Raw genomic sequence first — 104,650 nt, 5'->3', positions numbered from 1 at the left:
CATCAGTACGCTTTGTCCTGAAGAAGCCCACCACAGAGCTCAAGCAGAGATCCACAACCTCTAGATATCAGCAGCGGAAACGGAAGCGGCCAGTGAAACTCTACCCCGACAAGGACACTCCACAGACTAATCTTGCGTTCGCAGGCGGGGACCGGGTGGAATCGCCTTGAGGCGAGCCCCGGCATAGGTGGTGCGGGGTAGAAGCCTCTGCAAGTTCACGCCCACGGACGCTACGGGCCGAGGGCGGAGCCTCGGCAGATCTGGGGCAAGACCGCGCATGCGCCATGGGGTGGAGCTAGGTTTGTGGGCGGGTCACGCAGGCGCCGTGGGACTTTCGGCGGGGAGGTGGTGAGTGCGCGCGGTCGTGTGTCGCGGGGACGCGCGTGGTGAGCCGCACCGTACTTTCTTACGGCCGGGCTCGCTAGGTCTAGCCGCGGCGCTTCTGGAAGCTGAGAGGGAGGCGTTGGGCCTAACACCCCTCCGAGGGCGAAGAGAGGGCTGCGCGCGGGTGGCTAGTGGGTGATCCGAGCCGTAGATGTGTTTGGTCGCCAGGCGGAGCCCTGCTGACCCGGGAGACTGAGCGGGAGGTGGAGGCTCTGACCGAGTCTCGCTATCCTGGGACTGTCCCCTGACTGTCACCTGCTGCGAGGGCAACGTGCCCAGCAGCGGGCCTGCGACGTGCGAGTTGAGATACCAAGCAGAGCTAGCTAGGTTCGCGCACACCCAAAATAGGATTTTCATTTTTAGACATCATTTGGAACCCCTGCCAGTTTCCAAGGCTTGTGCCTTCTGGCTCCAAATCTGCAGGACCTAGAGGGTTAGAGGAGGGCACAGATGGGGCGGGGGGAAGGGGGGGGACTGCTGATGGCTCGTGTGGGAACCTTAAAAGGCGAGGTAGGAATTCCGATACGGCGCTGTAAAATCTGTGAATTGCGTTTTCTTGAACTCATCAAACTCTGTTTGCCGGTGGACCACTTAGCCAGCAATCTACAGGGAGGCAGGTCCTCCAAGACCTTAGCTACACCTGAGTATAGAAGTGCCATCAAAATGGCAAGTGAAGATTCTTCCAGTGAAGGGAATGTGCAGGAGGCACATGAATCTGCCCTTAAATAGTATCTGAGAGGCCAATAAATCTCACACCTAAGCACAAGTAATGCTAGAGAAATTCAAAGCCAGTACAGAAGAACAACCAGGAAAGCCAAACCTCTCATTAAATTGATTCAGCATCAAACAGCACAGGCCTGACATACATGCCCACTCTGGGTCCTAAATACTGTTTTTACCTCTACCATTTTATAGACAAATCAGGCTTATAACCCAGACTGAGACACAAGAAAGAGCAAGGAGACAGCCTTGCTTCCAAGGAACATGATACTCAATAGGTGCAGAACCAGACATGGCTCAGATGTTGTTACAACTATCAGATGGGAGGTTAAAACAAGTATGGTTAACACGTTAAACATGCCAGTGGAAAAGACACACAACATGCATACACAGATGGGGATTTCAGCAGAGGAGGAGTTGGTAGTGGGAAAAAAGAACAGTAGACAGGAAGAGAGGAAGAATAACTTAAGGGGCCTATCAGTTATGTGAATAAAGCCAGTGAACTTGAAGGAAGTCTATAGAAATCCAAATAGCGGCTGATGAGATGGCTCGGCAGATAAAGGTGCCTTGCTTCCAAGCCTGACTTGAAACTGATCTCCAGATCCCACTTGGTGAAAGGTAAGAACTGACTCCACATTGGTTCTGTGGCCCACTGTGATGGCTACTCCTGGTTGTCAAACTGACTGTATCTGGAATGAACTGCAGTCCAGAAATGGAGGGCGCACTTGTGATCCGGATCTTGAGGCAAGAAGACAGCATGCCTTTGGTCCAGATCTTAAGGCCAGAAGGCACACCTTTAATCTGGGCCGCACCCTCTGCTGGGGAGCCTGTGTGAGGACAGTAGACGAAGGAAGGACTCGTTCCGTTCTTCACCTGCCTGCCCTCACCTTGTCAGCACATCCATTCCTTCACTGGAATCACCTACTTTATGATTCTAGAATGTACAGAAGACCAGCTGAGACACCCAGCCTCATGGGACTGAGCAATTGCTAGATTCTTGAACTTTCCATTCACGGCTAGCCATTGATGGATGACAGCCTGCAAGACAGCCAGCCCAATAAATTGCTGTACACACATACATACACACACACACACACGAGAGAGAGAGAGAGAGAGAGAGAGAGAGAGAGAGAAAGAGAGAGAGAGTCATCCCATGTTTTGTGACTCTAGAGAACCCTGACTAATACACACATGCATACCTATAGCAAATCAGTCAAGCAACAAAAATACAATTAAAAATTGTGGCTGGTTCAGAGGTTAAAGTCATTTGCTGCCAAAGCTGATGACCCTGTATCAATCCCCAGGACCTATACTGTAGGAGAGAATTTCTGCAAGTTGTCCTCTGAACTCGTCATGAATTCCATGGATGCACAATCCTCTCCACAAATAAATGAACGTAAATACAAAGTAAATTATCTAGTTGAAGCATGTGGGGATGAAAACCAAACTCTCTGATTTCACTTTGTTTTGTAGCCCAGGCTAGCCGCAGTTCGTCTTACCACTTGGCAGTCCTGGGTGGCACTGAGTAGATGTTACTTGCTCTGAGTTTGAGCTTACTTGTCAAGGAGGCTTACATCTTGTGGATGAGAGTATGCACAGCAGGCAGAGTGGATTTGAAGGGTGCTGGTTCTCGGTTCTGATGCTGATGCCCCTACCTCTTGGTCTTACAGAAGATGGCATCTGAGGCAGAGCCCCGCCCTCTGGGCATGTTTGAGTGCCAGCTCTGTGCCTTGACAGCTCCTTACAGCTACGTGGGGCAGAAGCCCCCAGACACCCAGGCTGTTGTGTGAGTATGTGCTCTGGGCCAGTGCTCCAAAGACCCTGTCCAGCATTGCTGGGAGGGTGCTGTGTGGAGAGAGTACCTGGCTTTGTGTTGTACCCTAGATCAGTCCCTGTCCTTGTTCTGGATGCTCCAGGCGTAGCCCGGGGAAGCCCCAGGCAAGGCTGGAAGCTTTTTTAAAAGTCTGCCAGGATTCCCTGCCCTCCCTGTAGGTGCAGCTGACAATTAGGCACTTGCTCTATGAGATGGAAGCCTTGTGGCCCAGGCCAAACAGCAATGGAGGAGCGGAGCATAGTGGCTTTTTGCATGTGGGGCTGTGCCCTGTGCTGTCCCTGCTGGTGGTATTCAAGGCTGGGTGGGTACCTAGTGGTTCCTAAGGACCGGCTTCCTGAAGGTCTGTTTCATGCAGGTTGGGAGTAGAGATAGTTCTAAGCTTGTTTGTTGGATTGTGGCTTATCATCCTTCATCCAACACATCATGTGAGAAAGCTGGCTCGTTCTGGACTCGTGACAAAGCAACAGGGGACCAGGCTCAATTCCCTCGCGTCCCTGGATTATCATGCCACTCAGTTGCTCTCACGATGATGTATGTGGGACGGAGTAGAGCATGCCCCGTGTTGACCTCATGAGCCCACCTAGTGAATCCTACTTGCTCTGGCGTGCACTGGGAGGCTTCCACTGCACCTTGCGGAGCTGGGGCTAGGTCCCGTTTCAGTTCCCGCCTGTCCCCCAGCTACCAGCCTTTCTGCCACTACCCTACTACTCAGGTTGACTAGTTCCTGCCAGCTGAGGCTCCTGGTGCTGCCGTGCAGCCCTGCCGTGGCTCACAGAAGAGTCTCTTCTCCCTGCAGCCTCCTGGAGGAGAGCTACATCATGAAGGATCCCTTCTCCTCAGACAAGACAAGGTTTCTGGTCCTCGGCTCACGGTGCAGTGTGTGCGGCAGGCTGGTGTGTGTGGGCCCGGTAGGTACACCTGGGGACTTCCTGTTTTTGCCCCATAGATCTGGGGACCTCCTGATCACCAGGTGGAGAAAGGGTGAGGGTTCTTAGATGACAGCTAGCCTAGCCTTGGGGACACAAGGGCAAAGGGAAAGGGCCAGCGAGGGCAGGTAGAGTGTCTCAGCCTGAGGTTGATCCTCAGCCTGAGGTTGGTCATAGGGTCTGCTGCAGGGTCAGTGCACACAAGGGGCCTTGCCACAGGTCATACCTGACAACTGTCCCCTCTCTAGGCTGTCTGGTTGATGTAGGGGATGGTGGCAGGAGCCTCAGCTCCCACGACTTGGCGGGAAGACTATGGAGGGAGTGTTTGAGGTCAACAGACTGGAAAAGTGGGCTGGGAGCCAGCCTCTGAGGAGGCTCGAGTGTTCGCTCCCTGGATTTGGGCTGTATTTGGGAAGCAGAAGTGAGAGTTGCCCCCAAGAATGTCAGGCATCTTCCCCTTTCTTGGATTAAACAATACATTGTTAGTAAGATGGTCTCCATTGCAATGGATTGTTCCTCAGAACTTCAAGGAGGGTGGCCACTCTGCCAGCCCTTGGTGCATCCCTTTGTTGCTCAGGTGGCTGCCTCTCCCTGTGTCTTATGCGGTGTGGGGGAGGGGGCTTGCCTGGGAGCGGCAGTGCTGTGTTGCCCCCACCCTCCATGTTCTAGCCCTGTTCCCTTTCACAGGATTGCAGCCTGTTCTACTCCAAGAGGGTCTGCCTCCCCTGCGTTCAGGAGAATATCAGTGCCTTCCCTCAGGAAATCCGGCAGGATGTGGAGAAGAGAAAAGGTGCCTCCAAGAGGCCTTCCAGCCATCCCTGACCACCATGTGCACGGCCTCCTCCAGTGCAGCGCTGGGCTGGTTCGGCCAGGGTTCCGACTGGGAGCTGTGTATCTGGCCTTCTCTGAACTGTGGAGTACCTGGAGCCCTGGGAACCCAGGAGGTGGCCAAGACTGAGGCCAGACAGTGGGAGTGGATCCTGGAGGCAGCTCCAGGACTGGCCTCTAGGGGAGTGAGGGAAAGGGAGACTCCTTCGGTGGACAGTTGGTAGACACTCCCGGTAGATGTACCTGTGGGAGACACCGGCTTCTCTCAGGACTTCCAAGTAACATGATGTCATGTCTGTAGGGAAATCAGCCTCCAAGGGTATTCAAGGGTTATGTCACATTCTGTGTCACATGTCTGGGAAATGATTTAAACCTTGACCCTGTACCATGTTTATAATTAAAGACCTGAAGACTAAGCTAATAGTTTAAGTAACCTTTTCCCTGACCTACTTGAACACTCAGTGCACCCCATCGGGGCCAGTCTGTGGGGCTCGGTCTGTGCAAACCAGCCATGTCCCAGCAGCATTCAAAACGAACCGACTAAGATTTAAAAATAGTTTATTTTTTTTTTAAAACCATTAAGGCAAAACTGTACCCTGAAATTAACTCTTTACATTCATCAGTCTTACAGTAGGACATTCCAAACATACAGGTTCCCATAAATTCAGGATATAAATCAATGCATACAGTCAGTTCAATCTCCTATGGAGAAAACGAAGAAGACTCAATATTTTTTTTTTTTTAATTAAGGTTAAGTTACAGCCATTTTCTAATTGCCTGGAACCAGTCAGTTCATGTGACTAGTAAATTCTATTTGTGCTTCTGTGTTCACTCTGGATTCCTGATGTCCTGGGTAGCCCTGTATCCACAAAGAGCTGGAAGGTGGGAGAGGATGCCGGCACTGGCTCAACAACCCCTGTTCAGGACCGTTCTTACCACAGACGTGAAGAAGGGCTGCAGGCCCGCAGCTCTGAGAGAATGGTACACGGACAGTAGTGAGCAGGTGGCAGAAAGCTGGGCTCAGACCTTGCTTTGGAAATGAGCATGTCCTTGTGTGTGTCTGTCAGACCCCTCCCCTTGGGCTCTAGTGGGATGGCACTGTGGGTCTTGGAGGGTGTTACGAAGACACACCAAGGAGCAATGTGGCCAGGAGACTGGAAATGACATGGAGACACAGTGGAACAACAGATCACCACAGTTCTTTGGTAATTTACAGGTAACAATTCCCTGAATAGTGGGCAGCTGTTAACCCTACAAGCCTACTCAGTAGTAGCCTTGATAGCAACCCCGGTGTAAGGTTAGTGACTTCCAGTCAGGGTTCAGGAAGGCCTGGCTGGCAGAGATGGATACAAACAGACTGGCTTGCACTTGTTGCGAGGGGGAAGAAAAAAAAAACAACAATGACTAAAGGAACAGATCCCCACACTGGAAAGAGAGTGCACAGCTCGGGTGTGGGGCATGCGCTCACGGGCAGTGGTGCTGTTGTGTATTTGGGCTTCCTGGGTCGAGCAGGTTCAAGGGCCAGGCTTTGAACATACGGCGCACTGAACCCCGACTTAGAAGATTCCAGGTGTTGGCAATTAGACACACGATCACAAGCTAGTCGACTGCTTGTATCAGAGCGTTTAAAAAACAAAAACCAGAAATCACAGTATTTCAGATACAGCTATAAAGATAATCCTTTTTCATTCAGTGCAGAAAACATAGTGACACTTGACATGGATAATACTGACATCTTCCTAGAAAGGCGCCAAGTGGCTATCATCTGTTGTGAGGTACACTTGGTTTCAGGCCTGACAAAAGAGCCTTTTTTTTTTTTAAAGTGAAATTTCCCCCAGTGACAACTTTACCAGGAAAGGGTCAGCCACTCGCTGGTCTTCAGGGCCTGAATCCAGACTCTACATGACTTGATACACACTGAGTCCCAGGGGTCTGGGAAAGATGCCCAAGTGCCCTCTGCAGGCCAGGGAGCCCAGATACCCATCTGTCTCTGCTCTGACCTCACCACTGTAGGGGTAACCTGTGCCCCAGTGGTGAAACATGTTTCACTGAATGAATGAATTTGAAGCTGGACAAGGGGGAAAGAGATGTGAAGAGGAGACCATTATCTCCTCTCTTCACAGATCATTCCAGAGTTTCTATATTTGACCTCAACTGGGAAACTTTTAAATAAGAAGAAAATGAAACCGAGCCCTGGTCGCTGTCTATGACATAAAACTTGATGTTTCTCATTTTCTTTTGCCAACAATGGCACCTGGCAGCCACGTGGTCAAGACATGACCCTGACCATGGAAGCAGTTTGGTCAGGCACAGGACTTCCCAAAAGGTGAACCTCACTATGCAACCACTCTCCCTGACTAAAGGAGTTCTCTTGGGGAGCAAAGCAACACGCTCTATTTCTCATGTCTCTGAGATTCTGACATGGATGCGACAGCTGTTGGCTGGGGTCTGATGAAGCCCACTCCACTGAGGAAAAACCAGAGATGCCAATACATTCCTCAGAGGAGGCTCAGTGAGGAACATGATCTACTCATTTAAACCCAAACCTATCTTGATGCAGATCTTTGTGTGTGCTGTGTTTCAGAGAAAGACAAAGGCTGTCTCTGTTCTGAGTCAGGCTGTTGTTGTGATATTCTTACCCTATTCTGTTCGTGGGTGTCAGTCATACAAATGGAACTGGGGACAGAGTGGTGCCTGGTGGGCCACCGGGAAACCAGGCTGGCCCTCCAGCCATCAGGCTGGTGGTATCTACTTGAAGATCGGTTTAGGCTCCTGTTCTCACCCCTCCAGAGGCCGTGACCTACTCTGCATGCTGGGTGAGCAGCTGTGGGCAGGTGCTGCATGTTTCTGGTGGGACCTTCATCTCGAAAGGCCACAAAGGTTAAAGAGAGATTCAGCGCAGGTGGTGGGCTTTTTGGCTATAGGAGGCTCTGGGCCAAAGCCTAGTCAATCTCAGGGGACACCAGAAAACCTTTAAGCTGAACTTCAACAAGAAATTTTCAAAATACATGGCCAAGGAAGCAGGGCAAAAATCGCTTTCCACCATGCGTCAGGCTGCTGAGTGTCCAACATACCCCACGTCATGGTGTGTTGATAAGGCTCAAGGTGAGATATATTTGGAATCAGACAGATACAATCCGTGTGTAGAGCAGCCCAGGAGCCATGCTTGCTGAAGGTCTGCTTCAAGAATCTCTCCTGGGGGAGGGCCTACAAGACGACTGGAAAGAGGTGGTGTGGAGGGAGGGAGGGGCTAGCGGAGTGGAGCAGACAGGGCCCCAGAGGAAGTCAGGTAGACCTCAGTTCAGTAGATAGCAGCCATTTTTGCACAAGTGCATCCTTAAAGCTTCCTTTAACAGCAAATGTTCCTTCACAGAGACACATACATCTCCTGGACACAGGAGTTGAGGAGCAGGGACTTGGTCTCTACTGGTCTCCAAGGAGTCTGGCACCAGGAGAATTTTGCCTTCAGTGCTGAGAAGTGGCTCCACATCCCTGCTCTAGAGCTCCAGGAACCAAGGTGGCATCTCTTACTGGGCTACTGGTTGATGCCACTGACACCTTGCAGACCATAGCTGTCCACTTTATCGTTCCTACATGGGCCACAGTATTTGACCTGGCAAGGTTTGGGTGACTGTCACCTTGCTAAATCTGACTAGGTAACCTGAAAGAGCCTACCACTATGTGGCCACATCGTGAATATCCTTCCTATTAATGGAAGTGCACAAAGTCAGTGACTTTCAAGCCAAGGCCACTGTGGTCCCTCCTGGTTTCACTGGGGATAACTCACTGGCAGTCACACGAGGCTCTGAGAACACCACATCTCCATGAACACCACTGAGCATCAGCTCTGACGCAAGCCGACACAGAGCTGTCAGGCAGCTGTGTGGTCCATGCTGAAAGCATACGGCAAGGGGCTACTTTTATAAGTTTTATGGAAGTTCAAACAAAGTGCATGGCTACTCCAAAAACCCTCTTTCCAAGGTTACCTACCCTCGAGTGGCATTTGTCTAAGGCCCATCGGAACAGGAGTTTACCCTGATTGGGGACAGGTGCCCTGAAGAGACTTGGAACTAGAATCCAACCTTTGACCCTTTAAACCTAGGACCAGCTCTAGCCTGCAGGAAGGACCAAAGACTGGGTATGCCATGTGCCACAGAGGCGGGCTCCTTCCCGAATGAGCTCAACCCTCACTGGGATCATCTATGAAACTGATTTTCTCTGCCACTGATTCCTGAGAGCCCAGGCAGACTGCCTGCAGCGACTGCTGCCCAGCAGAGCCTTTGTCTGGCAGGAAGGAAGGAGGGAAAAGTGGGAAAGTGACTATGAGGAAGGAGGAGAGGAAAGAAGACATGGAGGAAGGAGAGAAAGAGAGAGGGGGATGTTATGGGATATTTGTACACGGTATGACGATGTAGTGCTGTGATTGGTGTAGTAAAAAGCTGAACGACCAATGGCTAGGCAGGAGAGGTATAGGCTGGATTTCCAGGGAGAGAAAGGAAGAGGGGGAGGAATCTCAACACCCTAGAGACTCCAGGAGACATGAAGAGGAAACAGGAGGTCCAAGATGGAAGAGAGGTAATGCCACGTGATAGAACATAGATTAATATAAATGGGTTAATTTAAGTTATAAGAGCTAGTTAGGAACAAGCCTAAGCTATGGGCCAAGCTTTCATAATTAATCAGAAGTTTCTGTGTCATTATTTGGGAGCTGGCTGGTGGGACAGAAAAAGACTCATTCTGTTTGCTTTTGTTTTGTTTTTTGAGACAGGGTTTCTCTGTATAGCCTTGACTGTCCTACAACTAACTCTGTAGACCAGGCTGGCCCTACTAGGCTGGACCCAAAACCCACAGAGGTCTACCTGCCTGTGCCTCCTGAGTGCGGGGATTAAAGATGTGCACAACCACCACTCCGCCATAAGTGTGCAAATCTTAATCTTGATCCTAATTTTCCCTTTTTCCTACTTGAAATATCATGGCCACATTATTCGTTTTACTGTCTATATGAAGGTGACCTTAAACATTTGCTGAGGTCACAGGCATGCGCCACCATGCCCAGCAGATAGCAGCACTAGGGTTCAGCAAGCCCTCTGCCAGCTGAGCTACATCTCCAACTCCCTGGCAGTATCCATCTTGATCATTCTTTAATAACAGATAATGTGACATCAGAAGAGTCAAAATTTTCTAAAGATGGGAAGGGGCACAAAAGATACACCCTGATTGGAAAAATGCAGCTACCCTCTTGGAGGGCAGGTGCTGGCAGGTCCGTGAGGTCTGGGAATTCTCTGTGCCAACTATTTCTCCTGAAGTTAGTCAGCACTGCTTGCCCAATGGGATGGAAGAAAGGGGACTTTATCATCTAATTCTCTGAAATAAAACAAAACAACAACAACAACAAAAACCCAATCAAGTGTTGTGAGAGCTTCTATTGGGTACAGATAGAAGGGGAAGGACACCACACCCCTGCCTCTTGTTCTCCAGGATGACCAGACCCTCCCAGCCTGGGTAGTAAAGCCACCTTTGCCTTCTCCACTCCAGGGGGTATCTCCCCACCAAGATTTAAAAACAAAAAAGCCATAAAGTGTCATATTAAAGGAGCTGCCAGAGGGGGCCTAGAGGAGCGTTTACAGATCTTCTGCGACTCCATCTCTGGAATTGCTGTCATGCCCATACGCTATGGGATTAGCATGAACAGGACTGCAGAACTTGTCGCTCGGGCCTCATCCTGTCTTTGTGTATCAGACATTAGCTCAAGCAAGCCTCTTGAGGCTTCTTGAGATTATAGCTTTCTGGGAACTTCTACACAAACCTGGAAAATTTTTTTGTTTTGTTGTTTTTTTCCCCACATGTTAGTTACATCCTCCAGAACAGTGAGTCAACAAAGGAAATGATGGGGCTACATATTCTAACCATTCTCTTATGTTCTCAGGAGCCAGCTCTCTTTCTTAGAGCTAGGAAATGGAATTGATGTCTTCCCAATAAACATTCTGCCATGTCTAAATGGCTAACCCTGGGCCGCGTGGTGACTTGTAGATTTTAAAGGTTAAAAAGTGCAGATTAGTTTTCGGGATTAACAAGAGCACACACAGCCAGAAGGTCGGTGAGCAGAGACAAAAACACTCGGACTTTGAGGTTACACATTAATTATAGGGGCAAATTATAAACGCGATGTAGAGAAATGTGCATTGATTAGTGCAGGACCAGTTAAGATCAGCCCGGGGACTGCCATTCTCTGTGATTGTCTGAATCCTATTAGCCTCCGCTCACCAGCGTTTGAGTAACAGGTGTTCTTAGAAGTGCCAATTCAGAAAGGAAAGACGTGGGAAGAGCCTGCATTACCTAGGCTCAGCCCTCTTCATCTCCAAGGGTAGGAGGGTGGTCGTCAGTGCAAATCCCCGCTCTCCTGTGTGGGGCTGCAGACCTCAGAGGTCCCTGGACGGTGGCAATGGCTGCCATCTCAGGAGAAATCAGTACATGTCTCTGTAGATCTCCTGCAGTAGCGGGTGCAGTGCTGCGTCAGACTCGGTCTTCTTGATGACCTGCACGAGCTGTGCATGCTCCGTGACCAGCTGCCGAAGGTCCACCATTTTTTGAAGAAGTTTCGGGAAGAGAAAAGTATCATCTGGATGGTTGCTCTGCAGGTGGAGCTTGAGCACGTGCACGATACCCTCCTGCATCTTCTCAATGTATCCTATGTTTAGAAGGCCAGGCCGATCTACGCTCAAAAGAAGAGAGAGACGTCTGTGTGACCATCCGAGAGCCACTGGTCAGTGGAGGAGCTGAGTGTCATTGCTTATCGTGGCCCCGTGGAGAAGGCGCCGAGTGACCTTCACATGGTAATCTGACCAGAGGCCAGACAGACTTTTCCACAGTTGCTGGCTCTGATGGGGACAGACGTGACTGACGCTCCTAGCTCTATACAGGGCCAGTACACGGTGCCACTTCCATCCCCCGTACAGTGCAGCCCCCATTTCTGGATCAGGCCCCAAACCATGCCACATCTTTGTGTAATGTAGGAAATGAAGTAATTCTTCCCAGAGGAAAGCTGTGAATTCTGCTGCCCACCAGTACCGAAGGAGTGTGGCTGATCGGGCTCTGCCTTAAAAGCAACGTTATCAATACCTCAGTGAGGCTCAGATGGAGGGCAGATGGGGCTGGGGAGATCATGGCTGGGCAGAATGCCAAGGAGCCCCTGGCGTTGGGAGAGCACACAGCAGGAAGTACCACTCCTCTCATCTGGTGGCCTTCCTGGGACAGTTTCAGGTCCTAGCCCATCCAGACAGCTGTGCCTTTTAAACCTCATCCACGCATGACCAGACCTTAAAAGCTGCTAATGATGGAGTGTTTTTTTTTTTTTTTTTTTTTTTTTTTTTTGGTTTATGTATAGGGATAGAAGACATTTTATTTATAGCATTGGAGTATTTATTTCATAATTCATGTTTGCCATTGGGAGCTGGTTTTCTCTTTCTACCTTTATGCTGTTCCAGAGAACAAACTGAGCCGTCAGGCTCGCTCAGCAAGGGCTTTCTTCATCCACCAGCCCAGCTCACTGGCCCTTATTTCTGTTTGGAACATCTTACTGATAACATGTGCTTATTTTATCTATTTTGTTTCCTGTTTCCAGAGGGTAGTGACATCTCTAAATCATATTATCAATTATTATGTCATTTGTATCAGTTTTTCCTTTACAGAAAGTTCAAAAATTTAATCTTTTTTTTTTTTTTTTGGTTTTTTCGAGACAGGGTAATCTTAATATTTAAAAGCAAAGCAGGTATCCTGGTAATCAAAACGTAGAGTATATACAATTTTAGTTTGATAATCTGGTTGAAATTTAAAATGTATCCTTTAACAAATTTATCTTATTTTTTTAAAAGTGGGTTTATTTTTATATACTTCTTTTAATTATGTGTGTGTTGGGAGGGTGGGGGATGCCCATGAGTACAGCTCTCTGGAAGACCCGAAGTGGGCATCAGATCCCCTGGAGCTGGAGTGATAGGCTACTGTGAGCTGTCTGACTAACATGGATTCTGGGAACTGAACTCGGGTTCTCTGTAAGAGTAGCACATACTCGTAACCGATGAGCCATCTCTCCTGCCCCTGATGTGAGTTTTAACCTTCATTGGTTTAGAAGTAAAATAAATATAAATAACCAAGGTCTTTGTGTACGTACGTATTTGTATTTTGTGTACGTATGTATTGATGAAATTGCTTGTTGTTTTTTGAGAAAAGGTCCTCACTGGCCTGCAGCTCTTCACCAAGCAGGCTAACCTGACTGTGCAGCCAGCCCCAAGGATCTAGGTGTCCCTGCCTCCACAGCACTGGGATCACAAGAGCACACCCACACACCCAGCTTTTTTAAAATGTGGGTTCTGGGTTCAAACCCAGGTCCTCATGCTTGTGTGGCAAGCACTTTATTGACTGAGCCATCTTCCCAACCCCTTGGCTACGTTTTCCAATGATAGAATGACCCACTCTTTATAGTTTTAACTTCACCATGGCAAGCTTACTATTTTCCATATGGAGCAGTTCCTATAGCCACAGGGTGGGTGCAGGACTGCAGCCATGAAAGGCCGTGTATGTGTAACTCTGCATGGCCTTGCCGCCCTCCCCCATCCACACGCAGTCACACAAAGGACCCCGACAAACGCTACAGATCTGTGGTGATTTCGTGCTTTACGAGAGTAATGACGCTCCTTCAGTCCAACTAGTCATCCGCCAGACAGTGACTGTGAAGGGCAGGATGGCTTCTGGCAGTTGGGAAGAACTGTCACCTGCAGCTCTATGCCAAGGCCAGGCAAGGTCGGCTGGGCTTACAGTAGGTGGATGACCTTCCTAGACCAGAGACAAGGCTATTTAAAGAAGCGCAGTGCTGAGCCAAATATCAGGGACCACAGGGCCAACTTCCCCAGTGAGGCCCAGATCTTCCTTCCCTGGGACTGTTTCTTCTGGCAAAGCAGACCTTGCAGCTGCTTCTGGTTAGCATGAATTAATATCAGTATTAACAGCACTGTACCTACCCCTGCACTGTACTTTCAAGACTATTATCTACTACAATAATTATAATATCAATAGTACAAATTATCACCGTATATTATGTGTATCTAAGACACTTATATTTAATATAATTGTATTATCAGTGGAGCATATATTTAATTTAGGCATATAATATGCCAATATGCATTAATAAATACTGTAATAACGCAACCACAACATATCGTAGATGTATTCTCAATTCTACTTGGCAGTAACTCGGGCTCAGACACCACCTCACCCTGCCAGTGCCCACTTCACTGTATCAGAGCCCAGGCTGGCACTGTATCTACAACCATTGAGTTCCTCCAGAGGGGAGCCTTAAGTACTTAACAGTGGCATATCAACTTACCTCCGCAGCAAATTATAGCAGCCACAAAAAGGGAAATGTCACTGTCATCCAGTTCTAGGGCGTTGAACTTCATGGCAAAATCAAACTTGGGTTCCATGATGTCACAGAACGGTTTCCTCAGGTTCTTCAGGAACTCCCGCGTGATGAAGCCATTGCCATACGCTATCAGCATCCCGTCTTTGTTCATCAGGGAGGACAGCATTGTGAAGATGGCTTCATACACACCGTACTTTAACAAGGTTACTTGGTCATTGAGGTCCAAGTTTGCAAAGCCTGGGATGGCCTTGGCGAATTCGGTGAGCTCGGTGACAGTCTCCACGGACATGCACTGGCAGCAGTGGAAGATTCGCACTTCTGCCTCCTTATTTTGGATGCCATTGGCCACCATCTTGGCCACAAGTGTCTTCTCAGCCATGCACAAGGTCTCCATGTCATGTATGACGAAAGGCTACAAAGGAAGGTGCTAACGTCAATCAAGTGGCTACCCTATGACAAACTATGCAGTCCCCTTAAACATCAATGGATTCATGGGAAGCTACTGTGTCTAAGTCTCCAGGCTTGGTGCTGGGCTGATTCAAAATACATGTGTAGTGCAGACCTGTAATTGGGCAGCTTCAAAATCAGACAATCAAAGACTTTGTAGAAAACTAACAAATAAGTCAGTAAGATAACAGTTGTCGGGGCCAGAGAGATAACTCAGCAGCCATTGCAGAGGATGTTGGTTTGATTTCCAGCACACAACCGTTCCTAACTCCAGTTCCAGAGAATCTAATGCTGACCTGTGTAGCACCAGGCAGGAAGGAGGGGAGCAGACATATATACAGGCATGTAAAAATATACTAAACATGACTAGCTTTGTGTAGAAATAAACAAACAGGCCTTGTTCTGCTCTGTAGAGTGGGAGCAGTATGACCTCCCAGTACAGAAGACACGGGCCTTGCATCAGTGGGCTATCCTGGAACAAGGGCCAAATCCCAGGCTGACTCTCTCTGTGCTGCAGCACCATGGCACACACACCTGCGGGTCATCATGGCACACACACCTGCGGGTCACCATGGCACACGCACCTGCAGGTCACCATGGTATTCACATCTGCAGGTCCACCATGGTATCCACACCTGTAGGCCCACCATAGTATCCACACCTGCTGGTCCACCACAGTGTCTGCACCTGCAGGTTCACCATAACACAACCACCTGCAGGTCACCATGGCATCCACACCTGCAGGCCACCACGGCGTCTGCACCTGCAGGTTCACCATAACACACACACCTACAGGTCACCATGGCATCCACACCTGCAGGCCACCATGGCATCCACACCTGCAGGCCACCATGGCATCCACACCTGCAGGTCACCATGGCATCCACACCTGCAGGTCACCATGGCATCCACACCTGGGTCTGCCATGGTGTCCACACCTGCAGGCCACCATGACATCCACACCTGCAGATTCACCATTACCATCCACACCTGCAGATCCACCATGGCATCCACACCTGCATGTCACCATGGTATCCACACCTGCAGGCCAACAGGACATCCACACTTGCAGGTCCACCATGTCATCTACACCTGCAGGTCCACCATGTCATCCACACCTGCAGGCCAATAGGACATCCACACCTGCAGGTCCTGCCTCTTTATAAAGTCTAGTGAACCATCCAGCTTTGTCACTACTATGTAAGCAGGTGACAGTTACTCTGGATCGTCAGATTGGTGGTGAGACAAACCGTAAGGACATTTATATCCAGAGGTTTAACTGAGGTGGAAGAGCCTCCCTGAATGTGGGCGACACCATTCCCTAGGCTGGAGAGTCAGCACCTGTCGTCCCTGATCCTGGTTGCGGCCACGATGTGCCCAGCTGCCTCATGTTCCATCATGCCTTCTCTATCACGATGGACCAGAGCTATCATCAGCCCAACACCAACTTATGTTTGCTATGTATTCTGTCACAGTAACTGGGCAAACAATAAATAAAGTGATCAAAGGAAACTGGCTATGAGATGCCGGATCTTTATGGCTACTGCCACACCATTCCCCAGAGACAAATGTGGAAGCAACAATGATGTCCATTGAGAGATGAATGACTATGCCAATAGAATATCATTCAGCCATAAAAAGACATCCTGGTATTTGTCCCAAATGGAGGAAACCAAAGGACACATATACCATGTATTGTCGCTCAAGTGGGTGCTAAAAACACTGGCCTCACAGGAACAGAGAGTAGGGAAGAGACTCTGGAGAGAAGAGAGACGGGAGAGACGGGAGAGAGAGGGGTCTGGTAATGCCATTGACTCCAGATATATTGCATTTTTCATAAGGAATTTACAGGAACTTTGGACTTTCTGGACACATGATAACTATTTAAGGAGGTGGACACACTGCTCTGATCTTATCGGCACACATTTTGTATTTACATCTGATTTTCAGACTATATCCCATAAATGTGTGCAATTTAAAAACATTAACTGTTTAAAAAAATCACTTGTCACTGGGACAAACAGCTGTTTGCAGTCACTGTACCCAGGCGGATTAAATGTCAGGGACACTGAGAAGAGCCAGCATTTACCTCACTACTGGCCAGAACGCATATTTGCCAAGCAGGAGTGACAGCATCAAGGGATCTGAATTTTGGGACCATCTATAACACACATGTGTGTGCACACACACACGTAATGTCTATACTGAGTGAGCACAGGTCACTAATGAGATGGCTAGTATTGCTTCAATCCAGTATATCTAACTGTAGAGCAGAAGCATTCCAGCTACCTAGGAAGAGCATGGTCCCCTCCCCCTATGCTGGGCTGTTAAGAGCATCTTCAGGAACCACAGAATAGAGGCATAGTCAAGACACCCGGGATGTGCCTGGTACAGAGGCAGGAGGATGTGTGGAGAAAAAGCAATTGTCTCTGAGGTGTTTAGGCAGAGCCTGAACTTGCAATATAGCAATGGACCAAAAAATCTGATTCTATATTAACGAAAGGAGATGCATCAAAAATGACTCACTGTGGGGCTAGAGAGGTGGCTCAGAGGTTAAGTTCATGACCTGCCTTCCAGAGTATCTGGTTCCACCAAGCACCCACATGGTGATGTATGACAATCTGTAACTCTAGTCCCAGGGGACTGGAACCTTCCTTCTGCCTCTAAGGACATGGCACACACGTGGTGCAAAGATATACGTGCAGGCAAAAATACCCATACACTTAATAAAAAATGACTCATGGACATTCTATGGGCAAAACTCAGAGCCAAGTCACTGAGTATCTCAAGTCAGATCTAGGCAGACAAAAAAAAAGTTTCTCTAAGGGTCATAACAACAGGTCTTATAACCACTTTCTTGTGGTTAATTTGGGGACAGTTATGCTTCTGAAAAGACCAACAGTGAAAGTCTGATTTAAGGGACTACAGAAATACAGTAGGTCCACTTTTTTAGGGCAGGTGAGATAGCATGGTGGGTGAAAGTGTGTGTTTGTGTTTCCAAGCCTGAAGACTTGAGTTTGATCCCTGGGACCCACATAACAGACGAAGACTGACTCTCTGTGCTGCCCTCTGACCTCCACACACATGCCTCCACATACACAGACTAAGTTTAATATAATTTTTAATAATTAAAGTTAAATGTCCATACTGAATGAGTACCGATTTTAAGGAGTATTTGTAATTATGGAGATCATTTATGCTGGGAAGGCTTCTCTACCAAAGAGAGAACTCTCGGCCCTGAGACTTTTTCCTCTTGTCATTATTGCCCAGACACTCCGGCATAATGGTCATTTCTGTAGCGCTCACTCCATCAGTGTTATAAGACACCAGAGTGAGTTAAGAGTTTAGAGAGGATGTATGTGCTATTCTCTGTGACTGCTGTGGTATCTTAAAAAAAAAGGAGTGAGAGCTAGAGAGATGGCTCAGTGGTTAAGAGGTCCTGAGTTCAATTCCCAGTGACTACAAGTGACTCACAACCATCTGAAGTGAGATCTGATGCCCTCTTCTGGGATAAAGGAGTACATGCAGATGGCACGCTCAGATAAAATAAATAAATAAAACCTTTTTTCTTTCTTTTTCTTTATTTTTTTATTTTTATTTTTTTAAAAAAATAGGGTCTTGAGCATGAATCTGTAAGTAAGATACCTGGCAGCTTGGCTCTGGGTTTAGCCTATAGAATGTCTGAGTCATTTTTTAAATTATCTTATGTGTATGGGTATTGTTGCCTGTATGTACATCTTTTCACCATGTGTGTGTAGTGCTCTTGCAGGTAGAGAAGCAGCTCAGGCCCCCTGGGACTAGAGTTAAATGCTTTCCTTTATAAGAACTGCTGTGGTCATGGAGATTCTTCCCAGGAAGAGAACACCGATCAGGACAGCAGGGTCACCTTCATTCTGAACACTGTCTTTTCCTAACATGCACTCAGCAGAAAGAAAAGTGGGAAGCAAGCAAACATATAGTCAAGATTTAGAGAAGTACAGTGAGTAGGACCTCCCGGAGACTTTGACATGGGCTCTTCCAGAAGGGGGCTGTGGCGAGTGGTGCCTTCCAGGGGCTAGATGATTACTGAAGGGCATCTCCAAGGGCTAGGGCAGCCTCAGCTACACACACAGCTCACAGGGTGAGGCAAAATAAACAGGTGGACCCTTGCTAAAAGACAATTAGGAATTCTCAGCAGTTAAAAAGGAAGCACTGTTCTTGCAGAGAACCTGTGTTCAGTTCCCAGAACCACATTGGGATGCTGACAATGTCTGTAACTCCAGCTCTAGTGCCCTCTTCTGGCCTCTGTGGGCACCTCCGTTCACATACACACACACACACACGCACACACACACACACACTCATCTACACATGATTAAAAACACAATCACTTTAAAAATTTCAAGTCAGTTGGGCATGGAGGCACATGCCTATTTTCCTAGTACTCAGAAGGCTGAGATACAAGGGTCTCGTGAGTTTAAAAGCAGCCTGGACTAGTGAGACATTGTCTCTCACACAAAAAAGCTAGGCACAGAGGCATGGACCCTAAATCACAGCACTAGGGAGGCGGGAGGGTCTTGGTGAGTTCAAGGCTGTTCTGGTCTAAAGAGCAAGTTCCACACCAGCCAGAGCTACACGGTGATACCCAGAGGACGGGTCAATATGGTGACTAGAGAGAGAGAAACATATGCATCAGGTACCCAAATAGGCTGGAAGAGGCTGGCAGATGCTCTCTAACTGGGGTTACAGGCAGTTATGAGCTGCTGAGCCGTCTCTCTGGCTCTAACATCTAGACATCTAAGATGCTGTTGAAAGGCCTCTTTAGGAGCCAAGTTCAGGTGGGGATAACTGTTTCCAATTCTGTCCCTTTCAAATCAGGCAGGAACACATCAAGAAATGTTTTAGCCCCATCACCAGAGGTCCTGGCCATTTTCTTGCTCATGTGTCTGCACTCCCAGGGGGCTCAAATCAGACCCAGGGTCCAGACAGAAAGCAATGGTTTCATCTGTCTCCTCAGCCCTTCCCTAGGGTAAGCTCACCTTCCCCCACAGCTGCCTCCAGACCTTAGCAGAATCCAGCCTCCAGGTCCCCATGCCCCGAGCAGCTCCAGATGGCTCTGAGCCGCCACTTCTTCCGATGGGTGTTTTACAAAGTGGGACTTGACCTCGACTTTTAGCAAACCAGAGGCTGCTTGGCTATACCATCGAACAAGCATTGCTGTCTCCCTGTATGGTGTGTGGCGTCTGTTGACTGTGCCTGCCCTAGTTGACCTGCAGGCAGCAAGGCTGCGCTGCACTGTTGGCGTGAACGCCCATCCCCCCACCTCACAGGTTCACGTGCATCGCATCCATGCGCTTTAAACTGTTTACCAGCTGAAATGCAGTTTTGGGGCTTCACTGATGTTCTGCTGGGATCTTGCTGGGGCTGTCGTCCCAGCCTAGAACCTGACATTCACTGAGCATTGTGCCATGGGACACAGGTCAAACTAAGTGCACCAGGGCTACAGCCTAATCTCCCTACATATCATAAAACATGGGGTTGGAGAGATGGCTCAGAGGTGAAGAACGCTTGCTGCTCTTGAAGACTGGGGTTCAGTTCGCAGCACCCACACAGTGGTTCACGACCACCTGTAACTCCAGTTCCAGGAAATCCAATGGCTCCCACAGGCTTCTGCAGACATGTGGTACACAGACATACACTCAGGCACATTCAGGCACACTCATACATACATACACACACACACACACAAATGTCCACACACACATGCTTGCACATATGTGCACATGCATGCAAAATAAATTTTTACAATCTTGTAAAATGCACGGCCTACAGTCTCTCAATACAACTGCAGCAACGAAACCAGAGTTCTGCTGAGGTGCTAGGGTAGCGAAGCTGGTGGCGGGCACTCTGCCACCTGGAAATGTCCCAGGCTGGGCACAGACGGAACAAGAAAGATGGGGTCTCACACTGGACCAGCAAGTTCTGGGAAGCTGGCCAGTAGGCTGGGCAGGAAGAGAAGAAGGTCCAGCCTCTGAGATGATGTGAGACCTGGAGGCAGGAGGCACCTCTGGCCAACAGAGGGGTCAAAAGCAGTTGGATATTGCTTCTAAAGCTGGTCCCTGCATAGAGATTTGTGGGTGAAGCAGGCAGTTAGCTGCCATAATTCGTTAATTTGGTGGTGTGTGTAATGTATGTGGTGTGTGTGTGTGTGTGTGTGTGTGTGTGTGTGTATGTTTGTTCGGTGCACTGGTGCACTGAAGGTTTAGGTGGTGGCCAAAGATGGGCATTGGTTGTCTTCCTCAGCCAGTCTCTAATTTTTTGAGACAAGGTGATTCACTGAACTGGAGCTCACTGATGTAGCTAAGCCCGCCTTCCAGAAAGCTCCAGCATCCTCCTGTCTCTGCCTCCACAGTGCTGGGATTACAGAAATGCATGACCGCATCTGGCTTATTATGTATGAGCTGGGGATCCAAAATCAGGTCCTTAGACACTGAGCTCTCTGAGCCAGTTCCCAAATCCCTTCCCCATCCTGTCTTTGTAATGTAGCAGCCCCCGGCCCTGGACCGTTACTCTGGCATTCATTTCCACATGACTCTTGACTTCCTCAAGATGGAAGACAGTGGGACCCTCCTTCCTAAGAACCTTGTAGAATCTGGTAAAGAAAGCAGAGGCACCTCAGTAGGGATTAAATCAATATTCCAGCAGAGTATTTAGGTATGAATAAAGCCAACTCTTATGTTGGCTATAAATCTCAGAGTTTGAGGGAGAAATAGAAGGTCTCCAATGGAAATTCTAATTTCCCTCGTTTGGGGTCATCATGATAGAAATGCAAACTTTACCCTGTGGGCCAGAAAAGGTTCTAATTCAACCGTTCTCAACCTCTGGGTCAGGACCCCCTTCGGGGTCACATATCAGATACCCTGCATATCAGATATTTACATTATGATTCATTATAGCAGCAAAATTACAGTTATGAAGTAGCAGCAAAATAATTTTATGGTTGGGGGTCACCACAACATGAGGAACTGTATTAAGGGGTTGCAGCATTAGGAAGGGTGAGAAGCACTGCTCTAATTGGAAAGGGTCTCTGGGGTCACTTGGTGTGGAGTTTGCTGGAACCTTCTAAGGTGTCTCAGCCCATCTCACTGGAGAATTCACCAAAGAATTAGAAGACCCAGTAAAAGAGAGGTGGGGTTTGTTGATTAAAGTATGTAGCTTGTGAAATCCTCCGTTTTCCTGTGACTAAAAATTCTTGCTTGTAATTCCCAGCGAGGAAGGCTCCAAGCTATTCATTAGCACAAATTATACCTGTCGTACCAGGCAAGAGTCCTTCTGTGCCAAGTGAGGGCTGGCCCCTGTGTGGAAATGGCTCTTAACACCCTTCTGCAGTGTACACAGGCTTATCCATCTGTGGGAACAGTGGGTCATGAGCCAGGCAACTGTTACAGGAGCCGCAGATGCAGGGGCGAGCTGACATATAGGAGGTCAACAAAGGCCCCTCCCCGAGACCCGAGCCATCAGAGTGAAGGAGAAGCAAGAAGGTGACAAGGAAGGCAGGTTTAGCTTAGCAGAAGAATGAGTGATTTGAGTCAGGAGGGAATAGGTTTCATTTCTGGCCTTAAAATAGGGATTAAAACACACTTAAGAAACACCCCGATACTGGGTAAGGAATTAACTAGATTATTTTTGGCGTATCAATTACATAGCCTTCATAATGTCTCGGTTGCTAGGAACTGAGGCGAGCCCAGGCAGGAAGGCAGCTGTTGGTGTCAAGCTACATCTTAGAGCCTCAGAACGAGCCGTGTATTTCCATGGCCCTTCCTTGGTCTTTGGGATAAATTCTATTTTCCAACATCGGACAATGTTCTCAGACATTCCCTGTGACCCCAGCTGACATCACCAAGGGATACACCAAGGTTCCGAGGGCAGCAGGGGCACCTACCGGGTTATTGCTGGTCTTTCCTGCCAGGATGACCCGGGCCTTGACCTTGTTCATGTTGAAGTTCTTCAGGTAGGCCTCGTGGATTCTCCTGGCCAGAGATTTGAGGTCTGCAGTCTCCGAATCTTCCAGATCATGTTCACATGTAAGAATTTCTGCTTTCAGTTTTGCTTTCTCAGATCTTGGCATCCGCCCAAAACGAATTGCTGGAGTTGGGGTGGGATGGGACAAGGGGAGATGTAGAAATGACCAAGGCGTGTGATGACCAAAGCAGAGGCCACACCAGGCATGACGAGCTAAACCCATTCCTTATTATGACCGAACTTTCTATGAGGCAGACTAAAGGCCAACCACAGAGCTTATTAGTGGGCTAGTTTATTGTCCTCAGGTAGGCCATCTGCCTAAGTGAAGGGGACTGAAAGCAAACTATCACCTATGTACTATCTATATCATCTGACTATCAATCCAATCATCTGCCCATTTATATACATCACCTGTCTATCAATCATCTGTCTGCCTATCATCTGCCTGTTAATCATCTATCTATATCTATGTACTTATAATCATCTGCCTCTCTCCTTCCTACACTCCCTTTGTCCCTCCCTCCCTCCCGACAGGGTCTCATATAGTGCCTCATCCTGGCCTCCAACTAACTACATAATGGAGGATGATCTTGAACTCCTGAGACTCTTGCCTCCACCCCTCAAGTACTCAGATTACAGGCCAGGTCTACACCATGCTAGGAACCCAGTGCCTCATGCGTGCCAAAGCACTCAACCAGTTGAGATATATCTCCAGCTCTATTTTGTATTTTTTGAGACAGGGTCTTTCTATGCAGCCCATGCTGGCTATGAAGTTATCAAACTCTTCTTGCCTCAGCCTTCTGAGTGCTGGGATTACAGGCATGTACCACTATGCCCACGCTCCTAGTACTCCTTAGAGACAGAGGCAGGTGTATCTCTGTGAGTTCAAGTCCAGCCTGGTTTATAAAGCGATTTCCATACCAGCCAGGGATGGGTAGTAAAACCCTGAACTCAAAATTAGTCAATCGATTGATTGATTGGTTGATTTACATTCACTGGGTACCATGTTCTAAATTAGATTATAGCTAAGAAAACAAAACTCACAGTATGGCACAATGTTTGAATGAACCTACATTTAACAGAAGTGATGTGACATCTTGCCACTTGTGATTCCACCCCCCCTCCAAGTTGACAGCAAAGTCTTACCACGGTATTTTCAAGTGCTCTGCGAAATACGAGCTGCTGAAGATATTTACATGTTACAGCACAGCCACCCAAAATACAGGAGGATAAACTGAGTCATGGGCTGACATGGTGTGCCCAGCAGCCTTACCTACCATTGTGTGACATTCCAACGGACAGGCACTTGTGGAAGCGGCAGTACTGGCACTTATTCCTGTTCTTTTTCTGAATCTTGCAACTCCGGTCACATTTGTCGTACACCAGCTTTAGCCGAATAGTTCGCCGAAAGAAGCCCTGTGATATCGCCACAAAATTGACATAAAGAACATGGGCTCTGGGTAAGTCACCAGACTGGTGTCACTCGGCTTTTCTTGTGCATTTGACTGACTGGTTTGTTTTGAGACAGGATCTCATGTAGCCCAGCTTGGCTAAGAGCTTGCTCTGTGGCCAAGGATGACCTTGAACTCTTGGTCTTCCTGCTTCCACGCTTCCACCTTCCAAGTGCTGAGACCACTTGGCTGAGCACCATCATGCTTTGTGGGGTGCTGGGGATCCAACCCAGGGCTCCATGCATGCTAGGAAATTACTCTACCAGCTGAGCTACACCCAGCCTCACTGTCTCTTTCCAAAGAAACTACACGTTGAAGTTCTACCCACGTAACTAGGGCAAATAGAAAATGCGCATCTCACTGCATTGAAAATGGAAAATAATGCATTAAGGTAGAATTCAAAGCAATCTTAGAAAGACTCTACCTGACTGGGGAAGAGGGAATGGTAGTTTCTTGGGCCACAATACCAACTCCTGAAGAGCAGACACTATAGCAAGAGGGAGCCAGTTATTTGAAAGCAACACCCTTGCTTTATAGCAGCATTGGGGCTTCACCCATGAAGAAAACAGTGTGAGCCCATAAAAGCCAAGACTAAGCAAAAGCGATTGGACATGACCTCGACAGAAAGCCCTGCCACAAGACATGCTTTTAAAGGGACATGGAAGGAAAACTCAGAAAGGAATTATCTTAGCTTTTGAACCTTTGATTTTGAGTGCCCCCTCCACTTGCCTGACATGGTGGACTCTTATGGCCCACGCAGAAGGGATCAGGCCTTTATTGGGATGGGGGGATTGGAAGGAGTAGCTTCTTCATCTAGGAATGTGAGGCAGAATGGAAGAAAGATGTGTGGGGTGGAGAGGAAGGGTGAGAAGCGAGGACAGTTAATGCCAGGGGCCACCAGGCCCTGGATCTGGGCTTATTGTTCCATGCACCAGGACCACCTGAAGACAAATGACAGGGCTTCAAGAATGATGTATAGGAAGGAAGGTCTGTGGTATTCCCTCAGAGCCTGGATACTTCTGGAAGGTACTAGAAAGGGAGCCTGTGGCTTTTAAGCAAACATGTGCATCTCTCAATTCCATATATGGCATTCATGGAAGTGACAAACTTGAGAATGTATATGCAGCAGAACGGGACTCGCTTCGTGTATGTGGGGCCTGGGTCATGACTGTCTGGAGGTTAAGTTGACTCTTAAGAGGATAGAGATACTCAGGAGGGTGCAGGTGGCTAGAAGGACGGAAGTATGTGCCAGAAGTGACCAGTGGGGGTCAGTTACAAAAGCAGGGGAGCCAGACACTGTGAACTCCGAGCAAGGGGCAGGACACGTCTGATGGCCAGTCCCTTGCTCAATGCATGGTAACCTCTGCCCTAGCTGGCCCCTGAAGAGGTCATGAGGCTGTAGGTAAACACACCCCACTGCATGGTCGGTCACCTCTGCTCTAGCTGGCTTCTGAGGTGGTCCCGAGGTAAAGTACGGAACCTACACTTTGTGTCATGGGAGGAGACATTTTTAAAGCAACCGTGTTTGGTTTCCCTGGTTTTTTTTGTTTGTTTGTTTGTTTGTTTTGCTTTGAAGGATGCATCCCTCTAGAGTATTTACAAATCACAGCAAAGCAACCTGCCCTAGATTCTCCAAAGAGTAGCCAACCTGCCACTGAGGCCAGTCCTCTGCCCTCTCTGTAGGTCTCAGAGTGGTGGGCATCTTGCAGAGGAGCAAAGTCATCGACTCATGTGGCTGCCTCCCCCTCCACCCAGGGCCTCTGTACCTTGCAGCCTTCACACGCATGGACTCCGTAGTGGTAGCCTGAGGCCTTGTCTCCACATATCCGACACTCAATGTTGAGTGCACTGCCAGGGGACTCATCCGTGCTGGTGGGAATCACAGGACAGCTGACTGAAGAGGGGCTGGAAGCTGGAGAGAGTGTGTCTGCGAAGAAGAGGAAAGTGTGTGAGACTTGAGGTGCTACGACCCGTGTCAGAACCTAAAGTTCAGAAGCGGAGGCAAGAGGATTGTCAGACCAAGACCAGCATGGGCTACACGGTGAGACAGAGACAGAAGAGAAGATGGAGAGGAGGAAGAGGGGGAAATGGAAGAGAGCGAGAGTTGAGAGAGGAGAGGAGAGGAGTGTGCTGAGAATAAGGCAGAAAAAGAGACTGAGCGAGAAGAGAGGAGAGACGGCAGAGAAAGGAGAGAGAAACGGAAAGATACATCAGAGCTGGGGAGAAAATGCTTCTAAAAACCCACTCGGCGAAAGTCTTGGGTCTAAAAGATACAAAGAAGTCTTAAAACCAAACAATAGAAAAAGCACATATAAAAAGCACATATAAAAAGCACCAATAAACCAAAAGCATCAGAAGCCCATCAATAGAATAATACATACTTCGCCCAAAAAGACAGACCAATGAGGAGTGTGTCACTGTCATTAGCGGGCTGCAAGTTAAAACCACAGTGACCGTCACTGAACACCCATTAAATGAAACGTCCTTGAAACTGACAGCAGAAGCACAGGCAGGGTTGTAGAGTGACTGCTGTCACTTATGGCCAGTGCACTCATAGAACGAAAGGGACAGCCACTTTTAAAGCAAAATAGTTGTAGGTGAGAACAATTGCATCTCTGGTTACTCACTCACCTGACTTGGGAACAGGTCCACACAAAAATCAAAGATAGCAGCTTAAAAAAAAAAGTGTATGTAGGATGTGTTTGATGTGTATGCCATGGCGTGCTATGACATGCATATGGAGGTCAGGGGACAACTTGGTGTCAGCTATCACCTTCCACTTTGAGGCAGGGTCTCTCCCCTGTTGTTTACCTCTTTGTACACCAGGTAGCTGGCTTAGCTTGTGAGCTTCCAGGGAGGCTCTTGTATCTGTCCACCTTTTTCTCCACGCAGTATGGGGATTGTGGACCCAGCCTACTATACCTGCCTTCTTTTATTTTTTTTCAAACATATGTTTTTAGGTTTTGAAGTCAGGTCCTCATGCTTACATGGCAAACACTTTTACCTATGGAATCATTTCCCTGGTCCCAGTAGTTTCATACTTAATTGCTAAGAATTGGAAGTAGCCAAGATTAATTAAGCATGACATCATGCATTCCATCCCAGGAGCTCACAGTGGAAGGAGGGGAATTAACACATGGAAGTTGTCCTCTGTCTTCCACAGACACACCACACATGTACACATATGCTCCCACACACAGAGAAAGGAAGGAAGGAGGGAAGGAAGAAGGAAGGAAGGAAGGAAGGAAGGAAGGAAGGAAGGAAGGAAGGAAGAAAGGAAGAAAGGAAGAAAGGAAAGGAAGGAAGGAAGGGAGGGAAGGAAGGAAAGGAAGAAAGGAAGGAAGAAAAACAAATCATAACAAATCAACTATAAAAAGACATCCCAGGGAACTGTCCTGGCAGGGCCAGGAACATTCATTCCTGTTCTCACCCTGCACAGTAGATGCTCCCGACTCTGTGGGACATCAGGACCAGCACTTGGAGTGTACTTATTGCTTTGGCAGTGAGGAAGTTACCTCTAGAGTAGAAGCTATATGGTTCCATCTAACAAAGCTAGAAGCAAGACCCGAAAGGATCAAACATTTCACAGTCACTTAACTGCATCTCTGAACAAAGCCTGGGCATGCTTATTGGAATTCAAACTCCACCACACAACAGAGCTCGCAGTGTGTGCCACTCAATTAAAAAATTACAAGGCATACAAGCAGAAATCTTGGCTCGCGATGAGAAGAGAAATGAATGAAAGAGACCCAGAAGTGACACAGATGATAGAATTTGCTTCCAAGACATTAAAAAGTTATTCTGACCATACCCTAAAAAGCAAGATGGAAGACTGTGTGTGTTGGATAAATGAAGGTTCAAAGAATAGATCCTGGTGCTGGTTATGAAAACTATAATATCTGCTGTGGACAATAAACCAGGGAGACTAGACGCTGCAAAAGAAAAGATTGGCAAAGTGGAAAACACAGCAATAGAAACTATCCACAGTGAAACACATACACACAAACACAGACATGAGAGAGAGAGAAAGAGAGAGAGAGAAAAAAGTGTGCACAACAGCATTAGCTGTGGGAAGGAAGAACAAAGCTGTTAGTTAAGAAATCTTCAGGCCCAGATGACCTCATCTATAAAATCAACCAAACATTCAAGGAAATCCAAGTATCAATTCTGTAGACAGAGACTGCTTGTTCATTTCCTGGCTGCTCTGACCCAAATAATCACACAGAAACTATATTAATTACAACACTCTTTGGCCTTTTAGCTCAGGCTTCTTATTAACTAATTCCTACTTCTTAAATCAACCCATTCCTATTAATCTGTGTATTGCCACGAGGCTGTGACTTACAGGAACGGTGCTTCTTCTTCGGCAACTACATGGCATCTCTCTGACTCCATCCTCCCCCTCCCCCCTCTCTCTCTCTTCCAGCCTGGCTATATTCTTCCCTGATATAGGCTGAAGCAGCTTCTTTATTAACCAATGGTAAACATATTTATAACATACAGAGGGGAATCCCACATCACAATTCTCCAGGAAAACTTCCAGGAAACAAAAAAAGAGAGAACATTTCCTCATTTCACAAGGCAAGAATCAATCTAAGACCAAAGACAGGCAAGTATATTTCAGAAACAAAAACTAGCATCCCCTTAATAGAATATTAGACAATTAAAACTGTTTACCAAGAGTATGAGATATTAGGACAAATTAACATTTTTCCACTATCATCCAAGGCTAGTTTAACTGTCAACATATGCAATTCACTGTATAAATAAACTCCAAGAGGCTGGGTGGTGGTGGTGCACACCTTTAGTCCCAGCACTCGGGAGGCAGAGGCAGGCAGATCTCTGTGAGTTTAGTGCCAGTCTGATCTACAGAATGAGCTTCAGTACATCCAGGGTTACACAGAGAAACCTTGTCTTGAAAAGAGATATAAATAAATAAATAAACAAACTAACTAAAAGGAAGCTTTTTGATCATCATCCTAGTACATAAAAATAATTTCCCCAAACCTAACACCAATGCCTAATAAAAGTTCTCAGCAAGCTGGGACAAGAAGGTAACTCCAGCAGCCCAATAGGAATGCTGTTAGCGGGCATCTAAGAAAAACTGTCGCTATTACACTCTATGGCAAAGACTAGGTGGTTTTCTCATGAACCAGTACTAAGAAGAGGCATCAGCATTCCCACTACCATCATGCTGGAAGTTCTAACCAGTGTAACAATACGGGAAAGGAAATTAAAGAGACCCATCTTGAGAAGCAGGAAGAGAGCTGCCTTCGTGGCAGATGACATCATTATTTACAAGAATAACTTAAAGAACCTATATTTAAAAAGTCACTGGCACTAATTAAGTTTAAAAGTTAGCATTCAAAAATTGATTATACGCTTATATATGTAGCACTGGATAACCAGAAGTTTAAATACAAAATAATCCATACCACTCATTTATAATAAGGTTAAAAGTATAAAATGCTTGCATATAAATCTGGCACAATATGTGAAAAGCCTACACACGAGACAGAATAACACAGGGGCAAAGAACCTGAAGAGGACCCAGATATGAGAAACACGACTGTCAGAGATCATGGAAAACTCAGATCAGGAAGATGTCAATTCTCCCCAAACTGACTACACACATTAACTCCAATGAAAAGACTCAGCTGCCTTGACTGACTAGAGTAATTGGGGTTACGGGAATAGCTCAGTGAGTAAGAACACTCTTCTTCCAGAGGACCTGAGTCTGGCTCCCAGCATATATTTCAGATTGCTTACATCTATCTCCAATTCCAGCACCAGGGGAATACAATGCCTCTGACCGCCTTGAGTACGTGCACTCACGTGTATATAATCACACACACACACACACCCCTAGACCAGAGAACTTATCTGGGGGGCACTGGGCAATTGCACAGAGATCTACTGTGAACAGTTGCACAAGGCTCTACATTCTTCTCTTGGGTGAATACATAGGGAGTGGAAGGGCTGGAGCATGGAGCATGGAGCAGATGTTTGTGTGAGTTCTCAGGAGATGCCAGCACCATGGGATTAACATCCAGTGAAAGAAATGGATGGAGCTGAGCAAAAGCCTAGATACAGACCTGCAATGTCCACTGATTTCAGAGGCACACAGACAATGGTGTGCTCTTGTCAGTGAGCTATGCCCAAACAACCATGAATGAAAAAGAAAGTGAGAAGAAACTTTGATATGTATGTAAAAATTAAGTCGATGAACATAGGACTTCAATGTAAAACCTAAAACATCTCAAAGATGTCCAAGCAAAGACGTCTTAAATATGACACAAGTCCCACGGTCACCAAAAGAAGGACACTGATAAGCTGGACTTTGTCAGTTAGGAACTGGTTTTCATTGAATGTCACAGCTAATGAAAAAGACAAATTTCAGGCTGGGAGGAAGTATTTGTAGACCATTTATTTACCTGAGGAAGTCCTTGTATCCAGAATACATATAAAATTTCTATAATCAGCAGTAAGAAAATACACAACCCAAGTACAAAGTGGGCAAACAATTTCAACAGAAACTCTACCAAAACAGTTATAGGACAAATTATCACACAAGAAGATGCACCACCAGAGATGTGCAAACTAAAACGACCCCCACGGAGCATTGTGGCTCTCCCTCAAGAATGGCTGAGGCGTCAAAGAGTGGTCACCTTCCACAGATGAGCCCGCGAGGAGCTGAACTCCCACACTGATGGTGAGGACAGCACTTTGGAAAGCGTTTTGGCATCTCCTGAAAACTCACACATACACATCTGCCCTGCTAGCTCAGCCCTTCCTATGTATTTACCCAAGAGAAGAACACAGGTGTCTGGACAAAGCCTTGCCTGGATGTATTCACAGTGGTTCTAAATGCGGGAGCTGGGAACTGTCCACAGCTCCAGTGTTCACAGGCAGACATAGAGACAGAAAGAACGTCATGTCGGGCAGTGCACAGCACTGAGGGAAGAACGGGTACACAACCACCACGCAGAGGTGCCATCAACGGATCTCAGAGAGTGTGGAAGGACGTCCAGGAAGAGTCATGCGTTTAGAGAAAGTTCCAGGAAACACACACTAGCCGACACAACACACACGAAAAAGCCTACAGTGCTAGAAAACATATCAGAAGTCATGTGGTAGAGAGGAAGGAGGGCATTGCAGGGGAAGCACCAAGCTGACTCTGATGGGTGAAGTCATTACTTAGATTGTAATGATGGTTTCAGAGAGACAGACAGACAGATGGAGAGACAGAGATTCTTTTTAAAAGTCTTAAATAACTCTGAGGAAAATACACATCTAGGAAGATCTTTCCAGAAAGCAGCACTTACCTGTGATGACAGAGCTCTCAGAGCCTGGACAGCTTCCTAAATATTGGTAGTCTGTGAAACTAAAGCTTCCAGAACTCTCTTCCCCAAGGGACTGAGAAATCTCTTGAATGTTTCCCATTTCTTGTAAGAATTCTTCTGATAAGGGACTCTCCAGGTCATCCGTCTCAAGTGGAGAGAGGGGACAGATGGGGCTCTCTGTGTCCACCATGTTGGCTGGAAGTGGCCAGGCAGGCCACAGAGCGTCGACCTGTGGGACAAAAATAGTCAGAAGAGCATTCCCTTCTGCTCTGAAATGAACACCACTTATCCTTGAGGGCTGTCTAAGTTCCAATCTCAGCAGTGGCAGCATTGACTCTCCACCCTTGACACTCGAAATCACAGGGATGCATTCTCTAAACAGGGTCTGGAGAGATGGCTCAGCAGTTGAGAGCACTTGTTGCTTTTGCAGAGGATCTGGGTTCGATTCCCAGCACCCACATGGCAGCTCACAGCCACCTGTAACTGTGGTTCCAGGGAACTCTGAACTTTATGGGCAACAGGCAACATGTCTGGTGCACACGTATAGACCCAGGCTAAATTCTCAAACATATAAATAAATATTTTAAAATCTCCAAACAACAAATATAGAAAGAGTCAAACTGTACGCAGGGGGCAACCCTTCATTGCTTACTGACTGTTCACTACACATGAGCTTGGCTTTCCAGCCATGGACAAAAACACAATTCACGTTCCCTAAAACATGCCTTCCAATGGGGACACAGGTAAGGGCCAACTGAATGGGATGTTTGGTGGGGGTGAGAGACATGAGCAAGAACAGGTGAAGCACAGATGCCTCACACCCGGAAGCCTCAGCAGGATGCGCTGTTCTGGAGAAGAATGTTCCAGTACAAAGAATGTTCTAGTACCAAGTGCTGGTACAGGCCAGCACATTCTAGGATCAGCAGGGAGGCCACCGGGCTTGGTTAAGGGGCACCAGAAGGGAAGGCTGGAGTAGTCAGCAAGAGTGTTGTGTGTTATTCACTCTTGGGTGTTCTTCTGTAGACGTGAAGGGCAGTCAACTGTAGGTAGTATTAGAAAAACTACACAGTACCAAGGGCTTTGTGGAGTTTTAAGTGAGTCCCAGGCAACTCCAAACTCCACTTACCTGCAAGCAAAAATCAGTGCCCCTACGATAACTACACTCTCCATAATCTTAAATGACTTCCTGTGATCTCCAGGTCAAAGTCCAATCCCTCAGTGCGTCAGTCCAGCCCATGGAAATATAGCACACTAGGCCTCTTGGCTTTGCTATTTCACCTCGGCAGCTTTGCCGGGACCGCCCACTGCTGCCTTCAGTAGGCCCGACTTCCAGCCCGCCTAAGCCTGACAGGTCACCAAGCACCCAGCCACACTGACTAGACGACATTCAGCTTCCTGACCTGTTTTTCCATCTAGAAGTAGTTCCAGAGCAAGCCTCACGGAGAACACCACAGCTCACGTCGCAGAGAAGGCCAGAGTTGCTGCAGACTAGCAAGGCTGTGGGCTTCAAATGAAGCAGTGCCTGCGTGCTGTGACCGCAGAGAGCCCGTGTCTTCTAAAGAACATTTCCAATTCCCAGAGCACTGAAAGAACACACGTGCACTGGCAGCTCCACATTCTCCCACTTGCCAAACGTCAACAAACTTCTCAAGTGCAAAGAGAAAGGGGTGTTTGGGCTTCCTCAACGAACGAAAAATGGGGACAACTATATATTTTTGTGAAAATTCACATCTCAGGCTTGGAGCCCTGACAAGTTATCACAGGTAATCATTATAGACAGGGGGAAACAGTAAAGAATCGTCATCATGGGGCTGGGGAGAGGACTCAGCTGGTAAAGTGTTTGCTGTCAGGGTTGAGGCCCTGGGTTCACTCCCCATCGCTGACAGACAAAGCCAGGCATGGCAGAGTGCACCTACAGTCCCAGCTCTGAATAGGCAGAGGCAGGAGGATTCCTGGGGCTCCCTGGCCCACTAATCAAAAAGCTGCATCCAAGTTGAATGAGACTGTCTCAAAAGACAAGGTGGAGAACAATGTCAGGAAGACAACTAATGGTGACCTACACACACACACCACACATATACACATTAATCACACACGCACTACACAATAGACACATACACCATACACACACCACACACAAACCACACACACATATATATCAACCACACATACACACACACCATATACACCACACTCCACACACACCACACATACACCATACACACCACACACAGATACACACACCACACACAGACACACACACCACACATACACACACACACACACCACATACACCACACACACCACACACACCACACACATAGACACATACACCCAATTTTAAGCGTTGTAGGCTAAAGATGGTCTTCTATTTTCTGTGCGTGTATGATATGCCACAAATCGGCGCCTACTTTTTTATTTGGAGCGGCGGTGCTGGGGATGGAATCCAGGGCCTCCTGCATGCCGAGCACAGCCCACCACTGAGCTACACCCCAGCCTGTAGACACACTTTATTTTGTATTATATTGGAAGGAGTAATTCTCCAATTGACAAGCCAGATAGCGGAATGATAAGCATTACATAAGTTATTTTTCATCATGAACAAAATGTTCAAAAGCCACAATCATGAGGTCAGACATAAAGTTCATCCCCATGAAAAGGCCAGAACAGGGCAAAGTCTGTCCTAGAGGAGGGCTGTGTCCTCTCCTTTCGCTGTCCCTGCCACCGACAGCAGCCTTTATTCCCACACACCAGGAGCCCTGGGCTAAGGGCATGAGCTGGTTTCCTTGTCATGACCTTCAGGGAGCGCCAGCGTTTGGGAATCATGTGATTTGACTCATTGGTTGCTTTTAAAGAGTAACTGGGTTTATCTAGAGAAACGCTCATCTTTCCTTTCATGAGATAGTGGGATAATAGCTCTTCATGAGTGGGGCAATCCTGATGTGAACTCTGGCCGCTGAGCCTGGCACCGCACAGAACACATAGGTCCTTCTTGATTCCAAGCAGGGCAGATAAAAGCCTTTCCTTTTCAATGAGTCCCCCAGATAGATAACAGAGGTCACATGGGCACACCCCAACATGCTCACCCTGAGGTTCCCGGCATACCCTGGCATCCTTGCTTACTCTGATTAGGAGCAAAAACATCCGGACAATCCTACCACTGTGTCCAACACCCACAGTTCACTACCATTGACGGTTCACTAAGACGAGCGGCCAGGGCAGCCAGTGGCTGTGCCCTGTGCCCCAGATGTCCCAGAAGGATAGAAAAATGAGAAACAATCCCCTATCTCAGCAGTAACCACTGCTGGGACCTTTTATTTTTTTTCTGGCGGGTGTGTATGTGTGTGTGTGGTTAAAAATTGAATTAAGTAACAAAAATATTCCATTGGGAATTAGGAAGTTAACTATTTGAAAACTCTAGAACATTCAATAAAAAGGAAACAAAAGAAACAGATGCACAGCTTCGTGTTAGGACAAGACAAAGCACACGAGAACTTGGGTATTATCCATTGGCAACCTTTGATGCTGAAGCATCTTGCATGTTGCCACTCCAGGATGGTTAGGCTAACCCGACTTGCTAATCTCACAATGAGCACTTACCGTGTGAAGTCAAGTGGAGCTCAGCTCATTCTCCTCTAAAGCCCACCACACCTGGGCCCTGAATGCATAGGGTTGTGTAATTTCTTACATCTGTCTCTCCTGCAAGATTGTATGTCTTGATACAGCAAGAGGTGCATTTGTCTGATTTTTGCATGCTTACGTCCAAAGCAATCTCTGCCATGGAGCAGGTGTTCAAAAGCCATGTCTACTGCTCAGCCCAGAACAAGTGATCATGCCGTCACCTGTGCCAGGTGGGGCTCCTCTGAATGAGCATCTGCTACAGGTGTCAGTCGGAAAGGGCACACAGCCTCCAAGGACATCATCTGAGCAGCGGATATGGAGAACAGAAGCCAAGGGGATTTTGCACTGGATATATCGCCAGCAGTTTTCAGAGGGAAGTATAACCACAGGAACTGTAATTTTATGAGAAATGGGGGAAAACATCTCAGCAGAAAAATGAACAGAGAAGTTCCCCAGTCACCGAGCGAGAGCTGTGGGGAACAGGGATCAACCCCTCAGTTAAAAACAAAGGACTTGGCCAGCCTGGTTTAGCACACTCCCTGGCTTTGGGGCGAGGACTAGCACCCAGCAGACAGTAAACACAAAGAGGCAAAGGGACGGGAGACTCGTCTGACTTTTCCCTCAGAACTGCAAATGCTGAACTTTGGATATGTTCTGTGACAGCGTGTGCCAGGGGAGAGTCCAGAAGTTCATCTGCCTGCAAAGGAGCCGGGTGTAGTGGTGCACACTTTTAATCCCACAACTTGGAAGGTAGAGGCAGGCGGATCTCTGTGAGTTTGAGGCCAGTCTGGTCTACAGAGTGAGTTTCAGGACAGCCAGGGTTGCACGGTGAGGCCCTGTCTACAAACAAACAAAAAACAAAAAGCAACCTCCCCCACCCCCAAACCAGCAAAGTGACTTTCACATGGAATCCTGGCTACTTGGAAGGCTGTGAGGCAGGAGAATTGTGAGTTCTAGGCTAACCTAAGTCACAAAGAAAGACCTTGTAACATAGGAAAATCACTCTGGGCTTCCCAGGGGCACCTGCTGTCCCTGACCGTCATCAAACCTGTGTATTATTAACAGAGGTTTCTTGGATTGCCAAGTCACTTCCTAAATATCTTCTAGAATTACTTATTAAATAGGAGGGAGAAAGACACTGTCCCAGCTATGGAAACAGTTGAATCCCTTGATGAAAAAGCGAACCTGGAACATTTGTCAGGAAAGCATCCAGACACCTGCAGTCTCCGGCTTCCCCACTATGCCTTCTCCAGTGGTTCCCTAGTTTACTACTGTATCACAGGACACCCTCAGCTCATCGCCTCCCAGTGCTCAACACCACAAGCCTAGAGAAACCAGTTTAACCCTTTCACTGCTCTAGGAAGCATGGGTAGCCTTAAGGGAGTGGTTGAAAGGCCAACGAGGAAGTCTAATCAAAGGACCATTGACGCCACAAGTGGCTCCCAGATGAAGTCTTTCTCCTCACCACGTCTAGTTCACAAGCTAGGCATATGCTGCAGATTTCTTTTATATAATATATATTTACAAGTCTCTGGGTCCAGTCTGCTGGACAAAGACCTAAACTAACATTTCAGAATAAACAAACAAAAAGCCACAGACGCCCTCTGTGTACCTTCACCTACGACCCAGGGGCTCAACAAAAAAGGTTAATTATTACCAACCACACTGAGATCAACTTTCCAATGGTCAGTGTAGACAGTGCCCACAAGACATACAAGAAACCCAAGGCCAAGGTTAGCACGTAGCAATGGTAAAGAAACATGGGGCATATTTTAACAAGTCCTACACAGTCCCAATCATTTCCTCACCATTCCCAGATCTTGCCCAACAATGATGAAGGGATGAATTTGAAACTCTGTGATCACAAGCAACACTTGGCGTGAGAAATAGGATGGCAAGCCCAATGTGGCATAAGACAGTAGCTTTGGGCCTCCACAGCCCTTATTTGACAGCATAAGATGGATATTCCCAACTGATGCCGAGGAACAGGTCCCCACTACGCGACAGGGCTTATAATTTCTAACTGAAACCCAACGTGCCTTTTTACCTTTCTGAAATGGTTTTCGATGCAGTCTTACCGCTCTGAATAGTGATGTCAAAATAATGAAAGAAAGGCCACAAGCTTGGGCACATTCTGTGTCTGATGCAATCTAAGGTGAGCGGGACCAGAAGTTTGTCCTAAGAATCCAAAGTCAACTAACACGGCATTTGTCTTTGTCACTCAGAGGCCTCAGTCCTGTACAGACAGAACGTACAGCCCTGGGGACCATGCTGTGATGGTGAGGAGCCAGGTGAGAGAAGCCACGGATCGATAGCCCTGCCACGTGTAAAGTGGACTGTGCCACAGAGCGGTGCCAGCAGTCCAGAATGATGAAGGGCCGCAGGCAGTTGGCACAAAAACTCCATCAGCAAAGACTCCAAAGGAGAACTCTTTGCTTCTAGACTTAACCCGATGGTCCCTTTGGGAAGGGATCGTATTTTATGAATTCCACGAGACCCAAATGGCCACTGAAGCTAACACCTGTGCTCAACACTAGAAACCGCAGTCATGAAGGGGCCCATGAGCCAGGGCCCTGGAATGTGGAGTGGGGAGTAGGCAGAAAAGGAAGGACAAGGGAAAATCAAACGTTTATTAGGCAACCCATTGTGTCAGGTCCTCAATAAAAAATGATTTTAATTTTTCCAGTACCGAGATGGGATGGGAGTTATCGGTCCCACTCACAGAATAGCAAAAGGGTCAGAGAGCAAGCCATTTATTTGCCCAACTAGTACAGAAGAGGCACATGTCGGTAAACAGTTGGAGACGCTAGGTGCTGTGTGGGAACCATGGCAGGTCAGAGATCAGGAACACCAGACACCAAGCCTAAGAGATGACCAGAAACTCAACAGAAAAGGGCAAAGGGCACCTCACGAAGAAGGAAACAGTGCACCTTCATGACCAAGACATTACTGAAAATATAACCAATGAAGGCCAGACAAGCTATGCCAATTCAAATTGCTCTAAACATAATGGCTTAAAAGCACTACTACTTTGTTCCCAATTCTGAGTCAGCAAATAGAACTGGACCCAGCAAAGCAGGTTATCTGTTGATGATAAAGGCTATGCCATTGGCTCTGTCATTGAGCCATAGCTCTTGGGAGACTCACTCATGGCTGGTAGGTTCAACATCGCCTCAATCACATGCCCAGCAATTGTTTCTAACTTCTGATTGGTCCCTGCCCACCAGGTCTTCCATCTTCACTGGGGCTGGGAGTTTTGGGCTTCCTCAGAGGACTGAACCATCTCAAGAGGGTGAGTCTCTTGGGTTAGGCCAGCTCTCACTCCTAAGCTGTACAGCATCTCTCTAGCCACTTTCTGTATTTCAGATTAAATTGCAAGGCCAACCCCAACCCAAGGTGGAGAAATGACAGAACAACGGACACCTGGTGAGTGCCATTTTTCCGCCGACTCATCTCCACACCTCACCTTCTAGCCACCATCTCCTCCCTGCATAGCGAGCGGATCTTCCCCAAGTATAGCATCTGCCAAGGCAGGACCCAGCCTTATTTGAAGCTACAACATGCTATGTCCTTGAATGAACACACATGTCTGGACACACGGAGGTGACGGAGGAACAAGAGCTGTATATTACTTAGAAGCTACAGGAGACCAAGGTCAAACATGAGAAGCACAGAAGCACTTCAGTGACCCGAACAAAGTGATGTGACCTGAGGAGGCCAGCGGCACACAGCCCATGGAGGAGAGACTGTGTGCACACATTCACAGGGCACAACACGCATGGCGGGGAGAAATAAAAGCCTTTTTCTTGTGTCCAGGGGTCAACTCAATGGAAGACCAACTTTTCTCAAGGCCAAACTGACTGAACAGACCAGTGTGGTTCTTTTTTTTTTTTTTTTTTTTTTTTTTGATTTTCGAGACAGGGTTTCTCTGTAGTGTTTTGGTTCCTGTCCTGGAACTAGCTCTTGTAGACCAGGCTGGCCTCGAACTCACAGAGATTCGCCTGTCTCTGCCTCCCGAGTGCTGGGTTTAAAGGTGCGCGCCACCACCGCCAGGCTACCAGTGTGGTTCTTAACCTTCCTGATGCTGAGACCCTTTAACACAGTTCCTCACATTGTGGGGACCCCAACCATAAAATTATTTTTGCCGCTACTTCATAACTGTCATTTTGCTACTGTTATGAATTGTAAATACTTGACATGCAGGGTATCTGATATGTGACCCCTATGAAAAGGCTGTTTGACCCCTTCCCAGGGGTCACGTCCCACAAGTTGAGAACTACGGGTATAAAAAGACAGTCACTTTGGGGAACAGTCCTGGGTTCTAAATAGTTACTTTAATTCTGTGGTTTCTGGAAGTAGATAGAAAGATGGGTCTTCTTTAAACACATCCCCCTGAACCTTTGCCTGCGATTTTTACACTAAGCCAGTGGAACTGTAGTTTGCTAGAGCAGATGCTCTCTGAAGGCCTGGGGAGAGGCCCACAGGTGAGTCTTAAGATGGAACTCCCGGCTTGATGCAGACCCAGAAAGGCTCTGAAAGCGGCAGCCTGGAGATAACCATTCAGGACCAAAGCCTGTTGGACAATAACATCTTTCTCATAAGCTAACAGAAGGCTGGGAAGACAAGGGCTGGAAGCTCACTGAGAGCGGAGTGCCAGGACAAGTGGGACCGTAGGAAGGATGACAGAAGGGCTGGGGAGACACAGCGGGTCATGTGTTTGATGTGCAAGCGTGAGGACCAGGGTTTGAGTCCCCAGAACCCATGTGGAAACCTGCATGGTGGCAGGCGTTTGTACCTTCAGTGCTGGGAGCAGAGACGAGAGGACTCCAGAGGCCGGCATGGCTGCTAGTTCAGAGACAGACTGTCTCAAAAAGTAAGGCAGAGAGCAATAAAGGAAGAAAGTAGAAGATGGACCAAGAGGCGAAACCCACCAACAGGAACAGGAGGATTTTGAGAACAGAGCAGAGGGAAACACTCCCGGTGCCTTCAAGAAAACCCCTCAGAAAGTAAAGCAATGAATGAGTTCACAGATGCCAGGGTCCAAAGGGGTCCAGATAGACTGAGGAAAGATAGATAGTAAGGCTAGTTGCTGGAAAGTTTCAGACCAGTTGATCTTCTCCAGAAGGCAGGAGAGACATATGACATCATTCACATGACATCACTTACAAGGGGTCAAGCATGAGAAAGCTCTTGAGTTTCTCAACAGTAACCACAGGAAGCAAAAAAAAAAAAAAAAAAAAAAAAAAAAGCTGAAGAGTGCAGAGCTCCTGCTCACCCTGTTCACTCTCTCTCCAAGGTTCCAGAATGCCCTCTTCACCAATATTTAGTACCCACCTCTCTCTGGTGAACGGTTTTCATGGGCAGGACCTAACAGCACCCTATTCTAGATCTCCAACTTACAGTGGACTGCTAAGTTCCTATGTTTCTGCCCGATGCGTTTATTTAACAGCTTACAGACGTCTAAGCCTATCATTGAGGAAGCAGTCATCATTAGGTGTCTGTCTGTCAGACACAACACTGCTGTAAATCAGAGATGTGGCCGATTATATTGGTGGTGATGGCAGCCGCGCAAACACTCCTGAGTTCTTATCATGAGCCACACGCTGAGTCCTACGTACCTAACATCTAAGATACCACCAGCTCTTGTTATCCTTGCCTGGCCCCGCGAGACAGGCACTGTCATTGAATTCACTTTATAGAGAAGGAAATAAAGTACAGAGAGTCTCGGTAACCTGCCGAGGGTCACAGCCCATGAACCATAGTAAACCTGGGTTGCCAACGTCTGCTTCTCATTCCCCACCATGACCCCCAGTCCACGCTTACATTTTCCTTCCTGGTTTGTATACCTCAAGAGTACAAAGACTGGAGAGGTGGTTCCATTAGCAAATATTGGCCTTGCAAGCACAAGAAACCAAGTTCAAGCCCCAGAAACCACTTAAGAGCTGTGTGTGGTGGCGTGTGCTTGCAATCCCAGCACTGGGGATATAGAGACAGGTGGATCCCTGGTGCTTGCTGGCTGGCTAGCTTAGCCAAATTAGAGACCCCCGAAGTCAGTGAGAGCGCATTTCTCAAAAAACAGGATGAAGAGCAGCTGAGGAATGACCCTGAGGTTGACCTCTGGCATCCGCACCCACTCCTGTGTATGAAGATGCGTGTGAATGAACACACACAATGCACACACAATAGTGCATGTTCCATTGAGTAGTGTAGTTCTATGTGTTCATTTGTCTGTTTTGTGTGTGTGTATGTGTGTGTGTGTGTTGGGGGAAATAGGGTCTCACTATGTAGCCATGGCTAGCCTAGAACTTGCTATGTAGACCAAGCTGGCCTCGAAGTCACAGAGATCCACCTTCCCTGCTTCCTGAGTGCTGGGATTGAAGGTGTGCACCACCACACATGACTGAGTGGTATAATTCTGTGTTGGCGTCCTTGATAGACTTTGGTAAGACTCTAGAGTCATCTGACTCTCAGGGAGTGGCTCACGCTGCTGAATGCTGCGTGGGCACACACGTCTATTTGTCTACTCACATAGCAATGGACCCGTTGTAGGTGTCACTACCTAGGGCCGCTTGAGTCTGGGTCTCAGTTGAGCCCTCAGCCAAGGCCTCAGTTCCAGTCCATATTGATGTCCAATTATCTTCTCCCTTTTTACTTCAAAAATAAGCTTCAGGGGCTGGAGAGATGGGCCAGTGCGTAAGAGCACGTGCTGCTCTTCCAGAGGACTCGGGTTTTATTCCCAGCATCCTCGTCAGATAGAACAGAACCTCCTGTAACTCCAGCTGCCCCCGGGGAGCTGACGCCTCTGGCTTCCTTAGGCAACTTCACTCACAGGCCCATACCAAACACAGACATACACACATGCACACAACCAAAATAAAAAAAAAATCTTAAGGAAAAGAAGGTTCACTGACATGTAACAGTCTACACATTGATAGTGTGCAAAGGTTACAGACTGTGATGTCACACTCACACACACCTATGACAGCACTGTCACCAAGCCGACAGCACATTCATCACCCCTGAAAGGTCCCCCACATCCTTGTGCCGAGCACGTCAGCATCCCCACCTGCCAGTGTCTGCTGCTACAGAGCAGTGCACTAAAAATCACGGTAGCTATGGTTTGGCCCTTTCACTCAGCATCATCCTTTTGAGATGCACCCCCATCATGGGCTGGCTCCATTACTTGTCCAGTTCTCCCTTGCTTCAAAGTCACAGCTATGGGGTGGGTAACCCATCTGGCCATCCACTCACCTGCTGATAGACATTCGAGCAGTTTCCATGCTCTTGCCTCTACAAACAAAGCAGTGAGGGGCATTTGGGAGCCAGGGTAAAATCCACACATGTGTATTTCTTTTGTCCTGGCTGAAGAACCCAGGGCTGGGAATGCTGAATGGTGGTATGCATTTGTTCAATGTTTTTTTTTTTTTTTTACAAAAAAAAGGTTAATTTATGTATGTATTTATGTGTATGCATGAAGACCTGCATGCATGTACATACACTGTGTACATGTCTGATGTCTATGGAGGCTAGAAGAGGGTATCTGATCTCTTGGAACTGGGTTAACAGGCAGCTGTGAGCTGCACTGTAGGTGCTGGGAACTGAACCCAGGTCCTCTGCGGGAGCAGCCAGTGTCTGAGCCGTCTCTCCAGGCCCTTGCTGAGCTTCTAAAGAAACCACTAACTTGTTCTCCAAAATGTTTGCCTTGTTTTTCCTTCCCACTGGCACTGCGTGCAAGGCCTGGTTTGGCGTTTGGTGTGGTCGCTCTCTGACTCTGCACACTCTCCGTGGTGCAGTGCCACACTGAGACTGCGGAGGCCCGGAGATGGGAGCAAGAGATTTAGGTGCCAGGTGACGGCTCTGATGGCTACAGATGCTGACCATTTTTCACAGATCATTTACTACACATATGTCTTCTTTGGTGTTCTGTCATCCAACCCTTTTGCCAGTTTTAAAGCTTAAATCAGTGTTCTCCAGCTTTGAAGCCCTTCCTGTATAATGGATATAACCCTTTACCAAGCACACGCTTTATGTAGGATCCCGCCTCCGCCACAGCTTGTGTCTCTTTTCTCCTAGTGCCATCTTGGAGGGCGAGTCTTGGTTTGGGCGAACTCCATCTTTGTTTATTTATTTTATAGACAAGGCGGCTGCCTTCAGAGCTTTGAAGACTTTGCTCATACAAAGTCATAGGGTTTTCCTCCCATGAATCCTTCTAAAGTTCTAGTGCTTTAGACCTTGTATTTGAACCTACGATCTGTTCCAGGTTACCTTTGTTTATCTGGTGTGATGTATAGACTGACATTCATGTACATAGTAACCAAACACACAAGCATGGCACCGTGTGTTGCAAATAATTCCCTTTCTCCATCTTTGTCAAGAAACAGTTGTTGTTTTTAAGTTATAAGCAAAAACTATTTTGTTTTTTGTTTTTAAATACTTTTTTTCTGGGGCTACCGAGATGATGTACAGCATCCTGCATCCTCCTGAGATGCGTTTTATCTTTTGTTGTTGCTTTTAAAACTGTCCAGCCATCCTTGCATTGCTGAGATCATCATCTTTATCATGGTCTTTTTTAAGTAGAATTTTTGCTTCTATGTTCACTAGGGACATTGATCTTTAGCTTTATCTGCTGCTAATTTTATTGTTAGATTCATGCGGAATTCACAAAATGAACTGGGAACTGTTTCTTCCTCTTTGGTTTTCTGAAAGGACGTAGGGAACCAGCATTATTTCTTCCTGAGATATTTGATAAAATCCTCCAGAGGAGTCATTTGATCTTGAAATTCTCTAAGAGAAGTCTCTTAACAAAACAAAACAAAAATCTTTATTTTATAGTCTTAGGGCTAGTTGGGTGATGTATTTCTTCTGGAAATGGGTTTTGAAAGGCCATGTAGTTTAAGTAATTTGTCCTTTTCATCTGTGCTGCCCAATTCATTGATGCAAATGTGTTCCTAATACTCCTTTACTGCCTGTTTATGTCTGTAGAACTCGTGATGTCCCCACTCCTGCCAGATGTTGGTGACTTGTTCTCCCAACCCCCAACCAGCCTGGCTAGAGGTTTCCCGGCTTTATTTACCTTCCCAAAGAATACGCTTAGTTGTTCATTGATTTTTTTTTCTCTCTCTCCACCTGGTAGTCTAACAACTCCTTTTCCATTTTGATCCCTCTTTCTTTCTGCTTTAATATCAGATTTAATTTGCTTATCCTTTCCTAGCTTCTTTTACAGTTTATTGTTGTGTGTTTGTGCATGTGGATGTGCAAGAGAGTGTGCACACGGAGGCCAGAAGTTGATGTCAGGTGGCTTCATTAATTTTTTAACAAGTATTTTTTAACTATTTGAGAATTTCATATGCTGTATTTTGATAATATCCACGCTAGCTTCTCTATTTAACTCCTTCCAAATTCACCCCATCCCATTATCCCTGTAACTTTATTCTCTCCCTCCCTCCTTCCCTTCCTCCCTCCCTCCCTCCCTGCCTTCCTCCCTCCTTTCCTCCCTTCCTCTAATTTAGCAGTCCATTAGCTCCAGTTTGTGTTGTCCATATACCCGTGGATGTGTGGCCATTCATGAAGCATGGTCAGTCTGCCAGGGGCCACTTAAGGAAAACTGACTCTTCCTCTCCTAGAAGCCATTGACTATCTTTAGCTCATTAGTTGGGGGGGTCTCAAGACCCTCTCCCCACTCCTTACTGGAATGTTGGCCTGCTTGATCTGCACAGGCGACCATGGCTGCTGGGAGTTCAGGAGTATAGTAGTCCTGTCCTGTCCAGAAGACCCTGGCTCCAGCCCTCCCCACCTCTGGCCTTGTGAGCTTTCCATCCATCACCCCCTTCTTCACTGTGGTTTGTGAGCCAGCTTATGCACTGAGACTGGGTCTCTCGCTGAATCACGAGCTCACTGGTGGGCTAGACCAAGTGGCTAACAAGGTCTAGAGACTGACTTGTTCCTGTCTTTCAAGTGCTAGGTGCCTGTTTCTATGCCCAACTTTTTTTTCCATAGCAAATAAAACAGAAATAATCATAGAACCATTTATCTTTGTGGGGGGAAAGTTTGAAAGAAAAGGCATGCCACCTGGACATGGTAAAAAGAAAAGGGAAAAGGAATGACTTAGCTGGAAGATAACCGACTCTTCCTTCTTGATCTGATCTCGATTACAGCAATCACACTCTCAGTTGGCCTCAATTTAAAATGGATACGCCGTGTCTATTTCTTCAGCCGAGTTATGATTACTCAACATCATTGGCTGTCTGTATTTTATTGATGATACAGAGAGATGTGGAGCACTCAGAGGAGGTCAGAGGCAAAGTTTTCCAAGAAGATGTATGTCCAACTTTTTATGTGGATGCTGGGGATTTGAACTCAGATCCTCGTGTTTGAATGGCAGTACTTTACCAACTGAGCCATTCCTCCCAGACCTTTATTCTAGTTTAAGATCACTTATTCAAGTTCATTCTCTCTCCCCTAATATACATTTTGGTGCTATGAATTTCCACCTAAGCTGAAGCAGTATTCCACAAGCCTTAAACATGTTGTTTTAAGTTTTCATCTGGTCTAAGCACCTCATAATTTCCTCTGGCATTTCCTTACTGGTTTAGTTTGTCATTTAGTTTCCAAATGTTTGATGATTTTCCAGTCATTTTTATGTGACTGATTTCTAATTTAATTCCATTACGGCCAGAGAATTTACTTTATATGACTTGAATCTCTTTAAATTTATTGAGAATTGTTGTATAACAAAAACATGGTTTGTATTAGTGAATTAAGTAATTTAACAAGTACTGTATGTCCTGCTGGTGGTGGGAGGTATTTCACATTAATGTCAGTTAGATCAAGTTGGTTGGCAATGTTGTTCAATGCACTTTATCTTTGCTGGTGTCTGTATCTGTCTTATGTATCTGATGACTATTGTACCCTTAGATATTTCTCCTTACAGTGACATCATTCTTTGCTTTATGTGGTTTATTTTGTTTTGTTTATTTTTGCTTTCTTTTTTGGGGGGTTGGTTTTTCAATACAGGTTTTCTTTGTGTGTAGTCCTGGCTGTCCTAGAATTCTCTCTGTAGACCAGGCTGGCCTAGAACTCACAGAGATCTGCCTCCCAGGTGCTGGGATTAAAGGTGTGAGCCACCACCACCTGGCAAGCTTTGTGTGTTATAAAGCTTTGTTATCAGATGAAAAACTTTTAGGATAATTAACTCTTCCCAAATACATCATATCTATTATTTCCTTAAAAACTTTTCTCTGTCTGTCCTAGCTGCTTTACTTGTCTTCTTGACACAGCAAAGAGCCACCTGAGAAGGGAGTCTCAACTGAAGAATTGTCTAGATCAGATTGGCCTGTGGGCATGTCTGAGGTTGGGGTGTCTTGATTATTAATTGATGCAGGAAGGCCCAGCCTAATGTGGGCAACACCATTCCCTAGGAAGGTGGTTCTAGGCTGTATATAGAAAGCCACCTAAGCATAAGTCTGCATGCAAACCAGAAAGGAATGTTCTCTCCATGGCCTTTGCTTCAATTTCCTGGAGTTCCTGCCCTGATTTCCTTCAGTGATGGATTGTGACCTGCAAGTGTAAGCCATAGAAATCTTTTCTTCCTGTCAGTTGCTTTTGGTCATAGTGTTGGTCATAGCTACAGAAAGGAAATTAGAACACTGTCTCTCTTTTATCCCTGAGGTTTCCAATTATACACATATTAGATGCTTGAAGTCAAACTACTATCACCGATGGCATTTTCACTTTTTGAAAAATGTTTTTCCCCTGTGTATGTCATTTTAAATGGCTCTTCTGACTCGGCTCAACATCACCAGTGTTTCTTCTGCAGTGTCTAATCTGCTACCAACCCCACTCAGTGGGTTTTATATCTCAGCTCTTGCAATTTTCACCGGAGAACTTAAATTTTCTCCATAATATCATCCATGTCTCTACTTGGCTTTCTGAACCTTTGAAATTCAATCATAGTGACTTTAATGTACTTGGCTGCTAAATCTAATATCATGGCCATTCCTGCTACATTTCAAAGCACTGATTTTTATCCTCATTATAGGTCCTCTTTTCCTGTGCCTTCCCATGCCAGCAACGTTCAGATAACAGGTTTTGTGATCTTTTCTTGCTTGTTGTGGGGCAGCTTTGTATTCCTAGAAATATTCTTGACCTTTGTTCGGGGATGCAGCTAAACACCTTGGGCAATTCCGGTCCTTCCACATCTGGTCCTGGTGATTTGCTAGACAGGAGCATAGCAAAGCGCTCCCCACTACTGAAGAGGGATCTCCTATTGGGTTCCCACTGAAGCATGTGGGTTTCCAGGTTGGCAATGGGAGTTGGCAGAGTTCCTGGGCCTGTATGAGGGCCAGATACCATGTCTGGCCCCGTGTGAGTCCTGGGCCCTGTTCCCTCTAAACTTCTCTGATGGTTCTTTCTTCTGTCCATAGACATGTACCCCCAAATTCACTGGCAGATGTCTGGGGACCAGAGATCTTTCTCCTCTCATCGCCTGCCTGGGGGTGGACACTATCCCTCCCACTGCCAGTTACTCAAATTGAGGACTTTGCAAGCTCTGTCCAGTCTCCTCCCTGGTGTCAGCCTGGCCATCCTCAGGTCAGCACGTCTCCTGTATTTGCTATTGTCTGAAAACGAGCCACACTGCACCACCGGACACCCAGCATCTTTGAAAGCAGATTTCAGTTTGCTTGTCTGGTTGTTTTGTTTGTTTGGGGTTTGTTGGTTTGTTTGTTTTGGTATAAGCTGGCTTTTATCTTCTCTGGACAAGGGGCCGATCATTTCCACACATCATAAAATAAGTTGGCTATAATAAGGCCGTTTGGTTGGTATTTCTCAATACTTTATAAATGTTTTTTAAAACTGTGCATGGGTTTATGTGTGAGTGAGTGCCCATCTTCAATCACGCACATCTGGAGGCATGACTCTGTTGTCTTCCTCTATCACCTCCCTCCTTAGGTTTTGAGACAGTTTCTCACTGAGGCAGAAACTCACTGTTTGAGCTGGGCTGGCTGGCCGGCAAGCATCCAGGAGCCTCCTGCCTACCCACCAACGCTGGGGTTCCATGCCCAGCCATACCCAGCTTTTGTGTTAAGTGCTTGGCATTTGAACTCAGGTTCCCTATTTCAGAGCAAGTGCACTTGGACCCGCTAAGCCATGTTCTCAGCTCCTTCAATGTTTTACACGCCACACTGTCTTCTGGAGAGTAGCATCTCATATTCACTAATATTGCTTCCATAATTTCAAAGTAAATTGATCATTATACTTAAAGATCCCAGTATACTCCTTGGGTAGACACCTGAGATTCTTGTTTAATTTAAAAAATGTTTATGCATGAGTGTCTTGTGTGCATGTGCGCATATGTACCACATGTGTGCCTTGTGGTCAGTGTTCAGAGGAAGCCAATGCACCCTGGGAACTTGGAGTTCTACACTGTTATGAGACACCATGTGGGTGCTGGGACCCCAACCCTGATCTACTGCCAGAGAAACAAGTGCTCTTAACCATGGAGCAATCTCTCCAGCCCCTGCACCTGAGGTTCTATATAGCTCTTTAGGTGAATACTTGATATCATGATATATAGGTCTAAGAATCTAGCAGGTTGCTTTCTTCATACTTACTCAAAACATTGCTTAAATTCAACTATTGGTTCCATCCCACATCTGCACTTAGATGTCATTTTGAGTCTTAGAAAATATGCTACCATAAAATCATCAGATAACATGTCATTGTTCATACCTGACATTGACACATTGGAACTAATGAATTCTCAATAAAATGGGGGAAAAGAACATTATTAGGCTGTCACGTGGCTTCTTTTGAAAAGCATGATACTTAGAGGGTGAATGACCATGAAGGGATTCACCTACCAGAAAGACGTGACAGCAAACAGGGGGCCTCCAAATAATGAAGCAAAAACTGGCAATGCCAAAGGGAAAACAGAACCAGTTCACAGGCATGGCTGAAGACTTCAGCATCTTCCTCTTAGGACCCAATAACGTTAGTAGGACAGAAAGTCAGCTTGATTATGGAAGACCAGGGGAACATGATTAATAAAACAAGAAGACTCCATGTGTGGTGGTCCGGTAGCTGAATGGTCTATCTCTGTCCAACAGCTTACAAGGCAATGGTATAAGGAAATGTGTCCTTCGGGAGGCGTTTAGCTCAAGAGGGTGGATGGGATGGGAAGAGAGCACGTAGGGCAGAGCCCTTTGAGTCACCTCCTCTCTCTACCAGGTAAAGACTACACAGGAAGATGTGTCTGCAACAGGAAATGGCTCATCAGTCACAGAGCTGGAGCCTGGGATCCAGACTCTCAGCCTGTGAGAAATAAACTCACACTGTTTCTACATGACTCAGCTCGTGATAACGCTTTTCTTTTTCTGTTATCGCGTGTGGGTGTGTGTACAGGTGCATATGTGGGTAGGTATGTATACAAGTGTTACAGGTGCATGTGTTCACACATGTGTGTACAGGTACAGTGCATGTTTGTACATGTATATGTGTGTACATGCCTGTACAGGTGCATATGTGTGAAGGTATCTGTGTGTACCTGTGTATGTGTGTACAGATACATATAGTTGTACATATGTGTACATGTGTATACAGGTGCATATATGTGAGGGTGTGCATGGAGGCTGGAGGCTGACATCAGGAATCATCCTCAGTTGCTTTTCTGCCTCATTCATCGAGGAAGGGTCTCTCAGGGAGTCTGCAGACACGTCTCCTCTTGCCAGCCATTTTGCTCTAGGAATTCCCTGTTTCCACAGAGTCTGGAATTACAGGAGGGCTGCAAGACCCACCCAGCATACCCCCGAGTTTCAGAGATCTAAACACTGGTCCCCAGGCTCATATACCACATACTTCAGTGCTGACTCTCTTGTCGGCTGCGGCTTACTATAACTTGGCTACAGAAGCTCAGCAGGGCCAAGACACCACCCAACAGCAGGTTACACTTTCATTTACCTCAAGAGCCCGCAGAAAATTCACCAAGACATATATCCTGCGCCATTGAGTAGATTTCAGTCATTTAAAATCAAAACCACGTCAACTGTGCTTTCTGATAACAACAGAATCAGGCTAGAAATTAACAAGAGAAAGATGACATAAATATTCCTAAATGTTTGAAAACGAAACTGTGCACCTCGAAACAACCCACAAGTCAAGACGAAGTCTCAAAACGAATTTGGAACGTACAGAACTAAATGAAAACACAGCGCACTGCAATTGCAACAGAATCATGAGAAGATGCAGGAATACGGCAGAAAGAAATTCCCAGCCCTAAAATACCCAGCAGGGGAAAGAGGAGCAGAGAGGGCTCAAAGCAATAACCTAAGAGTCTTCCTTGGGAAGCCAATAAAGTCATAGCAAAGAAAATGCACAGCAAAAGAAGGAAGAAAATAATAAAACAGGAACAGCAATCAATGAAGTTAAAATTTTAAAAAAGCCATAAAGAAAATTAATGAAACAAAAAGTTGGATCTTCAGGGAAAGCAATCATAACTGACAAACCTCAGTTAGGCTGATAGATACAAGATGCAGGCCCCCGGTGTCGGGAAATAAAACAGACAAGAAGAAATGGACAAATTCCCAAAAGTTACTGTCATAACTTCACCAATAGCTTGATGACCACAAAATTTAATTTGTGATTTAAAACATCCCAACAAAGAAATACCCTGCTTCAGATGGTTTTACTGGAGGATTCTACCCAATATCTAAAGAAGAATCCATAAACAATCTTATATAATCTCTTTTTAAAAAATGAAGTATTCTTGTCTCATTTCTGTTGCTATGATAAAACACTATGACCAAAAGCAACTTGGGGAAGAAAGATTTACTTGGCTTACACTTCAAGGCCACAGCCCATTACTGAGGCAAGAACTCAAGCAGGAACTTGAAGCAGAAACCACAGAAGACCACTCCTTGGTGCTCACAGACCCATGCACAGATAGCTTTCTTATAGAGCCCAGGGCCACCTGCCCAGGGAATGGTGCTGCCCTCAGTGGGCTGTGCCCTCCTACATCAGTTACCAATTAAGACAACCCCCTACAGACAGAGCCACAGGCTCTGTTAAAGATAGGAGAGCCAAAACCAAAGATAAAGGGTTTTCGCTTTTTAGCCCCCTCCCCCAAGTCATCTAAGATATGCCAAGTTCTCAGTTAAGTCTAACCAGGACAAGAAGGAAATGCTTTCTGATGCATTTCCATGAAGCTAGTACCACTCAAGAACCCAGCAAAGCCAGTTAAAAGAAGGAACACTACAGATACATTTTGCTTATGAGTTTCAACATAAAGGTCTTCAGCAAAATATTAGCAAATTAAATCCCAAACTACATAAACAGTTAAAAAAAAAACCAACCAATATGTCACAGTCACGTGAAATTAATTCCAGATGTGCAATTTAACACTGGGACATGCATGCTATTATAGCAACGGCTAAAGAAGAGACAGTGGGCAAAATATGACAAGACCTTAATGAGTTCCGATTAGGAAAGACCAAACCAACTCAATAACAAACATCTATCAAACGAACACTAAGGTTAACGATAAGATTCAGGGTCTCTGTGCCTTGGCCAGAAGCAAGGCCAAGGATGCTCATAGTTACTGCTTACTCAACCAATAGCTGGGGTTCCAGCTATTCTTGTAAGAAATTAGGGGATAGAGGAGAGGAGCAGGGGTAATTGTGATCCAAATGCATTGTATGTGTATATGAAATTCTAAAAGAATAAATAAAAATTATACTTTAAAAAATGAAAAAAAATGGAAGGCTGTGTTTTTAAAAAAAATTAGAAAATAAGTGAAAACTGCAATGTAAATTACAAGTTTAGGATTAATTCAAATGAAGAAATTCATGTATTTGTTGAATAAAGTTGAAGCCACCATAGATAGGAAAATAATACTTTTTTTTAATTTTTTTGGTTTTTCTTTTTTTTTTTTTTTTTTTTTTTTTGGCTCTTTTCAGTTTATTGCATGAAGGAGTTACACTAGTCCAAGTTAAAAGCGGACCCCAAATGGTTACATTATACAAGCTGTGAGGTTTTTAAACTTGTGACAAGGGACAGGAGGGAAATTCTACTCATTGCAAGAAATCCTCACTTAAGCTTCAGAGTCACAAGCACTTAAAACCCATGAACCTTCAGCTGATCGTCCTTAGCCAGTCCAATCTCTATTAGGAACTGGCATATGTTCTTGCGCTGGTCACCCTGTAGCTGAATTACTTCTCCATATTCTGGATGCTCAATTACAGTACCATTGCAGGCAAATTTCTTCTTATACGCCTTCACTAGTTTCTTTTTATCGTAATCATCAGCGATCCCTTGGACAGTGGTAAGGGTCTTCCTGCCGTTTCTCTGTTGAATTCTTATATGGATATAATCCTCAGTGCCAGCAGGAAGCAGGTCATCACCCTTACTTGCATCAGCAAAGGGGTCGAAAGAGTGGAGGTTCTGAATAGCGGACATACGATACGATTCCTTTTCCTTGGTGGAAACGGCCTGCAGAAGGCGGCTGCGGGAGAAGGCGGGCGGGGGGGGGGGGGACGGAGCGTCGGGAAGCGAGGGGGCTCGAGGGGGAGGCAGCTGAGTCCTCGGCGGCGGCTCAGTGACTGGGGATTTTTTTGGTTTTTCGAGACAGGGTTTCTCTGTAGCTTTGGTGCCCATCCCGGAACTAGCTCTTGTAGACCATGCTGGCCTCAAACTCCCAGAGATCCGCTGGCCTCTGCCTCCCGAGTGCTGGGATTAAAGGCGTGCGCCACCACCGCCCAGCTTTTTTTTTTTTTTTTTTTTTGAAATAGGGTCTCAACTATGTAACCCTGGCTGGCCTGAAACTTGCTGTGAGGACCAGGCTGGCCTTGATTCACAGAGATCTGCCTGCCTCTGCCTCCCTAATGCTGAGACTAAAGATATGTGCTCCCCACATCTGCCTTCGAGGTACTTCTTCACAAAAGAGTTAAAATAACTAAACCTTTAAAAGGCAGAGAGTTAAAAGGAAGAACACTATTTGTAGTCTGGGCATGGTGGCGCTTATGTTCAATCCCAGCACTTGGGAGGCAGAGGCAGGCAGATCTCTGAGTTTGAGGCCAGCCTGGTCTACAGAGTGAGTTCCAGAACATCCAAGGCTCCACAGAGAAACCCTGTCTTGAAAAATCATTTAAAAAAAGTTACCATGCAGACCTTAGGACCTGAGTTTGATCCCCAACATCCCTATATGAGCCAGGCACAACAATATACACCTATGATCCAGTACAGGGCCAAGGCCTGAGGCACATGGAGTCCTGGACCTTAGACCAGGAATCAAGCTTGAATTAATGAGCTCCAAGTTCAGTGAGAGACTTTCTCACAAAATAAGGTAGAAAGCCATAAAGGGAGAACATCTGACAGTATCCTCTGGCTTCCACATGCGTGTGCTTACACGAACACCATATGCACACACAAAAAAAGAAAGCGTGCAAGAACATTTCCCTGGCATTTTCCAAAAGAAGACAGCAGGCACGTGGGAAGGTGGAAGGGAAATGCAATCAAGCCCATGGGATCTGTGACTTCACGCCCACTAGGCCATGATAACAAAGACGACAGGAAGACATCTCAGTAGGTAAGAGTACCTGCTACGCAAGCCTGAGGACCTGAATTCCATCCCTGGGACTCACAGTGAATGAGAAAACAGGTGTTGTCTTCTGACCTCCGTATCTGAGTTGTGGCATCTGCATGGCTGCACATATATCATACACAAACATGCATTTTTTTTTTCAAAAGACACATAATGAGATAGCCATAGCAACCTTATTCACAGTAGCAAAAACTCAGAAACCAAATATGTGCCAAACCATAGTTAAATAAAACACAGTCTGTCCACACAACGGGATATTTTGCCAATAAGAGGAATGGGCGTATGTTCCAGCAGACTTCCTACATGGGAAAGGTGACCACAGAGACCAGGTTGTGTCTGATTCCAGAAGAGGCCTATAGGATGCAGATTAGTAGCTGTCAAGGGAGGAGCTGGGAAGCCTGGAGACAATGCTGTGTAAGTCAGCTCAGCATCTTGGGATGACACACCGTGAACCAGTGTGATTACATCTCAACAGAGCCTTTAAATAAGAAAAGGAGGGGCTGGAGAGATGGCTCAGCGGCTAACAGCAAGTACTGCTCTTGCAGTGGACGCAGGTTCCCAGCATCCACTTTGGGCAGCAGACAATGCCTACAACTCTAGTTATAGAGGATCTGATGCCCTCTTCTGGCCTTCACAGGCACTGCACACATGTAACACAAACTCAATTAGGCACATGCACGGAACACACAAAAATAAATAAATACATCTTTAGAAGGAGGGGAGGGAGGAAACGGGCACACAAATGTTGAAAGCATCTCTACCAATAGTAACCCCAACCTGGAAGAAGCCTAGATGTGTTTTGTGGGTGAATAGCTTTGCACACCGTGGTTTACCACAAGGCAATGCAGAATGGGACTCAGTAACAAACATTAGGGATCGACTAAAGAACCCGAAAGAGCAGATGCTTCTCGAGGAATCACGCTGAGTGAAAAAAGGCCATGCCTAAGAGGACACACTGGGTATCAGGCCTACAGCAAGTTCTTACTCAGTGTAATTACCATTTGTATCTACGGGTGTGCATGTGTGCACACGCACGTGCACATGACTGGAGGATAAGTCATGGCCCCATCGCCCAAGTACTAAACTACATGTTTTCTATGGCATATTTGCTACGAACAAAGGTGTTCTCCACACACCAGGGCACACTTACTGTTTCCAGCAAATTTTAACAGAGACACAATACCTTAATCTAAGATTCACATTGAACTCTTGTGAGGCAGTCTGGCTCTCTCCAGCACAGGTCCCTGTTTAGGGTCAGGTTGCCATCTCTCCCTGCATCTGACACCCACCCATGATTTTTCCTTGCCGACCGTGTGGAGGACACTTTCAAGGGGGTAGCCCTGGCAGCTCTCCTCTTTTTAAACAGATATAGGAACTGTGTGAGTACGTCTACTTCTGGGAGCCGTCTGCACAGCTGAGTCTACACAGATTGAGAATTTCTCGCCCAAGCTATCTTGTGTCCCATTCTCAAGCTGGTTCTTAAATAGCCTCCAGGCCTCTCCGCTTGCATGCCCTCAGTCTTGTCCCTCTGCCAGCTGGAAGTGTGTACAAGGCTTTCCTGTTTGGAACGAGAGGTCCCCGGAGCTGCATAGCTTCCATTCTTATTCAGCACAACCAATAAAAGAAATCTGGAAGCATAATTATTCTGTCCACCTCCAAGTAAGAGAGTAGAGGGCTCCAGTGTCCACCCCCATGACACCGATTTGAATCTATTCTAGGGATTTAAATGCTTAGCAGACATGAAGACTCCTAAGTCAGGCACCTCCTGTAATAACTGATTGAAAGGAAATAATGACAGATATGATTTAAAGTGGCATGAACACTAAGGCACTAGAAGGCAATCCATTTTTGGAGGGAAATGGAATTTTTTGCTTTAAAGTCCTGAGTAAAATTAAGAGTCAGGAAACATAAAAAATAGGCATGGTGGCATGCACCTGTAATCCCCAACACTTGGAGGCAGAGATAGGAGGACCCCTGGGCTTGCTGGCCAGGCAGCCTAGACGAATTAGTGAGGTCTAGGCTCTGTAAGAGCAGATACTGACCTGTAGCCTCTGCATGCATGTGCGCACACACCCATGGATACACACACACACATACATACACACACACCGCCGACAGGAAACCCACTATGGGTTATTAATGAGACCTCAAGGGGACAGATGTGTGTCTGGAGTCGATAATCATGAAATTGTCCAGGGCCCAATACAGGAGCATGCTGAGCAGCTTCTGCAGATTCTGTGCCGTTAACTACCAGCAAGAGGGTATAGCTGAGGCTGAGCCCAGTTGTCCACAAGTCTCGACCCCAGCATGCCCGTGTGACCTTGCTCTTTTATTTATGTACAGGATTACAGCTTGTACCCTTTGAACTGTCTGCTTTCGCTCCATGCTGTTTGCTTTGAAAGACTGTTTTCTCTTCCATTGGTTTTCATCTGACCCCTCATCCTCACCCTGCTCGGTAAACATCATCTCCCCCCTCCAAACCCTGGCCATGGTGCTGCATCTACTCCACAACACAAGGGTCACACGCAGTGGGGCCGGGTTCGCGGTCCTGGGAGTGAATCCTGGCCATTCTACTCCTGAGGGAGGACAGCATGGCTCCCAGCTGCCAACAGAGCTAGGCTTGGTCTCTGTGTAGCTGCCTGAAGCTACCCAGGTCTTGGATCTAAGCCAGGGTCTCCTTGACTCACACATGGTGCAGTGCCTTCCCCACATAGCCCCTTGCTCATCAGAGCTACACCTGCCCAACTCCTCTGTAATCACTCTGAGCCACCTTCAGCTCCACCTTCAGCCAGTGGGGGCCTCTTAACAGCTGAATCAAAGCACATGCCAGCCTCACTCGGAAGCCCCATGCCATTTACATGGAGTCCCAACCCGGCCTCACGATGGCCACCACAGTGACCTGCTCCCACCTCTCTCCTGGGACGTCTCGTCCTCTTCTCTGGGACATTCCAGTTCAGTTCCATTGCCTTGCTGCTCTTCACATGAGCCTAACTGGTGGCCTGAGCTGCCAGGACAATCCCCGGTCCAGTCTGCTCAGCAAGTTCTCACCTGAGTTCAACTTCCCCCATCATACTTCTTTCTCCCCAGGTCAAACAAGGCTATCTCACAATGTTGCAGACCCAGCTGACCCAAGCTAAGCTTGCTCCTCCCACTGCTTCTGTCTTTTCACCTTCCCAGGTCCAAAACTCAGCCTCTGTGCCCACGATCCCACGTCCCTGGTACAAGGGATGGGGTTTTGTGTGTTTGGGGCTTACTGACGTACCCCTGGGGCGCAGAGGAACTCAATGACTATTTAAATGCATCTCTTTTTTTGTTTGTTTTCCTTTGTAAATTCAATTCTCTGACCAATGTAAAACACTCAGAGCTTGCTAGGCCCATCACTTGCTTTCAGCCTCCACGCTTCGCCCCAATTTCTTCAACCTGGAGCATCACTCACACTTTTGAGGACGCTCAAATACCTCTCCTCTCAAATGCCTCCTGAGGATGCCCAGGGTGCAAGAGCCACTCCCTGACTGCCATTGCTCCATTCTTAGGTCCTGACTGGTGACCTACCTACGACCTGCCCACATGAGCAGGAGCAGCTCGTTATGCAGAGTTCTCACTTTGTCTGCCCCCTCTCACTCCGACACAACACCGTTTCATCAATAGCTATGACATGAATTTCATACTGGTGCTAATGTCTGAACAATGCTCCCTGCCGGGCTAAGCAGTGAGCCTTTGGGAGGGAGAGGGGCCCGCCCCAAAATAATGCCAGTGTTGAAAGGACAGAGCTGACTTCAAGGCAAAGCCTTTCTTAAAGAAATAGGATTCCTGTCACCTAAAGTGATGAGAACACACAGGAACAGAAACAACTGCTTAATAAAAGCATGGCTCTAGAGTGTGGTGGTGCACACCTTTGAGCCCAGCACTCAGGAGGCAGAGGAAGGCAGATATCTTGAGTTTGAGGCTAGCCTTATCTACATAGCAAGTTCCAGGCTATCCAGGGCTACCTAGGGATGCCCAGCTAAACAAAGAAAGAAAAGCATAACAATACTTTCTGCTGTAAGATTCTTGATAGGTGTGGTATTAGTCAGGGTTCTCTAAAGAACATAATTGCTACTCTGAATCTATCTACCTAACTACCTACTAGCTCCCTACCTACTATCTACCCTACCTGCTATCTATCTACCTATCTCTCTACCTATTATCTATCTATCTATCTATCTATCTATTATCTACCTACCCACATACCTACTGTTTATCTACCTACCTACCTACTATCTACCTACCTTATATCAATCTATCCATCTATCTACTATCTATCTATCTATCTATCTATCTACTACCTACCTGCTATCTATCTACTATCTATCTACCTACTATCATCTATCTATCTATCTACTACCTACCTGCTATCTATCTACTATCTATCTACCTACTATCATCTATCTATCTATCTATCTATCTACTATCTACCTACCTACATACCTACTGTTTATCTACCTACCTACTATCTACCTACCTTATTTCTATCTATCTATATATCTATCTGTCTGTCTGTCTACTATCTATCTACTAACTACCTGCTATCTATCTACTATCTACCCTACCTGCTATCTATCTACCTATCTCTCTATCTATTATCTATCTATCTAATATCATCTATCTATCTATCTATCTATCTATCTATCTATCTATCTACTATCTACCTACCTACATACCTACTGTTTATCTACCTACCTACCTACTATCTACCTACCTTATATCTATCTATCTATGTATCTATCTACTACCTACCTGCTATCTATCTACTATCTATCTACCTACTATCATCTATCTATCTATCTATCTATCTATCTATCTATCTACTATCTACCTACCTACATACCTACTGTTTATCTACCTACCTACTATCTACCTACCTTATTTCTATCTATCTGTCTGTCTACTATCTATCTACTACCTACCTGCTATCTATCTACTATCTATCTATCTACTATCTATCTACCTACCTACTATCTATCTACTACCTACCTACATACCTACCTTAAAGGGGACTTAGAAGAGTGATTTACAGGTAAGGTCCAAGTAGTACAACAAGACTGTCTCCAGAAAGGCCAAGAATTTGGTTGTTGTTCAGCCCACAAGACTGGGTGTCTCAGCAGTGCCAATATGGTGCTGGAGTCCCAGGGATTTCCTAGAGAGCTTCGTCTTCACTCTGGTTGGCAAGTTCAATCATCCTGTTACTAAGGCATTCCTTTGCAGTTATCAGAACCCGTTTCTTCAGGATTCCAACATAGACTGAAGACTTAGCAAGCAAAAATCAAATGCTTCTTTCTTCCATGTTCTGTGTGTGTGTGTGTGTGTGTGTGTGTGTGTGTGTGTGTGTGTGCTACTAGAAGGCATGGTTTAGATTTATGGAGGGTCTTCCTGTTTCAAATAATTCAATCAAGAGCATACCTCACATCTGGTATGTCCAGATGCTTGGGTTTTAGTTGATTCCAGAGGCAATCAGTTGAAAACCAAGAATAGCCATCACAGGCATCCCAAAACGTTCTGGGAAGAGACATGCTTAAGGTGCCCCAGACCACTGAAAACATCAACAACCAGTTGTGTAGGATCCATACACTCAACTAAACATGCATATGGTTGGTGTTCAAGGTCAGTATTTCAGTACATCATACAGGAATTTCCTTACAGGAAATGACTTCTTTATGAAACCGGGTAGCCCCTTTCCATGAATATGGTATACCTGTCTATTTACTTGGTCTATGATATGGTTTGCTTTTCTGTTACTGTTATAAACATCACACTCAAGAGCAACTTGGGAAAGAAAAGGGTTTATTTCATCATTGCCAGGTCACGCCGTCCATCACAAGGGAAGTCAGGGCAGGGACTGGAGCAGAAGAATGGAGGAATGTTGCCTGCTGGGTCACTCTCTGGCTTGCTTAGCTAGCTTTCCTATATACAAAACCCACCTGCCTAGGGATGGTGCTTCCCACAGTGGGCTGAACCCTTCCACGTCAATCATTAACCAAGACAATCTGTCAGATATGACCACAGTCCAACTTGATAAAGGCAAATTTCTTAATTAAGTTCCTCTCTTCCCGAGTGACTTTGGCTTGTGTCAAGTTTTGAGTAAAAACTAACCAGGACAAACCATACTTAATAACAACAATAACATCAATAATAATATCCAATAATAACATCAAGTTTCTTAGCGGAGGCTTCGGATACTTTTCTCAAATTTATTCCTAGGTGTATGATAGATGCATTTAGTTTTTAATCCATTATTACAATATGTTTTAAGGTTTATAGAAAATTTGAGCACAACACGTTTTTCATACAATGCTTCAGCTCTCACTAGTTCCTATTACTAAGGCCTTGCACTGGGGAGACAGATTTGTTGATGAGTAGCTCACTGATGAGACAACATCGCACACTACTCACTGAAGTCCCTAGTTACCACTGGCGATCCCTCTCTGCAGGACTGGACATATTTTGTGGGATGCCATTAGCATTACGGTATAACACAAAGCAGTCTCACTGCCCCCAAAGTGTCCCATTCATGGTCCCTGACTTACTTGCTCCTCCCTCTCTTAGGCCTCTCTAATCTTGACTTTCCCATCATGCCATGCCATTGCGATCATACTGTACACTGCCAGTTCAGGGACACAACATGTTCACACATGTTGTCTAATGTTGTAGTCTATGATGGTACCGGCCACAGTGTTGTCTGAAGGGACTGTCCTCGCTCACTGCCACCAGCAATGTATGAGATTTCCTTCCACAGCGCCCCCCACACTTGGCCAGAATGCCTAGCGCCACCTGATCCAGTAGGAGAGTCACGGTCCATCTCTACTAGGTGAGAGCTCGTACTGCTTTTCCCAACAGGCTACGGATGCGGGACATCTCCCGTGTGCTCTCTTTCCATCTGCTTAAGAACATGCCCTTTGCTCATGAGTTAGTCAACTCTTTCCCCATTTAAAACTGCACTTTCCTCTTACTGGGTTATGAGAGTTCCTTCTATTTTCAGGGATAACTTTTTTTCTCATAAATGCTTTATATTTTTTTCTCCAAATCTGTGTCTTTACTTTTCATTTTCTTAAGTGTCTTTTGATAAGCAAAAGTCAAAAATATTTTCCCAGCACTTATGACGTTTATTTTTCTTGTCCTATTACATTGTCTAATGCTGATATCACAATGCTACAGACAACTACATAATAAATCTGTAATTTTATAGAGCTTTGAGTGTTCACTGTTAGGTGCCAGGAATTTCACGGATCCTTTCTTGGATTAAGATTCTCTCTGCATTTTTCTCTTTGGAATTTTGTTCAATGCTTTAACTGTATTACAATTTTTCCCTCATCCAACCAATATTATGAATTACACTGATCTTTCTCTTTCATAAGTTCTGTGAAATTCATAGATCATTTTTACTTGATTTTTTTTTCAAATATTTTCCAATATTTAACCAGTCAACTTCCATTCTTATTGGCTTCCTGACATGTGGTTAAAATATATTGTACTTCTCCATATTACTACATTTAATTTGATAATATTTGTATGTAATTTTTACTTCCTTATTCTTTCTTTTTAAAAAATATATATTTATTTTTCTCTTCTGTATCTGGGCATTTTGCCTGCATGTATGTCTGTGCACCATATGCATGCAGTACCGACACAGGCCAGAAGGAGGTATCGGATCATCCAGAACTGGAGTTAATGACAGTTGTGAGCCACCATGTGAGTATTGGGAACAGAACCTGAGTATTTTGAAAAATCAACCAATGCTTGAAACCACTGATTCATCTCTCCAGCCACACTCTTCTTTCTTCTAAAAACCTGGTAATTGGGAGGGTGAACAGGAGCAATTTTTTTCTGTGCCACATAAACCATCAGACTCGCTTTGATGGACTTGCTACCAATACATTATCCTTTGCACTACCCCCCTTTCCGCTTTCCTGTTGTGTGGTGTGCATGTGTGTATGTGTGCATGCATGTGTAGATACATGCTTTTGCATATGTGTAGGTCCATGTGTGTGCATGGATGTGTTTGTGTGCGTTTTTGCATATGTGTGCATGCACATGGAAGCCCAAGGTCACTGTTCAGAATCTTCTCAATTGCTCCTCCACCTCATTCATTGAAGCAGGGTCTCTCTGTCGAACCCAGCACTCACTAATATAGTCAGTCTCACTAGCTGGCTCACTCTCCACTTTCTGAGGCTAGAACGACAGGTGGGCTGCCACACACTGGGCACCTATGGGTTCAGAGACCAGTGCTCCAGCCCTTGTGTTTGCAGGGCAAGTACTTTAACCACTGGGGTTTCCTCAGCCGCTACCCTGTGCTCTTCTGCGGTCATGAATGGCCTTGTGAATCCCAGTAATGTGTGGGAGTTGCTTCTTCAAGCTTCTCATCACGGCCACTTTCTCAGTTTGCGTGAGGAGGGGACCTCAGCGCACCTTCAGTGGCGGCTGGCTGTTCTCCTGCTGTTCCTTCCACCCAGGCACCACCACTGGCTTCCTCTCTTCTCGTGTACTTGTGGCACATGCTCTCCCTGGGACAGCACCGCTATCACTTATTATCATATCTTAGAGAGTGTGCAAAGTACTGGGCTTGTTACCAGGTGTCACCCCTATATATTATACTCTGCGTATCGTCTAACTACGCTCCCCACTCACTCGCCCCCCACCCCAAACGCTCCTTCCCCTGTTTCATGTCATGTATGCCTTTAAATCCTGACTGCTCGTGTGAGGGGAACCCTGGCCTTTCTAGCCCTCCCATTCATTTCTCTTCCCTTCACTCCCTTTCAATCTCATCCTCTCCTTCAGAGTCCCTCCGAACTTCCATGTCATGCATACACGTGTGCTTTTAAGTCTAGACCCCTCATAAGAGAAACACGCAGCATCTGCCTTGCCGAGTCTCTGTCACTTACATGGTAATTTTTAGTATCAGACATTTTCTGAGAAATGGCAGATTCTACTCCTCTTTGTGATTGGATACAACTCTTTTGCCGGTACGCCCCACATTTCTTTATCCACTCATCCGCTGATAGGCCACAAGGATGATTCTTATCTTGGCTGCTGTAAACAGGGCCAACATAAACATGGCTGTCCAAGTGTCTCTGAGGAATATTGCCTGAGGATCCTTCCCGTGTATAGTGGGACCATGCGGTAGCTCTGTTTTTAGCTTTGGAGACATCTCCACACTGGTTCCCTCAATGGATGTGCCCGTCTACCTTTCCACCAACAGTGGGCGACTTGTTCTTTCCTCACAGATTTGCCAGCTCATGTGGTTTGTTCCCTTCCCAAAGCCGCCCTGACTGGGACGAGGCGGGCAGACTCAGTACGACTGTGATTTACATTTCCCTGATGGCTAAGGATGAGGGGTAGGTTTTATATATTTATGGCCAGTTCCTCTTTCACTTTCCCAGTTTTATAAAGCATCGGGCGTGTTTATCACTGGGATATGAGAAGACCATGCAGCTGAAGGTTTGCTGTCTGTGCATGATCTCAAGGAAAGGGACCCAGATCCAATCACAGGGTGACTTTGAAACCAGGCAGGGATCATGAGCATGGCCACACTATCTCTCTTTCCTCTCTTCAGGGGCCAGGAGCTGTGACTCCCCCAAAGAACCCCCTACCTCTGTGTGTGAAGTGCCTTCTCCACTCATTCATACCCTGGGCAAACAGGGTGCCAGCTTCCCCTCACACCAGCCTTATGCAGGGAAGGGGCAGCTGCAATACTGGGCCATCACATCAACCTTAACCCCCTCGCCCCTGTCCCCTGCAAGGCCACTATGACCGGCACTACATCAGCTTCTAACCCACAGCTCCTCCTGCCAGGTCCACATTTAAGGAAGAACAATTGAAAGGCCACATTGTTCCACACCTCCCTGAGTGAGGGTCGGCTGCCAACACACTGTGGGCTTGAAGGCAGGAGCCATGAGTGGCCACGGGATGATGGCTCCAGAGCTGTCTGTGTCCTGAGCCCAGGCTTTGCAGCTTATTCTCTCCCATGCCGAAGGGTTCTATAGTGAGCTTGGGAGGTCTTGTGATCAGTTGATCTGTGCTCCTCACAGAATTTTCTATTTCAACTCACCATACCTCAGAGATGGAGGTTATCCGCAAATGAGTCACCAACGATGAAGTCAAAGTGAGTTCACCGTGGTGTAGGTTAGGCCTAAGGCAAAGTGATAGACATCACCAAAAAGGGGGAGCATGGGTCTAGGGTGATGTGGGATGTCCTTCTGTATATGTGTTGCTTTTATTGGCTAATGAATAAAGCTGTTTTGGCCAATGGCTTATCAGAATAAAGCCAGGCAGAAAATCTGAACAGAGATGTATAGAGAGAGTAGGCGGAGTCAGGGAGACGTCAAGTAGCTGCCAAAGGAGAAGGACCCGGAATCTTTCCAGTAAGCCACAGCCTCGTGGCAATACTCAGATTACTAGAAATGGACTAGAAATGGATTAATTCAAGATGTAAGCACCAGGGGCTGGAGAGGTGGCTCAGCAGTTAAGAGAACTGACTGTTCTTCCCGAGGACCCGAGTTCAATTCCCAGCACCCACATGGCAGCTCACAACTGTCTGAAGATCCAGTTCCAGGGGATCTGACACCTTCACACCAATGCACATAAAATAAAGTTAAATAAACCATAAAAAATTTTTAAAAAAAAAAATTAAAAAAAAAAAAAGATGTAAGCACCAGCTAGAACTATGTCTGAGTCATTGGCTGAGCAGTGTTATAATTAATACAGTTTCTGTGTGACTTTTGGGTCTGGGCATCTGGGAACAAATGAGCAGTCTCCGCTTACACTGGGAAGAGAGTTCAGCAGGTAGACAGGCTAGCTGTACATGCGTGCTGACTCAAAGTGCAATCCTCAGAACCTACATGAAAAGCTGGATGCAGTGGACATGTGGTTAGTGCCAGCACTCCCTGTGGTGAAGGAGGTAGAGACAGGAGACTCTGGATGGTTTTCAGGCCAGCTAGTTTGGAGTATAGGGCATAGAGGCACATACAAGGGAAACCCTGTCTCTGCAAAGTGTAAGACCCTGTCTGCACAAAGTGGAAGGCCAGAACTGGTTCCTAAAAAGCTGCCCTCTGACTTCACACACATGAATGTGCACAAGCATGAACATGCACACACACTAAATAAAATTAAAGTGGAAATGTGACCATAGGCAGACATGAGAGAAGATGCTTTGTGAAGCAAAAGCAGTCACAGCAGGGCCATGCTGGCGGGCTATAGAACACAAGGGCTGTGGCCATCAGAGACACTAGAAAGACAAGGATGGGTTCTGCCCAGAACCTTCCCAGGCATGCAGCTCTGCCGGCGGATACAGACTTCTGCCTCCAAAACCACAAGAAATGACTATTCCTGGAGCCCACAGGGTGTGATACTTAGTTCCAGCTCTCCGGAAGAATCCTGAGGGACTCTGATGGTGGGCCATCCTGAGACCTAGGGTGGGAGCAAGGGCCCACCTGAGCTCTCATGGTGGAGAACTCTGACTTCTGCTGGCTGGAATCAGAGATGCTGCAGAAGGGGTGGGTGAGGAGAAGGCAGAGAGGAGCCAGGAACAGGTGATGTGAGAGAGAAAACAAAGCGACGGGGGTTGGTGTCGACGACAACAGAAAGGCCACTAAGAATGATATCTAGGAACAGTTAACAAACCCTAGCTGGCATCTAGCGAGAAAACAGGGATCTAATAGTGTTTCTCAAACCTCACAGACCTATAGACTGAGGACAGACAGATTTCACTGTATATAAATGACATACAGTAATCTTTCTTTTTTTTTTTTTTCTTTTTTGAGACAGGGTTTCTCTGGGTAACAATCCTGGCTGTCCTGGAAACTTGCTCTGTAGACTAGGCTGGCCTTGAACTCATAGAGATCTGCCTGCCTTTGCCTCCGAGGACATACAGTAATTTAAACAGCCTGACTGTAAAAGAAAAACTAAAACCCTGGAACCCATCTCACTACCTGGGTTCCCATGCACAAGCAAGGGCAGCCAGGGTACCCTGCCCAGAAGCAGCAGGGGCCAGGTCTGCTCCCATCTAACCTAGTGGGCTCAGGACCCCAGATGTCCTCCCCATCCTTCAGACCCACCAGGCAAATCAAGGAGTAGCTTGGGCTCGCTCTCATTTTAGATTCTTCTAGCAAACAGGCCTGGATGAGAGGCGTATATTTGTCTAGGGAACAATTGACTTCATGCAGGCCAATCGAGCTGAATGGTGAGGGGCCCACTGCACCCCGAAGTCTGCTCTGACCCTCCCAGGCTCCATCTCAGGAAGCCATTGACCTGCTGGCCAGGGGAAGATGGTCACTGCCCTGAGGCTGCCGGACCCATCCGGGACAGGAAGGGGACGGGCAGGTGTGGTGATTAAATGGGCAATGCTTCCTGAATATCGGTCATTAAATTCCTGATTAGAGTTAATAATCACCTAAGATTAGATCTCGTCAGCCGATGTGGGTCAAGAGGAGTTTAACTCACACTTAATGCCTCAAGATCACGATGAAAAGAACGGAAAGGGTTCTGCAGATTCGTGAACTTCAGTGAGTCTTACTTTTCCTTCAACTTCTTTCCTTTACCAAAGGGAAATTCCAAATTCTTAGGATAAACATTCTCTGAGATGCACATCGGAGACACTCTTAAGCCCTGTGCATGTGCCCTTGGAGGGCCACCAGAACCTCTAGGCAGGGTCCTTCCACACCACAGGTCATGTTTCATTCCCCATTTGCCACTCCTTGTAGCCCGGAGAGAGACAGCAATGGAAGGGAAGGGTGGTCCCTGCGGTTTCCCGCTGCTTGCTCTGCACTCAGCACCAAGTCTGGCATCCGTTGCGACGCAATAAATATCCGTTGAATAAGTGAACGAACCTAGGAACAAGTGACTGCTGGACAGACGCCAAGAGAAGGCAGAATGACCAGAAGCAGAGATTCAAATCGCCTCTGGGTATGTGATGGGCAAAAGTCTTGTATCCAGAGCTGGGGAGAAGGCTCTGGCAGTAAAGTGCCTGCCACACAGGAACAAGGACTGGAATTTGGATGCACAGCTCTGAATACACATAAAATCTAGGCACAGAGACGTGTGTGTGCAGCCTAGCACTGGAGGGGAAGAGGCACTGGTCAGTCAGCCTCGTCAAATCAATCAACTCTGGGTTCAGAGAGAGACCTGGTCTCAAAAAGTAAGGTAGAGAGGGCTAGAGAGATGGCTGAGCAGAGTTTTTTTAAAGTATTTCCTGGCACCCACATTAGGCAGCTTGCAACTGCCCATAACTCTAGGTCCAGGGAATTTAGTGCCTCTGGCCTCTGGATATACCTACACATGGATGGTGCATGAGTGTGCATGCACGTATGCACACACAGACACACACACACCACACACACATACAACACATATTTAAAATCAAAATAAATCCTTGTAAAGAAAAGAAGCAAGGTGGCAAACAATAGTAGAAGATACTAGGAGTTGAGCTCTGGCTTCCATGTGCATGCACACACATGTGCATACACACAAACATACACCACATACACACACACACACACACACACTTGTTTTGGGGAGAGTCGAGAAGACTTCACGAAGGAAGCGGCATTGAAAGTAACCTTGAAGAACTCTCAGACAGAGAATGCACCTGCTCCTACCGAGCTGGGAGTGGGGTGCGAGCGAGGAGCACTAGGCTTCTTGCAGCTATTGGGTCTCAGGGAAAGTCACTTTCGTCAAATCATCTGTGAACATACATAACACAGACACGCATGCTTTGACAGGAAGGCATCCAGAATTCTGTTGGTACCCATGTCAGAAAGCTCCAACCAAGGGAGGCTCAGGGAGAAAGCTAAGAAGGAAGATCTGAAGCTGAGATCTGAAGGGAAGAGGCTACGGGTCGAGAGAAGACCTAGGTCAGGAGAAAGGTGCATGTCATCTTCATCTGTGGAAGAAGTAAAGAGTAGGAAAACAACTGTAAGATGCCAGAGTGAAAAATGTCAGCTCTGGGGAGTCAGGCTACACCTTTTTGGTCACCACTGAAACCCATGAGTGTCTGACGTGTGGGCTGATGGACAGCGGTAGAGAGTTAATTAGGCAGGCAAGTGCCTACAGCGTTCTTATAGCCTGCCCGGCAGGGCTGTCTATGGAAAGCCTGGCAGTCATCCCATTTATGAACAAGGAAACTGAAGCACAGGCCAGGTGAGTCTGAGAGTTGCTAGGTGACACGAGAGAACCCTGTAGCTTATGCTGTTCCAAGCTTCCCCTAGACCAGTCCAAGTGGGAGCCAATGAGTGAGACGAGGGAGGATCAAGGGAACAGTGCAGGGTGGCTCAGAGTAAGACACACAAGGCTTGGGAGTCATGGCAAGGTCACAGGTGATGTCTGGACTTGGAGTTCAGAGAGAGATGGCAAAATGCAGGGGCCTGGCAGGAAGCAGAGGCGCTGGCTGGGTTCAGGGGACCGATCCTGAGGATACTGAGAATTGGGAAGTCCATGCTAACTGGCCCTTTGGTAATCTGCCTTCATGAATCTAAATACAAAGTTCTCAAGATAACTGGATCTAGATGTGTTCACTTTACGCTACAATGCACGTTACCATCTCCTGAGGTCTGGTTTTCAGAGACTTCCTTATCTGAGGCTTCAGAGTCTCCCCTAAACCTTCTTTTAAAATATCACTAGAAATGTTTCTTCCCACCAAAGCCTCTTCTAGATTCATTCATTTCTCCAAAGGGTCACAGTTCATTGTAGGGTTGTGCTCTCTGAGTCAAGGAAGTCCTGGCTGAAGTCTTCCTTCGGGCTCCCATTTCTCCGAGCCTGTGCCTCTATTGCTATCGAGATTATCAGTTGCCCTTGAGTGTGGTTAAACATTCACCTTCATTAGACTTCTGCCCTAGACACTAAAAGCTACCTTTATTAGATTCATCCAAGTAGAGAATAGGGCACGGGAAAAACCGATAATGTTTGGTCTCCAGAGTAAAAGGAAGCCGCTCATATATCACTCTTCCTTCTGAATCCTGCTACACTCCCTGCCCAGTCTCTAAGTACAACCCCGGAACCCTGCAAGGAGCCTTGGCTGCTCCAGGTGAGAAGCTGTTCCTCCCTCTCCACTGCTGTCCTCTTGGCTGAGAACCGCAACTTTCCTGTTGGCCTCCACATACCAGCCCAGATGCACACTCCCCACTCCTCTCTCATGGTCCCATCCAGGTTGCGGGTTCAGTGGCAAGGGTGGGTGCCCTTTGTCCACCATCTTTGATCCACCCCCCAGTTGCTGTCCACCCCATTCTACTTTTTTTTTCTTTGGTTTTTGAGACAGGGTTTCTCTGTCGCTTTGGAGCCTGTCCTGGAACTAGCTCTTGTAGACCAGACTGGCCTCGAACTCACAGAGATCCACCTGCCTCTGCCTCCCGAGTGCTGGGATTAAAGGCGTGCGCCACCACCGCCCGGCCCATTCTACTTTTGAATGTTCCCACTTTCGCCAGAATGCCTTCATACATCTAAAATCCTCTCTGCTTTGGATAAAGGCACCAGGCATCAACATCGCCATGCCATGCTCCTTCGGTTGGTGTTTAGCCCAGGCTATTCTAGAACTTGTGGCACTTCTTCTGCCTTGGATTCCCAAGCGTGGATTATAGGCATGTGGCGCCATACACAGCTTCATCCCACATTTATCACCGGCACTCGTCCCATGAGCCTGGTACTTCAAAGAGCACTGCTCAGAGCACGTTTAGACACTAAGACCCCTTCCTTCACCGCACGCTCCCATTTCAAGCCTCCTTCACACATCACTTTCTGTGTCGTGCAAACCTACACATCTTTGCACACCTGAACTTTTTTTTTTCTTTTAAAGTGACTTTCCTATGCCAGTCCTCCACACTGAGTATAGCAGGCCAGGCTTGTTTTTGTGATTTCAAAACAACAGCAAGAGACTGTCTTTCCTAATGGAAAACAGCAGACAAAGCAACTTTTATGAAGGCGAGATAGTGGAGGTCACGCTCTGAAGTTTCAAGTACTTTAGGCTCCTGCTTACGAAGCAGCAGGCAGGAAAGGTGAGCCCAGCTTCCCCTGCCTGCATCTGGTGACATCTGCAGTATTTTTCAAAGTGAAGACCGAGGCAATGATAATACTTGAGCAAAATGCTTCCCTAAACTGTAAAGTCCAAGGGCACTGCAACCACACGCTGCCCGGATGATTTCCATTGTCAATAACTTTCACTTATTCAGACATGACCCCACAGCAGCCAAAGTTCAAAGTTCTCAGAACAGTTTTTTTTTTTTTTTTTTTAAACATCATTCTTCATGCACAGGACTAGAAAGTGGTGAATAAAGCCCTCCCCCAGGCTGGTCTGTGACTGGAGCCTGGAATGCATCAGAGCGACTTGGCTTGTGATTCCAGACTAAGAGAGCAGGGCTCTGGGATTGGCAAGCCATTAGATATCACTCTGACCAATCAGAAAAGCCACCTGGAAAACCCGCAGCTAAAACTTCTTCTAGTAAAAACCATCTGCATTTAGCGGGGAGGGAAGAGAGAAACACTGGCTTCGGGGCACTAAGATTTGTCACCTGCTGCGTGACTTCATCTTGCATTTTTTTTTTACAGGCCATCTTGTTTCACTGTGAATGCTCACCTAAAGCTGGCTGCTGACGTCTTGAATCAGGCACATCCAACCGTTCACCTCTAATTACTAGGTCTCTCCCCATAGTTGTTGCTTGTCACCTCAGAGTAGTTATCACACAACCGCAGACTTGTTCAGTTACAAATGGCTGTCAAGAGCCCAGGGGGCCCCTCACTCTTGAACCTACCCTAATCTTGAATTGTTCACAACAAGTTTCAGTGACCTTTGGGACAATTAACCAGTCTGTGTTCCAGCCCTGACTCTCAGGACTCAGAGCGATGCTGTTTTAAAGCCTTCCCTATGTTCTCCAAGCAGAAAGTGTCAAGAAAGTGGATCCAATTAGAGACACTTACTCCTTTTTTATTTCCAAATCTCTTAAAAATCCAGCAGAATAAGAGCAGCCTGTGGTGTGCCACCTGCAGGGGCATTTAATGTCTCCAATTTCTCCTAAGAATATACCTCCCGTGCAAGACCTTAATCCATTAAATACATAGGTTTAAGAGCTTGGGAGGTGACTTGGTGGTTAAAGCACTGGCTGCTCTTGCAGAGGACTTGGGTTTGATGGCAGCTCACAACCATCTGTAATTCTAGTTCCAGGAGATCCAATGCTCTTTTCTAGCCTCCACGGGCAGCAGGCATGCATATGAAGCACAGACATGCATGCAGGGAGAACACACACACACACATATATTTAAAAATTAATGCTCCATGTCCCAATTTACAGAACTTGAACCACATTTCTTCCTCAGTCAGGTATTTTAATCCATGGTTTGCAGAAAAAAATAACACTTTATTTAAACATATCTTCGGCTTTGTAGTGTTAAAAAAGGTATTTCATATAGAGTAGCTCCCAAATCTAGTGATAATTACAAACACAATATTTTGACAGCAACCACCACATCTTACTCCACTGTCACAGGAACTACAACCTGGCCATAAGGAGAGCTGCCAACTACCAAGAGGTGCCCCACAGTGGAGACAAGGATGTAGCACTTGCCAGCTCAGAGACACCTGCCCTTCCACATGAATGCTTCTACAAGGGTATAGGGCAGTCAGTTCCTGCTGATCTCATTACAGCCAATCATTTACATATTCAATGAGGTTCTCCAAGTTCTTACAAAATCTATAGTGCTATCAGGTGAACAGATCCTAACCCCCAGCCCTCCATGCCCAACACCTTACCCCCACTCCCCACCCCCATCTCAGTGGGAGAGGCAGACTCTCCAGAACCATGGTGCCAGGCAACACCTAAACATAAGTCCCACTATGCCGCAGGAGGCTGCCTTTTAGTAGGTCCCTCAGTATGGTTTGGTCTAACGGGCATCTGATTTTTGACACTGCACTGTCGTATCATCTACACACTGAGTCACACTCACAATGATCCTGGGACACACACAGCCTGCTGGCCCTAGGCTGGACACCTCTGGAGAGACACTGGAGGGAGGGCACATGCAGGATTTGTCTGTCACATTCTAAGTTACTGCTTGAGCCCTCGGCCCTCTCCTTTACCTGCTTTAAACTGGAATCTGATGAGAGGGCATGGGAGGGTAGTGAGAAAGTCTCTTTCTCAAAGTCTCCCGGAGGTCAAAAGGCTGTGACAGCTACAAATGGCTCAGGGTAGGTGAGCAACAGAGATGGCCCAGAGCCTGAGCCGCCCTGACGGCTACTCAGATGGGCACAGTTGTTTCGGCTGCTGTTTCTCAGTGTCACGGCTCTTCAAGGTGATCTAGAGAACTGCATTTTCTGTTGAGAAGCAGCAGCGTAGGGAGGTGGACAGAAGTCTGTGGCCTAGCAGGTGGCAGCTGAGAGGCGGGACCCAAAATGTCATAATGAATGACATCACACCTTTCCCGTCATATGCAGATGTGTCTCCAATGCACTCCCTGGTGCCCTTTCCTTTCTGCTGTGCAGACCCCAAACCAGCTCAGCTCAACTAGGAAGACTTCACCCAAGAGCGAGGGCTTCACCATGTGACATGCAGGACACCGCAGTCACCACCTCTTGATGCTCAGCCATTGAAGGCTGCAGAGACAAAGTGTGTATACACACACACACACACACACACACACACACACACTTTTGAAGAACAAGTAAATCCATAGCACAGTCTGGAAAGCCACATGCACGGTGTTCCTTTCTGCCAGAAGCCCAGAGAAGCAAGCTGTTAAACAGCACGTGTTTCTCTCTGGAAGCTCCTATTGAAACCCACCTGCAGCTGGGGGCACCCCTCAGCACAGCATGTGCTGTGAACCTGCACCCCTGGACTTGACGTTCAACAACCAAACCCAAAGCAGAAACCTCACAAAATGCCGAAACAATAACAAAGGTCCTCTTATCACCAAGTTGGAGATTTAAATTCTCTGCCTAATTTTCTCTAAGCCCATGACCCTAGATGATCTAGTTTATTCTACAACATTAAAAACTCTAAAGCCACAGACACAGCAAATGTTTGTCCCATACACAGAAGTTATAGCTTATTTGTCTGTCTGTCTGTCTATCTATCTATCTATCTATCTATCTATCTATCTATCTATCTATCTATCTATTTTTGAGGCAGGGTCTCTCTATGTAGCTCTGGTTAGCCTGAAACTCACTATGCAGACCAGGCCGTGAACCTCACAGGGATCTATCTGCCTCATGTGCTAGGATTAAAGACATGCACCACCACCATGCCCATTGAAATTTTTTAAACAGTGCCTATCAAACTGCCAAAATCAGAAATAAAAACAGAGACCCTCTCCCTTTTGCCACCAAAAGCAGACATTCAACCGGCCACGACCTTAGCTGCAATGCCACAAAGCTAGGACAAACATCAGCCACTAACAACAACAACACCCCACACAGAGGCTGCAAGAGCAACCAGGGGCAAGGGAATTTGTTGTAATTAAAATCTATTTATGTCAAGCAAAGAGACATTTCAATCAATGTTTTAAAAAAATCTTTTCAAACGGTATTATAAAACCACAAATGATCATAACATTAAAAAAGGGGCACAAGGGTCCCTAGGCACAAACGGCTAAGACACCCATTCTCTCACTGCAGTACAGTTTCTTCATCTTTTAACCATTATGAGGATAGTTTTAAACTTCTTTTTTGCTTGTCTGTTTGTTAGCTTTGTTATTATTGTTTGCTTATTTTATTTTTTAAGAGAGGGTCTTACTGCATAGCACTGGCTGGTCTAAAACTCTGTGTAAATCAAGCTGGCCTTGAACTCACGGAGATTCTCGTGCCTCTGCCTCCTGAGTACAAGGATGAAAGACATGCACCACCATGTCTATTCATCTGGTTTTGAGACGAGGTCCCATGTGGCCCAGGCTACCCTCAAACTTATATTTTTGATTCTCCTGCCTCTATCTCCTCAGTGCTGGGATTACAAGCATGTGCCATCCCTCCACACCTGATTTATGTAGTGCGTAGGATCAAACCAAGAGTACAGTGTGTACTAGGCAAGCACTACACCAACTGAGCTCCAACTCCAGCTGTTTCCTATATTCCGGCATGAAAATTAGTTTCATGAGCAAGTCCATGACTGTCTTGTTCATGAATGACACAGGAGCCCCTAGCAGCTACACAGTAAGCATGAATCAAATGAATTGTATACTCATATTTATCTATATATGCATTGGCTAAATACTGTATCTAAACCTAGTGGGATATTATACAAACACTTTAAATGAAGCAAAGATACATTTTATTCACATGAAAATATTTTTCCTCAACCTAATAAAGCATTATAAAAGTCTATGTAGAAGAAACATGTTTTCTCTTCTCCCATCTCTTTCTACCCTTTAAACACATACATACATACATACATACACACACATGTGCACAATTTTTAGAACTCTTTAATTAATAGGCTTGACAAGCATAAGTTAAAAAGAACGACTTCAGCTTTCAGTACTGAGGAGACTGAGCCAGGAATATAAAAAACTCAAGGATAGCCTCTGCTACACAGCAAGATCCAGGCTAGCATGGGCTACATAACAGGATCCTCCCCTACTAACAAGCACTGGAAGTCTGGTGTGTTTCCATACACGTTTAAGATGTGGGAAAAGAAACACTTTGCTTTCTACTGCCTTTCATTTACCGTCAGGCCCAATGTCCCTGGACTTTTATGTGGCTGCTAAGGACTGTTCATCTGACTGTTTCTTGGGGTCATCCCTGCCATGGCTGATGATGAAACTCACCAACCACGTAGTCAAATTTATCTGGAAACATAGAAACAGCTAGAAGACATCAGGCCAGTCTTACCAGTCAGTTTATAACCAGTCAGTAAGACTATTTCTAAAGCAATGCCACCTCCTTTTAAAAAGCACCAAAGCAGCCTGCCGTAAAGAACTGAGGTTCCCAGAGAACACACACTCAGAAATGAAACATGGTTCCATCCATTTGCCTGGCTTTCCAAACCCTGAAAATGCATTTACTATTTTATCATAAAATAATCTACCCGACCCCCCGACCTCCTGCTAGTGCAACCAAAGACAGAATTTATATTTCAGTCTGGAAGCTCCACAAGTCCTCTTTTTACCTGTGATGACAGCGTCTTGTTCCTGAGCTTGACTTGTGACAAACGTCAGTTCCACCGGGAAGATAGGGCCTTGAACTTCAGTCTTGGCTGTAGGACATTAAGGAAGGAACCAGTCACAATATGTTCTCTGGATCCCCCCCAACTCTCTGCCACCTTGGGAAAGTCACTGTGACCCTGCTGCCTGCAACCACTACAGTGTTCCAGGGTCGTCCAGGAAAGTTCTGAGTTCCTCCCCCAAGAAGTGCTAGGAGGGGAGAGGCCGTTCTGGTTTCCTTAGGGGAAAGGAGTGGGCTGGGTTTGCGGTAGGTGAGCAACTCCAACAGAGTGCCCCTCAAAGACTAAGACATTATAACACTGTAGGTTTTCTTAGAAAGAATCTTAACTGCAGGGAAACACCTTCTTCCCTTTAAATTAAAAAAAAAAAAGTTTGGGAAAAGGAGGGGTGCAGTTGTTCCAGGATAGTTGGAGCGGGTACTGGGGCAGAATCACCCTCCCGTCTAGCACACTGGCACTCTAGGCTCCCTTTATCCCGGCTGGCCGAGCAGCGAGCAGCGAGAGAGGTGCTGAGGAGACTTAAGTTGCCCTACACAGGGCCCGCCGTGGCACTGGGCTCTGGAGAGGCAGAGACATAGGGTGGCTTTGCCAGACTCTACCCTACTGCTGGGGCCTGTCCCCCATCTCCCCAATACGGTCAGGCGCAATGTTGGAACTGGTGCTCAAAGAGGGTCGGCTGCTGGTGACAGGAACCCACCCGCGTTTCTCCAGATCCACAGGAGTAGCCGAGCTCAGTGATCCCAGAATCAGTCTGTCCGGTCCTCAGGTTACCTCGCCTCTGAGATCCCTGAGGGTCTCAGGAAACGCCCCCCGGTGGGTGACGCCCAAATGCACCGCGCCGTGGGAAGGACGCTCCCCGATGTCCCCGCCCGTGGGCCCTCCCCTCCAGGGGACAACCAGAGGACCCAGCGTCGCTCCAATTCAAGGACTCCGCGAAGCCCCCAGCCCCACTACCAGCTGCGAACAGAGTTCGGGGGCCGGCGCTCGGCACTTGCGGAGACCCGAAGTAGCGGACAGTCCCGCGGGCCCCGAGAGTCGCACGCGTTCCCAGCTTGTGCCCTCGCCGGTGCCTGTGGGTCTCTAGACCCGCGCCCCTGATCCGCGCGCATGCGCCACCGAGCCCCTCCTCTCCCTGTCCACCCACTTCACTGTCCCGGGACAGGGGACTCCTGGCTCCCGCCCCCGCGCGTGCCCTCCCGCCCCCGAGCACCTGAGGCTGCGCTCCGCCTGTGGGTCCGCGAGGGCAGCGCGCCCGGGGAGGCGGCGCCAGGCGGGGCGCAAGCGGCTGCCTCCGCCCCTGTCACCCCTGTCGTGGGGCCGCCGCGTCCCGGGCCCCGGACCGGCACCGCCTCCGTGAGCCCGTGCCAGCCGCGCCCCCACGACACGCACCGCCCCTCGGACGTCCCCCGCGGGGTCCCGCGGCGAGGTGACCGCCCCGGAAACCCCGCCCCCTAGGCCCGGGGCCGCGGCTCAGGGCGAGACACACCCCCCAGACGGCAGCGCACGATTGGCTGCTGAAGGGCGGGGCGGGGCCGAAGAGGCCCGGGGCAGCTCTTCCCGACGCCCATTTAGGGCCCGGGGGCCGTGGTATCCCTTAGTAAACTGAGGCTGGTTAGGTGTAGGGACTGCTCAAGGTCACCCGACGGGCGAGAAAGCCCTGCGGAAAGGGAACACCCCGAAGCGCGCGCGCTACCTTTCCCAGCCTCGCGCACCAACCGGGACTGAAGTTCAAGGTGGCGGGTCGGGTATAACTTCCCGCCGTATGCCCTCGGTGAGTTGGTTTAGGCCACCGAGTGCACCCCAGAGTCCCGGGAGTTCGTAGAGGTGGCGAGCCGGAAGGATCTGATTTTCAGGGCACCAGGATGAGAAATGGGGGGAAAAGGAAGAGCAAGCCGGGGCACGCGACAACAGGTGGCCGAGGTGCCAGGGTGGGTGTGGCGGGCGGGGAACTAGGAGGGTGAAGGACATCGGGGACGGTGGCGAGGAGGCGCCGCAGCTCCAACCCTTAGCCCCCGCCCCGCCCCGGGCTGCACCCCCTCTGAGTACGCTGGGGGATTGAGGGGTTGACTTTATCCAGCTGAGGCGCTGGGGTTCTGCCAACTGCCAGCGCCGAGGAGGGGGGTGTTGCTGCGGCCCAGCGCAGCCACTTTGTTTGCGTCCTCCCTGGATCTCTGCTCACGGAATGCACACGGCCCCCGGGGTGCCAACGCATCAGGATACCGCTCCTTTGGGAACGAAATGTGTGCTATGCCAGCCCTCCTCTCTGTCCTCACGCTGCGCCTGCCACTATGCTATTTGTGGCCATGAGCGCCCTGGAGAACCTACTCGGGAAAGGAAACTTTAAGCGCACGTCTCTTTACTTGGGAACTGGGGACCCGACCTGATTAAACTGTAACATTCAGGAACTTTTAAACCCACCCTTGCTGATTAGCCTCATACCTGTGGTGAACTTTGCCCCACCCTCCAGACACCCACAGAACATTCCCTACTTGTCTACTGGCAAGCCCTCCTTTTCTTGGTGGTGCTGGCCAGGAATTAGCCATTTGTAAAATGCTTCAAAGCTTGCAAAATTGGGACCCTGGAGATGACTGAGTGGGTAAAGGTGCTTGCCCCTAATTCTGTTGGCTTGTATTTGAACCTTCCACATGGTGGAAGAAAAGAACCAACTCCTGAAAGTTGTCCTCTGACCTCCATATGCACACACACACACACACACCAGCCACTCTGCCACATACAATAAATAAATGGAAACATTAAAAGAACTTGCAAAGTGACCTGCCTGTATGATTTCCTGAATGACCCGGGGAACAGGCAGGGACAGCATTAAACCATTGTCCTACCAGTAGCAGCATTGTGCTAGGTGGCATGTTTATAACAGTGAGCAAGGGTGACTGGAGGCTGCTCACGGGGCTATATCTCTGAAGGACTTTCTCTAGGTACCAGATGGCCAGGCTGGCCAGTGGAAAGAGATCTTAGTTACCTGGTGTACAACAGGTCCCAAGCTCCAAGGACCAGAGTCCACATGAAGCACATGCAGGGTGTTTTCTCTCTCTCTCCTCTCTCTCTCTCTCTCTCTCTCTCTCTCTCTCTCTCTCTCTCTCTCTCTCTCTCTCTCTCTCTCCTGCCATAAACCTAGTTCTACTAGGCATTTGGAATGATCTCAAAATAATGGTTAGGAATGAGAACTAAGGTTTGTAAGGGGCCAGCAGAGTCGCTGTGAACACAGAGAACACAGACAACCAATAGTTGGGATTCTTGCAGCTCCCAAGGTTTCAAGAAAAGAAAACTTGTTTGTTATTTTTTAACTACATATCCAGAGGAATCACTTTTGAACAGACTTTCATCTGTCCTCCCTTAGACATTTTGAACGTCTCTTTTCAAATGGTCCCGTCACTTGCCCCAGAGGACAGTGAATTTCATTTGGGAGACTGCTTTCTGAGGAGAGAGATGCAAGGGCTTGTCCTGCACCCACCCTGAGAGCAGAGGGTGCACACCTGGCTCTGGGATGCTCTGCACCCTCTCCCCTTGCTTCCCAAGTGTTGACCAGTGTGGATGTACAAAAAACAGAGACACTGCCTGTGCAGGGCTTAGTAGACACCCGTGATTCTGGGGACTATCAAAGCGCTTGTGTCCCCTAGTTGGCACGTTACTAACCCCACTGGGAGTTTCTGGGCATGTGTCATAGTCATTCCGGGATGCCTTTTGAGATTGCACAATGATGTCACCTGCAAAAGTGTTGGGCCACATTTATAGCTATCCTAGGAGTTATGCGGCCCACGAGATGCAGGTTAGACACACTTGTTCCTTCCATGTTCACATTTCCTGGCCGGTGGCAGGCCCAGGAGAGAAAGCCAGTCTGTGGTGCTGCACACACTTACCTGAAGGTATATGGAAAAAATACCTGCAGGGAGTTTCCTGCAGCAAGCGTTCGGAGCCCAGTGCAGGAAGCATAGGAGTCCCACTACCTGCCCTGCCCCAGCATTTAGAGATTCTCCCACGGGTCTGGGGTCCAGGCCTATCGGTATTTACCTTTCAGCTTATGTAAGTCCTTTTCCAAGAGCCACCCAAGGCTTCCAAGGGTCACTGGCTTGCCCCTGCTGATTTGCAAAGCCCTCCTATCATATGTCATCTGCCAGGACAGTGGCCTCTGGTCTCCTGGAAGCCTGCCTTCAATCAGGTGGTGGAAGTCCACCAGGGCAGGAGAAGTAGGTATTGCTGATGGAAAATAAGAAGCTGCTGGTGGCCAGAGGTAGACTTCAGAGAAGACCAATCCCGGTATTTCCTTGGATGCCACCCTAGGACTGGCACTCACCGTCCAGGAAACAAAGTATGTTCACCTTAGACACCAGACTCGCGGTAGCCCTGGAAGGCAGTTCCACCTACGCCCACTACACAGATGAAGAAATCGGGGGCAGAAGTCACCTAGAGGGGATGGGGATGCTCTCAGACCTCATATCCATTCTGCAATCTGCACTTATCTGGTACAGAGGCCACCTGCTGGCTTTGAGACCTCAGGCTCTGGCAGACACCAGAGCCTGGTGCTCTGGACAGTCAATCCTGGCCCCAGGACTTTTGGAGTTGGCATCAGATAATTCAAAAGCCATGGCAAGAAGAGGAGACAGGCTCAAGGAGGGAAAGTGTGGAAGTGGGCCAAGGTGGGCAGAGGAGATGGGGCCCTATCCAGGAAGGGTCTTGTAGCTGGGGAGGACTGGGGTATGGAGATCTGTGGGAAGCCCACCATGGATGGTTTTAAGTGGGGGCTGCAATCCCATCAGAACAACAGATGATACGGGAGCTATGTCAACTTCTGGTGGTTACCCAGGCAGAGGAGGGTAAAGCTATAAACTCACTGGAGGTGTGCAAGATCTGGAACCTTCTGCCCAGAAACTGCTGCATCATGGACACACTACCCGTTTTTGATAATTAACCCATCTCCAGCCTAAGTTCATAGATTGCCTGTGCTCACCATGGGTCAGATGTCTGTCGTTCTAAGTCTTGGAAGGTCAAAGCAGCCTGCCCACAGTAATTCTGCTGTTTGTCCCTTTCTCCTCCCAGGGCACACAGATACTCTCCTTGTGGACACATGTGACTATATCCCCAGTGGGCTATGTCTTGAGGCACTGGGTTAGAGGTGCCTTTTATCCAATCCAGAGCACAGACTTGCAGACTGACCCACTGTGTACTGGGAGAGTCTTAGTGCAGAAGTAGACAGATTTGATTCCCAAAGGACATTTGTTCTGACAAGGACAGGAGGTAGGACCACGAGCTACATTGTTGTGACTGGGCATGGGTCAGGAGAGTAGAGATAAGGCCTAGGGTGTTAGTCACAAATGCAAGCTAGGTGTGGTAGCCCATGCCATTGACCCCAGCACTTGGCAGGCAGAGGAAGGTGGGTTTCTATGAATTTGAGGCTAGCCTGCTTCATGAACAAGTTCCAGGACAGCCAGGGCTGCATAATAGAAGAGACCCAGTTTCAAACAAACAAACAAACAAACAAAATGTGCTTCCTTTGTTTTCAAGAATCTGTGGTCAAATTCAGTTTGAAAATATTAAATGGAAATAAACATTTCTCATATTTTTAATAATGCTTATTACAGTGTATTACTGTTTGGTTGCTAATCTATTATTGTGCCTGCTATATAAATTCAACTTTATCCTGGCCCTGGATGACTAGGAATATCCCAGATTGTCCTAGATTTTCTCCCTAGGTTCTGATACTGAGTTTCAACATCTCCTGGAGGCTTGGGAGTACACATACCGCCTCTGCTGGGAATATTGTTCCCTTAGTCCCCCTTAGCACAGAGTCTGCTCCACCCGTTAGTCACTCTGTAACTTTGGCACTGGGCTTGACTCCCACAGGGTCTCCCCATCTAGCAAGCAGGGTCATCGTGTCTTTCCCAGGGTCCTGGTGTAAGAATGAGGAACGTGCTTGTATGACCCCCTCCAAAAGGCAGGTCACAGTCTTGATGTGGTGACCACAAGCCCGAGGCTCGTACCTCCTCTAGGAGGCTTCTCGGCAATCATCTCATGGCCGTGCCGCCCTCTGTTCCAGCCCCTCCTTCCCTGTGCCATGCAGCCAGCTCAGGTCTCCACTATCTGGCAGTTTCTGGTTGCGCTGTTATAGCTACTATTCGGCATAGACGACAGGAAGCCCTCACTCCTACCGACACCATGACCGCATGCCTCCCCCTGCTGCCCTCCCTGCCTGCCACTCTGTTGCCCTCCATAGAAGAATCCCTTCTGTCCAGAGCAGCCTCCAGGCCCCAGGCTCCAGAGCACTCTCTGGAAGGGGCTTTGGTGCCCTGTAGCGCGTCCACAGAGCTCAGGAAGGCTGCCCTTGTAAGTAAGACCAGCTGGATGGCCCTGGGCTTTACTAAAAAGTGGAATTGGACTGTGCTCCACATCTGGGTCCCTAGAAAGGGACAGGTCATGTTTAAAAACACTTGTGTTTTGTTTGTTTAACTCTTCAGCAACATGGAGGGAAAGGAAGTGTCACAGTTTCAGCCTTTATTAGTTGCTTTAAAGAAATGCACTTTTCTTCCCTGAGTATCCTTTATAATCTATTATGGTTGAAAATTTCCTTTCTGAATGGAAATTCCCTAAGCAATACACGGGTGCTATCAGGAAGGTATGAATTTGTTCTGAGTTGGCCTCACCAAATGCTGGCAACCCCATGATGAGTCTCCAAGTGGGTTAGAACCCAGCCCCCAGCTGCAGCTTCCCACCTCTGGCCTGAACGGCTCTGTTTACAGATCCAAAAAGTGAGCGAGCGGCAAAGGCTTCTTGATACGGTTCTGGACTTTCCATGCCCAGCCCTTTCCCCTGGCTTTGTTTGTGATATTTATTTTTCAAGTCAACACACTGGCTTATGTTGAGACTTGCAGTGTGAAATACAAGATTCTATGCGAGGGCTAGATTCTGATCTTGCAGGAGGCCAAGGAGCAAGGTGTGGGCGGCACAGCCTGCAGGAGTTTTACACACATGGGGCGCTGGCACAAGATACTGGGCATCCTCCCAGGGCTCAGAGTTGGAGAGGCATAATTCCTCTATCTGGGAGCCTCAGAGTGTCCCTAGAAGGGGCAGTTAGGGGCAGGGAAGGGAGCTTCATGCCTCATGGTTTAAGAGGCAGTCCATTTCTCTGGAAAAGGCCTGGGACAGTAAAGGACATGGAACCAGGCCACATGGAAAAGACCATGTGCTCTTAATAAAAAGTGGTTAGCGGCCAGGAGGATAGTCTAGGAACCGGAGCCCCATCCTCACATCTCCAGGGTGGAAGGGCTGGAACGAACTGAAGTCTCCTGTCAAGTGTTAGTGCTGAGTTTCACTTTTAAAACAACCCTAAACCTATGTGGCAGGGCTAAGTGGGAGGCAGGGGCTGAGCTGGTGCTTCCAAACATGATTCCTGTCTTCCTGCCCAGCAACCACAGCGCTGACAAGCAGCAAGCTGGGTTCTGGGATCTTACCCAATTACAGAACCACATCTCGGCACTCGCTCATTATCTTGGGCTACAGTGTCCTAGGCTGGCTACACATTGTCTAGCCTATTACTGTCCCTGGCACCTGCCTCCACAGTCCCCCGGTGCCTTGGGAAAACCTCAGTCTACCGCTGACCTGTAGTCTCTTTTGTCATCTGATGGGACGGTGCCGGCCACATGCTGTCTGCCTGGAAGCAAAAGCCAGCTCTGTAGGCCAGCAGTCCAAAGGTATGGCTGCAAAAATCATTCTGCCAAGACACAGAGAGTCTCAGAATGTAGGCAAAGTGGGGCTTGGTGTTACAGGCAATGGGCAGGCAAGAGGGGATACCAAGCAGCCATAGACTCAAGAGTAGGAACTTCCCTGCCTACTTGTCCTGACCTGCCCCGGGCCCAGGGGAAGGAGCAGAGGTTAGTGTGCAGAGATGGCACACACAAGGGACAATGGAACTCTGCTGCTGAGCTGGCCAGAGCTTCTTCTCTTATGTCTGGGGAGTGGGGGGAGAGTAGCATTGCAGTGAACAGAAGCGGGCAGGTCCAAGTGGGAGGAGCTAAAATTCAACAGTAAGCAAGTTGCTTACAGGGGTGACTTGAACGACTGTGGAGATTTGAATGCCAAGCTCATTAGCATTTTCCAGGTAGCTCAGGGGTAATGGCAACTTAGAAAGAAAACAATCCTGAAAAAAACAACCTGTTCATTTGGAGCAGGCACTTGGTTTTACCCTGCATACAGAAGTGGGCCCTGAGCAGATCTGATTTGTGTGTGTGTGTGTGTGTGTGTGTGTGTGTGTGTGTGTGTGTGTTCCTGTGGGCACTGGTGCAGATGTATGTGTGCAGACAGACCGGGTATTGTTTCTCAACTGTCCTCCTCTTTTTCCTGTGGGAGTCTCTCACTAGCCTGGAACTTGTCGAGCAGGCTAGGCTGACTGGCCAGTGACCAGCAATCTGCCTGCCTCTACCTCCCCAGCCCTGGAATTACAAGCGTGTACCACAGTGCCTTTTTTATGTGGGTTCTGGGACTTGAACCCAGTCCTCACGCTTATAAGACATTACTGACTGAACTATCCCCCATACTTGCTTACACTTTTTTTTAAAAAAAAAAAAAACTTCATTTTACATTTTAAAAAGTGTATTTGGGGGAGGTGCCCACCATGGCCCACATGTGGGGAACAGAGGAAAACTTGTGGGAGTCGGTTCTCTCCTTCCTCCACGTGGGTTCCAAGAATCAAAGTCGGGTCATTTGGCTGGGGAGCAAGCGCCTGTATCCTCCGAGTCATCTCTCCAGTCTCTTGTTTATACTTACTTTATTAAGAGCAAATCTGCTCCTCCATGTCTGCCATACATTGAGGTTGAAGACACAGTGCCATAGCAAGTATGTAAGAAAGTCAGGACACACCATCTTCGTGCCTCTGCCCTAGCCACCTGCCTGCAGCCACCTGCGCACCTGTGACTCCTGGACAGGACAGTCCTCGGCAGGATTCTTGAGGGGAGTAGAGGTAGGTAGGCCATGTGCTGGACCTAAATATGGTCATCTCTCTTTCATGGCTAGACCGTGAGTCTGGTAGATCCTGGAATCCGTAGCACTTCGAGGCCATGCAGGTGGCTGCTGATCTGTCTGCAGCCCTTGAGTCGAGGCTGAGTATTGCTCTATGGCCCTGGATGGCCTAGAACTCTTGACAGTCCTCCTGTCTCAGTTTCCCACATGCCGGGATTACAGGCAGACACCACTATACCCGACTTCTATCTGTGAGCCCTTCCTGGTGGCATCTTGGTTACTTTTTTTTTTTTTTGGTGTGTGCCTTCCAGTGCTCCTCCAGGCCTTTGATCGAGTCTTTGCTGGGCTTTCATGAGACTGAAGGCTTGAGCAGTGGGTACTGTACTGACGGAGCCATCCCCCAGTCTCCGGAGCCTTACTAAGTTAAGTTATGAGCATTACTGATTCCACATGCCAGATGCTAAGTAACTGGAGATGGCACCTGCCCTTGAACATGTGACTCATGACTTCCCTAGCACAGAAAGGAAGTCACCAGGCAGAGATTTTGACCACAGTTCTGGAGGATGCCACTGTTCAGGGGAAAGAGGGTCAGGCAGCCCAGTGCTAACCCCTCCAGCTTCACTGCTCAGGAGGCAACTGATGATACCGCAAGGTGCTGAGTGTCTCTGAGGGAGCTTCCTGTGGCTGCTCCTATGCCTGCTCCCAGCAATGGGAACTGAGGCTGAGAGGCAGTGCCGGGCCTGACCCGGATGCACTGAGGCCCTGCTCACAAGCTCTCGTTTTTTTTTTCAACTGTTCCCCACGCTCCCTCCTGGGCTCTGTGACCTTGGTCTCCCAGCAGCCTGTTGGTAGTTGTAAGACGAGAGGCTAGGTTAGTCGATCAGGAACACGCCTGCCAGCCTGGATCCTGTGTAGTATCTGGAGGCGTGACTGTGCCGGGCCTCAGAAGGAGAATGCCAGGGGGCATGTCCTGACCTGGGGGAGAGGAGGCAACAACATGACCTTCCAGGCTGAGCCTGGTAGTGAATTCGGTGCTCTGTGCTTTGCAAATGCATTTAGAACTAGTTCAGGCCTAGAATTAGGCCCAAGACCACGGCCCTGAGGACTTGATTCCTTTCAGTGAATCCAGCAAGGCCAGAGCTGACCAGCTAAAGGTACCACCCAAGCCCATTCTGGGGCAGGGACGATCTCTCTTGGGTTTCTACCCTCCTGAACAGCTGGCTGCCCCAGTTCTTCTCTGAGCTCTGTCACTGTCCCATGCTGTGGCTTTGGTCTGAAATAGACGTCACATCCTGCTGGGAGCAGGAAGAAATTCCAGGCAGGCTTGCTCTGGCAAACTCTCAAAGAGCAGACCTTGTGTGTTTCACTCCTCAGTACTTGATGGGGAGGCTCAGTCCTCAAGCTGAGAGAACTGAAGGCCAGAGCTGCACTTCTTTGCCTGGTCACCCTTGCCTGGTTTGGGAGGAAGCCCAACAAGTTAGCTGTGACAGACCTGGCAGGATCCAAGGTCACCAAGAACTCTCTAGGCTGGGTGGGTGGACCCCATGGAGTAGTCTCTGGGTCTGGGAGAGGTGCAGGCTCCAGGAGGAAGGTCCCTCCACTGAAAGAAGGCTCTCTCTCAAAACCCATTTGTTCTGAGTCTGAACACTAACCCACACTTGCTCCTCAGGGTGTCTTTGACCTCACCTCTTTGGAACTTGTTTGTTGTTTTCATTTGGTTTTCTTGCTGTTTTTGGTTTTGTTTTTTAAGACAGGGTTTCTCTGTGTAGCCCTGGCTATCCTGGAACTCACTCCATAGACCAGGTTGGCCTTGAACTCCCAGAGATCTGCCTGCCTCTGCCTCCCAAGTGCTTCCACTGCCCAGTGAGACTTGGTCTTTGAGGGGCTGCAGGAGGGCAGGGATGATGAAGGGCAAGAGTGGAGACTCTCCCTCTACCTGGTGACCCTACCTGCTCATGTCCCACCTGACTGATTCTGTAGGCTATCTCCGGCCAGCTGCACAGCCCCATCTCTGTCCACAACCCTATGCAGTGGCAGCAGGCAGTTCTGAGCAGAGCCCTGGGACCCCACACCAGGAATCAGCACCAGCTGCATCTCACCGCTCTCCAGTCTCTGGACTTAAGCTGTGCCGCTCCCTGCTCACTTTTCCTTCTGTGGGGCATCTCTGTCTCTCACTTCTGCTTTTCCCTTAAAGCCTCACTTCAGGCACCAGCCCCTCCAGGAAGGCCTACCTGATCTTGCCTCCCTGTGTTCTGCTTTTTGCCACCTCCATCCCCGTGCCTCCTACTGCTGCTGTTGTACTGGTTTGCCCTAGCTGTCTTTCACACTAGCCTGGTAAGTCCTTGGGAATTAGGATGTCTTCTGAGATTGATGGTAAACCATAATAAAATGGAATAAAAAATCATTTAACCATTGTGACAGTGGAATTGGGCAAAAATCACCCATGGATGGTAGAATAAGTAGGTGAAATTTTAACCCAGTATTTATGGTCTCAAAGTATCTCCTCCCGAGGACACCAGGCCACGTAGCAATGAAATGTAGCAAGGCTCCAAGTCCTAAAGAGAAACAGTAACTTTTGCGCACCTTCAGCTGATTCTGCACTTCTCCAGGGGTTTCTGGCTGGGGCTACACCGATAAGGACATACATTCCTGTGGCTCTCCAGCTAGGAAGGGGGTAGCTTGGGTCTTATCATACAGACATCCTACCAAATCAGTGGGCTGTGCTCCTCAAGCTCACCAGTGGCATGGAATAACCACACACGTGGGCAGAGGTGCCATTCCAGATGCGGGTACATGTATGTGTGAGCATGCACTCATGTGTTTATGGACACGTACAGGTGTGTTGGCATGCCCCTGTCTAGATGGGCACATCTGTGTGAGCTTGTGTCTGGATGTGTGCACACACTCTTTTGTTTGCTCTCTCGAGTAGTTAGGAATACCCGAGACAGCTGAGAGCAGCGACTGTCCTGAACTTGGTCCCGTGACCCACAGTCTCCTTATAGCCAGCAAGGCCTTGAGACCTTGAACTCCACAAAGCCAGGGTCAGGAGGCAGGGGCAGGCTGCGTCTTTGGATGATGTTGGCAACAGCTTTGATGCTGACCTTCTCTGTTGCCGATTTCCCAATTTCTCCCGCTCCACAGCAAGTAGCGCCTTCTGAGAGAAGGTCATTCCAAAAGGCAGCCGAGATGTCCTTGGAGTTGCTTCTTCTCCCAGCTGGTGCCCCCATAATGGTGAGGGCGCAGCTTGGCCTGGACTTTCTATTTAAGGCTTCACAGAAATCTGAAGGGCTGTCCGTTTCTCCAGCATTTGCTTCATTAGAGGAAAAAAGAATTGTAACAGCTTACGGGAAAGGGCTGCAAAGATTTTATTTCCTTCCTTTCCTCACTTGAGCCTGGGAATTCAGACACAGCTTCTGGAAGCGAGCAGGCAGAATGGATGGGGCCGTCTGGTCAGAGCACCCTGGGGTGTCTAGTTTGTCCTGTATTGTTCACACTTGGCCCATGTGTGTGCTTGGAACAATCTGTTTGTCTTTATTTTTCGAGACAGGGTTTCTCTGTATAGTCCTGGCTGTCTCGGAACTGTAGACCAGGCTGGCCCCTGATTCAAGATCTGCCTGCCAATGCTGGGATTAAAGGTGTGCACTGCCTCCACCTGGCTGTTTGGAACAATCTTAATCTCTCCCTCCCCTGCACCGGCATCTTCAGTCCTACTCCTCCAGGCTCCACATCGGTGCTCCTGGCCTCTGCTCTCTCCTGCCCTCAGTCTCCCTCTGTTCTTCCCTGGGGCCTTCCATCCCTAGGAACCAACATTTCCCCCAGCTTGCTTCCCTCTGAAGCTGACACTTAGAATGCTTCCTCTCACCACTGCTGTCTAAAATGCTCCAGCATCCTCGTCTGCTCTTCTGTGGGAGGCAATGGGTTGCTGCACCCATGGGGTGGACCACTGAGTTTTGCATGCAGAACTCCAAAATAGTCGACTGGCAAGGCTCTGTGTCCCTGGATGATATCCCGCTCTGCTGAGGGTTTCTCTCAGAGTCCTGGGCTCCTGACATGGCCACTCCTACCTGCCCCAGCTTTTGGGAGGAGGGGTAATTCTCACACTCACAGTCTTGGGTCACAGATTTCATCCCTCTGGAAGCCATGGTCTTAGACTCATGAAGGTTCCTCTTAGGTCATGCATGAAGGAGAAAAGACTGGCTACAGAGAGGGCTGGCACCAGGACTGCCTTGAGCTAGATTTGTTTAGGATGGAGGCGCAGAGGGACACTACATTTGACTTACCTACAGTCACGGTCCCTGAAGTCCCCCCTTAGGTATGAGGCCAACTGCTCTCCAGGAGACAGGGATAGAGGAGAATTATGGGGCAGGGACAACAGAAGCAGCGGTCAAGGACTTCAGGTCCAAGGCAGAGTGTGGAGCTGGGCCAGGGTCCATGGAGGAGATGTCCATATGGGCCATTCTGCAGGTGTTTGCAGTATCCACAAAGCCAGTACATAGCTATGAGAGTGAGGAAAAGAGAGGAGGAGGGAAGGAGAGAGGGAGGAAAGAAGGGAGGGAGAAAGGAAAGGAGGGAGAGCAAGAACCAAGAGTGAGAGAACATTGAATAGGGTATGGTCAGGAGGGTTTGGGTTTTAGACATTTAAGGTGAAGGTTGAAGATGTGGATTCAGAGTCTTGGGGCTGACAGACAGGTGGTCCTCCATCTCAGGCAAGGGTCACACCTAGCAAAGGTCAGGAGGGTTATGCCTGTCTCAAGTCAAATAAGAACAGGCATAGAGAGAGCCCTGTGCTCAGGATTGGTAAGTATAAACATCATCAGTCTCTATGCCAGTCCTATGGCATGGTACAATAATCTCTGTTCTGAAGACAAAATTCTGAGGCACAGAGGCCAATGAGCCAGGATAGGAACTGAACTCTTCCTATAACCTTGCTGAGATGGGGTTAGAGTCAGGGAAGAACAGGACACAGGTAAACAGGGGGACAGAAGTGTCCACGCTGGGCCCAGGGTCTTGGCTTTGAGCCGTGAAGTGACCTATAGGATCTTTGCCCAGGAAGAAGGATGAATACAGAGATCAGGGGTGAATAGATTTTCAGAGGTCCAAAAATAGGGAATGGCAGGGAAGCAGAAGCCAAGCTGATGTTCACAGAGGTCCCAGGACCCCCAAGGACCCTCTTTGACATGAGGGCTCATGTTATCTGGATTCATACTGCCTTTGGGACACGAAGCCTAAACAGATTGTTAAGTGAGAACCATGCTTTCCTGAGGACCAATCAGATACCTTGGCCAGCTGCCCACAGGCCCTGAAAGGCCAGTTGCTCTAGAAAGAAGACAGGAGGTGCCAACGACGTGCTGGTCACTTATCCCGAGTCAAGGCCACCTTAGAGAGCTGACAGTGTCGGCAGGCTTGCCAGAAGCCACAGGTCACCTCTCTACGACCCCAGATTTCACTAGATCCTGGACGCAGAGACTGATGTATCCTGGGACTGGCTCCCTCAAGAATGGGAAGAAATCATAGCCCATTCATCCCTGTCCTAGGTACTACAGAGCAAGGAGCTCAACCTTGTAGCAGCAGGCTGTTTGTTCGTCCCGGCTGCCCTGAACCGAAATAATCACACAGAACCTATATTAATTAAATCACTGCTTGGACCATTAGCTCTAGCTTCTTATTGGCCAACTCTTACATATTAATTTAATCTATCTCCATTAATCTGTGTATCACCGTGTGGTTGTGGTTTACCAGGTAAAGTTCCCAGCGTCTGTCTCTGGCAGGCTACAAGGCTTCTCTCTGACTCCACTCTTCTTTCTCCCAGAATTCAGTTTAGTTTTCCCCACTTAGCTAAGTTCTGTCCTGCTATAGGTCCAAAGCAGTTTCTTTATTCATTAAGGCAATCACAGCATACAGAGGGAAATCCCACTTCACAACCTGGGAGCCGAAGACCTGACAGCCATCTTGGATGCCTGGCCGTGGTATGACCTTGGCCTGGTCTTTGGACTCTTGGGGTCATGTCACACTGTCCAAGGGTTCCTATTGCTGAGACAAAATACCATCACCAAAAAGCAAGTTGGGGAGGAAAGAGTTTATTTGGCTTACACTTCAACATTGCTGTTTATCACTTTAGGAAGTCAGGAAAGGAACTCAAACAGGGCAGCATCCCCGAGGCAGGAGCTGATGCAGAGGCCATGGAGGGGTGCTGCTTACTGGCTTGCGTCCCATATTTTGCTCAGCCTGTTTTCTTATAAAATCCAGGACCAGCAGCCCAGGGATAGCACCACCCACCATGGACTAAGCCCTCCCCCATTGATCACTAATTGAGAAAATGCCTTACACTTGGATCTCAAAAAGGCATTTCTTCAGCTGAGGCTCCTTCCTCTGATGACTCTAGCTTGTGTCAAGTTGATACACAAAACCACCCAGCGCGCACGCACGCACACACACACACACACACAACACTGATAAGGGAGGATTTCTATTGCTATGAAGAGACATCATGACCATAGCAACTCTTTTAAAGAAAAGCATTTAATTGGGGCTGGCTTACAGTTCAGAGGTTTAGTCCATTGTCATCATGTCAGGGCATGGCAGCACACAGGCAGACATGGTGCTGGAGAAGGTGCTGAAAGTCCTGTCTTGATCCACAGGCAACAGGAAGTGCACTGTGACACTGGGCTTAGCTTGAGCATAGGAGACTTCAAAGCCCACCCCCACAGTGACGTATTTCCTCTGACAAGGCCACACCTTCTAATAGTGCCACTCTCTATAGGGGTTATTTTCTTTCAAACTACCACATTCCTCTCCCTAGCCTCCCAAGGCTTGTAGCCACATTATAATGCAAAAATTCATTCAGTCCAACTTCCAAAGTTCCCACCGTCTGTAACAGTCTCAAACTAATTTAAAAGTCTAAAGTTTCAAGACTCTTCTGAGACTCATGGCAATCTCTTAACTGTAATCTCCTCTAAAACATCAAAATCAAAAAGCAGACCTTATACTTCCAACATATAATGGCACAGGGTATACATTACTAATCCAAAATGTAGTGAAGAAATCATAGTAAGGAAATACTGGACCAAAACAAGACTGGAAACCAGCTGTGCAAACTCCAAACTCTGCATCTCCATGTCTGATGTCAAAATGGTCTTAATATCTCCAATGCCTTTTCATTTTGTCGGCTGCAACATACTTCTTTCTTTTGGGCTGGTTCTACTCCCTGTTAGCAGATCTCATCAGCAGGTATCCCATGGCTCTGGTATCTCAAACATCTTTGGGTCTCTGAGGCAATCCAGACTTCAACTTCACAACTTCATGCAATGTCCTTTCTAGGCCTCCATTCAAGGATACCCTTGACACATGCCTGGCCTCAGAGACTTTCTTTGGTTGTTTCTTGACTCTAAAGCCAGAACCGTGTGGCCCAAACTGCCAAGTTCTGCTGCTTGCTGGAGCTGGAACATGGCCCCTTTGTTCAATTACATCCTCACCAGCTTTCTGTTCTCCATGGTTTCCTTCACTACCTAAGCTTGGTTGTTCTGGAACTTTCTCTGTAGATCAGACTGGCCAGTCTCTTTCTGAGTACTAGAGTTAAAGGTATGCACCATCATGTGGCTCTAAGCTTTTCTTTCATCCCTTTTTACAATTTAGAAATTTAGGTGGGTGGGATCTTGCCCTGAGGTCACCACTCCCTTTATTCTATTTCTTAATCTGTTTATCTCCTTGAACACAGGATTTAGCTTCATTTCACTTCACTTCTCCTCAAATTGTACATTTTGTATTTTTATTAGCTCAGATTGCTCCTTTCCATTATAAATCTTCATTAGAGTTAACAACCACACAACAGAGTCTATACTAGGTTGTTTGAAGATTTCCTCTGCCAGTGGAATTAATCCAAAACTCTTCACTTTAGCTTCTGGCAGAGTTTTTGGACAAGGGCAAAAGCAGCCACCTTCTTCATCAAAATATCACAAGACCAGTCTCTAGGCAACCTACTAAAAATCTTCTTCTCTGAAACCTCTTAAGCCAGGCCTCCACAGTTCAATGAATCACAATCAGCACCACTGTCTTCTGTGCTCCTTCCAGGATGGCCCATTAGGCAGCATGCAAAGTGTTCAACTGCTTTTCTAATCCACAGTCCAAGGTCCATAGTCTTTCGAACAAAAGCATTGCCAGGTCTATCGATACCCAGACCCTGGTACCAATTTCTGTCTTACTTAGGGTTTCCATTGCTGTGAAGAGACACCGTGACCACAGCAACTCTTATAAAGGAAAACATGTAATTGGAGGTGGCTTACAGTTTCAGAGATTTAGTTCATTAGCATCTTGGTGGGGCCCAGCAGCAGGCAGGCAGCCATGGTGCTGGAGAAGGAGCTGAGAGTTCTACATCTTGGTCCGCAGGCAACAGGAAGTGAACTGTGACAATGGTTGTAACTTGAGCAAAGGAGACCTCAAAGCCCCTCCCATAATGATTTGCTTCCTTTGACAAGGCCATACCCCCTAATAGTGTCACTCCCATTGGGGGCCATTTTCTTTCAAACTACCACAAGGCTCTTCCACCTACTGGCTCCCAGGACATCCATGCTTATCATCCCACCACTGCTTACTCCCACTGTCCTCGGACCACCAAAGGGAAGTGCTAGCCAGGGCTACAAGGCAGAAGGCCAGCATCCAGCACTGGGGTGATTGTACCCATGGCTGAGCCAAGATGGTACTGTGTAACCCAAAGTGGCTTTGCACTCCTAGGGCTTCCGTATGCCAAGAGTGTCCTCCCAGATGCAGTAAAGAAAGATGGCTGGTGTCATGGCACTGCCTATCAGGCTGGGCACATAGACAGTATCAATGGGCATTCTAGCTCAGTCTGTCTGGAAGACATCAGAGAATTCTGGATCCCTGCACACAGTTCCAAAAGGCCAGCATGAGGACCTGTAATCATCCTGTCTGCTGGGGCCTAGGGTCAGGACTGACACAGCAAATGTGGGTGTTGACCATGAACTGGTAATCCACACTAAGCATAGTTCCATGTCTCTATCCTCAGATCCACCTGAGGACCCTGCCCTGACTCTCAGCCTTGGCATCAGCAGAGGACCCTGCCAAATGTCCCTGAGAGCCCCTGGCCAAGCCACAAGTTTTAAATAAAGGATTACTGGGTATAAACGACCCTGTACAGCCCAGTCAGTACCTGCTGACATCAGGCATGTCACTCCCTGTGCCTGTTCCCCAGACCCTCTCCACAGTCAGTGTTGTGTCCACCAAACTGCTCTCAGGTCCAGCACCACACTGCACCCTGGCTGTAAATGGAGGTTTTTCTGTTCTGCCCAGTCCTGCAGCTGCTTCCCAAATTACCACACTTAATATTTCTTACAAATGGTCAACCAATAGCTCATGTTTTTCACTAGCTAGCTCTTACATTTAAATTAACCCATTTCTATTAATCTAAGTATTGCCACATGGCTGTGGCTTTACCAGTTCACTGGCATCTTGATTCTTGGGCAGCTGGGTGACTGGTGTTCCTCCGACTCTACCCTTCTTCTGTATCTCTGCTTGGATTTCCCACCTGGTTCTATCTTGCCTTGCCACAGGCCAAAGCATCTTTACTTATCAACCAATGAGAGCAAAACACTTCACAGCATACAGAAAGACATTGCACATTACCTTGCCTCAGTCACAGTATCAGGACCCCACCTGTAGAAACTGATGCCAGAACAGGCCAACTCCTCCTAGGCTAACAAAGTCCTTGATATGCTCTGGAGATTGGAACCCAGAGTCAGCTCCAGACGAGGGGGCTTGGGGCCAAGGTGACAAGCTCTGTTGAGCTTTAGCATCTCTGCAGTATTTGGCTGCTCACTGTAGTCAGCACTTCTGAGTGTGGGGGTGTGAAGACACAGCCCAGCTTGAGTGTCCCATCGGCCTCAAGAGCTGTTGACACATATCACACAGCCTGCTCTGGGTGTAGGGAGTCTTAGGAGGCATAAAGCCTGTCTGCTGATTTGTGGCACAGCGTTTCTGCAATGGCCTAACACCGGTCCTCATCAGAAGGAAGGGGAAGTTCCTCCCCTCAGTCTGTAGCCCCAAATCTCCGTAGGTGTGTAGCCCCAAATCTCCGCAGGTGTGTAGTCCCAAATCTCCGAAGGTGTGTAGCTCTGACTGTATCCATCATGAAGTTGGCCACTGAGAACCTGCATATATCCCCTGTCCCATCACACCGACTTGAGGGAAGTCAGTGGGGGCTTCAAGAGAAGCTGCCCAAAGAGCACAGCCACCCAAGCCTATGCTCAGTATCTATGCCTGACCAGAGGGGTAGGGATGGATGAAGGGACTCCTGAGTGATCCCAGGGGCCACATAACATAGCAGGTCATTACTAGAAGGTTGGACAGTTAGGTGTCCTGCTACCATTGCCTGTCTTGAGCCAAGTCCAATTTACACTTAAGTCACAAGAGGGGACAGCCTGACCAAGACCAAGGCCTGTCCTCAAAGCTGCCCAGGTCTGTTAGGGAGAAGAGTGGAGGATGGAGGCCAGAGAGAAAGGATTACATCCCAGCAGGGCGGGTGAGGGTGGGGGAGATGGCAAGGTGATCAGGCTCCCACCAAGAAGAGAGACAAGAGGAAGGAGGGGTCAGTTAGAGGGAGGTGCAGGGTGTGGAGAGGAGAGGAAAACTTGGTGCTTGCCAGAGCACCCTGGGGAAGGGTGGCAGGGCCAGGTCAGGGAGGCAAGAGAAGCTCTGGGTGACAGGGCTGGGTCAGGGAGGCATGAGATACTCTGGGGTATTTAGGAAGATATTTCTTTCTGCCGCCAGATCTCAAATAATGACACAGAGACTCGTTATGAATTATGAAAACTTGGCCTTAGCTTAGACTTGTCCCACTAGCTAGGAAGCAGTGACAGAGGCAGCAGCATAGAAATGAGTGGTTATTTTTCCTTACAAATGACCCTGCTGGGGAGTCCTCCTAAGGGAAGGCAGAGTTAGGAGACGAGTGGGGCTGCCGGACTGGGGGTGACTGAGATGGACCTTCCCCATGCAGCTGCATCCTTCATTGTGCAAGTATTCAATGTTAGCAGAGATGGGGAAATTCCCACCTGACCCATTCCAGGTTTACTCGGGGTCGGGGTCCGGAGGTGGCTCCGTCACTTTGGCCTCTCTCTGGGCCTGAGCATCCTCTTTTGCCTAATAAACACTGTCCAGCTGGCTGAGGGGAGGAGAAGCGGGAACTGGGTGGGAACAATGCTCAGGACAGGAGAGGCTGAGGAAGACAGGGGACAGACTACGGAAGTTAGAGCAGGGACAGGGTATGGACAGAGTGGTCCTGGACAGACTGGGACCCATTTCCCCTTCCTGGTAGAGCAGCCTCAGTGCCTCTACCCGTCCTGTGTGTCTTTGCTATTCGCTTACACAGTACTTCCTGCCCTGACTCAGGCCTTTGCTTCTTCTGTGCCCTTGACACAAGACACGCCCCTCTTCTCCCCCATAAACTCTTATTCAACCCTTAGAGCCCAGACTGAGGTCTACATTGCTCACCCAGGTTCATGCAGTGTCAACTCTATGCTAAGTGGGGGGCTGGGGCACAGGAGCGGGAGGTGGGGTCATGAAACAAGAGTTCCAGCTAGTCCCTACGGCAGGCACCTCCCCCACAGCATGGGTCTCTCCTTGGCTCTTGCCACCTATGTCCTTGTGGGTCTCACTGTCCAAACAGGCCTTCTCTGGGACTGCATGGCACATGACTTGTGACAACACTGGATCCACTCAGAAGGTGGGGGAGGGGAGATCTGGAGCAGATAGGGGGCCTCAGTGCCAGGTCCTGGCCTCCCTGGGTAGGTGGTACCCATCACCTTTCTCCTGGGGTGGTGGTGGCAGTGAGGGCATATGGCTACCTCCTCATCCTGTGGGTGACAGACATGCCTCACATCTGTGACTGGCTCCCCTCTGTCCCAGTAATGCACAAGTGTCCTAGGTGCCAGGGTTTGTGAACATCTGGGTACAAGAGCTAGGGCAGAGAGGGGAGATAGAGTCCAGGAAAGCTCCCTGGAGATGAGAAGTCGCCCAGGGCAGGCGGTGACAAAGCCAGGGTTTACGTAACGCGAGGCCACCAGTGCTTTTGACAGGCGTCTTCCAGGCTGTAGACCTTGGGAAGGTCTTGCCTGCCCCCCTTGACATCCCAGGATTCTCACCCTTAAGATGGAAGAGAGTACACTGGGATGTGGAAAGAGACTCAATACCCAGGAGCTCCTCCCCACAGGCAGGTGGTTAGTGCCCCCAAACCTGAGGATGGAGGCCAAGTAAAGCTGCGAGAGAAGGGCTGATGTGAGCTGAGGCTGGACACTCGTGCTTTTGAGGGGCAAGTAGCCCCCTATGGCAGAAAGGCCAGAGGAAGCGGGTCACGCTGGCCCCAGGAGTGAGTGCTTTAATGGGAGAGACCCGGTCCCTGTACCTACCAGGTTCCTTCAGTGCTGGGCCAGCAGCCGCCTTTGCCCATGCCTATGGCGAGAATTCATCTGTTGGCCACCAGCTCCTCAGTGGGACATGGGCCAGCCAGGTTACATAAACTGCCAGGACATCCTGTCTTGTCACATGGCTGTCCCTGAATTACCTCCCTTCCCCACCACAACATCCCTGTGGGTCCGGCACTTTGGAGCCTGCCATGGGGCCCAGTGACCCTCTTGGAGATCAGCACCCCTGAGGCTCTCGTGATGACATACCCAGGGTTACCCAGTGGTGACCAGTCGTGTTGACAGCCACAACTCCCATGATCGGGCTCAAGATCAGAGATCATCGAAGGAGCACGTCTACGTGACCCTGAAAGCGGCATTGTCTCTATCTTGATGGCCTCGTCTGGGAAGAGCAGATGAAAACCAGCCCCTACCTCTGCACTGGAGGCATCACCTACCCACTACTGGCAGTGGTTCTCAACCTTCCTAACGCTGAGACCCTTTCATCCAGTTCCTCGTGTGTGGGGACCCCCCCAACCACAAAATCATTCCATTGCTGCTTCATAACTGTAACTTTGCTACTGTTATGAATCATAACGTAAACACCTGTTTTTCTGATATCTCAGGTGATCCCCGTGAAAGGGTCATTCGACCCTCAAAGGGGTCACGAGCTAAAGGTTGAGAAGCATTGCATGCCTGGGACCTGGGGTCAACAGAGCCTCCCTTCTCTTACTGTTTCAGCTTCCACTGACAGCCTAACCCAGGAGGTCACCCTTCACTTTGCAGGACACCCCTCTATCTGTAGGGGCTGGCACATGGGAAGGTTGGGGAGGAGGTGGTGCTGGCTGGAGGGGTAGGCAGACTTTCTTTGGGGCAATGGCCAATCTTATTGAACCAGGGAGGAGTGGGGATATCTGTTTATCTATTCATAGATGGGGAAAATGAAATTCAAAGAGGCAGAGCACTATGGTGAACTCGGGTGGACGTGGGGTCAGAGTCCTGCGAACCTACAAAAGAGATTTGGGGACAGGGGTCCATGTGGGTTGGAGATTGAGGTTTCCCTCGGGCCAGGCTGACACTGAGGTTGTTCAGCCCAAGCCTCCATCCACACTCTTTTCAGAGGCTACCACACCTGGAGACCAGAACCATTTAATCTACAGGCGGCCAAAGCCAAGCACCCACTTGACCAGCCTTTTACTATTGGTATATTTGCCGGCGCAGGGCGCCACCTTGTGGACAGACTAGGAACTGCCTATATGGAAGCCGCAGATCCCATTCATCTGCGAAGAGCGAGCCTGGACGGAGAAAATGCCTCCACCAGACTGGCCTGTAGGCAAGTCTGTAGGGCATTTTCTTGATTAATGATTAGTGTAGGCGGACCCAACCTACTATGAATAATGCCACCCCTGGGCAGGTGATTCTGGGCTGTATAAGAAAACAGGCTGAGCAAGCCATTGGGAACAAACCAGTAAGTAGTACTCCTTCGTGACACCTACTTCATGTCCCGCCTTGGCCTCCCCATGTAATGGGCTGTTACCTGGAAGCCTGAGATGAAAGAAACCCTTTTCCTCCCCAAGTTGCTTTTGGTCGTGGTGTTGATCACAGCTATAGAAAGCACCTCCGGCCCTCTCTGTTGTACCGTGGGGAGTCTGTTAGAAGGTTTCCAAACTCCTCAAGCTCATGATGTCCCTCCGACTCATGTTTGGCTGGTGGATCAGGCTAAAGCAGCTTGACCACTGCCCCAACCATACAGACCCCCATCGTTGGCCTGCATAGTCTTGTCTCCCAGTCCTGACCAAACTGTAGCTTAGAAGCCCACTATTCCCAATGCCCTTAGCAGAGCCACCAGGACTGGGGCCTCACACTCAGGAGCCAGGCTCTGCACCCCGGAAGTCCCATGTACAGGGAAGCAGCATTTGATGGCCAAGGGCCTTGTCTGAAATTGGAAGTGACTAGGATCTTACCTTACCTTCTGTCTCTGGAGTTCCTGCCTTGTTCTGGCTTTGGAGCCTAACTTACGACACTTAGTGCTCACCTGGCTCTGAGCCGATCTCAATGTTCTGTGAACCCAGGTGTGTGCGTATCCAGTTGCCCTTCCCTCTGCTACTCCTGAGCCTGCTGGATTCCTTCAGGATAGGCTACCACCCAAAGCCAGGCTAAGACTCTCCCTGGATGGCCAAGTATGGTGGGGGGGGCGGTGTGAGGGCTGCAGCGTCTCACTGGGGGCCACTCTGCCATGCCTTGCGTGAGTCCACTTTGGTCTGAGGCCCAGTGGCTGCCAGCTCCCAAGACTCTCTGCCTGTTTGAGACTTCTGTTGACTAAAGTCTCTGAAGTGGCTCCTGCTCTGTGGGACAGTCACTAGCATAAGTGAACTAGACATGCTTCCTCCTTTACAGACCTTGTCAGAGCCTCCATGGGTCACTGCTCCATGACTCCAAGAGCGGACATGGGGCAGCGCTATAGACCTCTTACCACTTCCCTGCTCCACCAGGAATACTCATAGTGCAAGCACATATCATGAGTCACTACTAGAGCCAGCAGTCGCCGCCTCGACTCGCCCCAGGTTCCCACCAACTTGCAGCAGCCTCTCCTGAATTCTCCCGCAGCTCTGGGCTCACTTGACCCCTGGCATAGTTATTTTAATTTACCTTCTGTTCTAGTTCGGTTTCTTGCTGCAGTAAAACACTGACCACAGCTAACTTGGAGAGGATAAATGCTGTGGAATAGTAGTTGAAGGCTGTTACGTTCTTTTATGCTGTGGAACATTTGTTTAACGAGGCAAAGATGTGTTGCATTCTTTTATGTTACATTTGTTTAACTCTGTGAAGCTGTGTTACTTCGCCTGTCTAAAACACCTGATTGGTCTAATAAAGAGCTGAACAGCCCAGAGCTAGGCAGGAGAGACGGAGAGGCGGGCCTGGCAGGCCGAGAGAATAAATAGGAGGAGAAAAGGGAGGAGGGAGAAATGGAGAAGGGAAGAACGCCAGGAGTCAGCCAACCAGCCAGCTATGGAGTAAGAAGTAAAGAAAGGAATAGAGTATAAAGAAAGTCAAAAGCCCAGAGGCAAAAGGTAGACAGGATAATTTAAGAAAAGCTAGTTAGAAATAAGCCAAGCTAAGGTTGAACATTCATAAGAAAGAATAAGTCTCTGATTATTTGGGGGTTGGGTTGTGGGTCCCCAAAGAGCTAAGAGTAAAGCACACCGCACACACACACACACCCCTAAAGATATAGCTTGTTTTTGTCTAAACAGGTTAAAGTCCATCATTAGGAGGAGCCAGGGCAGGAACTCAAGGCAGGAATTTGGAAGCAGGAACTGAAGCAGAGACCATGGAGGAACACTCCACTGGCTTGCCTTCCATGGCTTGTTCAGCCTGCTTTCTTGCACAATTCAGGCCCAACTGCCCACGGGTGGCACTACTCTCAGTAGGCTGGGTCTTCTCCCATCGACCATTCATCAAGGAAATGGCCCACAGTTTGCCCACAGGCATTGTCTTGGTTGAAGTTCCTTCTTCCCCGATGACTAGTTTGTACGAAGTTGACACAAACTACCACTTAATTCACTCAACAGTCTGCTCTGACTGCTAAGCCGTGGGACAGGTGAGGATGACCACAGTCCCCGGAACCCTAGGGGACTATTGCGGGTGGACCACATACTAGGGCACAGGACAAACTGGAGTGGGCACAGGAGGATGACGACAGAGGTGAGGCTGGACAATAGGTTAACCTGTTTAACCATTTAAAACCCTAGCAACCTCAGGCAAGGCTTCCCTGAGACCATGAGCGAGGACAAGATGATACCTACAAGTTCGGCACCAACATAGACAGCACCACGAACAACGTCCATGCTTTGGAATGCTCCCCCACTCCTGAGCAGCCAGCAGTCACATCCCTGGCCTCACCATAGGCGGCTGGCCCCTCATAGCTACTCTCAAGGGGATGCTCTGAGCAGAGCCCTCCTCCCTCAGAACCCTTCCACGCCTGCGTTTCTGATACCCCCGTGGGGCCGCATGGGTTCATAAACTTGCCAGAACCATTCAGAGAGTAATCTCAGGGGCTGTTGGTCTGAGGGACCAGGTCATTTGCAGGGACCACCAACAGGGGACCTCCTGCTGAGCAGAACCTGTTCGTCTCTCATTGGCCTGACCAGTACCTATGAGGCTACCTATGAGGATGGCAAAGCACCAGGGAGAAGCAGGTCTTCTTTCCTGAGTAGAAATAGCAGGGACAGGGTGGATTCTGGGTGGGATTCTGATGCTACTACTTCTGCCACACCTGGGGGCCTCCTGTGGATGCCAGGGGCACTGCAGGGCAATGCCTGTGGGCCTGAGGGGCCGTTGGCAGGCTTCCTGTGGCTGAGGCGCAGGGGCTTCAAGGGCAGGGCATCTGTCAGGGTTGTCCACAGCTTACCTCAGCTCCCCCAGAGGAATGTGAGGGATCCCCTGTTACCTGCCAGGTCAGCGGACACTGGCTGGGCCTTCGGGGTTCCTGGGCTCTACCAGGAACACTTTAGTCCCAGCACTGATCTTGTTCATTCCTGTAGCTGGTCACTCCCTGCCTCCCTGGCCCTTGCTCAGCACCCCATATCCAGTCTACAGGTCAGGGGCTCTGTCAATGCCATCTGGCCCCTCCAAGGTTCCTCCACATTCACTGGGCACCTCCCTTGGGGCCTCCTCCTCACACCACCCTGGCCTCCATCCAGTTCTGCTTGCTGTCCTCTTCCTGGGGCCTCTGCGGCTGTTCCTGTCTTCAGACCCACATGACCTCATTTCTTCTTCCTGGGCCCTTCCCAGGATTCAGGGCCTCACACATTCCCTGGTCTCCCCCTCCCCAACCTTCCCCATCTTCATACCCCACAGCCCTGCTCAGGGGCAGGCCAGCCAATTGCGGTTTAACAAACACTGACTGAAGCAGTGTCTCCTTAGAAGGCCCAGTTCTTGCTGTGACCCTGAACTCAGGCCAAGCTGACCCAGGAAATGAGCAGAAGACAGAACCAAGAGAGAGGATGCCCAGGATAAGAGTAGATAGTGAGTGAGGCCCAGTAGGGGAAGGAGAAAAAGAGGAGAGAAGAGGAAAGGAGAGGGGAGGGGAGGGGAGGGGAGGGGAGGGGAGGGGAGGGGAGGAGAGACGACAAGGGGAAGGAAGGCAGGACATACTTTACTTTGCTTCCAGAGATCACAAGAAGACAATGCTTCCCCTTCATGCTGACGGCTTATCATCACCTGTGTGGTCATGGCTAGAGGCATGTCTGATGCCTAGGACCAGAGCACTGGGGTTCGAGAACCTCCCAGGCAGACCATCTCCTTATCCCTGTTCACAGCCAGGGCAATCATTTCTTTCTTAGGAAGCCAGACTGATGATCATTGGCCACTTTCCTCTTGCCAAGGAGGGCAGCTGGGGGGCAGAACAGAAAGGGCCCTGTGCAGATTCCTTAGTCCTTCCTCCTGCCCGCCATTTTCATAGTCCCCAGCGGCTGGGAAGGCAGGACAGCTATGGATGTGGCAGGCAGACAGACATGACCTCGTTTACCCACTCTGCTTAGCCTCCTGTGCAGCCTTGAAGAAGCAGCTCTATCTCTGTTCCTCAGTCTCCACGTCCGTGAAGCCAGCTTGGGAAGACAGCCTCAGGGTTTGCGCTGAAGACTGGAATCAGATGTCCTGAAGCTGCGTCACGAGCACACCTGGGTTTACTTTAATATCCTGTGCCGCCCATTCCCACCCCCAGGGAGTCGCCCCTACAGAATAGAGCAACCTGGCTTTACACTTTGGACCACAGACAGTTGGGGTTCTAGGCTGGATCCTGGTTGGGCAGGAAGAGGCTGGGGCTGGCAAGGGTGTGCATAATGAACTTGGGGGTCAGGATGCAGCAAGTGGGGAGGAAGCATGGAGTAACTGCCACCTGCCTTTGTACTGTTTGGGCCCATAAGCCAGCCACACCCAAAGACACTTTGCTTCCTGGCTTATCTCAGTTCTCCGGTTGTCCCTGGTTCGACTTGTGTAGTTTAGCTGTTTCCACCTTGTCCGTTCCTGAGAAAGACCTGGGCTCAAGAGTGGAGGGCTGATCAGCCGCATCCATCCAGCTGACACAGGGACTTCTCCAGTGCCGCAATCCATCCCAGGAGGTGACACCAGAGACACATGCCCACTGAAAGTCACAGGACAGGTATGCATCTGCCCGAGGGTCATGGGCATATGTGCATATGAAAATACCCAAGGCTCAGCCATGACAGCTACTTCCCAAGCAGGGCCTCCCCTCAGCCACATGCTCAGAGGTGTATTAGGACCAGCTCCAGCTTCGTGCAGACCTTCCCTGAATTATCTCAGACCCGAATGCTGGCATAGCCCAGATCAGTGCTCCCACTTGCCCCACCCCATATCACCACCTCAGTGGAGCTGAAGGTAGGCGGGGCTTGGTGATCTCAGTTCACAGCTGCCATAGCCTCCTGATGCCACACGATGTCGCTGCTGGGAAGCACCCCGCCGGGTGGAGGAGGCGGATCAGCGCACTCAGCACCCCTCACTGGCTGGTCAGAAGGGTGGCTCATGTGATGAATAGGTTAAGATGGCAGACTGAAACAGAGCTCCCTTCCCAGGGCGGGCCCCAGAAATAGACCCTTGGGCCTAAGCACATGGTCTTCCTGTAGCCTTCTGCACAATCCCTCACCCCCGTACATGCCTGACAGGAGTGATGTAGACAGATATACATAACCCTAGATGGACTCATGCTGGGTCACACTGCACAGGGTTGTGTGTCTTCCTTTCGTAGAACGGCGAATGAGAGCTGGTATTCACCTGCTATGTAATATCTTCTGAATCAACGCTGATCATTACACTATACGCAACATTCATTTTATATTATATATCTGAATTTTTTTTTGTTTGTTTCCAAGGAAGTAAAACTGCTTGGGGAGCACTAGCAGCCTTGTGGGTCTCAGTTGCAAGCCCCTGGCCGTGGCTCTGTGTCTCCTGAGCCCCCCAATACTCCTGGGTCCTCTGTCGCTGCTGCACCTGTCACACCCAGAAGACTCCCCCCACCCCCACCCCAGGAGGTGAGTCATCCCAGGAGGAGAGAGGATGTGCAGGTCTTGCTCCTCGCATGACTCAGCTCCACTTCCTCATGGTGCCTGGGCTCTGAGCGGTTCTGTGGAACCTGGCTTCCTTGCATTGAGGTCACCGGCATTCCAAACTGCTCTCCTCCTTGGCCTTGAACTAGCTTGTCCTCAAGGTCACTTATGTACATCCTGATTATAGTCCCAGCCTGCCTGGATGGGTGTATCCTAGGACCAGCAGCCTGCGGAATCCCCTTGGTCCCTAAACAGCACCCCAGCCCATCTGTCCCCCCATCATATCCTGGTACAAGGACCAGCCCAGGAGCCACTTCTTAGATTGGCCAGCAGGTGGCATCAGGTGTCCGGCCAGCGACCAGGACCTTCCTGTGTACTTTCCCTGAGGCACTATCATCTGGGGTACCCTGGAATCCTGACTCCACCCTCTCAAGTGGGACTGGTTTGCTCCCCCAATAGGAAGTGGAAGTGAGAAAGAGAATATCAGTCTCTGGAATTTCCACCCTGCAGAGTGTTAGGTAGCTCCCACCCTGACAGGTGGCATCTCCCAGGAAGCTACCCTGACTGCAGGGCTCCTCAGAGCTCTCAGATGCCCTCCGACCCCAGGGCTGCCTCCAGGTGGCCACTTTCAATTCTTGTCTTGTATTCTTGAGCTCTGCCGGGCCCAGGACATCTCTCACTGCGGTGTAGGAGTCAGGAGGTGGCTGTGACCTGCTTACAAAGACACAGCTAGGTGTGGTAGCTGGAGGCTGGGCTTGTGTGAGGATGAAGGGGTGAGGGGTGGGCTGAGCAGGAGAGAGTAGAGGGGGGGCAAGGGATGGTGAAGATGGTGAGCAGAGCTCCTCCCACGGAAGGGCAGGAAGGACTCCCCTCTAGGTCCTGAGGCCTAGCCTAGCAAGGGTAGGTGGACAGAAAGGACATTCAGAGGACAAGAACTGACAGACATGACTGGCTAACCAACTACAGGAAGAACATAGGTAAGGTGACAGCTTATTAGCCACCATGGCCCCAAAAGATAGTGAGGAGACAATAGTTCACTCCATGAGGTCTGACTATCTAAGTCTCTGAGTGTCTAGCTGCTAACTCCTACACAGCAGGCAAGACCAAGCTCAGATAGCCCTACTTTGGGAAGCCCTCCCTGTTGCTTAGACTCTTTTGGGTACTTACTTAGAGTCCTCTGGGTACTGGGTACTGGACCTAGCACAGTATTAGATCTTCGGGAGTGGCAGGCTAGGTTTGAGAGCCCTGGTAGCCGAGGATGGACACAGATGAGTACGAAGGGTATTGGTCTGCCCAGGTGGGTGGGTGTGTGGGTGCCCAGAGCTGAGGCAGGTCAGGACTCAGGATAGAAGCTGGGCCTAGGGGCAATTACCATGGGGAGAAGGCCAAGGTCTCGACAGAGCCATGCCAACACGCACAAGGGAGGGCCCTTGGCATCTGGTCAGGTAAGAAAGGAACAAGACTCTACATTCCTAAGTTAACCCTAGCC

General features: G+C 48.2%; 3 protein-coding genes across 5 annotated transcripts; 1 reads left to right on the top strand and 2 right to left on the bottom strand.

Moving 5' to 3' along the window:
• The first annotated feature begins 317 nt into the window (after window positions 1-317).
• Cdpf1 (cysteine rich DPF motif domain containing 1) lies at window positions 318-5,108 on the top strand. Of its 2 annotated transcripts, none has more exons than XM_057792320.1 (4): window positions 318-348; window positions 2,775-2,890; window positions 3,735-3,846; window positions 4,552-5,108. In XM_057792320.1, the coding sequence occupies exons 2-4, from the start codon at window positions 2,778-2,780 to the stop codon at window positions 4,684-4,686; spliced, it is 360 nt and encodes a 119-aa protein (XP_057648303.1). In that variant the 5' UTR covers window positions 318-348; window positions 2,775-2,777; the 3' UTR covers window positions 4,687-5,108. The 2 variants fall into 2 exon arrangements, with proteins under 2 accessions (XP_057648303.1, XP_057648304.1); XM_057792321.1 differs by having other exon boundaries at window positions 332-386.
• A 186-nt stretch (window positions 5,109-5,294) lies between these two features.
• Ppara (peroxisome proliferator activated receptor alpha) lies at window positions 5,295-76,026 on the bottom strand. 2 transcript variants are annotated; one of them, XM_057791999.1, is made up of 8 exons: window positions 75,934-76,026; window positions 74,670-74,756; window positions 31,332-31,578; window positions 25,773-25,933; window positions 23,833-23,971; window positions 22,476-22,678; window positions 14,072-14,519; window positions 5,295-11,404 (listed from the first exon to the last, which is right to left on the bottom strand). In XM_057791999.1, exons 3-8 carry the CDS (start codon window positions 31,537-31,539, stop codon window positions 11,157-11,159), a joined length of 1,407 nt encoding a protein of 468 aa, XP_057647982.1. In that variant the 5' UTR covers window positions 31,540-31,578; window positions 74,670-74,756; window positions 75,934-76,026; the 3' UTR covers window positions 5,295-11,156. The 2 variants fall into 2 exon arrangements, with proteins under 2 accessions (XP_057647982.1, XP_057647983.1); XM_057792000.1 differs by lacking the exon at window positions 75,934-76,026 and adding an exon at window positions 75,421-75,458.
• On the bottom strand, window positions 51,911-52,457 carry LOC130888711 (eukaryotic translation initiation factor 1-like). The gene has a single exon (XM_057792001.1). The coding sequence runs from the start codon at window positions 52,416-52,418 to the stop codon at window positions 52,077-52,079; it is 342 nt and encodes a 113-aa protein (XP_057647984.1). The 5' UTR covers window positions 52,419-52,457; the 3' UTR covers window positions 51,911-52,076.
• Window positions 76,027-104,650: the final 28,624 nt, after the last annotated feature.

Source organism: Chionomys nivalis, chromosome 17, assembly GCF_950005125.1.
Source record: "Chionomys nivalis chromosome 17, mChiNiv1.1, whole genome shotgun sequence".
Classification (NCBI taxonomy): domain Eukaryota; kingdom Metazoa; phylum Chordata; class Mammalia; order Rodentia; family Cricetidae; genus Chionomys; species Chionomys nivalis.
Note: the sequence above shows the minus strand (reverse complement) of the source record. Positions and strands in the feature narration are given on the sequence as shown.

What these genes read in the sequence shown, in the direction of transcription:
- Cdpf1 (XM_057792320.1), top strand. Translation starts at nt 2,778, where the DNA reads ATGGCATCTGAGGCAGAGCCCCGCCCTCTGGGCATGTTTGAGTGCCAG. An exon ending in CCAGACACCCAGGCTGTTGT is followed by an intron (nt 2,891 to 3,734) that starts GTGAGTATGTGC and finishes TTCTCCCTGCAG; the next exon opens with CCTCCTGGAGGAGAGCTACA. An exon ending in GGCTGGTGTGTGTGGGCCCG is followed by an intron (nt 3,847 to 4,551) that starts GTAGGTACACCT and finishes TCCCTTTCACAG; the next exon opens with GATTGCAGCCTGTTCTACTC.
- LOC130888711 (XM_057792001.1), bottom strand. Translation starts at nt 52,418, where the DNA reads ATGTCCGCTATTCAGAACCTCCACTCTTTCGACCCCTTTGCTGATGCA.
- Ppara (XM_057791999.1), bottom strand. Translation starts at nt 31,539, where the DNA reads ATGGTGGACACAGAGAGCCCCATCTGTCCCCTCTCTCCACTTGAGACG. An exon ending in TGAGAGCTCTGTCATCACAG is followed by an intron (nt 25,934 to 31,331) that starts GTAAGTGCTGCT and finishes TCTTCTTCGCAG; the next exon opens with ACACACTCTCTCCAGCTTCC. An exon ending in TGCTATAATTTGCTGCGGAG is followed by an intron (nt 11,405 to 14,071) that starts GTAAGTTGATAT and finishes TTTTGAGCGTAG; the next exon opens with ATCGGCCTGGCCTTCTAAAC.